Raw genomic sequence first — 144,179 nt, 5'->3', positions numbered from 1 at the left:
ACTCCCAGTTAGACAGCAAATGTTCATTTTGTTCCATAAAGATTATTTTTATAGCCGAAATACCTCCGTTTGTTCTTCACGTTTGGTTGAGAAATCCACCGGAAACTGCGGTCACGACAACGCCGAAAAATATTCCAAATTAGATCCATAATATCGACAGAAACATGGCAAACATTTTTTATAATCAATCCTCAAGGTGTTTTTCAAATATCTATTCGATAATACACTGCTCAAAAAAATAAAGGGAACACTTAAGCAACACAATGTAACTCCAAGTCAATCACACTTCTGTGAAATCAAACTGTCCACTTAGGAAGCAACACTGATTGACAATACATTTCACATGCTGTTGTGCAAATGGAATAGACAACAGGTGGAAATTATAGGCATTTAGCAAGACACCCCCAATAAAGGAGTGGTTCTGCAGGTGGGACCACAGACCACTTCTCAGTTCCTATGTTTCCTGGCTGATGTTTTGGTCACTTTTGAATGCTGGCGGTGCTTTCACTCTAGTGGTAGCATGAGACGGAGTCTCAGGTAGTGCAGCTCATCCAGGATGGCACATCAATGCGAGATGTGGCAAGAAGGTTTGCTGTGTCTGTCAGCGTAGTGTCCAGAGCATGGAGGCGCTACCAGGAGACAGGCCAATACATCAGGAGACGTGGAGGAGGCCGTAGGAGGGCAACAACCCAGCAGCAGGACCGCTACCTCCGCCTTTGTGCAAGGAGGAGCAGGAGGAGCACTGCCAGAGCCCTGCAAAATTACCTCCAGCAGGCCTCAAATGTGCATGTGTCTGCTCAAACGGTCAGAAACAGACTCCATGAGGGTGGTATGAGGGCCCGATGTCCACATGTGGGGGTTGTGCTTACAGCCCAACACTGTGCAGGACGTTTGGCATTTGCCAGAGAACTACAAGGTTGGCAAATTCGCCACTTGCGCCCTGTGCTCTTCACAGATGAAAGTAGGTTCACACTGAGCACATGTGACAGACGTGACAGTCTGGAGACGCCGTGGAGAACGTTCTGCTGCCTGCAACATCCTCCAGCATGACCGGTTTGGCGGTGGGTCAGTCATGGTGTGGGGTGGCATTTTTTGGGGGGGCCGCACAGCCCTCCATGTGCTCGCCAGAGGTAGCCTGCCTGCCATTAGGTACCGAGATGAGATCCTCAGACCCCTTGTGAGACCATATGCTGGTGTGGTTGGCCCTGGGTTCCTCCTAATGCAAGACAATCCTAGACCTCATGTGGCTGGAGTGTGTCAGCAGTTCCTGCAAGAGGAAGGCATTGATGCTATGGACTGGCCCGCCCGTTCCCCAGACCTGAATCCAATTGAGCACATCTGGGACATCATGTCTCGCTCCATCCACCAACGCCACGTTGCACCACAGACTGTCCAGGAGTCGGCGGATGCTTTAGTCCAGGTCTGGGAGGAGTCTCAGGACTCCGCCACCTCATCAGGAGCATGCTCAGGCGTTGTAGGGAGGTCATACAGGCACGTGGAGGCCACACACACTACTGAGACTCATTTTGACTTGTTTTAAGGACATTACATCAAAGTTGGATCAGCCTGTAGTGTGGTTTTCCACTTTAATGTTGAGTGTGACTCCAAATCCAGACCTCCATGGGTTGATAAATTTGATTTCCATTGATAATTCTTGTGTGATTTTGTTGTCAGCACATTCAACTATGTAAAGAAAAAAGTATTTAATAAGAATATTTCATTCATTCAGATCTTGGATGTGTTATTTTAGTGTTCCCTTTATTTTTTTGAGCAGTGTATATCAACCGGGTCAGTTGGCTTCTTAGTAGGAGCGAGAGAAACAATGGCCGCATTTGTCTATTACGCACATATCACTCTGAGAGCCACCAGCTGACCACTCACGCTCATTTTTCAAAATAAAAGCCTGAAACTATGTCTTGTGACACTAGACACATTAGGGAAGCCATAGAAAAAGGAATCTGGTTGATATCCCTTTCACTGCTCAATAGGGATACATAGGAACGCAGAGGTTTCTAAATAAGAGTCACTTCCTGATAGGATTTTTCTCAGGCTTCCGCCTGCAATATGAGTTATGTTATACTCACAGACAATATTTTTACAGTTTTGGAAACTTTAGAGTGTTTTCTATCCTAAGCTGTCAATTATACGCATATTCTATTATCTGGTCCTGAAAAATAGCCTGTTTACTTTGGGAACGTTATTTTTCCAAAAATGAAAATAGTGCCCCCTAGTTTCAAGAGGTTAAATTAACCATTAAAAGTTAATGCTGTGACGACCATCCCACTCTTTCTGCCGTATTCTCTCTTTCCTCTTGTTTTCCTTATTAGGATGCCGGTGGGCGGAGTTGGGAGGGTCGTCAGCTACATGGGAAACACCTGGGCCAGATGTGTCCCAGGATAAATACACCACTTCCTCATTCATGGGGGAGACTCTCTCCATGCAGACACCTTTACAGATTTTGTTGTGTATCTTGGTGCCCTTTTGGTTGTTTGCTTTGGCACCTTTCAACACCCTGCATTATCACACTCATGCATGCAAAACACTCACTTACACTACTGATTACTGATTACACACATTGTATATTGTACTTAGTTTACTTTATTTAATAAATATATATTTTGTTACTCCTTATCTCCACGTTGTCTCCCTTTTGTTACGGGCTTTGAGCCGGTTTGTGACAATGCCTAAACTTTACCTTGAAAGAACTTAGAAATTTGACGTTTGAGAAACCTGGATGAACGTCTAATTCTGATGTGAGACTGTGAGAGCTTGTTGATAAAAATTGAGGTATTTCCACTAAAACCTGGAATTAGGGGGGCAGTTCATGATGACCGTGGAAGCGGATCCCAACCAAAATAATCCCTTTATTGCCCTTTTTGAGGTGAAAATTACTTTCTGATCTAAACAACAACCATGGCTTCAGATCAGTCTCTCTTTTTTTCTTGCAGCAGTGGTCAAGAGCAAAGGACAATTTGGTTAATGCGGCGGCCGTAAATCTGTGACGCGAGACTGAAGCATAAAACGTCAAACCTAAGCAATGTTTAATTCCTCAGCTCCTCTGCTTGGATACTATGAGAGATGGAGGAATAAAACTACAACAACCCTCACTCTTTTGGTAAATGGCTCCAGTCTTAACACACATGGAGAGAGAGGCTATCTAGCCTGGACGGGTCCCTGTAGGAGGGCTAATTGTTGGTTGCCTGCATCGCCGAGAGGACGCTGTATGAAATATTAAGCGAGGCTCTTGGGTTTGCGAGTCACCCACGACAGTGAGGCAGATTTATAATTAAGCAGGGGAGGATTAAAGACACAGTGAGAATGAAGATTAATAAGCAGCAGGCTGGGCCTGCGCCGACTTCGCCAAACCAGAGAGACGAGAGTCATTAACCCCTTTCCGCTCCCCCCAAGAGCCCCACAATGCACCACTGCTGGGCAGCTGAGAGGCATCGAGAGGTGTTGAGGGGCCATGGGTCATAAAGTCCCAGGATGTTGTTTTCACAGACTATTAAATATGCCTGCTGTCATTCGTAGTATGTTTCAGGTCATTTCACGTGCTGAGAGACGTTGCGGTTAGGCTTGTTCAACGGGTTGAAACAATGGTGCTTATGGTGCTTGATTTGTTGTCTGGGCTTTGCAGAGCAGTTTTGAAAGGGAAACATTTTTGGAAGAGAGAAATGAATACATGACACTGTAGGCTAGAGGGCATGAGGCTGAGAACCAGAAAATATTAACTTGTCAAAATTGATGGGGTAATTTGTTTTATTTCGTTACTGAATTAATACTGTTTGTGTGTGTGTGCATGCACGCCCATGCGTGCACCAAATGTGGTTGCGTGTGTTTGTTTGATTGATGTCATACGTTTAACAGAGAGACTAGGTCAGGAAATGTATTTTTACTCATTATACAATCGTAATGAAAGTATTTCTCCAAAGTGTCTGCAAAGTTTGCTCCGACTTCTCCAAAATTGTATGCACAGCAAAGAATTACGGCCTGATGCACTCCGTGCAATATTTCACCATGGTCCAAACGAAATATATGAAGCCCGAAGCTCTGAGTACATTTCCAAATCCGTGCAAAAAAAAAAAAGAGAAATTGTAATAGACTTGCCAAGTATTTATCTGGTATTTATCTCGTTCTTCACTTTTTTCTCTCCGGTTGACATCGCAAGCAGCGTCTACCTGGGCAAAGTGTATGCTTGAAAGCCAGCCTAAATGGGGGAGGATATAGAGTGTGGCACACCTGCTGAAAGTTATTACACCAGTGACAGTAATGCGTAGTGCAAAACTAACATTTCTCTTTGCCGTGTGCCACAGGGAAGTGTTGCCGGCTGTTAATGCGTGCATCAGGGCACAAAGAGGTCTGACTCTGACAGCTCCCATGGGACACCTTGAACGGCAGAGTGCCGCCGCTGCCTGACACCTGCCCCGCCACTCCGTGCCAAAAAAGAAAAGCGGAACTACTTTCTGTCCCCTGTCCCTGTTTCATTCCAGTAGCATGGCACGCCGGTAATGGGTGCGTTGGAGTGTGCATCCACTGTGATGTTGACATGGTGTAAATGCACAGTCACAGGATGTGGTGCGACGAGGCAAGTAGGAGCCGGGAGGATCCCCCCGCTGCTATCTGGTACACTGTATTTGTATTCTGAATTATTTATGCATAAGTAAGCATAATTCGCCCTCAACCATCAACTTGAGTTTGTGGGTGGGAGTCGTGTCTCTCTGTATGTGTGTGTGTGTGGGGTGTCTTTCTGTCTGTCTGTGTTCTTTTCTATTTTTATGAACTTTTTGGAAGTTTGCACTTCCTCCCCAACTGCCAAGTGTTTGAAAGGAAAATTAAAACACCCCTAGTTGGCGTTGACCTTATTCCTAAAGTGGTGTTTGTGTTTGTGTGTGTGTGTTTGTTTCTACTGCATTCACATTCTTGTCCTGTTCTGCGTCATGCACTACAAAGGAGAGGAAAAGGACAGATTACAAAGGAGTCTGTGTACAGGGCCTTCTGTGTCAGCCTTGGACCAGAAACACGCAATTTGCATTCTCTAATTAACGTCTGAGTCCTCTGTGATGGTAATTCCAACTTGGACCACGGTTAGCTCAGAATTACAGAAGACAAACAACCTCAAAGGACAGTGATATTTTCTGATACTTTCTGATAAAGGACAGTTCCATCCCTGATACTATGAATGCTGCAATTGGGAGGCAGAATTTGGGATACCTTTTTGGCGACAAATATACTCCAATATGGAACGTGTCTTTTGGTGCAATCAAAGCAGGTACATTGAGTGTGAGGAATCAGTGTGAAAAAATGGGACATTTCTTTTGTATAATTGAAGATGTAAGGTGGCATTGAACCTCAACTGTAAGGTTAAATGCCAGACTGTGTCTAGATTAAGGCAGGGATTCAATGCAAGGCGTGTTATGGGGAAGCTCACTGCGACAGACTTTTAAAGATTATTTAGACTTTAACTGACATGCACAGTGTTTACAATTAATCTGATCTCTGAGAAAGTCGAAAAATGCCTTTAAAATGCCAATTGTCGGCTGTCTAGTGTGTTGTGCTATAACTCATCTTGCATTGAACCCGGGCCTTCCTTGGTACCGGAATGGTAAATCAGTCTGGTTGAGTACGGTTGCAATGTGTTAAAGCAACAGAAGGGCAATTTAGTATTTCAATGACCAGAGGGTAAGCGAATTGTCCATTGGAGTTCTTGAGACCGTCTCCTTTTTGTCCAAGCTATAATATATATGACACACTTGAGATGAATCACAAATGTCTACTTAAGGAACCATTTACAATGGTTATCATCTCATTGATCGTAGAATCAAGCTCAGATGCCAGTCATCCCCTTCTTCAGCACCTGTGACTGGTATAGAATGATGGTGATGGGCACATGATGATTTGCCTGTGAACTGATTGCAGGTGATTGTGTTGAACGAGGAAAGCACTTCAAGCAATCACAAACCAAGAGAAACGAGGTCCTGGAAGATAAATCATTAGAAGGGAATGATGAGAATGATGTCATAGTATGTAACATACATGTTTCTCGTGGTCAATGGTGTTGTGAGAGACTCTTCGCAATGGGAGACGGATGTTCTTCAAAATGATGTTGTTTATTTTCTTTCACAGCTGCATATAAAGAGATAGATATTGGTTTTGGTGTTGGGAATTTCCAGCTAAAAAAGGACCCATGAGCACCAACATGTGACGTTCATAGGAGCATGTCAGGTTGAGTGTCAAGTGAAAGCAGAGTCAATTTTTTTATTTTTAGTAATGCAGCTATACATTTCTCAACCAAATATTAAGAACAGACAACGGCTAGTGTTTAAGACCCTCTCTAGTTAACCCTCTCTCTGGCCCTGGAAGAGCCTTTTACTGATGAGGTAGGCTTTCATCCCACACCTCAGCCTGACTCTATTGCTCAGTGCCATAGGGAACTTCACACCTACAGTACCAGTCAAATGTTTGGATACACCTACTCATACCAGGGTTTTTAACTATTTTTTTAATTGTAGAATAATAGTAAAGACATCAAAAGTAGGAAATAACACTTATGGAATCAGGAAGTAACCAAAGAAGTGTTAAACAAATCCAAATATATTTTATGTTTGAGATACTTCAAAGTAGCCACCCTTTGCCTTGATGACAGCTTTGCACACTGTTGGCATTCTCTCAACTAGCTTCATGAGGTAGTCACCTGGAATGCATTTCAATTAACAGGTGTGCCTTGTAAAAATGTAATTTGTGGAATTTCTTTCCTTCTTAATGCGTTTGAGCCAATTAGTTGTGTTTGAACAAGGTAGGGGTAGTATACAGTATATAGCCCTATTTGGTAAAAGACCAAGTCCATATTATGGCAAGAACAGCTCAAAAAAGCAAAGATAAATGACAGTCCATCATTACTTTCAGACATGAAAGTCAGTCAATACGGAACATTTCAAGAACTTTGAAAGTTTCTTCAAGTTCAGTTGCAAAAAGCATCCAGCACCATGGCGAAACTGGCTCTTTTGCGGACAGCCACAGGAAAGGAAGACCCAGCCACAGAAATTGCAGCCCAAATAAATTCTTCACAGAGTTCAAGTAACAGACACATCTCAACATCAACTGTTCAGAGGTGTCTGTGTGAATCAAGCCTTCATGGTTGAATTGCTGCAAAGAAACCACTACAAAAGGACACCAATAAGAAGAAGAGACTTGCTTGGGCCAATAAATATGACCAATGGACATCAGACCGGTAGAAATCTGTCCTTTGTTCTAATGAGTCCAAATTTGAGATTTTTGGTTCCAACCGCCGTGTCTTTGTGAGACGCAGAGTAGGTGAACGGATGATCTCTGCCTGTGTGTGGTGCCCACCGTGAAGCATGGAGGAGGAGGTGTGATGGTGTGAGGGTGTCTTGCTAGTGGCACGGTCAGTGATTTATTTAGAATTCAAGACACACTTCACCCCTACAGGATCTGTTGGTCCTCTGCTGGACGGTTGAGCTAATGTAGGCTAATGTGATTAGCATGAGGTTGTAAGTGACAAGAACACTTCACAGGACACAGACATCAAATTATTGTTAATCTAACTGCACTGTCCGATTTACAGTAGCTATTACAGTAAAATAATACCATGCTATTGTTTGAGGAGAGTGCACAGTTATGAACTTGAAAATGTATTAATAAACCGATTAGGCACATTTGGGGAGTCTTGATACAAAGATTTTAACAGAAATGCAATGGTTCATTTGATCAGTCTAAAACTTCGCACATACACTGCTGCCATCTAGTGGCCAAAATACATTATGGACTTTCTCTTGCATTTCAAAGATGATGGTACATTTTTTTTTTATAATACGCATTTTTTGTTGTATTATCTTTTACCAGATCTAATGTGTCATATTCTCCTATATTAATTTAACATTTCCACAAAGTTCAAAGTGTTTCCTTTAAAATGGTATCAAGAATATGCATGTCCTTGCTTCAGGTCCAGAGCTACAGGCAGTTAGATTTGGGTATGTCATTTTAGGCGAAAATTGAAAAAAGGGGTCCGATCCTTATTAACCAGCATGGAAAAGTAGCCAACAAGTGCTCAGCACATGTGGGAACTCCTTCAAGACTGTTGGAAAGCATTCCAGGTGAAGCTGGTTGAAAGAATTTCCAAGAGTGCAAAGCTGTCATCAACGCAAAGGGTGGCTACTTTGAATAAATTACTTTGAATTTTACATTGAATAATACATCATATATTTTGATTTGTTTAACACTTTTTTGGTTACAACATGATTCCATATGTGTTATTTCATAGTTTTTATGTCTTCATTGTTAATCTACAATGTAGAAAATAATAAAAATAAAGAAAAACCCTTGAATGAGTAGGTGTGTCCAAACTTTTGACTGGTATTGTATGTGTTAGGGAGAAGTTTGCCAGGGAACAAGGTTGATATGGCCTCTGTAAACTCCTCTCCTCCAACTACAACTCATACCTGGGCATTCCATGACCGGACAAGCTTCCCCTGGACTTCCCCAACCATGTGTTAGTGTGTCACTGCAAGGGACCTTTGTTAGGGTTCATGTGTATTTGATCTGTAAACAGGTTATATGCTGCTATTTCTTTCTTAGTATATGCTTATATATGCTTCCTTAAAATATGTATATGTCAGGATTGCCTCTATCTGTAATCCCTTGTTACATACTTCACACAGTCTGCCCTTTGGCATAGTTCCGTGTACCTTTATGTTCAACCATGAGGGAAAATCTCTCCCCATTGCTTCCTACGGCTGTCAGTCGCGTCATTGTATATCCTGACCTAAATTGGTTGACCAGTGACCTCATCATGCCCCGGTCACTTCCTGATATGGTAATAGCCACATTCAAGATGGCCTCTTATTAGCATGATAGCATGCCTATGTAACCGCCAACACTGATGCTAACTTGCCCTTACTGCCCATACTACTGTATGCTATTACCTACAGCCTTTGCCCTACTAGACCTTGGCCTGCTAGCCTTGCATGTTAGCTCCCCCTGTACATATTATATACTATGCTAGTCACTAATTGCATCCTGTTTTAAACAGCCTATGCTGTTCTAGCCCGTATTCTAGCCCTTATGCTATAATAGGTGCTATTTAGCCTGTTTACCTGCATTACTGCTCTGTAGCAGTTTAGCCTACAAGGCCCTGTGTATATTTATTACCATACTGTATATTTATTACCAGCCAATAATATTACCATGCTGCCACCGCTAACGCTACTATATCTATTACTATAGTGTTCTAACCCATTGCTATGCCATTGCTGGTTTGTATATGTTGCATCACTGTAATTACTATTGTATAGCCAACACAGCCATCACATTGTTATAATATATATCCCCTCTTCCATCTTTCGTACAGAAAACCACTAATATTATCACTATCACTACAACACATCCACCTAGTCCACTTCCTGTTTTCTTGGAGATTTATCGCACATCGCCCCGTCAATTGAAAAAGGCGAGAGCCAAATCATGGTGGAGACCTGGTCTGGACTTTCCACTGTAGTAGCACCAACCGAAACCCATAAACACCTCCCCGAGCACTCTCGCGACCACCCCGTGAGAGCCCGTCACCATGCCCAGAGGAGCGGTGGCCTCTCTAATCAACCCTGACCCTAATGCTTGACTGTCTAAGGCGTGAACTGGGAAGGGCATAGCCACTGGAACGATGGGGATCCCTAAACTATAGGCAAATGATCTGTCTATAAAATTCCCAGCCGCACCTGAATCGACAAGCACCTTATGCTGGGAATGCGGGGAAAACTCAGGAAAAGTAACAAACAAAAACATTTGTGCAACAGAGGGCTCTGGGTGAGAATGGTGCCTTCTCACCTGGAATGACGCTAGAGTGCCCTGCCTGCTGCCTCAACCCCCAGAGGAACCAACCCGGCACCGACCGGCAGTGTGACCTCTGCAGCCACAGATGGTGCATGAGAAGGAACCTGCTCCGGTCCCCCTGAGCGCAGCACCTCCCAGCTCCATGGGCATCAGAGCGGTGGTGCTGTCGGATGGAACCGACAGACCCCGCTCTGGACATCCGCGGGTAGCCAGCAGGTATTCCAACCGAATGGACAGGTCCACCAGCTGGTCGAAGGTGAGGTTGGTGTCCCTGCAGGTCAACTCTCGGCAGACGTCCTCAAACAAACTGCAGTGATAGTGGTCGATCAGGGCCCTTTCGTTCCATCCCTCGCCGCCAGCCAGGTTGCGAACTCCTGGGAGCTCCTCGTCCCCTGCCTCAGATGGAAAAGACATTCACTCGCCTCTCTACCCTCGGGTGGGTGGTCGAAGACTGCCTGGAAACGATGGGTGAAATCCTCGAAATGGTCCAGCGCCACATCTTCTTCTCCCCACACAGTGTTGGCCCACTCCAGGGCTTTCCCCGAGAGGCACGAGATGAGGGCGAACACCTTCTCACGGCCTGAAGGAGCCGGGTGGACGGTTGCCAGGTAGAGATCCAGCTGCAACAGGAGAACCTGGCAGATTGCAGCCGTTCCGTCGTACTCCCGGGGAAGGGCGAGACGAATCCCACTCGGACCGGGTGAAGTAGTAGTGGAGAGCCTGGTGGTGCTGGTGGAGGAGCTGGAGGAACTCCCTGTCTTTCTCAGCGGTCCATGGTTTGGACCACGCAGTCCATGGCGACGTCGAGATGGTGGATCGTGCTCCCAGACACGATCCTCGACCTCTATACCAGGGGTACCAGCTCCTGCTGACTCCATATTGTCGGTGTGAAAATCTGTAAGGGATGCCTAACTGGTGGCAGGGAAGTCAAACACAGGAGAGCAGAACTGGGTAATACCTGGAGCAGTTTAACCTCTCTAGGGTACGTGGGACGCTTATGTTAGGTCAGAGTCAAGTCACAGAAAAACACAGCCATTTTTCCAGCCAAATAGAGGAGTCACAAAAAGCAGAAATAGAGATAAAATTATCCACTAACCTTTGATGTTCTTCATCAGATGACACTCATAGGGCTTCATGTTACACAATACATGTATGTTGTGTTCGGAAAAGTTCATATTTATAAACTCAGATTTAAAAAAATCTGAGTATACATTGGCGCGTTATGTTCAGTAGTTCCTAAACGTCCGGTGATTTTGCAGAGAGCCACATCAATTTTCAGAAATACTCATAATAAACATTGCTAAAAGATACAACTGTAATGCATGGAATTTTATATCCACTACTCCTTAACGCATCCGCTGTGTCAGATTTCAATTTTTTTTACGAAAAAGGCAAGCCATGCAATAATCTGAGTACAGAGCTCAGACAGCAAATCAAGCCAAACAGATATCCGCCATGTTGGAGTTAAAAGAAGTCAGAAATAGCATTACAAATATTCAATTTCCTTTGATGATCTTCATCAGAATACACTCACAGGAATCCCAGATCCACAATACATGTTTGTTTTGTTCGATAATGTCCTTAATTTATGTCCAAATACCTCCTTTTTGTTCATGCGTTTAGCCCAGTAATCCAAATTCATGAGTCGCGATCACTAGGAGCAGACGAAAAGTCAAAAAGTTCCATTACAGTCCATAGAAAAATGTCAAATGAAGTATAGAATCAAACTTTAAGATGTTTTTAACATAAATCTTCAATAATGTTCCAACCGGAGAATTCCTTTGTCTTCAGAAATGCAATGGAACTCACGTGAACGCACGTCACCAGCTCGTAGCTCTCGGGCAGGTCTCTGACTCATTCCCTTCTCATTCGTCCCCACTTCACAGTAGAAGCATCAAACAAGGTTCTAAAGACTGTTGACATCTAGTGGAAGCCTTAGGAAGTGCAATATGACCCTATAGACACTGTGTATTCGATAGGCCAAGAGTTGAAAAACTACAAACCTCAGATATCCCACTTCCTGGTTGGATTTTGCCTGCCATATGAGTTCTGTTATACTCACAGACATCATTCAAAAAGTTTTAAAAACTTCTGAGTGTTTTCTATCCAAATCGACTAATTATCTGCATATTCTATTTATGTCTGAGTAGCAGGCAGTTTAATTTGGGCACGCTTTTCATCCAAAATTCCTAATGCTGCCCCCTACTCTAGAGAAGTGAATTATCAAAACCAACGGCATCCAGAAATACAAAATATGGGTACAAAACCCATCGCGCACCAGTCAAAATGTGCACAAGCACTTACAACAAACAATTTCACACACAGACATGGGGGGAACAGAGGGTTAAATACACGACAAGTAATGAGGGAAATGTAAACCAGGTGTGTGGGAAAACAAGACAAAACAAATGGAAAATGAAAGGTGGATTGGCAATGGCTAGAAGACCGGTGACGTCGACCGCCGAACATCGCCCGAACAAGGAGAGGAACTGACTTCGGCGGAAGTCGTGACATCAAAACACTTAAATGTAGTTTTGGATAAATGATTTGCCTTCTGTAAGTTTAAGAAATATTGCCTAGTGTCTTGTAAATCCATTACGAAGATATTAAGATATTAAGATATTAATATTAAGATATTTTCCAGTTTCTCTCCCTCATGAGGACGGACGAGAATGAAAGTTCACAGAACTAACAAGTAAAGGTAGAACTACCAACTAGGTGTTAGTTTTTTTACTGATATCAATTGTATTTATGAATTATGAAGTGACTAAAAACTCGTAACTCTGTTATCAAATCGGTAAAAAAAATCAACAACCTAATTACTGCTGTTGAATTGGATGCAATGGCAGATTATAGTAGTCCCAAACCACAGTTGGGTCACCTGCTACAGTCCTCCCTTCCACTGGCATACTGTTATGTTCAGCTCATAACTGTTTTCTTTCTGTTATCTGGTGGTCAATGCAAGATTGAACAGTCTGGACAACCCCTCACTCTCCCTCTCACTCTTTCTGCCGCTCTACATCTCTCTCTAGTTACTGTCACCTCTCCCGTCTCTTACTGACACCTACTGTACCATGACACCTATCCTCTTTCCATGTACTGTAACAAGCATCCTCACCCACTGAGCATCAACTGACAGCAGACATCCATGGATGTTGAAAAGTAGTTAAAATTTGGTCAGTCCGCCCTGGTCGGACCATATCTGAACCAATCACAGACGACTATGTTTCACAAGTTTGGACCGCAAAGTACACTAGAGCACACTAGAGTAGAGTACAATATAACAATGTTTTGTACTCTACTATACTGAACATAACTACTTTACTGTAGTGTACTGAATTTTACTCTTCTGCGCTATGCTGTCCAAACTTGTGAAACATAGATAATTGGTGTCCCTGGTGCGGGTGCAAAGCCCGGTGCGGTACATACCAGCTCCTCGTATCGACCGGGCTAGAGTGGGCATCGAGCCTGGTGCCATGAAGCCGGCTCTACACATCTGGTCTCCAGTGCGTCTCCTCGGGCCGGCGTACATGGCACCAGCCTTACGCATGGTGTCCCCGGTTCGCCAGCACAGCCCAGTGCAGGCTATTCCACCTCGCCGCACTGGCAGGGCGACCGGGAGCATTCAACCAGGTAAGGTTGGAGAGGCTCGGTGCTCAAGAGCTCCAGTGCGCCTGCACGGTCCGGTCTATCCAGTGCCACCTCCACGCACGGTGGCAGCCCCCGCACCAGGCTGTCTCTCCGTCTTTTGCCTACAGGTGCTCCCGCCTGTCCAGCGCAGCTAGAGCCTTCCTCCTCTCCAGAGCCGCCAGAGTCTCCCGTCTGTCCTGAGCTGCTAGAGTCTCCCGTTTGTCCTGAGCTGCTAGAGTCTCCCGTCTGTCCAGAGCTGCTAGAGTCTCCCGTCTGTCCTGAGCTGCTAGAGCCGCCAGTCTGTCCTGAGCTCCTAGAGCCGCCAGTCTGTCCTGAGCTGCTAGAGCCGCCAGTCTGTCCTGAGCCGTCAGTCAGCCAGGAGCGGCCGGAGCCGCCCTTCACTCCGGAGTCTATCATCCATTCGGGACCAGTGGCGTGGATCCCCAGTCTCTAAAGAGGCCACGGAGGCGAGCTAAGAGGCGCACCAAAACTATGGTGAAGTGGGGTCCACGTCCCTCGCCAGAGCCGCCACCGCGGACAGACGCCCACCCAGACCCTCCCCTATAGGTTCAGGTTTTGCGGCCGGAGTCCGCACCTTTGGGGGGGGGGGGTACTGTCACGTTCTGACCTTTATTTTCCTTAGTTTTGTCTTTATTTAGTATGGTCAGGGCGTGAGTTGGGGTGGGCAGTCTATGTTTTGTGTTTCTATGTTTTTCTATTTCTGTGTTCGGCCTAGTATGGTTCTCAATCAGAGGCAGGTGTCGTTAGTTGTCTCTGATTGAGAATCATACTTAGGTAGCCTGGGTTTCAATGTTGTTTTGTGGGTATTTGTTTCTGTGTCTGTGTTTGTCGCCACACAGTACTGTTTCGGTTTGGTATTTTCACGTATTAGTTTATTGTTTTTGTATTTCAGTAGTGTTCAGTTTATGTTTTTTAAATAAACGATATGAACACGTACCACGCCGCATCTTGGTCCAATCCTTACCCCTCTTCAGGCGAAGAGGAGGAAATCTACCGTTGCACTAGGTAGCCTACCTATCAATGTTACGTTGAGCTAGGTGAATGTAATATGAATGACAGTCATCCAATATGCTGTAATAGAAATAAGGTCATGCTCATAAACATAAAAAAATTCCTCCCTCATCTTCAATGGCACTGACCGCCACTGACACCCAAATATGCAAAAGAAGGATATTGCACATTTCTAACTTTGAGTACTTATTCAGGATTTTAATTTATTTGTATTTTATTTCACCTTTATTTAACCAGGTAGGCCAGTTGAGAACAAGTTCTCATTTACAACTGCGACCTGGCCAAGATAAAGCAAAGCAGTGTGACAGAAACAACAACACAGAGTTACACATAAAGAAACTTACAGTCAATATGTAGAAGAGTAGGTAGGTAGGCAATCAATAGGCCCTAGGGGCGAAAATGAGTACAATTTAGCATTAATACTGGAGTGGTAGATGTGCAGATGATGACGTACAAGTAGAGATACTGGAGTGCAAAAGAGCAAGAGGGTAAGTAATTCCATGTAGATGAGATAGTTGGGTGTGCGAGAGCATACAGGTCGTAGTGGTGGTTAGTATATGGGGCTTTGGTGATAAAACAGATGGCACTGTGATAGGCAACATCCAGTTTGCTGAGTAGAGGGTTGAGGGCTATTTTGGTAATGACATCGCCGAAGACAAGGATCGGTAGGATAGTCAGTTTTACGAGGGTATGTTTGGCAGCATGAGTGAAGGATGCTTTGTTGCGAAATAGGAAGCCGATTCTAGATTTAATTTTGGATTGGAGATGCTTAATGTGAGTCTGGACAGAGAGTTTACAGTCTAACCAGACTCCTAGGTATTTGTAGTTGTCCACATATTCTAATTCAGAACCGTCCAGAGTAGTGATGCTAGTCGGGCTGGAGGGTGCGAGCAGCAATCGGTTGAAGAGTATGCACTTAGTTTTACTAGCATTTAAGAGCAGTTGGAGGCCACGGAAGGAGTGTTGTATGGTGTTGAAGCTCGTTTGGAGGTTTGTTAGCACAGTGTCCGAAAAAGGGCTAAATATATACAGAATGGTGTCGTCTGCGTGGAGGTGGATGAGAGAACCACCAGCAGCAAGGGCGACATCATTGATATATACAGAGAAAAGAGTCTGCCCGAGAATTGTACCCTGTGGCACCCCCATAGAGACTGCCAGAGGTCCGGACAACAGGCCCTCCGATTTGACACACTGAACTCTATCTGAGAAGTAGTTGGTGCACCAGGCAAGGCAGTCATTTGATAAGCCAAGGCTTTCGAGTCTGCCGATAAGAATTGTTGTGACGTTGTATTAGTTAATGTGACGACTGCTGCTCATCGAATGATTAAAGGTTTCTAATTGCGTGATTAAGTGAATCAAGCAATTATTAACTCATTAACCTGGGGCACCATGGGAAAATTAGTTTTATTGAGTTTCTATTTCCTAAATTAACTCAAAGAATATCAGAATATTGATTTTACAACAGCCGCTAATTAACCAGTTACCTTTACAGTCTCGTTCTGAATGTTGCATAATCCAGGAATCTGCACGGACCCGGGTCTCACCAATGAGTTCGTACCACAACAATCTTACTTGAGTATTTATTTACTAGAAAGCTAAAATGATGATAAAATATATACATACACAAAAACACATTCTAGGCTATTGATTAGAACTTAGTATAATGGGCCAACACACTATGGTGCGTGTTACCCAAATGCGGATTTAAAAGAGAGAGAAAAAGAGAAAGTACACGAGAGAAATATACATTTGGGTGAATTTGTCAGCTATGCTTATTCTAACCCTAACCTTGCCCCAAATTGCCGCTCTTATGGGTCAGAATATAATGATGTAATTACGTGGGGAATGTCTCCGTGGGTTCTCCGTGTGGACCGTTCAGGATGCTCAATGACGCACTTCTCTGGCGCAACTCTTTGGTTGTCCTCACGATGTCAGTGTCCTTTTGGCTTAGGAGTCTGTTCCCACGCCCTTGCTCTGGAAGGGCTCTTCTGAGGTCAGACAGCGCTGTAGCTCAGAGCTCACAGCGTAGGAATGAAACAGTGTAGATACCCCGATTCGATGAGGAGTGGAGGCTAGGTGGTTCAACTTGAATTCACCTGCTTAGACACAGCTACTCATCCGTAGCTTGGTTAGAAAAATATTTATTTGTCTTCAAACTTGTGTTGCGTTTTGGGTTCATTGACTTTTTAGACCTCGGCTACAGCTTGGATCACGTAGTCTTATCTGTAAATTCTTTACTCACAGGTTTTATACCTTCGTGTCAGAAGTGGGCGTAACCACCTTTAGGGCAATTCTCTGGGCGTACCTAGTTAAGAGGCAAGGTCTAGATTTTACTCAAATCCAATTTTAGACAACTAACTTCACATTTCATCTTTACCAAAACCTTCTCTTTGATTTGGACATTTTCCATACAACGTACAATTTATAAACATCAAACATATACTAGGTCAACTGTTGACGTTACAATGTTTTCGTAGTAACGTCATCTATTAACCTTTAATAACAAAACAAAAATGCCGTACATTTTCATATTCCATCAATCGTCATGACCACCATTGTGGCTGACGGAAACCATTGTTCCAAAGTCCCTTTATTTCATGTTTAATGTTCTTAGGCTGGTTCTCCATAGTAACAGGACAAATGGAATTTGTCTGTGGCCTAAGATTTACCAGGGGCATGAGGGGTCATAAAACCCCGACATCTTCAGACCCCTACATCTCTCCTCCTCTGTTGGGGTTGAGAGATAATCTGTAGGGTTGTGGTCTCCTGGAACCTGACCTGATCAGGACAGTCATGACAGAATGCAGTGATTGACAGAGTCGAAAGCCTTGGCTAGGTCGATGAAGATGGCTGCACAGTACTGCCTTTTATCGATGGCGGTTATGATATCGTTTATGACCTTGAGCATGGCTGAGGTGAACCCGTGACCAGCTCGGAAACCAGATTGCATAGTGGAGAAGATACGGTGGGATTCGAAATGGTCGGTGATTTGTTTATTAACTTGGCTTTCGAAGATTTTAGAAAGGCAGGGAAGGATGTATGTAGGTCTATAACGGTTGGGGTCTAGAGTGTCTCCCCCTTTGAAGAGGGGCATGTTTTCCAATCTTTGTCTTTTATACAGGTAACAAGTTCAAACAGGTGCAGTTAATACAGGTAATGAGTGGAGAACAGGAGGGCCATTCTGTACACCTCTGGCCCTTCTTTATACACTGTCAACAAACCTCCAGATGAGTTCAATGCCATACAACTCTCATTCTGTGGCCTCCAACTGCTCTTAAAACCTGTTAAGGATATGGCAGACATACGCCCCCTTTGGAGAGATTGGGTACCCCTAGTAAACTGGAAAAAAAATCTGTCAAAAATTGTTATTGGATAGAAAACACTCTAAAGATTCTAAAACCGTTGGAATTATGTCTGTAAGTATAGCAGAACTCACAGGGCAGGCATTCTTCCAAACTAGTTTTTGTGGCCATGAAAGTTGGAGCAACTTTGACGTCATGGCCCCCACCCTTCCCAACCAGCTATGATTCTGGGGACACTTTCTATCTCTTCCGCTAGATGTCCTCTTTCATTAGAGCTTCAAATCGTTCAAATCCCGCGAGAATTGACCCTATGGGAGTGAAATAAGTGCGTGCCACGAGAGAATAGGCTGTGCGTATGGGCGCGAATTGGTCCCAGCCATTCCTTTGTTTCCAGCACTCAAGAGAAGGGCAGACGATGGCCGATTGAATTGAAGTTTGTTTTGCATGTCTAAAACATCATAAAGCTTGCTTCTGCACTTAGTTTGACCTGTTTAGTCGACATATAATGTGTAATTTTGAAGTTTTGATGCGCAACTTATCCGGACCAGAGGACGTTTTGGGTGCATTTCAGCTGATGTTATTAGCAGTAGCTAATACAAAGACGCAAGACTTGAAACCAAACGATGTATTGGGTAAGTATGAAGCCTTCCAGAACATTCTGAACGAAGACCATCGAAGGTAAGGGAATATTTATGCTTAAATCTGTGTTTCTGTTGACTCCAACATTACGTGGAAATGTAGCTTGGAACTGAGCGCTGTCTCAGCATATGGAATAGTGTGCGATTTCTGTAACGTTAAAAATAAATCTAACACAGCGGTTGCATAAAGAAGCAGTGTATCTTTCTAACTATATGTAGAACATGTATATTTAGTCAAAGTTTATGATGTCTATTTACGTTATCTTGCCGCGCTACATAGATTTCCTGCGGGCATTTTTTAGTAATTTCTGAAGGTGAACTCACTGTAAATGGACATTTATGGATATAAATGGCATATTATTGAAAAAAAAAAAATGTACTGTGTAATATGTCATATTACTGTCATCTGATGAAGATTTTCAAAAGGTTAGTGAGCGATTTATTTTTTAATCCTGCGTTTGTTGATTGCATGTTTTGGCTATTGAAATGAGCTGTGTCTGGTGGTGGTTTTACATATATATGTGCTATGTTTTCGCCGTAAAACATTTTAGAAATCTGACTTGCTGGCTAGATGAACAAGGTGTTTATCTTTCATTTGAGCTATTGGACTTGTTAATGTGTGGAGGTTAAATATTTTTAAGAATATTTTTGCGTTCCATGCGCCACCGTTTCAGCTGAACGTGGGAGGGTTGATCCCCAATTGGGAACCAGTATCGTAGACAGGTTAAAGAAAAACTAACAGGTCGTGAGAGCCGGAATTCCTACTGGTTTGTAGGTGATCAAATACTTATGTCATGCAATAAAATGCAAATTAATTACTTAAAAATCAGACAATGTGATTTTATGGATTTTTGTTTTAGATTCCGTCTCTCACAGTTGAAGTGTACCTATGATACAAATTACAGATCTGTACATGCTTTGTAAGTAGGAAAACCTGCACAATAAGCAGTGTATCAAATACTTGTTCTCCCCACTGTATGTATTTTTGTAAAGTACAGATCAGAGACCCGTTACTGTAATTCTGGATTTAAATCCACTTCAGCTACTGCAGTTAAATAACCAACATAAATGTGTCATGTCATAGCTGATACCCCATTTTCTTCTGCAGTCATCTTTGAATCATAATTTGGAGACGTTATTAATTTAATAGAGTTTTTGGAAAATGTGGTCGCATAAAAGGTGGAGGGAAATTTGACCATTATTCTGTTACCAAATTCTGCATCTGCACAGTTGTTCCGGTAATTGTGCTTTTGTGAAATGTTCTGTGTAAATTGTTCAAAATAGTCCTTGTGCATAGAGTTGTGTGGGTTGTTAAGTTTTGAAATCAGTGGTTTTTGTTTGGCATACATTTTAAAGTGAAAAATTGGAGTCAAAGCCTAATTATTAATTTGGGGCAGCAGGTAGTGGTTAGTTAGAGTGTTGGGCCAGTAACTGAAAGGTTGCTGGATCAAATCCCTGAGCTGACAAATCTGTTGTTCTGCTCCTGAACAAAGCAGTTAACCCACTGTTCCTGGTAGGCTGTCATTATAAATAAGAATATGTTCTTAACTGACTTGCCTAGTTAAATAAAGGTGAAATTTAAATAAATAACGTTTACATGGAATTGCCTTGTTGCCAGCTTGCAGTTGGGTGCATGGAATCGAGTTATCATCACAACGATTTTGCAAATCCACAAAAGCAGATCTAGGATGAGAAACTTTGTCTAAAAAGATGGATGAGTGATTACTCTTCCTTGGCAACTGAGAAACTAATTATGTATTGTATTTTGTTGATAAAGAAACAACCCCTCAAACTGGCACCACCTTTGGGCAACAACAAACAACCTTTTGTAGTAAGTCTCTCTCTCTCTCTCTCTCGTACCTGTTTATCTGCAGAACTCACTAACTACCACAGCCATTTCTTTTGGTGTGCCTATATCAACACCTTTGAGTTCGTCTCTATCAAAGTGGGGGAGAGAGCAGAGGAGACAAAACAGAACGAACGAGAGCACAGGAGAGGGAGCATGTAGAAATTAAACAAACAGGCACTGTGTGCTCCGGAAAACATTGCATTTTTTAAGCACCTTGTCATCGATTCAGGAACGCAATTTTCGATTCCCCTGCTGTGGAAAGGCACAGGGACTCATGTACAAAATGTGCCTGAGAGAGAAAGAGAAACAGAGGGAAATGGAGAGAAATGGAAATAGAGGAGGATAGATTGAGAGCGGGAGAAAATGTGCCACCCCAAGAGTGCCATCTAGTGTCGCACCCCTCCATCCCTCCCTCCATCTGCCTCCCTGCACAACAGGACCTCCCAAATCACTTCTCCTCTCACAAAACACAACTCCCTCCCTTCTTCTTCCTCCCCCTACACACGACAGAATTGGCATGCTTGCCGTGCCCTCTCCCCTGTGATTCATGCCTGTATGAAAATGTGGGCACTCGCTACAGTAAGTTGCTCTGGATAAGAGCGTCTGCTAAATGACTAAAATACAAAACAAACACCACAGGAGTGAAGGATTAGTTCAGACTGCAGGGCGGTCTGTTGGTTGGTAGGTGAAACATAGGTGGCTCTGTGGACATATTTACGCCTCAGTGTCTGTTAGACACAGAGAGAGAGAAGTCTATCTCACACACACTCTCTCTCTCTCTCTTGAGCTCTCCTTCTGCTTTGCTAGGGACCTGGACCTTTAAAAGGTCTCTCCGTTATCACGTGCAAACACAGGCACGTTGTATGTGACATTATTGTGCTGCCTGCCTGTTGGTGACCTGCTGAAGGAGGTTAAGGTCTTCTCCTCCAGCCCTTTCCACCAGAGAACCCCCAGACTGTTGACTGATGGGTGCTAAAAGGCTTAGTAACATTATTAGTATATTATTAGCAATAGTAATCCCTTAGTAATCCCTGCTTGGGATGCAATGGGACAGGCCAGCCAGTGAGAGTATGTGGGCGGGTGAGTGTGTGTTGGGGGGAGGGAGGTTCGGGTTTGAGTTTGTGAAAAACAGAATGACAGCAGGCAAGCATAATTATTTTACCTCAAAAATAATGCGACCTTTGGGTAATGAATGAACCTTACATTATATTTTCATTGAATCCAATAGTATTGAACTCCCATGCTGGGATACGTAAAGAGAGTCAGTTCATTTTAGTCCATCGACTGAGTCCGCAAGTTCTGAGCTGAAGACTTTCGACCAGACAGTCCGACAGCATCCCCCTCCCACCTTATTCCAGCCCTCTCCCCACTGGTGAGATCACACATCAGTCAAACAGATATCAGCAAATGGAGACGTTATGTGTCTGTTTTGGCTATGCAACGAGGAAGAGAGAACGAGGCGATAGCCATAATGAATGCACATCCATTATTTATGGATAGCTAGCAGAATACTTTTAGACCAGAGCCTTTCTATAAATAAACCCTGTGTCATTTTCACAGATCAACAAGATATCAAGTCCTCACACTTCTTGTCCAACGTTTCTCTTTATTTTGGACTATTTCTCTGTTTCTATGCATTGATTCAGCCCTTGCTAGTTGCTGTCTTTGAGTTATCCACACCTCCCCTCCCCCTCCATCCTTTTGTGGTGAGGCGGGTTTCATTATTCCCAACAAGGAGACATCACAAACGAGGGCTTTCATCTCTAGTGCCGAGTAATTAACTGTTATTTAAAGCGCGGCACCTACGCGTTCGCCCCATTATCGACCAACCGCACTGAGCTCAATCTGGTTTCAATGGGAGGCTGGTGAGGTGAATCAGAGAGAGGGGGGATAAATAGAGAGAGGGGGGGTGAAGAGAGGGGGAGAAAACAGATACAGGCAGAGAGTGAGTAAAAGAGAAAGGAGAGAGAGGCAATGAGAGGGAAAGCGAGCAAGAGAGCTACAGGAAAAGCTTCCTCAGACCTACAAAGGTGTAGAGCTTTGCATAAAGTAACAGCACAAGGAAGATTACCTCTGTAAGAGGAGAGTTGTTTGTTTTCTAAAGCGTAGCCGTGTTTAGGAAAAGCATGATGTGTCAGCGTGCTCTCTCTCTCTTCCTTCCTTCCCCCACGCCTCCCTTTCTCTGTCTTTCACTCGCCATATCCACCTTTCTCTTGCTCTCTTTCTTTCTCTCCCTCTCTACTGTCTCTCTCACCTTGTCTACAAGGTCTTCTGTGCCTCTCCGTCTCTCCGTCTCTCTCTCTGTCTCTCTCTCTCTCCATCTCTCTCTCTCTCTCCCTCTCTCTCTGTAGAGTTGCCTGTAGAATGTTAACACACTCTCACATTGTGATGTCCCTGAAGCGGTTGGTCTTGAGAGTGAGGGTGAGTGGAATGTTAAATGGGCCGCTCCACAATAACTGACATGTTCCACCTACTGCCTGTTCAATACACAGTGTTTTTTCATGCCGATGGAGTTGATGTGTGTGTGTGTGTGTGTGCGTGTGCGTGTGCGTGTGCGTGTGTGTGTGTGTGGAGAGGAGAAAGATGTATGTGTATGTGTTGCAAGTGCTGGTGGGTGGTGAGTTAAATAGGGTTACAAGAGGGTGGGCAAATGAGGCATTGCCACAGCCTCTTCACTAAGCAGTGTTAATAATGATGAGTGAGGAACGCTCGCTCAAACTGAGCTAGGGGCCCAGTATATGTGTGTGTGTGAGTCCCAGTGTATGTGTGTGTGCGTCTGTTGATGCTTCCAAACTGACTCCGACTTTATTTCAGCCAGCAACAAGAGACCTCTATTCCCCCTCCCTCTGGTACCTAGCCTAGGGAACCACAGAGAAGCAGAGAATCAGTGCAGCTAGCTGCTCAGCTGTTGTGTTGCCCCCCATCATGGATGTTTGTTCAGGTGTGTTCATTTTTTATTCTTAATTTAAAAGTTGGTATCCCAAAAATGCATAGTTTGGTACCTGGGGAGGACACTTCCCAGATTGTGAGGCTTTAATTAAACATATTTTTGTTTCAGATTCTCACCGACCCTCCATCTGCCCACCCTTGCACGCCTCTACACACACACACACACACACACACACACACACACACACACACTCTCCTTTCCCTTCCCCACCTTTCTCAGTTCATCACTATCACAGTGGAATCAGGGTGTGCTCGCCAAGAATGGAATTGTTCTCCGCTTGGCTATAGCTTGTCAGCACTTGTGTCGAGAGGGTTCCAAGCAAATATGCGATTACACATCCAATAAAGCCCTCTTGTCGGATAGTGATGAGATAGGCCTAATCCTCTTTGCATCAAAACTCTTTACCGTTAGGTGAGACAACCGTCTGCGTGGCTGCCGGTGAATATTTGTCAACCTCCCCCCTCCCAAAAAAGCGTAATCATTTTCCCTATACCAGCAAGGTGTGAGGACTTTTGAATTAATGGGTCTTGGTTGTCACAGAGGGCATATGATGAGAGAGAGAGTCTCAGTAGCGGTGCGACTGATGAGTAAACATCAAAGTAAAACAGCGCTGGTGAGAATGTCTCTGACAGAAACACAGCTTTGAGAGAGGCCTTGGAAGATTCTGGCTGCTCAGAACACAGGCCTCATTTAGGTTAGCAGAGGATTAGCTCCAGCGACGAGCCCAAGCACAGGAATTAAAATGCAAATGAAGGGGGGGGGGGGGGTTGCAGAGCGAGGAGAGAAGAACGAGAATGCTAAAAATGCTGAGATAGGGATGGGGATACATGTCCTTTAATTGGGACTATTGTTGTCCACCCACAACCCCCCCCCCCCCCCCCCCCTTTAAAAAGTCCCCATCACCAAAAAGGATCTCCTTTAATTGCAGGATTATTCTAACACGGAGTTGTGCTTTGACTTAAAGAAGTTATGTTTGTTTGAACTTGATGGGAGCACACGACATCAAGTTTTCTATGCCCTTTCTCCGCACTGTCCCGGAAAAGCAATTATTAAAGTTTCTCTTCTGTTTGCATCTAACCCCGGGCTAAAACACAGCAGCAAATTAATCATGCTAAATTGGGTCAAATGAAAGGTCAGGAACATTGCTATCATATCCTATCCTCAGACCACCACCCCCCCTTCTGATGTTTCCCCTTTTAGAGGATACAGCAGAGGTTAATGAATAAATCGATTGTTTTCATAAAAGGCACCGACCTCCAGCCAGAAGACAAAAAGGCAGTTCTATCCAAACACAGGATTTGCATGGGTCAGTAGTATTTGCCTGATGTGGTTGGAGGGAAATACGATGGAATGCTTATGCAGCAGCTTGTTGGTTTGGGTCGCATGCTCAACCAAAAACATGTACAATATGTTACATTATACACATTGGCCTCTAACAGCTTGGTTTGTCTCTCGGGTTAATCGTGCATGTTTGATAATCATATATTATGCTAGTACTGTATATTTAGTGAATGTATTTCAACTTGAGTTGGAAAGAGATGATTTTGCAGCCCAGGTTTTCCATGTATTTGTATTTCAGCCCAGTCGTCAGGCCAAAGCCCTGGGTGTTTTAGTCTAAAACAGATTTACGGCGTTTCACAAAATGATGGCTCCATCTTTGGTCTGATGTGCGTGTCTTCATGCAGGATACCCGTTGATGTGCAGCGCAGGGTGACAGTATCTGGTCCAATACATGATTGAGTCAGAGACAGGAAGGGAGTTGTCATCACGTCTGACTGACGGAGGAGAGCTGGCTGACAGGTGTGTTTATGACAGGCAGGCCTCTCGCTCTTTCGTTTTCTCTCTCTAACTCAATCTCCCTCTCCATCTTTCTCTCTCCTTCTCCCTTTCTCACTCTCTCCCCCATCACTCTCTCCCTCTCTAACCCTCGCTCTACCTGTCTGGATAAAAGGTGGATCAATTTCACCCCACCTTGGGAATGACAAAAAAAACAAATCAACAAAATCAACAGGAAGCTGTAAATAGAGTGAACATACATGCACCCAATTTTCCTTGACATTCCGGGACTTAAGTTATGACGGCAGCTTCAAATGCAGTGGAAGACCTCAGGTATTGACTGACATCGGTAACAGGGGGTCTCAAGCTTCTCACAGTATCGTGCCTATCATAAATCAAAAGTATATCACTGCCTCTAGAAGTCCACCACGCCTATTCAGTGCATTTGGAATTTTGTTACGTTACAGCCTTATTCTGAAATAGATTCAATAGTTTTCCCTCCTCATCAATATACACACAGTACCCCATAATGACAAAGCAAAAACAGGTTTTTAGAAATGTTTGCAATGTATTACATAAATAAAATGTATATATATATATATATATATATATATATATATATATGCTTACATACGTTTTCAGACCCTTTACTCAGTACTTTGTTGAAGCACCTTTGGCAGTGATTACAGACTCACGTCCTCTTGGGTATGATGCTACAAGCTTGGCACACCAGTATTTGGGAAGTTTCTCCCATTCTTCTCTGCATATCCTCTCAAGCTCTGTCAGGTTGGATGGGGAGCATCACTGCACAGGTATTTTCAGGTCTGTCCAGAGATTTTAGATCAGGTTCAAGTCCGGGCTCTGGCTGACCCACTCAAGGACATTCAGAGGCTTGTCCCGAAGCCACTCCTGCGTTGTCTTGGCTGTGTACTTAGGGTCGTTGTTGTGTTGGAATATTCTCCCCGGTCTGAGGTCCTGAGCACTCTGGAGCAGGTTTTCATCAAGGATCTCTCTCTGTGCTCATCTTTCCCTTGATCCTGACTAGTTTCCCATTCCTGCCATTGAAAAACATCCCCACAGCATGATGCTGCCACCACCATGCTTCACCGTAGGGATGGTGCTTGGTTTCCTCCAGACGTGACACTTGGCATTCAGGCCAAAGAGTTTAATCTTGGATTAAACTCCAAGCAGGCTGTCATGTGCCTTTTACTGAGGAGTGGCTTCCGTCTGACCACTCTACCATAAAGGCCTTGTTGGTGGAGTGCTGCAGAGATGGTTGTCCTTCTGGAAGGTTCTCCCATCTCCACAGAGGAACTCTGGAGCTCTGTCAGTGACCATCGGGCTCTTGGTCACCTCCCTGACCAAGGTCCCTTTCCACTCTAGGAAGAGTCTTAGTGGTTCCAAACTTCTTCCATTCAAGAATGATGGAGGCCACTGTGTTCTTGGGGACCTTCAATGTTGCAGACATGTTTTGGTACCCTTCTTCAAATCTGTGCCCCGCCACAATTCTGTCTTGGACCTCTACGACAATTTCTTCAACCTCATGGCTTGGTTTTTGCTCTGACATGCACTGTAAACTTTGGGACCTTATATAGACAGGTGTGTGCTTTTCCAAATCATGTCCAATCAATTGAATTTTCCACAGGAAGACTCCAATCAAGTTGTAGAGACATTTCAAGGATGATCAATTGAAACAGGATGCAACTGAACACAATTTCAAGTCTCATAGCAAAGGGTCTGAATAGTGCGTAGATTTACGAGGAAAACGGTAATTTAATCAATTTTAGAGTAAGGCTGTAACATGACAATATGTGGAAAAGGAAAGGGGTCTGAATACTTTCCGAATGCACTGTAAATCAAGTAACTTTAATTGCCCCATGTTCTTTGATCAAAACATCATATACAGTGCCTTGCGAAAGTATTCGGCCCCCTTGAACTTTGCGACCTTTTGCCACATTTCAGGCTTCAAACATAAAGATATAAAACTGTATTTTTTTGTGAAGAATCAACAACAAGTGGGACACAATCATGAAGTGGAACGACATTTATTGGATATTTCAAAAATGTTTAACAAATCAAAAACTGAAAAATTGGGCGTGCAAAATTATTCAGCCCCTTTACTTTCAGTGCAGCAAACTCTCTCCAGAAGTTCAGTGAGGATCTCTGAATGATCCAATGTTGACCTAAATGACTAATGATGATAAATACAATCCACCTGTGTGTAATCAAGTCTCCGTATAAATGCACCTGCACTGTGATAGACTCAGAGGTCCGTCAAAAGGGCAGAGAGCATCATGAAGAACAAGGAACACACCAGGCAGGTCCGAGATACTGTTGTGAAGAAGTTTAAAGCCGGATTTGGATACAAAAAGATTTCCCAAGCTTTAAACATCCCAAGGAGCGATAATATTGAAATGGAAGGAGTATCAGACCACTGCAAATCTACCAAGACCTGGCCGTCCCTCTAAAGTTTAGAGTCTAAACTTTCAGCTCATACAAGGAGAAAACTGATCAGAGATGCAGCCAAGAGGCCCATGATCACTCTGGATGAACTGCAGAGATCTACAGCTGAGGTGGGAGACTCTGTCCATAGGACAACAATCAGTCATATATTGCACAAATCTGGCCTTTATGGAAGAGTGGCAAGAAGAAAGCCATTTCTTAAAGATATCCATAAAAAGTGTTGTTTAAAGTTTGCCACAAGCTACCTGGGAGACACACCAAACATGTGGAAGAAGGTGCTCTGGTCAGATGAAACCAAAATTGAACTTTTTGGCAACAATGCAAAACGTTATGTTTGGCGTAAAAGCAACACAGCTGAACACACCATCCCCACTGTCAAACATGGTGGTGGCAGCATCATGGTTTGGGCCTGCTTTTCTTCAGCAGGGACAGGGAAGATGGTTAAAATTGATGGGAAGATGGATGGAGCCAAATACAGGACCATTCTGGAAGAAAACCTGATGGAGTCTGCAAAAGACCTGAGACTGGGACGGAGATTTGTCTTCCAACAAGACAAGGATCCAAAACATAAAGCAAAATCTACAATGGAATGGTTCAAAAATAAACATATCCAGGTGTTAGAATGGCCAAGTCAAAGTCCAGACCTGAATCCAATCGAGAATCTGTGGAAAGAACTGAAAACTGCTGTTCACAAATGCTCTCCATCCAACCTCACTGAGCTCGAGCTGTTTTGCAAGGAGGAATGGGAAAAAATGTCAGTCTCTCAATGTGCAAAACTGATAGAGACATACCCCAAGCGACTTACAGCTGTAATCGCAGCAAAAGGTGGCGCTACAAAGTATTAACTTAAGGGGGCTGAATAATTTAGCACGCCCAATTTTTCAGTTTTTGATTTGTTAAAAAAGTTTGAAATATCCAATAAATGTCGTTCCACTTCATGATTGTGTCCCACTTGTTGTTGATTCTTCACAAAAAAATACGGTTTTATATCTTTATGTTTGAAGCCTGAAATGTGGCAAAAGGTCGCAAAGTTCAAGGGCGCCGAATACTTTCGCAAGGCACTGTATATGATGCCGTGGAAGATGCAGTGGAAGACCTCAGTATTCAGAGCCTTTGATCCAATTCCCCTTTTCTTATTTACTTTTGACTACTGCTTTAGAGTCCAGACCATCACCTATACAGTATGTAAAGTGTACTGTAAAGTCAACTGGGCCTGTAAGGACATGAACGGTCCACTCAATAAATATAGATTACAAGCATGTGGTCTATCAACAATGCCCATAAATCTGGGCTAACGCAAATTAGTCATGGAAGACGTCAATCAGACCCCGAGATCCCTCACTGCCGAGTTAACAGCATGTGTTATCGGTTATTCTGTAAAATGTACCGTTCATGTCAACTAGCTGTCCAGGTGTCCAGGAGCATTTCAAAGGGCTGCCGTGTGTCAAACATCACACATCCCTCCATGCTCGAACAATGGGGAGTGTGTGATGAGGTTATTTTTCTGTGACAATCGAGGGCAGACAGCTTTTCCTCTAAGTGTTTGGACATGCCTGGACATCCCCTACATTCCTTTGTTTTCCTCCTGAGTACTTTACATTCTGCTCTGCATTCAGAAACTTTAAATGAAGTGTCAGTTGCTGACCCTTGACATAAATACCCCTCATTAGACTTGAGAATGTCCATAGACTGAAATTCTCCAAATGACTCCTGGTGGCCAAGCTAATTGGTTTGGTGTGCGCTCGTCGCGTTCGCTGCCAACTGCTTTCTGTCGAGTCGTGGAACTTGGCGTCGCTGCACGCGAGTTGGACAACAGGCCCGCCGGAGTACGCCAACTCCATTTGATTTGTTGGCGAGACTTGCCATGGTAATGCAGAGAAAGAGAAAGGGAAAACTGTGAAGCTGAGGAGAATCTGACAAAACAGCTCAAATAGGATCTGTCATTAACTGTCATACGTTTAGCTTTGGACTTGAAAGAATCGGTGACTAAGAGCTGCTCCTTTAGAATCGACATGAAAATCAATAGCTATAGACTTTAATTCATTTCCCAATCTCTGTCCCATATTTTCTTATATTTCTACTAATTTCTACTGATTGGCTTTCTCTCAGAGGGAAAGCTTTGAAACCATAAAATGTCAATTTCTGGATGATTTACATGAGCCTTCCAGGAGCTTAAAAAACACCCCACCATTTTCCCATAAACTGGTGAAGATGCGTTTTTAAGTGACAGCATATCAAATCCTTATCTTCCAACTGGTCGGCTGGATAGAAAGCCATGAACGGGAAATCCTCAAGTAGCCCTGGCATACTAACTTGGGTTGATTTGTATGTGTTCTTCATGTCAATCTCCAATGTAAGCCTTATTGAGCTACAGGAAATTAAGGTTTGGGGCGATGTTAGGATGGGTGCCACACTGCTCAGAGAGATGACACGGTACAGGGACATGGATTATCTTTTAAACATTGGAGATGAAAAGCTAAGTGGTTGGCATTGTTGGAAAGTGGTCTAGACGTTTGGAAGGTAATTCGGTACAATTCTAAACAGACAAACGACTCATCTCTAGCAAAGCATCTCCAACACAAATCAGTCTTCCAAAATATGAATCACTCTCAATTGATAAAATTGGGCACTTACTGGAAGGTCAGCATCTTTTCAAAAGAGAGGCAGGATACTTTATTAGAAGCAGCTGTAACAGGGCCATGTACATTAAACAACCCTTTACATAATACCGTAGAAGCAGTGTTCTGCTAATATAACAATGTCCGCCTTTCACCTTTCATTGTCATTCCCAGTTGATACTGATACTGATGCTTATCTGCATTTTGTCTGGTTGTAATGGGGCTACCTTGGCAAACATGTCTGAGTGGTCAAACTGTCATGTGTAGTGTCCCGTATACAACAGGACTCCCCTGATACTGGTTTAGAATACACAGAGCTTCTCTCTCCCCATATTGACTGATACCATTCACTTCAATAATCATTTTAAAAAAGACAACACAAGTGAAAGTTGTGTGTAGTAAAATGTTTATGCTAAGTGCCAGGTCTCTCTCTATTCAGAGATATCAGTATCAAGCCTGTCTGTCAGTCAGGACTCCATTCCATCGTCTTGCCTGTCTCCGAGTGCTGGCTCCATAGGTGAATCTGTGAACACATACAGTTGAAGTCGGAAGTTTACATACACCTTAGCCAACCTTAGCCAATGTAAATAGTTTGTGTAGCCATTTGATTACCTGTTCAGGAGTATTATGGCTTGGGGGTAAAAATTGTTGAGAAGCCTTTTTGTCCTAGACTTGGCACTCCGGTACTGCTTGCCATGCGGTAGTAGAGAGAACAGTCTATGACTGGGTTGGCTGGGGTCTTTGACAATTTTTAGGGCCTTCCTCTGACACCGCCTGGTGTAGAGGTCCTGGATGGCAGGCAGCCTAGCCCCAGTGATGTACTGGGCCGTACGCATTACCCTCTGTAGTACCTTTTGAGGACCCATGCCAAATCATTTTAGTTTCCTGAGGGGGAATAGGCTTTGTAGTGCCCTATTCACGACTGTCTTGGTTTGTTTGGACCATTCTAGTTTAGTGTTGATGTGGACACCAAGGAACTTGAAGCTCTCAACCTGCTCCACTACAGCCCTGTCGGTGAGAATGGGGGAGGGCTCGTTTCTCATTTTCCTGTAGTTCATAATCATCTCCTTAGTCTTGGTTACATTGAGGGATAGGTTGTTATTCTGGCACCACTCGGCCAGATCTCTGACCTCCTCCCTATAGGCTGTCTCGCCGTTGTCGGTGTCGTCTGCAAACTTAATGATGGTGTTGGAGTCTTGCTTGGCCATGCAGTCGTGGGTGAACAGGGAGTACGGGAGGGGACTGAGCACACACCCCCGGGGAGCTCCAGTGTTGAGGATCAGTGAAGCAGATGTGTTGCTACCTACCCTCACCACCTGGGGGCAGGCCAGTCAGGAAGTCCAGGATCCAGTTGCAAAGGGAGGGGTATGATCCCAAGATCCTTAGCTTAGTGTTGAGCTTTGAGGGTACTATGGTGTTGAACGCTGAGCTGTAGTCAATGAATAGCATTCTCACATAAGTGTTCCTTTTATCCAGGTGGGAAAGGGCAGTGTGGAGTGCAATAGAGATTGCATCATCTGTGGATTTGTTTGAGCAGTATGCAAATTGGAGTGGGTCTAGTGTTTCTGGGATAATGGTGTTGATGTGAGCCATTACCAACCTATGTTTATATAGGACTCATTTTACTGTGGATATAGCTACTTTTCTACCTGCTTCCTCCAGCATCTTCACTAGGTCATTTTGCTGTATGATGGCCGCGTGGTGCCATGGTGTTTATACTTGTGTACTATTGTTTGTACAGATGAACGTGGTACCTTCAGGCGTTTGGAAATTGCTCAAAAGGATGAACCAGACTGGTGTAGGTCTACAATTTTTTTTCTTAGGTCTTGGCTGATTTCTTTTGGTTTTCTCTTGATGTCAAGCAGAGAGGCACTGAGTTTGAAAGTAGGCCTTGAAAAACATCCACAGGTACACCTCCAATTGACTCAATTAGCCTTTCAGAAGCTTCTAAAGCCATGGCATAATTTTCTGGAATTTTCCAAGTTGTTTAACCTCTAGCGTCGAGCAATCCCGTATCCGGGAGCGTAATCATAGCCTCAAGCTCATTACCATAACGCAACGTTTCCTATTCATGAAAATCGCAAATGAAATGAAATAAATATATTCAAACACAAACTTAGCCTTTTGTTAACAACACTGTCATCTCAGATTTTCAAAATATGCTTTTCAACCAAAGCTACACAAGCATTTGTGTAAGAGTATTGATAGCCTAGCATAGCATTAAGCCTATCATTCAGCAGGCAACATTTTCACAAAAACAAGAAAAGCATTCCAATAAAATAATTTACCTTTGAAGAACTTCAGATGTTTTCAATGACGAGACTCTTAGTTAGATAGCAAATGTTCATTTTTTCCAAAAATATTATTTGTGTAGACGAAATAGCTCCGTTTTGTTCATCACGTTTGGCTAAGAAAAACACCGGAAAATGCAGTCACTTACAACGCCAAACTTTTTTCCAAATTAGCTCCATAATATTGACAGAAGCATGGCTAACGTTGTTTAGAATCAATCCTCAAGGTGTTTTTCACATATCTATTCGATAATCTATCAGTGGTGGCAGTTGCCTTCTCATCAGAAGAAAACTGAAAAATACTGCAGCTGGAGATTACGCAACAAGCGACCACCTGGTAGATGTAGTCTCTTATGGTCAATCTTCCAATGATATGCCTACAAATACATCACAATGCTGCAGACACCTTGGGGAAAACGTGGAAATGTAAGCTGACTCCTAGCTCCTTCACAGCCATACAAGGAGTCATTGCCATGAGGCGGTTTCAAAAAATGCGGCACTTCCTGATTGGATTTTTATCTGGATTTTTCTGTAACATCAGTTCTGTGGCACTCACAGACAATATCTTTGCAGTTTTGGACACGTCAGAGTTTTTTCTTTCCAAAGCTGTCAATTATATGCATAGTCGAGCATCTTTTCGTGACAAAATATCTTGTTTAAAACGGAAACGTTTTTCATCCAAAAATTAAAATAGCGCCCCCTATATCCAAGAAGTTAAAAGGCACAGTCAACTTACTGTATCTACACTTCTGACCCACTGGAATTGTGATACAGTGAACATTAAGTGAAATAATCTGTCAATAAAAAATAGTTGCACAAAGTAGATGTCCTAACCGATTTGCCAAAACTATAGTTTGTTAACAAGAAATTTGTGGAGTGGTTGAAAAATAAGTTTTGATGACTCCAACCTAAGTGTATGTAAACCTCCGACTTCAACTGTACACACAGTCACTGTTCTATTACCAGTTGCAGTTAGGATAGGTGATATCTGACAAACAAACATATAATGTGTTGAAGTTTGAACAGGCCAGACTAAACCTAACAAATTCTGTTCTCCTTCATCAACAACCGTTGGTGAGCGGGCAAGAGGTGAGGAATGAGGTAAGATCTTTGCCAGCGCCCCATTGATGGGCATGGCAGCGTAGATAAGCTCATGGCCCCTCATCAAAGAAAATTGTCGGTCACACACAAACACACACACAGAGCACTGATTACATTATCAATGGTGGTTATGATTAGCCTGGTGGAACCAACCTGGTTGCTGAATTCATCTTTCTATTTCACTTCAGATATCATGACATGTGAAGTAAAATAGACTGGTAAACACAGCGATCAGGCTGGTTCCACCAGGTTACGTTATGAATGTGAATTGGAATACAACTCTAAACTGTTTCGACCTTTGTTAGGTTCTAAATAAACAAAGCAGAACTCAAAGATTACTAGTCAAGGTCAAACCAAGTGTATTCACCCACTAGGTCTCACAGCTGCATTAGACAAAGACATGTTCCCACAAGTATTTATACCCTCCTTTAGGCAGAGTCTCCTTCTTTTCTCTAAACACTACATCTTTGTTGCTAGGGAGGAAGTTAAGTGATGTGGGTAATAAACTGCTCCTTCTCCCTTCATGTTTTTTAAAACCTCTTGCTCCTACCTGACACGCAGACGTCTCATCTAGGCACCTGGAAATGCAAATGTGCTACGCTAAATGCTAATAGTACTCGTTAAAACTCAAACGTTCATTAAAACACACATGCAGGGTATTGAATTAAAGCTACACTCGTTGTGAATCTAGCCAACAAGTCAGATTTTTAAAATGCTTTTCGGCGAAAGCATGAGAAGCTATTATCTGATAGCATGCAACACCCCAATATACCTGAAGGGGACGTAAACAAAAGAATTAGCGTAGCCGGCGCTACACAAAACGCAGAAATAAAATATAAAACATTCATTACCTTTGATGATATTCTTTGTTGGCACTCCTATATGTTCCATAAACATCACAATTGGGTCTTTTTCCCGATTAAATCCGTCCATGTATGCCCAAAATATCCATTTGTATAGCCTGTCTGGTTCCTGAAAAAAGCTCCCTTCCAACACGCAACGTCATTTTTTTAAATTATATAAGTTGCCTATATTCTTTGACAAAACACTTCAACCTACTTTTGTAACCCAACTTTAGGTATTTGTAAACGTTAATAAGCGATCAAATTGATCACTGGGCGATCTGTATTCAATAGCAGCTACTCAAGAAAACGTTGTAATTTGTCTCTCTTCCAAAATCGATTGCTGTATGCTGGACGAAATGAAGGATCTATTTGTCATTACACAAAGGATTTTTGTCAATGTAAATGACGTTTTTGGCGACATCGTGTGGAAGTTGTAGGAACTGGAAGCTCCCGGCTATATATTTTTGCTTGCAATAAACAATTCAGTGACTGGCGGATTAATACTTTTCTGTGGTTTTTGTGACCAGGTTTTTCTTGGGATTTCGCTTGCTGTTCACGTTCTGTTATAGTCACAGACATTATTTAACCAGTTTTAGAAACTTCAGAGTGTTTTCTATCCACACATACTAATCATATGCATATACTATATTCCTGGCATGAGTAGCAGGACGCTGAAATGTTGCGCGATTTTTAACAGAATGTTCGAAAAAGTAGGGGTTTTAAAATGTATTTAAATTTATCCATTATTTTACCAGGTGAGTTGACTGAGAACACATTCTCATTTGCAGCAATGACCTCGGGAATAGTTACAGGGGAGAGGAGGGGTATGAATGAGCCAATTGTAAACTGTGGATTATTAGGTGACCATGATGGTTTGAGGGTCAGATTGAGAATTTAGCCAGTACACTGGGGTCAACACCCCTACTCTTACAATAAGTGCCATGGGATCTTTAATGACCTCAGAGAGTCAGGACACCCGTTCAACGTCCCATCTGAAAGACGGCACCCTACACAGGGCAATGTCCCCAATCACTGCCCTGGGGCATTGGAATATTTTTTTAGACCAGAGGAAAGAGTGTCTCCTACTGGCCCTCCAACACCACTTCCAGCAGAATCTGGTCTCCCATCCAGGGATTGACCAGGAAGAACCCTGCTTAGCTTCAGAAGCAAGCCAGCAGTGGTATGCAGGGTGGTATGCTGCTGGCATGTGATGGCATGACCTGACCTCAGCCCACATTCCTCACTAATCCACATCTATCCGCCCTTATCAGTGACCACAACCACGTGATTGCCTTTTCCCTTACTTAGTAACTTTCTAGGCCCATGGCTCTTATCCACCCTCAATGGACCCCATCATATACATTCCTTATACATATAACCATTAACTTCTGGTGTAGCCAGTATTTCAAATTACCACCTAATGGTCCCTCCTATTTGAATAGTAATGTCATACTGTTCAACATCACATAAACTTTGAAATTACTTATAAATGAACAAAGAATTAAACATGATTAACATTCACAGTTGATTATTAGGTTTACACCTCTGAGACTTATGGCCTCTGTCCTATAATCACACTATGCACACTCTTATTTCCCTCCCTCGTCAGAAAACTGATAATGACATTTCAGCTGGCTTTTTTGACTTCCTCCATTTGTCACACACTGATCTGTTTCACCTGTCTTTGTGCTTGTCTCCACCCCCCTCCAGGTGTCGTCCAGCTTCCCATATCCCCTGTGTATTTATACCTGTGTTCTCTTTTTGTCTGTTGCCAGTTCATCTTGTCTTGTCAAGTCTTACCAGCATTCTCTCCCACCTTCCTGTTTCTCTAGTTCTGTTTCCTAGTTTTTCCCAGTTCTGACCATTCTGCCCTGACCCCGAGCCTGCCTGCCGTCGTGTACCTGCCTGACCTGATCACAAACCTCTGCCTGCCCTCGACCTGCCCTTTGCCTGCCCCGTGTTTCTAACAAATCATCTGAAGATTAGGAAGATTAATCTCTAAAAGAGATCCTAATAAAATTAAAGAAAATCTGAGAACTGTTCTATCTGCCTCCCGTGTCTGCATCTGGGTCATATCTTGAGTCGTGATACCATTTCAGCTGGAACTTTTGACTTTCTCCATTTCCTCTTTCGGTTCTTAAAATAGAGTGATAGCACAAGACTTGAAAAGCAAAAAGAACCACAAAACATAACAAGTATTAATAATGTGTTAAGCTATGCATAATTATATATGCAAACAAAAAACAAAGTTTGATAGCATGACGATTCCCACTCTCTCTTTGCCTGACTCTGAGCCTTCGGGATACTTTTCAGCTGGGTTCCACAAACTATAAGGCCGTAAAAAACCTCCTCATGCTTTTACCCAGTCTTCCCCCTGTCAGGCCACAGGTTCCAAGAGGTGTTCCCAAGTCATGTCATTTTCACTTCGCTCCCCATCTCCTTCTTCCTCCATGGCCACCCGATATACACGTTCGGTGGCCTTTTAATCAACTTTACCTCATCTTGAGGTAACTCAGCACTGCATATACATTTCAACATCAACACCCTCAGAAGATGACATCCCAACAATGCTACCAAGGTAACCCCTCTTACTAATAACACTGCCCATGCCTCTTATTTCAAAATACCCCTCATTTGTGCCGTAGTCCAACTCCATGCTGTTACTATAGCATCCTTCACTACTACTACTGCTCCTTCAGTTACTGTCCCTACAGCGACTGCCGTGAGAATAGCTATTGCAAGGAATCTGTCACCTGCTATCCTATTTCCTTCATGGTTCACTGATATATCTAGGACTGAACCTTTCAAATACTCCCTACCTTCCATAGCCACCAACATCTCCAATGACCTCCTATGTTCTGCTAAAGTCAGTACCTGTGGATAATACCTTCCTGTGCTCAGGTTAGATACACATCGCTCATCCCAAGACCGATTTACCCCCCACCCCTTTGTGAACACCCTCGTTACAGTGTAAACTTTGAGTCCCAACGGTTGATAAGCAACAACTTCCTGACACTTTCCATTGACCGTCACTGGTCCCAATCTTCTGGGAGTTATGTCAAGTGTTTGCTGGCTGTTAGGAATGGGGGAGAGATTAGTGGCGTTGGAAGAGTATCCAACCTCACAAAACTATTTTTTTTTTTTTTTTTTTTTTTTTTTTTTCACCTTTATTCAACCAGGTAGGCTAGTTGAGAACAAGTTCTCATTTGCAACTGCGACCTGGCCAAGATAAAGCAAAGCAGTTTGACACAATACAACAACACAGAGTTACACTTGGAATAAACAAACATACAATCAATAATACAGTAGAAAAATTATATATACAGCATGTGCAAATGAGGTAGTAAATGAGGTAGTAATTACAATATAGCAATTAAACACTGGAATGATAGAATGTGCAGAAGATTAATGTGCAAGTAGATACTGGGGTGCAAAGAAGCAAGATAACATTTTTAAAAAAAATAAGGTTTTGGGATGAGATAGTTGGATGGGCTATTTACAGATGGGCTATGAACAGGTGCAGTGATATGTGAGCTACTCTGACAGCTGGTGCTTAAAGCTAGTGAGGGAGATAAGAGTCTCCAGCTTCAGTGATTTTTGCAGTTCGTTCCAGTCATTGGCAGCAGAGAACTGGAAGGAGAGGCGGCCAAAGGAAGAATTGGCTTTGGGGGTGACCAGTGAGATATACCTCCTGGAGCTCGTGCTACCTAGCAGAGACTTGTAGATGACCTGGAGCCAGTGGGTTTGGCGACGAGTATGAAGCGAGGGCCAGCCAACGAGAGCAGACAGGTCGCAGTGGTGGGTAGTATATGGGGCTTTGGTGACAAAACGGATGGCACTGTGATAGACTGCATCCAATTTGTTGAGTAGAGTGTTGGAGGCTATTTTGTAAATGACAGCGCCGAAGTCGAGGATCAGTTGGAGGGTCAGTTTTACGAGGGTAGGTTTGGCAGCATGGGTGAAGGATGCTTTATTGCGAAATAGTAAGCCGATTCTATATTTAATTTTGGATTGAAGATGTTTAATGTGAGTCTGGAAGGAGAGTTTACAGTCTATCCAGACACGTAGGTATTTGTAGTTGTCCACATATTCTAAGTCAGAACCGTCCAGAGCGGTGATGCTGGACGGGCGGGCAGGTGCAACGGCATTCAGAGGTGGAAGAAGGATCGGACCAAAGAGCAGCGTGGTAAGTGTTCATGATGTAATTTTAATGAAACACTGAAATACAAAACAATAAAGTGAACGAACGAAAACTGAAACAGTACCGTGTGGACCAAACACTCACACGGAAAACAAACACACACAAACCTAAAGTGAAACCCAGGCTACCTAAGTATGATTCTCAATCAGAGACAACTAACGACACCTACCTCTGATTGAGAACAATACTTGGCCGAACACAAAAACCAACATAGAAAAACAAACAGACTGCACACCGCAACTCACGCCCTGACCATACTAAAACAAAGAATAAAATAACAGAACTATGGTCAGAACAGTACCCCCCCCCCCCCCTGCCCCCCCAAAGGTGCGGACTCCGGACGCAAAACCTGAAACTATAAGGGTTGGCGTCTGTCCTCGGTGGCGGCTCTGGCGCGGGACGTTGAGCCCACTTCACCATAGTTTTTGTCTGCCTCCTCACCCGCCGCCTACCTCGGACTGGGGACCCTCGCCACGGGTCCCGAATGGATGGGAGATTCCGGCAGCGCCGGACAGGCGGGAGACTCCGGCAGCTCTGGAGTGAAGGGGGATTCTGGCATCGCTGACGATTCTGGCTGACTGCCGGCTCTGGCGGCTCCTGGCTGACTGACGGCTCTGGCGGCTCCTGGCTTGCTGACGGCTCTGGCGGCTCCTAGCTGACTGACGGCTCTGACGGCTCCTGGCTGAATGACGGCTCTGGCGGCTCCTGGCAGGCTGACGGCTCTGGAGGCTCCTGGCTAGCTGACGGCTCTGGTGGCTCCTGGCTGACTGCCGGCTCTGGTGGCTCCTGGCTGACTGGCGTTTCTGGCGGCTCCTGGCTGGCTGGCAGCTCTGGCGGCTCCTGGATGACTGGCAGCTCTGGCGGCTCAGGACAGACTGGCAGCTCTGGCGGCTCAGGACAGACTGGCGGCTCTGGCGGCTCAGGACAGACTGGAGACTCTGGCGGCTCAGGACAGACGGGAGACTCTGGCGGCTCAGGACAGACGGGAGACTCTGGCGGCTCAGGACAGACGGGAGACTCTGGCGGCTCAGGACAGACGGGAGACTCTGGCGGTTCAGGACAGACGGGAGACTCTGGCGGCTCAGGACAGACGGGAGACTCTGACAGCGCTGGGCAGGAGGAAGTCTCTGGCAGCGCTGGACAGGCGGGAGCACCTGTAGGGAGAAGACGGAGAGGCAGCCTGGTGCAGGGGGCTGCCACCGGAAGGCTGGTGCGTGGAGGTGGCACCGGATAGACCGGACCGTGCAGGCGCACTGGAGCTCTTGAGCACTGAGCCTGCCCAACCTTACCTGGTTGAATGCCCCCCGTAGCCAGGCCAGTGGGGCGAGGTGGAATAGCCCGCACTGGGCTGTGCTGGCGAACCGGGGACACCATGCATAAGGCTGGTGCCATATATGCCGGCCCGAGGAGACGCACTGGAGACCAGATGCGTAGAGCCGGCTTCATGGCACCTGGCTCAATGCCCACACTAGCCCGGCTGATACGAGGAGCTGGAATGTACCGCACCAGGCTATGCACACACTCCGGGGACACCGTGCGCTCCACCGCATAACATGGTGCCTGTCCGGTCCCTCTCGCTCTCTGGTCAGCACGGGGAGTTGGCGCAGGTCTCCTACCTGCCTTAGCCACACCCCCCGTGTGCATCCCCAATACATTTTTGGGGCTGCCTCTCGGGCTTCCAGCCGCGCTGCCGAGCTAGCTCCTCATGATGCCGTCTCTCGGCTTTCGCTGCCTCCAGCTCTGCCTTGGGGCGGAGATATTCACCCGGCTGTGCCCAGGGTCCCTTGCTGTCTAATATCTCCTCCCACGTCCATCTCTCCAGGTATCGCTGCCTCTCCTGCTGCTGCTGCCTGTTACCACGCTGCTTGGACCATTCTTGGTGAGTGTTTCTGTAACGGCATTCCTCCCCCTCTTCCGAGGAGGAGTTGCGAGAAGGATCGGAGGACCAATGCGCAGTGTGGTAAGTGTCCATAACGTTTATTTTAAGACAAAAACTGAACACTATGAAATACAAAACAATAAACGTGAACATGAACGAAACCAAAACAGTACCGTGTGGCAACAAACACTCACACGGAAAAAAACACCCACAACTCAAAAGTGAAACCCAGGCTACCTAAGTATGGTTCTCAAACAGGGACAACGATTGACAGCTGCCTCTGATTGAGAACCATACTAGGCCATATTCAAAACCCCAACATAGAAAAACACACATAGACTGCCCACCCAACTCACGCCCTGACCATACTAAAACAAAGACAAAACAAAGGAACTAAGGTCAGAACGTGACAGCAGCGATCAGTTGAAGATCATGCATTTAGTTTTACTTGCATTTAAGAGCAGTTGGAAGCCACAGAATGAGAGTTGTATGGCATTGAACTCATCTGGAGGTTTGTTGACAGTGTCCAAAGAAGGGCCAGAGGTGTACAGAATGGTGTCGTCTGCGTAGAGGTGGATCAAAGAATCACCAGCAGCAAGAGTGACATCATTGATGTATACAGAGAAGAGAGTCGGCCCGAGAATTTAACCCTGTGTCACCCCCATAGAGTCTGCCAGAGGTCCGGACAACAAGCCCTCCGATTTGACACATTGAACTCTATCAGAGAAGTAGTTGGTGAACCAGGCGAGGCAATCAATTGAGAAACCAAGGCTGTTGAGTCTGCCAATAAGAATGTTTTGATTGACAGAGTCGAAAGCCTTAGCCAGGTCAATGAATACGGCTGCACAGTAATGTCTCTTATGATATGGAGGTTATGATATTGTTTATGACCTTGAGTGTGGCTGAGGTGCACCCATGACCACCTCTGAAACCAGATTGCATAGCGAAGAAGGTAAGGTGGGATTTGAAATGGTTGGTAATCTGTTTGTTAACTTGGCCTTCGAAACTTTAGAAAGGCAAGGTAGGATAGATACAGTGCCTTGCGAAAGTATTCGGCCCCCTTGAACTTTGCGACCTTTTGCCACATTTCAGGCTTCAAACATAAAGATATAAAACTGTATTTTTTTGTGAAGAATCAACAACAAGTGGGACACAATCATGAAGTGGAACGACATTTATTGGATATTTTAAACTTTTTTAACAAATCAAAAACTGAAAAATTGGGCGTGCAAAATTATTCAGCCCCTTTACTTTCAGTGCAGCAAACTCTCTCCATAAGTTCAGTGAGGATCTCTGAATGATCCAATGTTGACCTAAATGACTAATGGTGATAAATACAATCCACCTGTTTGTAATCAAGTCTCTGTATAAATGCACCTGCACTGTGATAGTCTCTGAGGTCCGTTAAAAGGGCAGAGAGCATCATGAAGAACAAGGAACACACCAGGCAGGTCCGAGATACTGTTGTGAAGAAGTTTAAAGCCGGATTTGGATACAAAAAGATTTCCCAAGCTTTAAACATCCCAAGGAGCACTGTGCAAGCGATAATATTGAAATGGAAGGAGTATCAGACCACTGCAAATCTACCAAGATCTGGCCGTCCCTCTAAACTTTCAGCTCATACAAGGAGAAGACTGATCAGAGATGCAGCCAAGAGGCCCATGATCACTCTGGATGAACTGCAGAGATCTACAGCTGAGGTGGGAGACTCTGTCCATAGGACAACAATCAGTCGTATATTGCACAAATCTGGCCTTTATGGAAGAGTGGCAAGAAGAAAGCCATTTCTTAAAGATATCCATAAAAAGTGTTGTTTAAAGTTTGCCACAAGCCACCTGGGAGACACACCAAACATGTGGAAGAAGGTGCTCTGGTCAGATTAAACCAAAATTGAACTTTTTGGCAACAATGCAAAACGTCATGTTTGGCGTAAAAGCAACACAGCTGAACACACCATCCCCACTGTCAAACATGGTGGTGGCAGCATCATGGTTTGGGCCTGCTTTTCTTCAGCATGGACAGGGAAGATGGTTAAAATTGATGGGAAGATGGATGGAGCCAAATACAGGGCCATTCTGGAATTCAAGGAGGAATGGGAAAAAATGTCAGTCTCTCGATGTGCAAAACTGATAGAGACATACCCCAAGTGACTTACAGCTGTAATTGCAGCAAAAGGTGGCGCTACAAAGTATTAACTTAAGGGGCTGAATAATTTTGCACGCCCAATTTTTCAGTTTTTGATTTGTTAAAAAAGTTTGAAATATCCAATAAATGTCGTTCCACTTCATGATTGTGTCCCACTTGTTGTTGATTCTTCACAAAAATATACAGTTTTATATCTTTATGTTTGAAGCCTGAAATGTGGCAAAAGGTCGCAAAGTTCAAGGGGGCCGAATACTTTCGCAAGGCACTGTATAGGTCTGTAGCAGTTTGGGTCTAAATTGTCTCCCCCTCTGAAGAGGGGGGTGACCGCGGCAGCTTTCCAATCGATGGGAATTTCAGACGACACGAAAGAGAGGTTGAACAGGCTCTCATTTTAGAAAGAGAGGGTCCAGATTGTCTAGCCCGGCTGATTAAGTGTTTTAGGGAGCGTTTGACAGTGATGAGGGGTGGTTGTTTGACCGCAGACCCATTACGGATGCAGGCAATGAGGCAGTGATTGCTGAGATCTTGGTTGAAAACAGCAGAGGTGTATTTGGAAGGCAAGTTGGTTAGGATGATATCTATGAGTGTGCCCGTCTTTACGGATTTGGGGTTGTACCTGGTAGGTTCATTGATAATTTGTGTGAGATTGAGGGCATCAAGCTTAGACTGTAGGATGGCTAGCGTCCCACATATCCAGAGAGGTTAATCTCTAGCGTCGAGCAAACCCGTATCCGGGAGCGTAATCATAGCCTCAAGCTCATTACCATAACGCAATGTTAACTATTCATGAAAATCGCAAATGAAATGAAATAAATATATTCACTCATAAGCTTAGCCTTTTGTTAACAACACTGTCATCTCAGATTTTCAAAATATGCTTGTCAACCATAGCTACACAAGCATTTGTGTAAGAGTATTGATAGCCTAGAATAGCATTAAGCCTAGAATTCAGCAGGCAACATTTTCACAAAAACAAGAAAAGCATTCAAATAAAATAATTTACCTTTGAAGAACTTCAGATGTTTTCAATGAGGAGACGCTCAGGTAGATAGCAAATGTTCATTTTTTTCCAAAAATATTATTTGTGTAGGAGAAATCGCTCCGTTTTGTTCACCACGTTTGGCTAACAAAAAAATCTGAAAATGCAGTCTCTACAACGCCAAACTTTTTACTAAACGTTGTTTAGAATCAATCCTCAAGGTGTTTTTCACATATCTATTCGATGATAAATCATTCGTGGCAGTTGGGTTTCTCCTCGGAAGCAAACGGAAAAATACTGCAGCTGGAGATTACGCAATAATTGCGACGGAGGACACCAAGCGAGCACCTGGTAGATGTAGTGTAAAATGGTCAATCTTCCAATGATATGCCTACAAATACGTCACAATGCTGTTGACACTATGGGGAAAAGACAGAAAGTCTAAGCTCATTCGTGACCCATTCACAGCCATATAAGGAGTCCTTGGAACACAGCGCCTTCAAAATCTGGGGCACTTCCTGTTTGAAATGTCATCTTGGTTTCGCCTGTAGCTTCAGTTCTGTGGCACTCACAGATAATATCTTTGCAGTTTTGGAATCGTCAGAGTGTTTTCTTTCCAAAGCTTATATGCATAGTCGAGCATCTTTTCGTGACAAAATATCGCACTTAAAACGGGAACGTTTTTTTATCCAATAATGAAATAACGCCCCCAGAGTTCCAAGAAGTTAAAACTTCTTATGGACAGGTGGGACGGTAATGTCCCACCTGGCCAACATCCGGTGAAATTGCAGTGTGCGAAATTTAAACTACAGAATTAGAAATATTTAACTTTCATAAAATCACAAGTGTAATACATAAAAATAAAGCTTTAAAAATATATATATATATATATCAAAGAACGTGCACTCATTCACACGGTTGAAAACACTACAGCCAAAATGGGAGCCACCTAGAAAAACTACAATTTCTAGCTCATTTTTCTAAAAACCAGCCTGAAACTCTTTCTAAAGACTGTTGACATCTAGTGGAAGCCCTAGGAACTGCAATCTGGGAGGATTTTGCCTTATAATAAACGTGACAGCCATTGAAAATAGTGGTAGGCTGAAAAAATGTTTTTGGGGATGGTTTGTCCTCGGGGTTTCGCCTGCCATATCAGTTCTGTTATACTCACAGACATTATTTCTATCCAAATCTACCAATTTTATGCATAACCTAGCTTCTGGGCCTGAGTAACAAGCAGTTTACTTTGGGCATGCTTTTCATCCGGATGTGAAAATAGTGCCCCATACCCAAGATCGGTTAACTCCACTCTAACTTATCTTAAGCCCTCCTCCCTTTCATCAATTCTATAAATCTATTTCATAATAAGACAAAATAAAATGTCTCATGAAATTAAACCCCCCCAAGGTTTTCTGAGCTTGCAAGTAGTCATATCGCATTCTGCCCCTGTTACTCTGCTGAATGTAATACTTTTCCCTGTCGTAAATTTGGCCTATTTGACAAACGCACAGAGGCAAAATACACACATGTGTTATTCCCAACTCTGGCCGCTTTCATGAGTGCTTGCTTCTGCTCACTAGTCAGTGAAGAAAATGTCTGTACAGCCACATTTACCCCAAAATGATACGGTACAGAGGGCTCAAGCACACCTTGCAGTCTCTCACCCAATGGCCAAATGTGCCGCATTGGTGACGAGGTTTGGTGGCTTTTTGCTGACGAATGTATTTGTTGTCATATCTAATATCTATCTATTACCGGTACTTGGGGTATGTTGAGCAGCGAATACACGCCCTGTAAAGTGAGCAGAATTAGATTCTGCACCTCTCTATGTTTTCTGAGATCCCTCAGATCTATGATCCAGTATTCTTTTTCAGAGCCCTTGCGAGGTCCTAGTTCTGTTAATTCAAATGTTTTATTAGTTGCCTCATACTTGTTAGTCACCTGGACAAGATGACCCTGCATATCTATAATTTGAATATTATCGGTTATACTCTTCTGTTGATAAAACGTCAACATCAAAACGCTTGAATATTGAGCTTGTGATTTCTCATTCATTTCATTGTGCCACACTACAACAGCATCTCTGAGTTCTTTATTTGTCTGGAATTTTCCATCAGCAGGGAAATTCTGACCAATTATATCCAGTTTGCTACATTTTTTCCATATTCAAGACGAATTTTAGATTGCTTGTGCGCCTCTTTCAGAGCCTCTATGGCTTTATTAAACTTGTCTTCCTGTCCCTCTTTAAAGGGAGAATCGTGGCCGTCGGTCACCATAAATAGTTATTGTTTATGGCGACCAGGGTGTTTCTCCTCACCCACGGCTCTAATACACGCCAATTGTTACTATTTTTCAGTTAGTGATACTCACTTCCCGGAGAGTAGTTATGGTATAGGTGCCTAATAATTTGGTCACTGGACCTGATACCTTGTATTAGAACCAAAACTAAAGCATCTGCCAATTGATTACTGGAGAATACGGGAGACCTAATGTCTTCTACCAGTAACACACATCAAATATCACTGCTGTTGACAACACACATAACCAGAATTATTCACAGTTGTCTTCCTGCTTCCACATAATTTGTCACGGTTCCCCGCCCCAATAGGGCCTAAACCAACCGCTCTATTTATTGCTACTGCTAATACACACAAATCACGTTTAAACAATGTGGCTCTCCTCCAGAACATATAGGCAACCTTTTATAACTATCCACATTCGGTCCTTCTCCATGGACTAATTCTCTGCAACCTAGCGTACTAGTACACAAGCATGACAATTTATCCAACCACACACACTCTACTGTCTCACGGCCACTGTGGCTGGGACTTTTGTCCCTCTTACAGATCTCGCAGGGGAATAACCTCACTAGGGACCTACAGTGGTTTCAGAAAGTATTCACCCCCCTTGGCTTTTTTCCAATTTTGTTGCCTTACAACCTGGAATTAAAATGGATTTTTTTGGGTGTGGCTTGTATCATTTGATTTACAACATGCCTACCACTTTGAAGATGCAAAATATTTTTTTATTGTGAAACAAAAAAGAAATAAGACCAAAAAAACAGAACGTGGAGAACGCTTTGTAGTCAATTTTGACACTAGAATAAATGTTTCTGAGTGTTGCATTTGTGTTGAATGTGCTCTGTTATTCATTACGTTTGTCTTCCTGCTTACAGGTTAACGAGGTGATTGAGCACACCTGTGCCCCTCCTTAATAAAAGAGGAGAACATGGTAGTGATGGGTCGCTCGCGAACATATCAGATGAGCCAAATCTATTTGTAAAAATATACAAAAATTAAGATATGAAAAATCAAACGATTTAAATGAATATAATTAACTAATTCAAAGAACAAAAAAATTAATTAAATATAGGCCTAAATGCTCAAGCTCACACATTCGTTCTGATTGTCTGCTCAGACTAGTAGCCTCACCTGTTGTTCCTGTCAATCAGACACGCAGTGTCAACCAATGAATCAAAGTTCCGTGAGGGAAGGCTGAGCCAACTCACTCACAGTCACACACTTAGCAGCCGAAGAGAGAGAGGAAGGACAGCTGTGAAAACAACAGCTGGAAAATGAGTCAGAAGCACAGTAGCTTTTGGATGCATTTTAGTAATGTAGACAATGTTAGAGCACAGTGTAGAATTTGCCAAAACAAAATCTCATATAAAGCCGGTTCTACACAGAACCTACACCGGCATATGCAAACTGTGCACCCAACTGTGAAGCTAGCTGTACCGGAGCTTCGAGAAACCATCGGGCCTGCTAGTGATAGTGGTGGAGCCAGCACTTCCACACGTGGAGATGTATCCACTCAGTCAAGTAGTCCTACTACGCGACCCACAGCAACACAGTCTTCTGTGGACCAGTTTATGCCAAAGTCTATGTCTGTAGCAAAACAAGGCCAAATTGATTTTGCTTGGCTAAAATGATTGCCGCCGATTTCCAGCCATTTTCGATCGTGGAGGACAGAGGTTTTAGAAATTAGTTTAAATCCAATGTACCCAATTCCAAGCAGGAAAACCCTTTCAAAATTACTTATTCCACAACTGTACGAGAGCACACAGGCTTCAGTGTGGGAAAGAGTCCAAAAAGCTACTGCAGTTTGCCTTACCACTGACTGCTAGACATTAAGGGTAACCACTTCTTCCATGTCGGTTACACGTTACTTCATTGAAGATTTTTCGATGTCTAGCTGTCTTCTGGACTGCTTTAAGTTCAGCAACAGACACACCTCAGATAACCTGGCAGAGGAACTGTTGAGAGTGGCCAGAGAATGGCAAGTAGATGGAAAAGTGATATGTTGTGTTAGCGACAATGCAGCTAACATAAATGTTCAAATGGACCCATTATCCATGTCTTGCCCACAAGGGGTACAGTAAGAATTTATTACTACATCATTATTTAATCCAGTATTATATATGTATATGAGCAGTAGATGAGAATGTAGTATCAGTAGACAAAACATGAACCTGAACTAATAAGTTACTGTTCTCTCGTTTCAGCTATGTGACAGCCTCAAAAATGATACTCCTGTATAAGGGTCTGCAGCGAATCACAGCCAGCCGGCAGAGAGAAGCAAATGTAACCACAGGACATGTGACAGAGTTGATGGACACCCTATGTTCATCAATGGACAGAAAGTTCCACAGAATGGAATATAATCACGTGCTATCAGAAACTGCTGCACTTAAACCCCAGGTTTAAGAAGTTAGCCTTCAGTGATGCCAGAGCGATTGATGAGGCTCTTCAAAGAATAACCTCAGCAGCAGGGAGGGACAGCACCAGCAGTCAGCTGGCTCATGCACCAGGGCAACAGGAAGAAGAGGGATCAGATGGAGCAGAAGCACCAGCAGTAGTGCCACAAAGGTCTGCTGTTTGGATGCTGTTTGACGAGAGAGCAACTGGGGATGCAGCACGAAGGAATCCCTCAGCAGATGCCATAATGGAGCTCCTATTTGGAGTAGCCCCTCCTCCAAAGATCTGCAGATCCTCTGTGCTGGTGTAAGAACAAGGCCTCTGTCTACCCACGGCTTACTAAAGTCATGACAGGGAGACTCTGCATGGTGGCCACATCCGTTCCTTCTGAGAAGGTCTTCTCGAAAATGGGACAAATAATTACTGAGAGATAAAAACACATCAGCCCCTCAAAAGTGAGGCAGCTTGCATTTCTGAATGAAAATCTCTCATAAATGCAAAATATGGTCAGCATTGCTGTGTGCTGCTAGTTATAACATGGCAATAAAGGAGAGAGAGAAAAGAGGGACGAGTTTGTTTTAATTGGGATGCTGCAGTTTTGCACATTGTTATTTATTTTTCTTTGAAATAGTGCAATATTCTATTAATATGTTATTCAGATTGTATTCATTTTGAATTGTTACATTTATATGCACGTTATTTATATACATTAAAACATGTGTAATAGCATCCTTCTTTTTTACATTTATTTAAATGTGTGGTATGTTGCAGTTTATTTTTCTTTGATATGGTGCAATATTCTATTATGTTGTTCAGATTGTATTCGTTTTGAATCGTTAGATTTACAGTTGAAGTCGGAAGTTGACATATACCTTAGCCAAATACATTTAAACTCTTTTTCACAATTCCTGAGATTTAATCCTACTGAAAATTCCCTGTCTTAGGTCAGTTGGGTCATCACTTTATTTGAAGAATTTGAAATATATAATAATATATATATATAATAATATATATATATATATATATATATATATATATATATATACAGTGCCTTGCGAAAGTATTCGGCCCCCTTGAACTTTGCGACCTTTTGCCACATTTCAGGCTTCAAACATAAAGATATAAAACGGTATCTTTTTGTGAAGAATCAACAACAAGTGGGACACAATCATGAAGTGGAACGACATTTATTGGATATTTCAAACTTTTTTTAACAAATCAAAAACTGAAAAATTGGACAGAGTCTCCCACCTCAGCTGTAGATCTATGCAGTTCATCCAGAGTGATCATGGGCCTCTTGGCTGCATCTCTGATCAGTCTTCTCCTTGTATGAGCTAAAAGTTTAGAGGGACGGCCAGGTCTTGGTAGATTTGCAGTGGTCTGATACTCCTTCCATTTCAATATTATCGCTTGCACAGTGCTCCTTGGGATGTTTAAAGCTTGGGAAATCTTTTTGTATCCAAATCCGGCTTTAAACTTCTTCACAACAGTATCTCGGACCTGCCTGGTGTGTTCCTTGTTCTTCATGATGCTCTCTGCGCTTTTAACGGACCTCTGAGACTATCACAGTGCAGGTGCATTTATACGGAGACTTGATTACACACAGGTGGATTGTATTTATCATCATTAGTCATTTAGGTCAACATTGGATCATTCAGAGATCCCCACTGAAGGGGCTGAATAATTTTGCACGCCCAATTTTTCAGTTTTTGATTTGTTAAAAAAGTTTGAAATATCCAATAAATGTTGTTCCACTTCATGATTGTGTCCCTCTTGTTGTTGATTCTTCACAAAAAAATACAGTTTTATATCTTTATGTTTGAAGCCTGAAATGTGGCAAAAGGTCGCAAAGTTCAAGGGGGCCGAATACTTTCGCAAGGCACTGCATATATGAACCACTGGGAATGTGATGAAAGAAATAAAAGCTGAAATAAATAATTCTCTCTGCTATTATATACTGTGTATATATATATATATATATATATATATATATATATGTATATATGTATATACATACACTCAATTAGTATTTGGTAGCATTGCCTTTAAAATGTTTAACTTCGGTCAAATGTTTTGGGTAGCCTTCCACAATCTTCCACAATAAGTTGGGTGAATTTTGGCCCATTCCTCCTGGTGTAACTGAGTCAGGTTTGTAGACCTCCTTGATCGCACACACTTTTTCAGTTCTACCCACACATTTTCTATGGGCTTGACATCAGGGCTTTGTGATGGCCACTCTAATACCTTGACTTTCTTGTCCTTCAGCCATTTTGCCACAACTTTGGGAATATGCTTGGGGTCATTGTACATTTGGAAGACCCATTTGCTACCAAGCTTTAATTTCCTGACTGATGTCTTGAGATGTTGCTTCAATATATTTACATAATTTTCCTCCCTCATGATGCCAACTATTTTGTGAAGTGCACCAGTCCCTCCTGCAGCAAAGCACCCCCACAACGCGATGCTGCCACCCCCGTGCTTCACGGTTGGGATGGTGTTCTTTGGCTTGCAAGCCTCCCCCATTTTTCCTCCAAACATAACAATGGTCATTATTTTTGTTTCATCAGACCAGAGGACATTTCTCCAAAAAGTACGATCTTCGTCCCCAAGTGCAGTTGCATCTAGCTTTGATTTTTTGGATCCTGGTCTATTTAATAGTGGGATGAAGTGAGGGCAGTACAAGTACCTCCGACACAGTGAGTCATGCTTTTTTTTAAAGTTGGAGCAGGTACTTTATAAGAAAATAATGCATGACGTTAATTGTTTTTCCAAAATACCAAATTTGAACAGAAAAGAAAGACTGGGTAGGTACCATGTTGTTCTGTATGCCTAGGGCATTTACAGAATGCACTGATGCAACTGCATTTCATTGGATAAACTGTGGTTGCCAAGGTGACAAACTATGATAACGGCAATTTGGCCTCACTTTGTACAGCTCGGTCAAGCATTTGGGATTTTGCAGTTCAATCCAACATCCATCAACGTGTGACTGTTAAAATCCTAGATGCATGGCCAATTACATAATCACTGGGTCAGTTTGGATGTTCGGAAGCTGTCCTTCTCAGAAATAAGGTCTTGATACTATTTTCACTGAACACACTTTTTTCTGAGCTTTTTCTGGAGTCTCTCTGCAAGCCTTTGTTAGGGTTTGTTTGTTCTATAGTCAATGGTCCAAAAAGTGTATTCTTTAACAGTATGATGTTGTGTGCAGTTTGGTAGAACTCTTCCAGTCTGCAGTTCAAAGTATGTGAAAAGACTCCTGAGGTACAGGCCTTCATTGAATTGTGACTAGCCAACGATATTGGCCTTACTGTGACTTAAAGTGTATTTATTGGCAGTATGATCTTTTGTTCCGTTTGGTAGAACTTTTCCAGTGTCTAATTCGAAACTGGTAAAAAAAGACTGCTGCAGTATGGTCCTACATTGAGATCAACTAGAATGAAATGGGCCACATTAAGTGACCCACCAGCAGGACCGAGAGCACTATGATTCAGTGTTTTACCAGACACACTGCACACCTTCACCAATTAATCTAATCTCATGCTAATTGTTCACTAATTGATCCGTCAGCTGCAAAGTGATGGCAAGCAGGTGGACGGACCCATTCCAGAGATAAAGTTAAAACCACAGGGTAAAAAAAATATGAATCTGGAGCAATAAGCACTACACGGACAAAATGCAAATCATCGTAAAATGACATTTTTTGTGATACATAATGGTTAACACGGAGTGACAGAATTATAAATCATAAAAACTGTGATATATCTCGCCTGGCATGACAGTAAGTCCTGAGAATCAGCGAATCATTGTCCTGCCTCTCCCTTGGCACACCAGAAGCCTCAGTAATTATAATCTTACTGGACACTTTATTTCTCCCCTCCACAGGAATCTGCAGCGACAAGATAAGTGTGGGGCCTTGTAATTGTGCGATGCCTTTGTCTTTCCAGCCCTCTGATAATGGGTTAGTGAAAGCCTTTTGCTCATTAAGCCGCTTTTGTTTTTTATTGGTGTGGGTTGATTATTTTTTCAGGAGAATCCCAGGGGTTTAATGTCATTCTATAAACAGAGCAGTGGCAACTCTTCCCGAGCCCTTGTCCTTAGAAATCAAGAGTTATGTATGTGGCCATAAAGGGCCTCCATATTTACTATAACCCAATCTCACGCACTTACGATAACAGCCCAAAGTACTCATTGGAAACTGTCCTAAATTCTTAAAGTAGACAGTCCAAGTGGTGCTCGGTAACGATGATGTCCAGACATATTTATAATACTAATACAAAGAGAAAATAAAGTCTGGCAAACAGAACTCATTCGTTTTCGTCCTAAAATGGGCAATTGTGAAATTGAGTCTGCGAAGCCTATTCATATATGAGCGTTATGAATCGGCGAGATTTCCTAGAGGTAAAGAAGATGAAATTAGTATTTTCTGGAAGGCAGAATGACTCTGAGCTATTTGCACTTATTTCTAATTGTCCTGGTTTGGGATGATATGTTGTAGGAAGTCCAGCAGGCTTGGAAAACTAAATGAAAGGATTTCTAAAGGGGATCTGTGGAGAAAGGTTCAGATTTGCAGCACCTCTGTTAAAGGTGTAATGCTGAAAGCAACGTCCTGCCAAGAGTCCATGACAGGAAAGGCTACATCATCACTTCCTGTTTGAAACAGCGCTCTCATCTTTTACAGAAACACTGACTCTTCTGACCGGCTTTTGTCCTCCATTAGCTGCATGCCTCTTTCATCCTCTTCCTGTTATGTGGTAGGCCTAGGCACGAGTCTGCAGTATGGAGTGGCTACGGCAGCTTGTGTAGGAACTCAGGCTACAGAAGCATCAATTCCGAGTAAACAAGATTAAAGCCATGAGTCATCATTTGGGCCACGGGGTGCGGTGACCAAAGACCCAGGCCCCCAGTCTATTTCTCTCATCCGGGGGAAGAGAATAGCCAATCCCATTTCTCTCATCTCTCAGTCTCTTTGAGGTTCAGTAGAGAGGGTAAGCATGACCAATCGCACACCACCCCCATCCCCCTTTTCTCTCCCCTCTCCGCCTGCCTCCACTCCTATCCCTTGCCCTGGGCTTCGAATGTAATTGCAGCTACTTTTGGGAGGGCTCATCTGTAGAAAGTGCGGGGGATTTTGAGAAAGGGAAATTTGAGAAATTTGAGAAAGGGATTTTTTTCAAAATGTCAAGCTGAATTTCTCATTTGAAGCAATGGATGTGATGGCTTTGGTAGGAAATTACTCCAAATTACTTTATTTCAGCCAGATGCACTTATAGCGGTCATTTAAGCCTCAGCTCTTATGCTGCCTGTCAAAAGCTGAAAACAACACAACCATTCACTATAGACTGGAAAACTGGAATACTGCCACTGTCTGGCATATAAATATAATTGATGTAATAATCTGAAAAATACTGTATATATGCAATATGAGTGGCAGAACTTGTGCACAACTAAAAGTAGAGGAATTTTTTTTTCCTGTAATGTCATATTAAAGTTGTATGTTATAATGTGTTCATAAACATTAGCTTAATAATTCCACTGTATGCTTCCACTGGCAGCTAAACTTCTCTACTTCTCTACCCTTCTCTACCCTGCCCAAAAAACAGCATACACACAGAGGCTTGCTTTGAAATAAAATGCATTGTCTGAAGGAAATGGTTTGATCAGCCATGTCAAATACCAGTTGGTTAAAGTACTTAAATAGTAAAAATACTTTAAAGCACTACTTAAGTATTTTTTGGGGGTATCTGTACTTTACTTTACTATTTATATTTATATTATGTATATTTATACAACTTGTACTTTTACTTCACTACATTCCTAAAGAAAATAATATACATTTTCCCTGACACCCAAAACTTGTTAGATTGTTAGATTTCGAATGCTTAGCAGGACAGGAAAAGGTTAAATTCACGCACATCAAGAGAACATCCCTGGTCATCCCTACTAGCCTCTCACTAAACACAAACGCTTAGTTTGTAAATGATGCCTGAGTGTTGGAGTGTTCTACTGACTGTCCTTAAATTACAACAAAAAAATTGTCTGGTTTGCTTAATATAAGGAATGTGAAATGATTTATACTTTTACTTTTGATGCTTAAGTATATTTTAGCAATTGCATGTACTTTGATACTTAAGTATATTTAAAAACAAATACTTTTAGACTTTTACTCAAGTAGTATTTTATTGGCTGACTTTCACTTCTACTTTATTAATTGTCTATTAAGGTATCTCTACTTTTACTCAAGTATGACAATTGGGTACTTTTTCCACCACTGTCAAATACTGATTTGAGATCTGCAGGGCACCAGGCCTGGGGAGTGGAGCTGATTCATCTTTGCTCCACTTCAAAAACCGAACTCTTTCGTCAGAGGTTCCACTGCGCATACATCACACACACAGTTCACAGATCTCACAGAGTGGCCCGGGTCACTGAAATCAGCCCTGGTTGTGCCGCAGGGTCCACTCTCTCCCTGCTGCTCAGACCCACATATTAAAGGAGATCTGTTGACTTTGATGCCCAGTTCTAGACGTGTTTGTGTGTGTGTTTGAGAAGAGATACTGTAATGAGGGCTCGTTGAGGAGGAGAAATTAGTTACAAATGAATGAGAGAATCTTCCAAATAAACTGAGCAGAATCTTTCCATGTTCAAACACGTGTGTGTGTGTGTGTGTGTGTGTGTGTGTGTGTGTGTGTGTGTGTGTGTGTGTGTGTTCATGCTTGTTGTGTGTTTGTGCTCATGTGTGTGTGTACAGTGTGTGTGTGTCTCTTCTGGTACCCCTTCTGTTTTGACTGCTTTTCAAAGGTGGATGTGTTCTTTATTCTGTCTTTGCCCACGCACCGGCCACAATCTGGGCATTCCAATTACTGAGGAACTGCAAATCATCTCACCGTGTATCTAACGATAACAAATGAGAAAGATGGTGGAGGGATGGAGGAGGTTCAGAACCACGGACAGCACCACAAAAGCCTGACTGCCGATTCTCAATGTTCAAGGCCCCTTTTCACAAAGAATCTCAGAGTAGGAGTGCTGATCTAGGATCAGGTCCCCTCTGTCTATATAATATCATTCATTATTATCTAAAAGGCCAAACTGATCCTAGATTACAGTCATTATGTTTCCTGATTATGTGTCATCAACTGCTTCAACAGAGTAAAGTAATTATCCACTACTATTAGCCATCCTGAATCTCTTATATGAAATGTACTTGAAATAGAGAGCCTTTTTACCATCATTAATTTCAACAGTCGCTCATCAACTGGTGTTCAAGACGTGGATACAAATTGCAGCGACAGTTATCTTGTTCTCTGCAAAGTCCTGAAGAGTCACCGTATGAAGAGTCTCTTGCTTTTACCACAGTTACACATCAGTACAGCGTCTCGAATCCATAGAGGATTTCCCTCCCTAGGTTGTTTATAATTCATAATTCATCTGAAAGTTGCTCAATGCCTTCATTTTGGGCCCTCCCTCCCTTACTTCTTCCTACCTTCTCTCTCCATATCCCTCTATCTCACTTTCTTTCTCTATTTCTATCGTAGAATCTCATTTCTATTTCTGTCTTACACTCTGTCTCACTCTTCTCCCTCTCCTGCGTGTTTTATTGGGTCATATTTGCATTTTACAAATTGTGCCGGTGCTCCTTTGCCACGCGCAAACATGCACAAACACACACCCACACACACACATACACACATATGTACGTACACACACAGCCCATCCTCTCTTGACTGCTTCTGATGCCCCAGTCTCCCTTCACACCTACACAGTGATCTTCTCACGTCGACTTCCCTTCCCTCCGCGGGCGCCCTACTTCCCGGTTCCCTCCAGTCATGCCTGACGTATTTAGTCTTGTGGAAATATTAGCACATTCCCTGCTTTAACTGCCAAGGATTATTCTCCAACGATGTTCATTTTGTAATGAGAATTAACATTACATTTTTAAAATCCCACTTTGCTATTTACATTTGTCTTTTGAATTCGGTAGTCCTATTTGACTCTGAAGTGCGTGCCAAATTTAAAAACGTCTCAAGAGAAAAAAGCCCCAAATAAAATACCTACAAAGCAAGTGAAAGCTCTGAACTCTTGAGAGGTGTGTTGTGTTGGAACAAGCTGTTCTGACAGGAAAACGGAGCAACTGTATCATGCTGATTGGCTAGACCCGGGGTTTTGGTACTACATAGGCAGTCCCCAGAAGACAGAAAAAGTGAGCACGTCCTCAGCCCAATTAACACTCACATCATTTCCAAACAGCTTCTTTTCAAAGACTACTACAGCTAATGCTCCCCCCTGCTCTTCCATGGTTAAACAGAAAAAAACAGGATGTTTCCTTAGTGCCAAGTTCTGTTGACGTTTGCCTGCTAATGAATACCAATTAGCTGGTGAGGAGGAGGACATGTGACGTCGAGTACCCACATGTTCAACTCCAATTTAAGACACTTTGCTACGGAGACTGAGTGCCGTAGTTATTTTACTCAGTGTTGCCCATTTAAATCCCATTTGTGCCTATAATTGCATAGAAAGTGGATACTGTTGAAAGTGCACAGAAACAGTCATGACAAAAACAATATGGCATTACAGTCCCTCGGTAGCGGTTGCGCTTCCTCTTTTCAGGTCATTTTAATACACCGCTTGAAAATGCACAACCACAAACTATACTTTCACTTTCATATTAGACTCTCCTTGATGCTTTAAACTTTCTCCCTAAGCAAATGCTTCTCCTTTTCAGGTCATACCCAGACATAAAATAAGTGAATTTCACCATGCCACAGACAAATGGGCAGATGGACAGACTCTACCATACTCCACCGTCTACACTGTGAGAGCCAGTGTGGGTTCTTTGTTAAATTTTCTCACTCACTCCCCTGTTTCTCTTTCAATTTTTTGTCTCTTATCTACTAGCTGAATGACCTACGGAGCTGGCAGGCTTTGAGCAAGAGGGAAGTCAATCAGGATTGGAACAGAGAGGACCCTGGGGCATGGAGACAGCGGTGTGGTGTATAGGACGGGGAGCTGGCGCCCATGTGCCGACTTTTTACTCCAGTGGGGGGTTGTCAGCACAGGTTGGCCCGACACAGGAGTCGGTTTTAGAGGTCGCTTAGGCAATGAGGTAGAATCAATTTTCGCGAACTCCGTTGTGAAGAAAGACAGCGAAAGTGACTTTGGGGTGTTGACAAGCTCACGCAAAGAGTGGAGGAGGAGAAATCTGCCCCGGGTCTCAAGAGTCGCAACATTTTAAATTGACCTACTACCAGGACTGACAATTTTTATAATCACCTTGGGAGCATATTTTTTTTTTAAATTCAGGCACAGTGTGCCAGAACAAAGTTATCTAACAAATGAGTTGTAGTCTACCAGTCATGGGGGAATAATAATAAAAAATGCCAGTCTGGCATTATTCCAGAAGGTTAAAATCAAATTGTATTTGTCACATGCGCCGAATACAACAGGTGTAGACCTTACCGTGAAATGCTTACTTACAAGCCTTTAACCAACAGTGCAGTTCAAGAAATGGAGTTAGGAAAATATTTACTAAATAAACTAAAGTAAAAAATTAAGTAAAAAGTAACACAATGAAATAAGAATAACGAGGCTTTATCACGGTGTGCACCGAGTCAATATGCAGGGGTACAGGTTAGTCAAGGTTATTTGTACATGTACATGTTCAGAAGAGGGTGTTGTCATTCGATGTTAAAGAGAGAGGTTCCGCTGAACTGGAAAATTGCAAATAAGTGAACAACATTCAAAGACATTTGAAGAGAGCAGGAATGAAGATACAAAGTCTAGGGTGTAGGTGAGGAAGGAAGAATATTTTCACCCTGATGGGTTTTTCCTTGTCTGATGAACCCTTATCCTCCTCCCAATGTCTTTGGCTGCCGGGGAGGAGGCTACTGTGAGCTCCAGAGAGAGGTAGTGATTCAGAAAGTGCTAAGTGATCTAAATGCCTGGGCTTATGTCACGGAGGGAGGAAGGATGAACGTGGCGGCGAGTAGTGTTTAATCGGGAGTTCACCTCTCACTCATAGAGACTCATGCAGTACACATCCACGGGTGTTGGGAGATTGGGAGAGGCTTGTGTGTGTGTGTGTGTGTGTGTGTGTGTGTGTGTGTGTGTGTGTGTGTGTGTGTGTGTGTGTGTGTGTGTGTGCGTGTGCGTGTGTTGTCGCTCTTGATCTTTACCAGCTGTGAGAAATGGAGACGGCGTGGCCATCGTTGCTCATCAGATAAAATGAGGACCTGGCCTGGGCAGTGGAGGCTGCAGAGGGGAGGACGGCTCATAATACTGGCTGGAATGGAGTGAATGGAATGGTATCCAACACGTGATTGATACCATTCCATTTACTCCATTCCAGGCATTATGGCGAGCTGTCCTCCCCTCAGCAGCCTCCACTTGGCCTAGAGTTTGTCCTAATATTCTACGATGGTTCTTATAACTGTGTTGTAAACTGTTATGAGGAAATCAAGTGACTTGATAACTAGCTCATAGATGCCCCACTAAATGTAGTATCTTATACATTTTGCTGCTATGATGTGGAGTAAAATGTAGAACAACTCTACTTTTGCATGGTATGTACAGTTCACCATGTACAGTACATAGATATTTTCCAACAGATCATATCAAATAACAATACCAGATGAACGGTCACTAGTCACCATTAAGAAAATGACATTTTTATTTGTAGTTCTCTCATGCAGAAACTTTCTCAGTCTTCATTGTGAATCAGTTAACTTATAATTATGGGGACATCGCAGAAACATTTCCACTGGTAAAGTGTCACTCAACCACCCTGTGCGTGTGGGTGGTCAGGCTATTAGAACACAATAGTCTTCCGACCATCAGCACCACTCCTCCAGACAATAATGTTATGTAGGTAGAAGCTCCTCGAACCTTCAAGAGGAGAGGGGCTGAGAGTCCTGAAAGTACTGGAAGAAGTACAGTGTTGTGGTGATCAAACGACTCCATCCAATCCTGGAGATCAGTACTTTAAGACTTCCTCAGGCTGTCACATAAACTGCTGACATGGACAAACACAGCTCTGTCAGCTATTGTAGAAGAACACGGACTTCCTCCTCCACAGACATACAGCTGCTGCTGCTGCTGCTGCTGTTGTTGTTATTGTTTGGTTGCACTCTCATTTGCAATCAAAAGAAGGAAAAAGAGATGCCTTTTGCAGGACTCCATAATGGGAGAGATGGAACTAGCTATTACATGTTTCGGCCTACAGGCACTTTACATCCATTAAATGAAGTAGTTATCTTTCATGTATGCACGCATGACTGTAACTCGCTTTAGATAAAAGCGTCTGCTAAATGGCATGTATTATATTATATATTATGCTGGAAGATAACTTTTATAAATATTCTTCCATTAGTGTGCTTCAACCACTTGGTGAGATGAGGCCTGAGGAAGTGAATGTGTCACTGAATCCTTTCGGTATGTCTTATGTGCTGGTGGAACGGTTCACTTGTTCTGCCCTATAAAGTTGATCCTCCCTTCGGGGTCTTCACACTCATTACATTTTCTAAACAGGTTCTCACACACCCACAACTAATCACCCATGCTCCGAAAACAAATATTAATATCTAATATTATTCTTTTGTCCTATTGAGTGAATAATGCATACACCAGCTAAGTTCATTATCTTCAAGGGTGGCCTATTAATGTATGAATAAAATCAATGATAATATGCCACATCTTTGCTTATGTATGCTATTCATGAGCATGCTGAATGTTGTGAAAGTGCATGATGTATCATGACTGAAACGAGAAATAGGGTGATTTAAACTAGCAATTGTTTAAAAAAACGAAATACCGCAAACACACCCTGAAAAACCGCAAAAAAGTGCCAGAAAAAAAATGTTATGGCTGTTCGACACACTTCCTTGTATTACCTGTTTTTGCCATCAAGGTGTTGTTTACAAGACAGCTCCTTATTGTATTTCCTGATCTTATCCTTTGGCCCTCTTTCATTTCCTCTTACAGCATTGTATTTAGCCTTGCTGGGAGTGAACGCAGCAACTCCTTTGCCAAGCCCAGTCAGAGCCACGCGCTAAGCATCCCCCTAGCAAACTGACGATTTTTCTCCTCTTTTTTTGCTCTCTTTTTCCCCCTCAACTGATAGCCAGAGGAGTGGTTTCTCCAAGGAAATACAGGAGCTGCCAAAGAATTCATTGAATTTGTAGTTCAATTGATCCCTTAGAGGCTGATGGTTGGTTGGTGCTGGAGGTTCGCGGAGGAAGAGGGGGGGGGGGTAGAGAGCCAGGGTTAATATGAAAGGCCAGCTCTGGTTGTCAGGGGATTCTGGTGGAAAATAATACAGCAAAGTCTCAATGTGAATAGTTTCCATTCCATTCTGCTTCCTCCCATGCCGATCTGCTTCTATAAAAAAAAGTTGGTAAGGAAGGAGATTGAGGGGGTTAATTGAGTGCTAGGGTTGAGACTAAAGGACTATATAAAGACCCAGTTAAGCTTACAATTCCAGGTTTAGGGGTTTAAGATTACTCACGGTATCCTTCCACCCCTCTTTCTTTCCATGGAATCATACTGTGTGTGAGAGTGTGTCAATGAAAAATCATGTGCTCATCACTTAATGGTAAGGATAAGGTGTTGGAAAGAGAGGTGCACAGTAGCATGTCAGGGAGAATAATGCCTCACAGTGTTTGGCATGCGTCTCAATCGAAGTGCATCTTTGTCAAGGCTGAAAAGGTGGAGAGCTTATGTCTATGTTGCAGTGGTTCCTAGAAGTGGACCTTTTGTCATCCAACACATTTGATCATTACAGAGACGAATGCTGGCCTTTGCCATGGTCTAGTGATCACTCCCCCGCTGTAATAGCTGCACAGTGGAACGAGATTAATCCGGCCATCGATTTTGAACTGCTGGTCTCCGCTGCTTGACCTTTGATCCAACCATTAGGTTTGCATTTGACAAAGAGTCCATGGGCACATTCGCTTACCTTTGACAGATCGTCTAACAGGGGAGACTAACAAACTATTGATCCGTAATACCCCGTCTGCATACTGTCGATTCATGGCACTGTTGCGATAAGTGCTTTCATCTGTTCCGATACCTTTTATATTCATTCAAAATATCATTCAACTGTAGACAGAACTATACACCTATAGTGAGAATATACAGCAAGAGGAAGTCGAATCCCAATGGCATTTCCCAGGATCTCAGCTTTAGATCCCCATGAATTAGTGATAAGCGCTTTCATCTGTTCCGATACCTTTTATATTAATTCAAAATATCATTCAACTGTAGACAAAACTATACACCTATGGTGAGAATATACAGCAAGAGGAAGTCGTATCCCAATGGCATTTCACAGGATCTCAGCTTTAGACCCACATGAATTATCCCCACCCCTAAGAAGGAAGACTGAGGTTAAAAGTCTTCAAACTCATCCAGGCAGAGGGGTAGAGAGATGGACTCTGGGTGGAAATCGGCTTCCACCTCCCTCCCGTAGATTTGGCAGGCCTACAAAGGGCTACCTGTGAGGCTCTGAAATCCCCTCTCTGTGCTCTGGAGTGTGAGTGGGCCGCTGTTGAGCAGCTCACTCCAATTCTACAGGTTGATTGAAGGAGTGATGCCTTGAATCCCCTGTTGTGTTGCTGGCTGACTATTCCTACAAAGTGCTTTAAAGTGTCCCCTTCAGTACCCCTGGAAATCCCTGTCAATCTACAGGTCATACGTGGTGAGAAGAATATCAGAGACTATGGTAAAACATGCATAATCACACACACATACACACATGCACTCTCACAGAGAAACACACACACACACTGAGTTTGTGCACATATACACACACACACATACACACACCTGTTTTTTTTTACACCTGTGTTTATATCAGGTCAGGTTTTGCACCACCAGAAGGTAGAATCTTTCCTTTGTTCATTAGTCATTATTATTTACTGCAGAGCAGTTAGCCCAGTTAGTGTACACCCCAATGATACAATGTATAGATAGTATCAATGCTATTTGGTTGCAGTCTTCTGTAGCGAATGGAGCTGGATTACATTGCTATGCATCCGATTTATAATTCAAGGTGTGCAATGGAGAGTCTCTCGACTGATGCTCGTCTCACTGGAGCCGTGCTGACCCATAAAATCGCAACGCCAAATGGATATTAAACTTAACCAACATCCCCAGGTTGTTTTTATCATTCTGGCATGCATTCAGCACACTAACTGCCGGGAGTGAATGTGGACATTCATCTCCTAAAAGACATGATTTTGCCTGCTGCCCCCAGGAAGTAGCAAAACATGGAGGGTCGTGAATATGGAACGGGTTGAGGGAGGCTTAGAGTAAAAACACAGTGGAAATCTATTTTCTGACAAAGATCCACACCGGAGGGCTAGGTCTTGGTTTGGAGTAAGAATGGGCAACACAGAAAGCATATGTGACCAACCAAATGAGAATAAAGTCTTGTTTTGCATTGTCTCTGCTGCCTCTGTTCTGTGTTAGCTCTCTGCACGACAGTGTTGCAGAGGTAGAAATGAGGCCCCGTGGGGCTCCAAGCCAGGTTTTCCCAGGCCACTAAGCATCCACTTGGGTTCATTCATGTGTCCACAGCACCCTCTGGTGTTCAGATGTAGAAACTGTATCATTCACATTCACCTCACAGCTCACCTGGTAAGAACATTTATTTTTATTTTGCCTATCATCAAGAGGAGTTGTTATATCAAAGCAAATCAATATGCTGGGTCTGTTTTTTCATTTAGAAAACGTACATTTTTCGTCCCCTGACGAGAGATCTTTATGCAGGTCATGGCAAACTCCAGAGGAGTATTGAAGAGCAATAATCTTCTTGATGTCAAAATCAAAGGCAAATATGACAACCTTTGTCATGTATATGTCTGAAAAAGGGTAACATGTGCATAATGTCCAGATGTATTTAAAGATATTGCTTTCACACATCGTTGGGGTGCACACTGCCTGCCCTCGAGGACATCTACAGCGCCCGGGGTCACAGGATGGCAAGGAAGATCATCAATGACCTCAACCACCGAAGCCACGGATGGTTTTCCCTGCTACCATCTAGAAGTAGGAGACAGTACAGGTGCCTCCACCCAGTATGCTGCCCTGAACCTCAGTCACTGTTACCAGCCGGCTACAACCCAGTACTCTACCCTGCACCTTAGCGACTGCTGCACTAAATATAGAGAGTCATTGAACAATGGTCACTTTAATAATGTTTACATACTGTTTAACCCACTTCATGTGTATATACTGTATTCTAGTCATGGATCATCCTGTATAACTACTGCTGTACACACCTTTCCTGTTCATATGCTGTCCATACTATACACTCCATTATTTAAGCAATAAGGCCCGATAACCGATTTTCTTTGATTTTTTGTCTTACATGTAATCCTCACTCTATCATTAGTTATTCAATGATAAATTGTCACATGGAAATGCTGGGTGACTGCTTGCATATTTGGTCATGGTCAGGCGTCAAATCAGATTACAATCTCTGACGTCTATGGGAATGAGGTCTGTGTGATGCCGTAGGAGACGCTAAGAGTGAAGCGTATTTGTTTCAGTATGTTCTTAAGTGCAAAGACAGACAGACAGACAGGCAGGCAGGCATACAGACAGACAGACAGACAGACAGACAGACAGACAGACAGACAGACAGACAGACAGACAGACAGACAGACAGACAGACAAACCCCCTCACCCCTCACATGCACGCACACAAGTACACACCCACACTAACCCCCCAACCCGCTTCACACTCACAGATGCATCTAATACTAAACTGTCTTTCCTTCAACACAACAGGGGCAGCAACATGCCATTTAAGTGTCACCTGGGAGAGCGCCACTTCCAAATCTCTCTCCAAGGGGACTCTGCAAAGGTAATCCATAAGAAGTTAGCCTTGCGATGCGCCCTGTCATATCCCGCCCCCCTGTGCAACACACCTCCGCTTGTTTGTTCAACCTACTGAGTCACAGCATCTCACATCATCTCTCTGCTATCTTCATTTTTGGTAAAGGCAGCGCCATTTCATCCTGGCGTGACATAAGTGAGGCTCTCTGCTTTTTCACCATTGGATAATAGTGTGCCTCCCCCCCCAAAAAACAAATGAATTACAGAAGATGTGCTGTTAAACTGCTCAGACCTTAAGGGGGAGGGCTAAACTGTGGTGAGCCATTGCCATTGCCATTGGAGCGTCAGCATCTATTTCACCCAGCCAGGGGGCTGTACATGTCCTGTGTCTGGGAGTCAGTGTAAGGTAGAGCTTCTCTTCAGAATGTTAACGGTCGGATGGAAACTGGCTGCACACGTCCTTGAGTGACCTCGCCGTTCATTGTTGCTCGGCTGCCCTCACCATCTCTATTCCCATTGGATCTGCTCTTACTTTGTAGATTAGTGGAAAGGAAAGGTCAGGGAATAGACTGGAACACCTAGGTAACACGTTAGCGCTGATGCGGTGACCTTTCAATTTATGGCTTTATCGTTTTCAGCCACTCGGGTACTCAAGCTGCTTTTTTTTCAATGGCTTGAAAGCACAAAAGCCCTCGCAAATGTGGAGTCCAATAAATTATCATCACTTAATTAGCTGGTGCAGTGGAAAAAAGGGGGACCTGTCCAAGTTTGTTTCACCCTCAGTGAAGATTTTAGGATTGAGGGGTGCAAAATAATTGGATTCTCTTGGCTATCAGGATAAAATTGCTGACTATTGTGAAAGGATGGAGAGCGACTCACTGGCTGACTGACTAAATGTGAGAGAGAGAGAGAGAGAGAGAGAGAGAGAGAGAGAGATAGATAGATTTTGTCAATGGTAGGCTACCAGGCGACTCTTTGGGGAGATTCACCTGCTGCTCACCTCTTGGCCACAGTACAGTAGACTATATGATCACAGACATTGACCCCTTCTTTCTCAGCTTATTCACTGTCAAGCCACTAACACCTCTGTCTGATCACAGCCAAATTGCGTTGTTCCTCAAAAGAACAGACATGGAAACAACCACACATTCACAGCCCAGTAAGCTGTACAACGTCAGAAATTCATACAGATGGGTCCAAAACAGCATAGAAGAATACCAGAAAGCAAACTGTAACCAAAATATCCCAACACTCTTAGATAACTTTCTGGATACCACATTCACTCACAGTAAAGAAGGCATCAATCTAGCAGTACAAAACATCAACTATATATTCAGGCAAACGGCAAAAGATGCACAATTGAAATTGACAAAAAACAAAACAAAAAAGATCACAGATGATAACTGGTTTGATGCAGATTGTAAAATTATAAGGAAAAAACTTACAGCACAGAGACACAAATAATGGTGATTTACGCCTTCATTACTGTGAGACTTTAAAACTCTATAAACGTACACTCAGAACCAAAAAAGCACAGTACAACAGCAAGCAGCTGACACTAATTAAGGAGTCCATAAACACAAACAACTTCTGGCAAAATTGGAAAAAAATATTTAAAAAATCTAAACAAGAGGAATTAGCGATACAAAATGGTGACATAAGGGCAACCCATTTTAAAACACTCTACAACACAGTTCAAATTGACACAAACGCAGAACAACGGCAAATTCATGAGAAGTTGAATGGATTACAAAAAGCTATAAAGGACAATCAAAATCCATTGGACTCCCCAATTACTGACCAGGAGCTCTATAAGAAACTTCAGGCTCTCAAATTTAAAAAGGCATGCGGACCTGATGGCATCCTAAATGAGATGCTCAGACTCACTAGTGCAACATTTCAATTGGCTATATTAAAACTGTTTAATTTGATCCTGAGTGTAGGTTATTTCCCTGACATCTGGAATCAAGGACTCATAACCCCAATCTTTAAAAACGGAGACAATTTTGAACCTAACAATTACAGAGGCATTTGTGTGAATAGTAACCTGGGGAAGGTTTTCTGTAGTATTATCAATGTAAGAGTTCAAAACTTCCTTAATAAGCACAATGTCTTGAGTAAAAGCCTAATTGGATTTATACCAACACATCGCACAACTGATCATATTTACACCCTACACACCCTGATAGATAAACATGTCCACCAAAATAATACCAAAATATACGCTTGCTTTATCGACTTCCAAAAACATTTGATTCTATTTGGCATACAAAGTTATTGAAAGTCGTGTAGGGGGTAAAACATATGACATAATTAAATCAGTGTATACTGGCAATACGTGCAGCATTAAAATTGGCAAGAAAATAACGGAATTCTTCAACCAGGGGCGGGGCCTTCGTCAGGGTTGCAAGCTGAGCCCTGCACTCTTCAATATTTACATCAACGAATTGGCCACTATTCTAGAAAAATCCTCAGCCCCTGGTGTTAGTCTCCACAATTCAGAAGTCAAATGCCTACTCTTCGCAGATGACCTATGCCTGCTGTCACCCACAGCACATGGCCTACAGCAGAGCCTGGACCTGTTAGAGCAGTACTGCCAGACCTGGGCCCTGGCAGTAAACCCCAAAAATACTAAAATAATGATTTCCAGAGAAGATCCAGATCTCAGGGAATTAGACCAAAGTTCTCAATTGGTACAAAATATATAGAGTACTGCACACGCTGCAATGACTTAGGTTTAAAAATAAGCTCAACTGGACACCTTAATGAGGAAGTGAATGAACTGAGAGAGAAAGCACGCAGGGCATTCTAAGCCATTAAAAAGCTAACTCAAATTGAAATACCTATTAACATTTGGCTAAAACTAATTGAATATGTCATTGAACCAATTGCACTTCATGGCAGCGAGTTGTGGGGTCCACTTGCAAAACAGGATTTCATCAAATGGGACAAACACCCCATTGAAACCCTGCATGCAGAGTTCTGTAAGATTCTCCTACATGTCCAGAGGACAACTACAAACAATGCATGCAGGGCAGAATTAGGCCAATATGTACTAATAATAAAACTCAAAAAAGAGTAATTAAGTTTTGGAAACATATAAAATACAGTGACCCCCTCTCATATCACTACCAAGCCCTGCATCCAGCTGGTCCTAGGGCTGAGTTCACCCAACCTGTTCTACTAACACACTGAAGCCTCAGGACCAGAACATCCAATCAATCAGGATAAACTTAATTACAACACAGTCAAAACAAAACTACATTGCCTTGAATAAGGGTTTCAAATTTGGGAAGATGACACTCTCGAATTGTTTTATATTCTAATTGTTTTATATTTTTTACATTTTGTCAGGAAACGCAGTGCTGCACAACAGCAAAACCTGAGACAGAGCTGCATTTCCTGACAAAATGTAAAAAATATAAAACAATTAGATAGTGTCATTTTCCCAAATTTGAAACCCTTATTCAAGGTTTCAAAGACCGCTCTGATGAGGATAGGCTACCCATCCTGTTGGGGGAGGACGCAGAGAGCTGTGGGTTGGCAGCGCACTACATTGCTGCCTGCCATAAGTTGAGAGACAGTTTCTGACAAACCAATCAACCTGCACATGTACTCTACTGTATGCTTATTGTTATTGTTGAAAATATGGTTATTTTGACCCTTTGTTATTGTTGTTACTGTTGTCCTGTTGCCAATTTTGATTCTCATTTTTATATTGTAAATATCCAAAATAAGCTTTGACAAAATGTACATTGTTACGTCATGCCAATAAAGCGAATTGAATAGAGAGAGAGAGAGAGAGCGAGAGAGAGAGAGAGAGAGAGAGAGAGAGAGAGAGAGAGAGAGAGAGAGAGAGAGAGAGAGAGAGAGAGAGACTTTGAGTTTTAAATCAAACTGGGGGCCCACCACACAATAAATACTCATACAAAACCACAGTTACACATCAATTAAAAACACAACTCCAATTCCTCCTCCACAGTAACTAAACACAACAACCTCTGAATACCCCATATACTCAAAAACAGATCAATATTGTTGACAAGTTTATAATAGTCAAACTCAACTTTTAGTCTCGCTGCCAACATTCCCTTCGCCATTCCCACCACATCCACAGACCCCTGTCCCCGAATACTGTTCTTTTGCTGTAACGCTTGTCCTCCTCCTCCTCTTCTGACGAGGAGGAGTAGGAGAGATCTAACCAATGTGCAGCGTGGTAAGTGTCCATAACGATACTTAATTTACATGAACACTAAACTACAAAATAACAACGTGAAATACCGAAACAAACGAAACCGTCCCGTGTGGCACAAACACTGACACGGAAAATAAACACCCACGAAACACAAGTGGGAAAAGGCTACCTAAGTATGATTCTCAATCAGAGACAACTAACGACACCTGCCTCTGATTGAGAACCATACCAGGCCAAACGCAAAACACAACATAGAAAACGGAACATAGACAAACCCACCCAACTCACGCCCTGACCATACTAAAACAAAGACATAACAAAGGAACTAAGGTCAGAACGTGACAGCTGCCCCTAACACAAAATTAAGCAACACAACTACACCCTTTTGACTGAACCTGTACTTTGGCCCAAATATATACAGTTGGGAAGAGAAAACCTATCCCAACGTTGAGAACCAATCAGTGATCAGGTCAATCATCCCGACCAACCTGGGACACAGTAAAAACAGATGTGCCAGAGTTTCAGACTCAGCACAGCACAGAATGGACACCCCTCCCCAACAGTAGGGTCCAGGTGTACCAGATGCATGTTGGTCGCTATAGCGCCATGTATTATGCTCCATTGGAGGTCACCTGTCCTCTTATCAATAGGCAGTTTGTATAATGATCACCAACAGCCTTTTGGAGAGGCACCTGGACCAAGCACACCCGCCCACCTAGTCGATTTTACCCCTTCCAGGGAAGAGGCATGGGACACCTTTACACATATTCTGTACATGGCCTTCTTTCCCATCTCCTTGAACTCCCCCAGCTCCGGGGTATCGAAGGAAAGCAGCATCCCCACGTCCTCCTCGAATGCCCCCATCACAGCACTAACAATCAGTGCAGGGAACACATAATCCAGACCCTCCTTCCACTGATCAGAATTGGAAGTGTCAGTCACATACTGCAGATGAAGAACTGGCAAGGAGTCTCAGACCTCACCTTCCTCAGTAGGCGGGATGATCGGATCCCCGCTCTTTCTCCCAGCTCCTCCAACGATCTGCTCCTGCTCCGCATCAAATGACCCAGCTTGGTACACCCCACGCCTAACAGGCATGAACGTAGGCTAGCTGAACCCAAAACACGGGACTGGATGGCAGTGTTGTGAAAAAGAGGCTCTTCAAAAAGCCACATCCCTGGTGGCGTGCAGGCCTTACGGGACATGACAAGGACTCCCCAAGCCTGCATAACAGACTCATAAAATGGAGTCAGGCCAGGCAAATCACCCCCCTCGAGCTTTAAGAGGAAAAGGTGCTTGTCTAAGTTCAAACAGCCCACTCCCCTCATCAATGTGTAGGCTGTTTCGACCCAGCTAGAACAGTCTCTGTACAACAATCTCTGGGCTGCTTGAAGCCGGAAAGCCATGATTCTAGAGGAAATGTCTACCAAGCCTTGCCCACCCTCGTACAGTGGCAGGTACAGGGCTGCAGCTTTAATCCAGTGTTGTCCAGACCAGAAGAAATTGACAAGGGTCCTCTGAAGCTCTTGTATCAGACCCTTTGGTGGCTGCAAAATCATTAATCTGTGCCACAGTGTAGACGCAGCAAGATTATTAGCTTCCAGGACCCTTCCCCTATAAGACAGCTGGGGCAGCATCCATTTCCATCTTGACAGTCTGGCACACACTTTCTCCAATACACCCTCCTAGTTCTTTTTCTGAAAGACATCGGAGCCTAGAAAAAAATCCAAAGTCTTCATCCCATCTCTGCCCCACTGAAGCCCCCCTGGTAACCATGGAGCGAACCCTGTTTGAAGCTGACCTGCCCACAGCGCTTCACTCTTTCCCCAATTGACTCTAGCTGAGGAGGCCCCGTCATACACCTTTAAAGCGTTTGAGAGAACCTTATCATCCTCACCCCCTGTAATAAAAACTATCACATCATCTGCATACGCAGACAGTGCTATCGTGGGACCCTTCATTACACCTGGCACAGAGAAACCAGTAAGTTTCACTCTTAAAAAACAAAGCATTGGTTCAATCGCCAGACTATATACAGTGCCTTGCGAAAGTATTCGGCCCCCTTGAACTTTGCGACCTTTTGCCACATTTCAGGCTTCAAACATAAAGATATAAAACTGTATTTTTTTGTGAAGAATCAACAACAAGTGGGACACAATCATGAAGTGGAACGACATTTATTGGATATTTCAAACTTTTTTAACAAATCAAAAACTGAAAAATTGGGGGTGCAAAATTATTCAGCCCCCTTAAGTTAATACTTTGTAGTGCCACCTTTTGCTGCGATTACAGCTGTAAGTCGCTTGGGGTATGTCTCTATCAGTTTTGCACATCGAGAGACTGAATTTTTTTCCCATTCCTCCTTGCAAAACGTATGGAGAGCATTTGTGAACAGCAGTTTTCAGTTCTTTCCACAGATTCTCGATTGGATTCAGGTCTGGACTTTGACTTGGCCATTCTAACACCTGGATATGTTTATCTTTGAACCATTCCATTGTAGATTTTGCTTTATGTTTTGGATCATTGTCTTGTTGGAAGACAAATCTCCGTCCCAGTCTCAGGTCTTTTGCAGACTCCATCAGGTTTTCTTCCAGAATGGTCCTGTATTTGGCTCCATCCATCTTCCCATCAATTTTAACCATCTTCCCTGTCCCTGCTGAAGAAAAGCAGGCCCAAACCATGATGCTGCCACCACTATGTTTGACAGTGGGGATGGTGTGTTCAGCTGTGTTGCTTTTACGCCAAACATAACGTTTTGCATTGTTGCCAAAAAGTTCAATTTTGGTTTCATCTGACCAGAGCACCTTCTTCCACATGTTTGGTGTGTCTCCCAGGTGGCTTGTGGCAAACTTTAAACGACACTTTTTATGGATATCTTTAAGAAATGGCTTTCTTCTTGCCACTCATCCATAAAGGCCAGATTTGTGCAATATACAACTGATTGTTGTCCTATGGACAGAGTCTCCCACCTCAGCTGTAGATCTATGCAGTTCATCCAGAGTGATCATGGGCCTCTTGGCTGCATCTCTGATCAGTCTTCTCCTTGTATGAGCTAAAAGTTTAGAGGGACGGCCAGGTCTTGGTAGATTTGCAGTGGTCTGATACTCCTTCCATTTCAATATTATCGCTTGCACAGTGCTCCTTGGGATGTTTAAAGCTTGGGAAATCTTTTTGTATCCAAATCCGGCTTTAAACTTCTTCACAACAGTATCTCGGACCTGCCTGGTGTGTTCCTTGTTCTTCATGATGCTCTCTGCACTTTTAACGGACCTCTGAGACTATCACAGTGCAGGTGCATTTATACGGAGACTTGATTACACACAGGTGGATTGTATTTATCATCATTAGTCATTTAGGTCAACATTGGATCATTCAGAGATCCCCACTGAAGGGGCTGAATCATTTTGCACGCCCAATTTTTCAGTTTTTGATTTGTTAAAAAAGTTTGAAATATCCTATAAATGTTGTTCCACTTCATGATTGTGTCCCTCTTGTTGTTGATTCTTCACAAAAAAATACAGTTTTATATCTTTATGTTTGAAGCCTGAAATGTGGCAAAAGGTCGCAAAGTTCAAGGGGGCCGAATACTTTCGCAAGGCACTGTAACTGCCCTGAAATTGGGCATCCCTGCTTGACGCCCCTTTGGACAGGGATGGGGCAACTCAAACCATCCCCCACCTTCACCATACATGAGGCCCCAGCATACAGTAAATTCATCCAAGAAAAAAAAACATCCCCAAACCCAAAGGCTTTCATTGTTTTAAACAAGTACTGGTGGTCCACACGATCAAAAGCCTTCTCCTGATCCAAAGAAAGTAAACCCACATTTACATCAGACAGTTTATAAATGTCTGAAACATCTCTTATTATAAACAAGTTGTCAACAATAGAGCGATCAGGTGCACAGTAGGACTGGTCCTTGTGGATCAACAATCCCAGATACTCTTTCAACCTGTTTGAGAGACATTTAGAAACAATTTTGTATTGAGCGCACAGCAAAGCAACAGGTCTCCAATTTTTTATGAGAGCCAAATCCCCCTTTTTTTGGCAACAGTGAAAGCACCGCACGTTGACAGGATACAGGAAGAGAACCCTCATGAAAAGATTCACACACCACTTCATAAAAATCCTCCCCAATAGACCCCCAAAAGTGCTTATAAACTCAGATGGTAAACCATCGATGCCAGGGGCTCGGCCTGTTGAGAGCTGCATAACTGCTGTGGACAGCTCTTGCAGTGTAATGTCAGAGTCCAATGCGACTCTCTGCTCAGGTCCCAATTGAGGAAGACTGCGTAACAACTGTTCAGTACACAGAGAGTCACAATCCTCCGCCTTATAGAGGGCCGAGTAGAAATCCACAGCATGTTGACGCATTTCACTGTCATCCGTGGTCACCTTCCCATCAGGGAGACGAAGGCAGACCATCTGTTTACGTTGCAATGTCGACTGCCCTAGTTTTTTTTTTAAGTGCTAGGAGAATCCATATCCTTGAGGGATGCAAAACGAGACCCAATCAAGGCACTCTTCACTCTTTCATGCAGAAACGACCTCAGTTCATGTCTCTTGTCCTGTAAATTCATGACTAGTCCAGGGTCGTTCTGAGTGAGCAGCTTCAATTCAATAGACTTGATGTCCTGTTCAAGGGCCTTGATAGTCTCTTTAACTTAAATTTGAGACAGAGCAGTATACTGTTGACAAAATAATTGTATTTGGGCCTTCCCAACCTCCCACCATTGTCTCAAGGAATCAAAATTCCCTTTTGTAACCCTCCATTTTTACCAAAACAACAAAAGCCTTTCACAAAACATGACATCAAGTAACAATTTAAGATTAAAATACCAGTAAGGTGATGACCTTTGTGGACAGGACAAGTGAATATTAACAGTAACAATATGATGATCAGAGAAACCCACAGGAGTAATGTCACACCTTCCAACCCTACTACAGTATTGCTCAGATACGTACAACCTGTCTAACCTTGCTGCACTGACACGACCTTCATTAACTTTTAGCCATGTGTACTGCCTAACTTTCGCATTCCTTACTCTCCACACATCAGAAAGCTCAAACTCAGTTTGAAAATAAAGCAATACGCTCTGAACCCTCATTAGGAGCATAAACATTTAAAAAATTGAAATTAAAAAATAACATCCACCTTGACCAATAAAACCCGACCGACCCTTGACAAACTCTGTTGTAGATACCACAGTCACCCCTAATCCCGAGGAAAACAAGATTGCCAACCCAGCACTGAAATTAGTACCATGACTGAGTATATGCTGCCCCTCCCACCACATACCCCAGTCAACCTCATTTTCCTCATCACTATGTGTCTCCTGTATGAAAACTACATTAAGCCTTTTCTGTTTTATTACTTCTAATACCCAAGCCCTCTTATTCCTGTCCCTTCCCCCATTAATATTGAGAGAACTTACCCTTAGTACCTCCATGTAGAAAAGAGAAAAGAAAAGCAGAAGAAACCACAGAGAAACCAAAGAGAAAAAAGACACCCTATGAAGCATGATCATCATCATTATTTTAATATTCTCTTATTAACCTGACCACGTTTCCCACCACCTTGTGCTGCTGCAACAGCAGTAACAAATTTCCTCAAGCGAAACCGCTTCTTCTCACTCAATTGGTTTAACCCCACCGTCTTCTGTAACATCACAGCTGACCTCACAAACATCAAAATAATCTGCTAATTTGACAGATTTCCCAAAGGTCTGATCCAGAAACCCATTTACCTCCTCTAGATCGTAAATTGAGTCGTCACCAGCTGCTATCATATCAAAATTAGATATCCTTCTCCTGATCCTCCTCAGCTGAGGCCACAGACAACTGACTCCCCTCTACCACATCCCTTTCAACACTCCCCACTTGCACCCCATCACTCGTACCAGGCATCTCCTCCACCACCTGGGACACTAGCCCCACCTGAACCTCATTACTCGTAGTAGGCATCTCCTCCACTACCTGGGAGCCTAGCATCCACATGAACCCCCTCCTGTACCCCATTACTCATAGTGGGCATCTCCTCCACTACCTGGGAGCCTAGCTCCACATGAACCCCATCCTTTACCCCAGCACTCGTACTGGGCACCTGCTCACCAGTCTGATGAACTGGCTCTTCAGGTACATCCTTACCTTCTACAACAATATTTTTCTGCTGCATAACATTTCCCTCTAATACAAGTTGCAACTCCGTGCCCTCAACACAGATAACTTGTTCCTCAGCAACAGGTGCTTGTGGCTGCTGTACCGCTGTCGGCCCACCTCTCAGTACATCAATGGGCCCAGGCGTTACGATGACCACCTGCGCCCCTCCCTCGGCCTTCTCCCTTTTCGGGCAAACATGTCGCTTATGACCAACATCCCCACACTCAAAACACTGTTGATTACCCGTACTAGCATAAGCCATATACAGTCTATTGTCATACTTGATTTTAAATGATCTCTAAAGTCTGCTCCGGTGAGTCCAAAAACATAAACACCTGTCGCCGAAATGACATAATCTGTTTCAACGCCGGGTGTTTGCAACCCAACGTGACAACCTTAATTGAACTGGCAAACTTCCCAAAGCGCAATAACTTGCGCTCCAATAGCTCATTTGAAATAAACGGCCGGAACATTTGAAATCTTTACCCTTGTTGACGGAGAAAAAAGCGGCATAACTTGAGTAAACATTCCTTTAAGAAGTACGCCATGCTCAACCATACGATCTATAAGGTGCTCTTCTTTAAGGAATACCACCACCGCTTTATTCATCCGGGATGCACCTACCTTCCACCTCTCTCCTACCTTCTCTCCTACAGCGACCAGAAACTCCTCCACCGTGACAGTAGCTTCAGTAACACACCTAAAGCCGTGCCGAAGTGACAGGGATGGCATCCCCGTTCGGCCTATTCGGGCATACTTAATTATACCACAACAAAAATAATAACCTTAATCATGCACAGAAGAAAACCAAAAAATGGCAAGACATACAGAGAAGAAAGAGAGAGAGAGAAACAGCTAGACAGACAGGAGAGAGAGAGAGAGAGAGAGAGAGAAAGAGAGAGAGAGAGAGAGAGAGGGGGGGGAGAGAGGGGAACAGCAAGACAGACAGAGAGGAAAGCGAGAGAAAGAAAGAAACAGCAAGACAGTTGGAGGTGAGACAAAGGACATAACTTTGCATTGAGTGTATTCGCGAGCTGCCTCTTAATTGAACTTGCCCAGTGTGGATGTAAGAGAGTGGTGAAGACCGATACAAAAGCTGTCAGAGCTGCCTCAAACAAATGGAGAGAGAGGGCTGGAGGAAAATGTGATTTAAGATGAAACGACCGCATCATTTGTCATTCTGACCCAGCTCTAAAAGAGCTCCTCCACTATTCTCAGTTATGATTAGGTCTGAAGAAAGAACATCAGAACTATTAGGATGTTAGATTACAGACCTGATACCTTCCCAGTTCTGATTAGGATTGATGGAGGGAACATAGCAGGATATCATATTTATATACTAATAGTTGTGATTACAGACCTTACCATCTTCACTTGAGACATGATGATGTCAAGAAAGTGTATGAAATTCTATCCTCTTTGACATGTTCTCTTAATTTTTTTGTCGGTGAATACTGGTGTAACTGGATACAGAGCATGCTCTGTCTGACTATGCTGGAACAAACCATATCAATCTGCTGAAAAGTCACCATGTGTTTTTACACAGTGAATTACGGGTGCATTATGTGTTATGTGCAAGTCAGGGTTGTCACGCTATGCCATTTGTTGTGTATTGTAATCACGCATTGTGAACATTTAGGCCATCCGATCATGTCTGATCAGACCAGGAAAGAAGGAAGCAAGAACGATGCTTGTTTACAACTGACTCCAAAACTCCTCCCTTCTCATTTATCTATCCTAATAATCCTGTAATCCCAGGGCCCAGTTTTTCAAAAGTTGTCCATCTGGATTTTTCCTATCGGATAGGATTAAATGCATAGACATAGGATGAATAGAACTGACAAATAGTTTACTTGAATGGGGACTCCCATTATATTCATTCTATTTCCATGCATTTAGGCAAAATCCAGATAGATAACTTTAGAAAAACTGTGCCCATTGCAGGAGGACTTAAATCATCAAATTGAATTGCTTCCCAGCCTTCATATGATCGATCAGCGGCACACAGCGAATCAAACGGCAATTTATTACACATGGCAGGAAGCAAAACATTGTGTAAGAGGAAGTAGTAAGCTTTTGATTAGGATCCAACGTTGATTAATGGAACAGCTGTAGTCAGTGAATTAATAGGATCTTTCCCTTATTTGTTTTCTTTGTTTATATTATAGTATTCCAAATTCACAGATGTTGTTTTGATGAAGCACAATCAGTACTGTCAGATCATTGTTGATAGCTGGACGCCTGTATCAGAGATATTAACCATCACCCTAACCCATACTAAGAGCCAGACTACACAGATTCAACTGAGCATGTGTGGTCCTATTGTAATGAATCATACTAATATCACTACCCTGATCGTTAGACATTGGCACAAGACTATCATTTTTCCAAATGATGTTATGGATTATGGATGAAGTACTTTCTTTTCACATTATACTGGCCTCTGCTGGCCATTCATGGAGTTGACTCGACTCGGCATCCACAGTTGATGTAATACTTTTTCTTTAAAGAAAAGAGTATCATGTGCCATAATGTAAAGTATAATTATGTGGCCAACTTTTTCTCATTTTCCTTTCAATACGTGACCAGCAATATGGGTGTCCTATTGAAATGTGTGTCGATGCTTGCTATACAACTAAATAGCCGCATGAAACCAGACAATGTTTATCACATTGTATGAAGGCAGTTGATATAGACATTTGTTTTTGTTATTTTTCCTATTTCCCTCTTATCAACTATCCTTCACTTCCTGTGTCTGTAGATTGTGATTCTGGGCAGTTCTCTCACGGGTAGCTAAGATTCCTGGTGTGTTGGCCAAACATCCAGCCATGAGGGAAATGTCACAGCGCTCCTGCTCAGTCATGACCTCCACTGACCAGTAATTGATGTGTAGGGTCACTGTAAGTTCATGAACAACACACATGCACGCACACAGTCACATATGCATGCACACCTGTCTGCACACACGCACAAGCATGCATGCATGCACGCATATACATTCACTCATGCACAACGTACATATGTCGTCACACACACACCAAACACACAGGAAATCCCTAAAGCCTTTCTATCGGGGGGACCAAAAGAGATGTCATTGAAAATCATGTCATCCTAACAGTTTCCTGGGCTGGTGCAAGAGCTGCCTCTTGAGAATCACCGTACTATCCCACTGGGCACAGATGTCAGTTCAACATCTATTTTTCATTTACATTTGGTTGAGTTGTCAACTAACGTGAATTCAATGTGATATGTTGACGGCAGGTAACCTAGCGGTTAAGAGCATTGGGCCAGTAACCAAAAGGTTGCTTGTTTGAATCCACAAGTTGACTAGGTGAAGATAAAAAAAAAAATCTGTCATTGATCAAGGCACTTAACCCTAGTTGTTCTGGATAAGAGTGTCTGCTAAATGATGCAAGTGTGAAATCAATCAAAGATGTCACCCTGTCATTGAATTCAGCTAAAAAAAAATATAAGATTAAAATTATTACTTTTTGCAAGTCCAATCAGTTTTCCACGTTTTCACAGTTTTTGCCCAGCGGGATGGCAACCCTGAGACACTCAGGGGAGTACCACACTCACACACACACACACACACACACACACACACACACACACACACACACACACACACACACACACCTTCCCAAACACTGTTGTCAAACATGTATGTTAGTTGTAAGAGGAAGGACCCCAGTCAGTTGTATTCAGGTCTTTGTTGTTTTGTCTGAGGCCCATATTGTTTTGGGTAAGGCCCATATTGCCCGGTCACACCGTTGCCCCTGTGAACCAGAGACAAAAGCCTCTAGCGGACCAGGAAGAGGCCCTGTTGTCTACAGGAAGTTCTCAGGATAAATTCACCAGCTTGTAGGCTAAACTTAGACATAGATGGCTGGTTGGTTTGGTTTATGGTGGGAAGGCAAGGGTCTAGAAAGAGAAAAAACAATATACTAGGCTACGTTGGTGGTCGGTAACCATTGCTAAAGTGATGTTTACAAAAAAGTGTGTGTGTGTGTGTGTGTGTGTGTGTGTGTGTGTGTGTGTGTGCGTGTGTGCGTGTGTGCGTGTCGGTGTGTATAAAATATAGAGTACAGGAGGCAGTAAACAAGTTAAATGGTATCTTTCTTTATTGAACCTTTGACAATCGACAAATGCTACTTCATATTTGTACAGAGACACAAGCATTCCGATCCTCTTTCCTAAAATAGTGTCCACCGGATTCAAACATACAACTGAATTGAAACAGTTTCTGTGGCAACATTAAAGAGCAGATAATCGCTGCATCCATTACAAGGAAACAGATCATCCCAAACCTAAGACACATATTAATGAGTGAACCAATCCATTGTGTTCCTTTAAAAACTTAAGGATGGTCTGTAAAATATCCAGATGGTCCTTCTTTCGAAAGAAGACAGAATAAAGAGAACATAATATGCTATGTACATCATGGAGTTCCTGTTTGTGGTGGCGAGACGTTTGAGTTCATGGTCACTGGGTCATACAGTGGTCAAGCTGAGGTCAAGCTGTGGCTCGAGGTGGCATCGACGTTGGTGAAATAATGACCGAGTTTGTAAGTGTGGTGCTTCCCTGTGTGACATATGGATGACAAATGCCCAGAGGCATGGTTGTTGTCATTGAAATGTACCTCCCAGCGGCCACTGGACCTGAATAGAGAAATTATTGTAATAGTCTTGTCCTCACTGTACCTAACAACACAGTGGAAGTGTTTTTCAGTTTAGGTTTGTGACAACTGCTAAGGACAGTAGGGGGTTAGTATTCACTCAGGAGAGGACAAAGTAGTTTGCATTATTTTCATGGATGAAAACAGGATTTGGAATAGACCTGAGAGATTCTCACTAACATGCATGGCTGAACAACAAAGGACCTATCCCATTGCAAAGAGGACAAAACATGACAAAAATTAAACACGCAATTTGTTGTGTTTCCCTGCTTGTCTAAAATGCGACAGTACTTTTACACTTGTGGGTTTAAGGTATTGTAAGGAAGAAAGTAATTATGTTGTCACAAAATATGTATAATTTACACATGAATGTATTAGGACACAATACCTTTTCTAGATTAGAAAGTAACATCGATAAATTGCATCAAAATAATTTCCCTAGATTTATAAATGTATCCTATCCCTGGTAAACTGACCATAAATAATGTATGAACAATGTGTAAACATAAGGGAAATTGTACATATTGGAATTTATCTAGCCTAATTTCTTACACTTCAATAATGAATATCTATCATATAAGCACAAGAAAATAGTAATAAAATCATTTAAATTCATGGCTACTTTGGTTCCATAATCATGAATGTGTGTGTTGGGCAATGCTATAATTCACAACTGTACAGCTATGTAGCTTTTTCCTTCTTTCCCACTGCAAACAGCGTTCTGTAGATGAATAGAGGGTGGTCTGTGTGATTGACGTTGGCCCAAGGGGTGGTCCAAAGTGCCTAAAATGAAATGAAATGAGGTGGTAGCATGACGTTTTCTGAGATGATTCCAGATTGAAGACGACCTTTGCTAGTTCATAGAGGCCCAAAGTGCCTTGAAGGTGGCTTAACCTAACCCAAACCAACTTAGTCTGGTTTGGCCAGGGGGAATTCTAGTTCCCAGGGGGTCTCAGTTCTGGGTTTCCAACCCTTCTAGGTGTTCAGGGATGGGCAGACCCGTGAGGACAGTCAGACACTTGTTCCACACGTTGAAGACGGGGCACACGGGCTGGGCGAAGGACACGTGGAACGTGTGCAGGTGCTGCGAGCCCACGGCGTCGTAGAAGGAAAGCGAGCCGGCGTCGTAGTCCAGCAGGACACCCACGCGGCGCAGGTGGGGCGAAGGCTCGATGGCCAGCTCCTTGCTGTTGTGGCGCACCACCCACGAGTTGTTGCAGCGGCACAGGACCCAGGAAGCCGAGTTCTTGCCGATCCACTCGTGCTTGGGGGCCGACTTGTAGGCGATGCCCACCGCATACCTGAGGAGAAAGAAGTAAGAAGACACTGTTAACAATCCTCTAAACCCCAAACACTTTAACACTTTTGAACACTTACCAAGTGTTAAAAACTCATACTTATTAAATGTGCATTGAATCTTTCTCTGTCTACATTGTATAAATGTGCCTTAAAGTTACTTAGAAAGTGGCGTAACATAACCGCCCCTCTATCTCTGTCATTCTACCTAGCCAGATCCAACGCGCTAAACACCATGTGGTTCAGAGCAAGACATTGGTCCATCAGGTCACCCAGGTCTAACTCACCATGTGCTTCCTCCAATCAGGGCCTCCCAGTAGTGGCGTCCGCTGTCGATGTAAACGTTGCCGACGACTCCGTAGCTACTCTGGCTGGTGAAGCGCTCCTGGCCGTGTCCCTTCTTCGATGCCGTCTCGTCGCGCTCCACCGTCAGGTTGTCATGGGAGACCTTAAGCTTCTTGTGGGCGGACTTGGGGTCCAGCTTGAATGGTTGGCCTGGACGAAGAGGACGGAGAGAGACAACATGGTTAAGTTAGCAAGGGGATAGGATAGGCTATGAAGGCAGTAGCTGTATGTATGGTGTCCATATTAGGACAGCATCCCGACATGTGATGCTGTCCTAATATGGACACTGTATTGATACATAATCCTGTGACCATATTAGCTAAGAATCACAAGAGACTTCTCTAAAACTGCATGTCATTATGCCAAGTTTCCTTATGTCGTAATGTATGGAGCCCTTACTGTTGGTTTTGAGTGTCCCTGGCTCACTGCTGCGGGCACCTGCCTGGTTGATGGCTTTGACGATGAAGATGTACTTGGTGCCGCTCTGCAGGCCGTGGACGGTGTAGTGGTTCTGCTTGATGTTAGGCACAATCATCCAGCTGTCTGCTGAGTTACACAGGCCTGGGAGGGAGAAACAGACTCACAGTTACCGTGTTGTCATGCATACACACTCAGCTATGCATTGGTGCGTATGAGTGAACACACATATGTCTCCGTTTGCACACACGTAGTCACATAAACACACACAGAGTGGCTATAACAGACCCACAACACAGACTACACATGTACAGTACATGTACTTTGTTGTTGAAGTGTTGTGGCCTTGATAAACTTTGAAGAGCAAACATTTTCAATTAATAAGGTCACTCGTAAACTGCCGAATTCCAGGACATGAGCAAAGTTCATTGTCACATAATGAGGAAATGATTTACGTGCCTCAGAGACAGCCAATCCTCAGACAAGGTAAGTATCATACTTGGACCAACTATCAACATTCACCTAATTAAGTCCATATTTCCCCCCGACATATTGTATTTTTTCATTCTTTAGTTAGCGAAGTCTTATCTATAGTGTAAGAGAGGTGTAGATTTGAGTCTGTTTGTGTTAGAAGGGGAGGAAGTCGATTCATGTGATCCTAGGACACCAGAGCTATAGGATAGAGAGGAGTGGTCCAAATTCCACAATCAGTCACTTCCTCAATCCATTCTACGGCCTTTTCAATCATACCCAAGTGAGAGGGGAAGGATTCATGATCAGTGTGCTCAGACAATGCTTCTTGTCCAAAGGGACTTTGGCGTGGGAGGGTGTAGTAAACATGTGAAATTGAGGGGTAATTTATCATACAAAGTCAATCCATTATGCCAGCGATGTTCAAAAAGACAGTCAGCCAGAATGCAACGCAGCATTATGCCATTAATTGTTATTTCTTTATTAGGATCCAACACATTCCCTTTCCATTGCCGTTCACTCTCTTGCTTTTCACTCTGTTTCATGTGGTTACTGTGGGTGTTAGGAGGGGGGGGGGGGTCATTCACCTCTCAATGGCTGTGCTGTTCCATGGGACTGGCTGTGCTGTACATTGATAGGCCTGTACTAAGCTGTGCTGTGCCACATTGATGCCCGTAGGCTTAATTCTCTGACAGAGTGGCCATCGTGCTGAGTGCACCGTGTACTCGCCGTAAGCTTCACGCGACATCTGCGAACCAGTTACACCTTTTTGTCCTTCCCTATAGGCTACCATGTACCATCACACCCCGTCATCATGTCTAACGTGTGTTCTGAAGACTGCCCTGCTGTAAATGTGTAGTGCACTGTGAATGTACATATTTGAAATGGAAACGCGCCATTCTCACCTCACACATGGCAGCCATTTTGGAACGGAGTGCCCGCCACACATCATTTACATTGGTGAGAGAAAACACAGTGAGTTATTAAATTGAGACCCGATGGGACCAGTGGTTGCCGTCACCCGTTTTCCTCTGCCATGTTTTCGTAGACATTTCTAAGATGTGACATTGTGACAACACCTCAGCCTCAGCCCAGAGCTTAGACCTGGTGATTGGATGTGAACCTAGAGCGGGAAGAGAACATAGCGTGTGCAGAGGATGAGGAGAGGGGGAAGTGGGGAAAAAAACACGTGTCACATTGGGTTTACGCCACCCCTCATGAAAAGTGCTGATGTTGGTAGACTTGGGGGAAAAAAATGTTTAAAGGCCCTTCGAGAGTCGTCTGCTCAATGGAGTTCCAAAGACAGCATCTGACACAATTGTTATGTTCAATTATCATTCAAGGGTGAACATGGGAGACTTCTATTATACATTTATGTTCATTCATTTTGTATATCGGTATCGAAAGACTTTCAAAAAGGCATTCAAACTTGGGGGCACTGGAGTTTTCAACATGATTAAAGCGTGGAAAAAGCCAGCAGCTCTTGTTCCAAATTGCAGCAACGCTGGGGATGTATTGCAATATTAAAGCTATAGTTCTGGTAGTTTTCAGTTTCTTCTTTTAGCTGTTGCTAAATGCTATTGTTTGAAGTGAAGTTAGATGCTCACAATGCGAGACATCATATCCTATTTATTCTCATGACATCCTATAACCTTGTTTGCTAGCCGTCCGCTTTCATCAAACCGCACTTCCTCCTCTGTTCTCTTCATCTAAGAAGCTATATTTCCCATCCCCTGACCTCATTTTATATTGCTTGCCCAGTGAAGTATGCATGAGTGTGGCGTTCAGGCGTGATCCGTGGGGGAGGAGGGCTCTGAGCACTGATTCGTGTTATGACTGTAATTCGCTCCGAGTCAGCTTGTCTCCCTCTCTCCTTCCCACTCTGTCCCCTTTGACACTGTAATAACTCAAGCTGAGATCCTGAGATTTGAGCTCACCCCATTGGCCCTAGTCGACCGGCTCGGTGAGAAGATACGCATGATTCGGTTTTGATTCTTAAGTCCTCCAGCTGTTTGGCTTTGCACTTCATTTATCGCGGGGCTTTGAGTTGGAAAATACAAAATGTATCATCAGGAGAGAGTTGTGAGCACAAAGTGTTCTCTCAAGGCGTTCTGTGCACTTACTAGCACCATTGGCTTGCCATGTGAAGATACCATTGTGTGTCTGGTGGTGTGTCTGGTATGCCAGAGGATAGTTTAACTTACACCCTGATACATACTGACAACATTGGCTTGACCTATGAAGATAGTTGTGTGCTTGAAGGTGTTTCTGGTATGTGTGACTGCATTTTTGCCGACACCCAGATACTTACTGACAATGTTGGCTTGCCCTGTGAAGATAGCATACTGGAGCTCATAGGAAAGCACTGTGAACTCGTCGTCTGAGGTCCAGTGGACGGTGATGGTGTCGTACGATGCAGTGCAGAGCTCTTCTCTGATGCCCGGAGGACTTGGCGCTAGATAATGGTAATGAGAAATTAGAGAAGGGTAGGAATGAAAAATGTTATGCATGCTCGGGCATAAATAACAATGGAATAACAGCGGTTCACCTTTGAGCATGTCGTTTGACCTCAAACAAGGTACTGTGGCTCTTAAAGGAGGACTGAAGGCTAGTGACTTATATTGATTGCCATGCTTTTGTTTGCTAATGATCATTTATATCCCAGATGATATTTCAAAGGTTGACAGTGTGATTTGGCTGATGACATATTTCTCTTCTCTCAACTCATCTCTCTCTCTCATCTCTCTCCCTCCCTTTCTCTCTCCCTCTCTCACCCTCTCTCGCTCTCACCCTCTCTCGCTCTCACCCTCCGCCAGTGAGTACACATCGATGACTCAGACTAATTCACTTAGTGAGCCAGCCCTCAAGCGAAGCCCTCTGCCATCGCAAAGACCTAACAACAACCTCTTCCACGATCTCATAGAAACCTATTCATATGTGTACTGCAACAACATGCAATAACATTGACAAAAACAAAGACAATTTTGACATTATGTAGATGTGGAACTCTGGACCACAGTAAGGATAAAGTTAATTCGACCACATTTTTAGGTTATGGTTGTAGAGAGAGATGCCAACTCAAGCTCTTAACAATAGATTATAGCTACATATATTGTCAGTGCTTTTATATAGTAGATATCATGATATAAAGCAATTTATTTTATTTATTTTATTTCACCTTTATTTAACCAGGTAGGCAAGTTGAGAACAAGTTCTCATTTACAATTGCGACCTGGCCAAGATAAAGCAAAGCAGTTCGACACATACAACGACACAGAGTTACACATGGAGTAAAACAAACATACAGTCAATAATACAGTATAAACAAGTCTATATACGATGTGAGCAAATGAGGTGAGATAAGGAGGTAAAGGCAAAAAGGCCATGGTGGCAAAGTAAATACAATATAGCAAGTAAAACACTGGAATGGTAGATTTGCAATGGGAGAATGTGCAAAGTAGAAATAAAAATAATGGGGTGCAAAGGAGCAAAATAAATAAATAAATAAAATACTGTAGGGAAAGAGGTAGTTGTTTGGGCTAAATTATAGGTGGGCTATGTACAGGTGCAGTAATCTCTGAGCTGCTCTGACAGTTGGTGCTTAAAGCTAGTGAGGGAGATAAGTGTTTCCAGTTTCAGAGATTTTTGTAGTTCGTTCCAGTCATTGGCAGCAGAGAACTGGAAGGAGAGGCGGCCAAAGAAAGAATTGGTTTTGGGGGTGACTAGAGAGATATACCTGCTGGAGCGTGTGCTACAGGTGGGAGATGCAATGGTGACCAGCGAGCTGAGATAAGGGGGGACTTTACCTAGCAGGGTCTTGTAGATGACATGGAGCCAGTGGGTTTGGCGACGAGTATGAAGCGAGGGCCAGCCAACGAGAGCGTACAGGTCGCAATGGTGGGTAGTATATGGGGCTTTGGTGACAAAACGGATTGCACTGTGATAGACTGCATCCAATTTGTTGAGTAGGGTATTGGAGGCTATTTTGTAAATGACATCGCCAAAGTCGAGGATTGGTAGGATGGTCACTTTTACAAGGGTATGTTTGGCAGCATGAGTGAAGGATGCTTTGTTGCGAAATAGGAAGCCAATTCTAGATTTAACTTTGGATTGGAGATGTTTGATATGGGTCTGGAAGGAGAGTTTACAGTCTAACCAGACACCTAAGTATTTGTAGTTGTCCAAGTATTCTAAGTCAGAGCCGTCCAGAGTAGTAATGTTGGACAGGAGGGTAGGTACAGGTAGCGATCGGTTGAAGAGCATGCATTTAGTTTTACTTGTATTTAAGAGCAATTGGAGGCCACGGAAGGAGAGTTGTATGGCATTGAAGCTTGCCTGGAGGGTTGTTAACACAGTGTCCAAAGAAGGGCCAGAAGTATACAGAATGGTGTCGTCTGCGTAGAGGTGGATCAGAGACTCACCAGCAGCAAGAGCGACCTCATTGATGTATACAGAGAAGAGAGTCGGTCCAAGAATTGAACCCTGTGGCACCCCCATAGAGACTGCCAGAGGTCCGGACAGCAGACCCTCCGATTTGACACACTGAACTCTATCAGAGAAGTAGTTGGTGAACCAGGCGAGGCAATCATTTGAGAAACCAAGGCTGTCGAGTCTGCCGATGAGGATGTGGTGATTGACAGAGTCGAAAGCCTTGGCCAGGTCAATGAATACGGCTGCACAGTAATGTTTCTTATCGATGGCGGTTAAGATATCATTTAGGACCTTGAGCGTGGCTGAGGTGCATCCATGACCAGCTCTGAAACCAGATTGCATAGCAGAGAAGTTATGGTGAGATTCGAAATGGTCGGTAATCTGTTTGTTGACTTGGCTTTCGAAGACCTTAGAAAGGCATGGTAGGGTAGATATAGGTCTGTAGCAGTTTGGGTCAAGAGTGTCACCCCCTTTGAAGAGGGGGATGACCGCAGCTGCATTCCAATCTTTGGGAATCTCAGACGACACGAAAGAGAGGTTGAAGGGGTGGCAACAATTTTGGCAGATAATTTTAGAAAGAAAGGGTCCAGATTGTCTAGCCCGGCTGATTTGTAGGGGTCCAGATTTTGCAGCTCATTCAGAACATCAGCTGACTGGATTTGGGAGAAGGAGAAATGGGGAAGGCTTGGGCGAGTTGTTGTGGGGGGTGCAGTGCTGTTGACCGGGGTAGGAGTAGCCAGGTGGAAAGCATGGCCAGCCGTAGAAAAATGCTTATTGAAATTCTCAATTATGGTGGATTTATCAGTGGTGACAGTGTTTCCTATCTTCAGTGCAGTGGACAGCTGGGAGGAGGTGTTCTTATTCTCCATGGACTTTACAGTGTCCCAGAACTTTTTTGAGTTAGTGTTGCAGGAAGCAAATTTCTGCTTGAAAAAGCTAGCCTTGGCTTTTCTAACTGCCTGTGTATAATGGTTTCTAGCTTCCCTGAACAGCTGCATATCACGGGGGCTGTTCGATGCTAATGTAGAACGCCATAGGATGTTTTTGTGTTGGTTAAGGGCAGTCAGGTCTGGGGAGAACCAAGGGCTGGCTATATCTGTTCCTGGTTCTAAATTTCTTGAATGGGGCATGTTTATTTAAGATGGTTAGGAAGGCATTTTTTGAAAATATCCAGGCTTCCTCTACTGACGGGATGAGATCAATATCCTTCCAGGATACCCCGGCCAGGTCGATTAGAAAGGCCTGCTCGCTGAAGTGTTTCAGGGAGCGTTTTACAGTGATGAGTGGAGGTCGTTTGACCGCTGACCCATTACGGATGCAGGCAATGAGGCAGTGATCGCTGAGATCTTGGTTGAAAACAGCAGAGGTGTATTTAGAGGGCAAGTTGGTTAGGATGATATCTATGAGGGTGCCCGTGTTTAAGGCTTTGGGGAGGTACCTGGTAGGTTCATTGATAATTTGTGTGAGGTTGAGGGCATCAAGTTTAGATTGTAGGATGGCTGGGGTGTTAAGCATGTTCCAGTTTAGGTCGCCTAGCAGCACAAGCTCTGAAGATAGATGGGGGGCAATCAGTTCACATATGGTGTCCAGAGCACAGCTGGGGGCAGAGGGTGGTCTATAGCAGGCGGCAACAGTGAGAGACTTGTTTTTAGAGAGGTGGATTTTTAAAAGTAGAAGTTCAAATTGTTTGGGTACAGACCTGGATAGTAGGACAGAACTCTGCAGGCTATCTTTGCAGTAGATTGCAACACCGCCCCCTTTGGCAGTTCTATCTTGTCTGAAAATGTTGTAGTTTGGAATTAAAATGTCTGAATTTTTGGTGGTCTTCCTAAGCCAGGATTCAGACACAGCTAGAACGTCCGGGTTGGCAGAGTGTGCTAAAGCAGTGAATAGAACAAACTTAGTGAGGAGGCTTCTAATGTTAACATGCATGAAACCAAGGCTATTACGGTTACAGAAGTCGTCAAAAGAGAGCGCCTGGGGAATAGGAGTGGAGCTAGGCACTGCAGGGCCTGGATTCACCTCTACATCGCCAGAGGAACAGAGTAGGAGTAGAATAAGGGTGCGGCTAAAAGCAATAAGAATTGGTCGTTTAGAACATCTGGAACAGAGAGTAAAAGGAGGTTTCTGGGGGCGATAAAATAGCATCAAGGTATAATGTTCAGACAAAGGTAAGATAGGATGTGAATACAGTGGAGGCAAACCTAGGTATTGAGTGATGAAGAGAGAGATATTGTCTCTAGAAACATCATTGAAACCAGGAGATGTCATTGCATGTGTGGGTGGTGGAACTAATAGGTTGGATAAGGTATAATGAGCAGGACTAGAGGCTCTACAGTGAAATAAGCCAATAAACACTAACCAGAAGAGCAATGGACAAGGAATATTGACATTAAGGAGAGGCATGCTCAGTCGAGTGATCAAAAGGGTCCAGTGAGTGGAGAGGTTGGTTGGGGGTCACGGCGATTTAGACAGCTAAATCGGTAGCAAGCTAGCATAGGAGCAAGCTAGCATAGAATGGAGGTCTGTTATTAGCCAACTCTTGCGTTCCGTCAGTAGATTAGTGGGTTTCCGTGTGGTAGAGGGGATTAATCCAAATCACACAACAACAACAAAAATAAAAATAATAGATATAGTTATAGAGGCCCAAGAAGAAAAATAAATAAATAAATAAAAATAAAATTAAATAAAAATTGTCCGATTGTCTATTCAGATAGCAGCCGATAAAATAGCCAACGGCTAGCAGGCCGCAGATGGGCGCCCAGGCAACGTTGCGCCGGAGGAGCCAGCCGGACAATTCCCTCGGGTAGACAACGTCGGCAGTCCAACTGTGAAGGCCCGGTGGGGCTCCGCGTAGGCAGCAAAACAGGTCCGGATAGGTGACTGTAGCCCAGGAGTGATTGATGGAACTCTTCAGCTGGCTAGCTCCGGAACAATTGATGTTAGCTCCGGAATCAACGAAAGCCGATAGTCACACGGATAGCAGCTAGCGGCCGAAATCTGGTATGTTCCGTTCCGAGCCGCGCTGCGCTGCACCGCGCCGTACAAAACTGGCGATAGATTCTCGAGCCAAAGGACAGCCGATGACCACAAACCGTGGTTAACTGAGTACTAACGATTAGCCAGTAAATAAGCTAACTAGCTTCTGAACCAGCTTCAGAGTAGCTTCTGGACCAGCTTCTGGCTAGCTCCCGGTTAGCTTCTGGCTAATTTCTGGCTAGCCTCTCGGAGGATTACAGATCTGAGGTAAATAATACTTTTTTATAGCGGATTGCGGATTGCAGGAGAGTGTTCTGAAGATGAGTTTTTGGAAAATTAAAAATGTATGTGAAAAAAAAGTTATATATATTTATATACACGACAGGACGAGGACAAAAATACGTCTGAACTGCTATGCCATCTTGGGATGAGTGATATATACCATGATGATATATACCAATACCATGATATAGGCAACAAATTTACAGTATATCAAAATATTTATACATTGTATTGAACTATCCCTTTTGGCGCCCACCACTACTAGTAACCAGAGCTGATTGTACTCTATACCTGTGAGGTAGTCCAGGCTCTCCAGCAGCTTCTTCTCCTTGGTGAAGTCCAGAGCGAACGTGTCAAATGTGTCTGTCAGGTTGATCTCTGGAATCAGGACCTGAGAGGAGGCGGTCGCCATGGAAACCCTAACGCAAACACATATCGCAGAGGGTTTAGTTCACAACTATCCCACTACGTTGCACATTGGATTGACCGTGAATGGCCAATGGCCAATGGTTAGTCAGTGTTCGTAGTGAATTTCTACCACACTCTCCTTGCTGGCCTGGCTCACCTTTCGGTGATACTCTTGGCGGTCTGGAGGAAGCGGGCGTGGTCCGTCTCCTTCAAGGTCTGGTCGGCCTGGGTGATGAGAGCAGAGGACCTTTCGATGCACTGCTTACAGTTGGAGATTTGCTGGGCTAGCTTCCTGATCCGGACTGCCTATAGAGCAGATAGGACAGAGGTGGGTTAGAATGGGTCGATGGTGATTAACTGAATCCCACGTCAGGGATGGTAGAGATTTAGCCCAGATGGGGCGTTTGGGAACGTATCCAGATGTTTTTTGCTTGTTGCTTTCTCTTAACCTAATGAGAGGTTTAGAGAGAGTGATTGAGGCCTGTGAAATGTGGTTGGTTGGATGTTGTATTTAGGTCAGACACACTACCCTCATCAACATGTTCTGACCCACTCTCACTAAACAACTAATCTTTGGTTTCATTCGTATGTGTATATTTCTGTTGCAATTTTCTGGTATTTATATGAAACAACTTGTCTCCCGCATCCTATATCTGGACAATACCAGAGGAATAGGAGCAGGGAAAAATACCAAATTGTCTCTCTATCGTCTCAGCGGCAACCGACCACCATAAAGGATTTCCATTTAGGCAGGTTTTCATTTCCAGCCGAAAGGCCAGAGCTAAACTGCCTCTTTGGCCCCTGATATTGGTACTTCTACTTTAATGCCCCGCTCCTGACTCAAGTCCTGACACGAGACCAGGAAGGAAGGAAGTCCCGCCCTTTAAACTGCAGGAACCTGGTTTCTGACTAACCCTGGACTGCTTTGGTAATTCCAACGCCAACAGAAATACAGCAAGGGAACTGAAGCAAGTAAAAGTAACACAAAGTGTGAAGTCCTTTTCATTTCCTCTCTGACTACAAATAGTTAGCTTTGAGCGAATTCCAACTCAGCCAGTCAGTAAAAATAATTGAGACATGCCCTGTAGGTCGGACATTTTGATAATTAAGCATGGGGCAATTCCCCTGGTGACCTTGTTCAAATGTTCACTTTGCATCATAAATGAACAGATTGAGAGTGAACAGACGGTGGACTTTCCAACAGATCCAATGCAGACCCCGAACAGAAGGCGAGAGACATTTACCCTTCTGTTGTTTTACTATTACATTCCCTCCCAGGCCGTACAGTTCAGACTGCAGTTCAGAGAAAGTGCAGAGGATTGTGTGTGTGTGTTGGATGGGATTCCCCTTTCAGACCCATGGCCACTCCTGGAACTTATACCTTCCCCTCCTTGATTTTGGTCCCAATGATCTGTCTCCTTTGCTGGATGATGTCAATCAGGAGGTCGCATTCTTCCATCAGCTTTCCCTCCTGCCGCGATGCATTGACCTGAAAAACACAAATGAAACATAATTCATCTGTCTGATAATTCACAGCCTTAAGTAAACTGTAGTTACAAACCATTTATTGTTCTACTTACCCAGAGTTAGACGAACTCATGGATACCATTTTTATGTCTGTGTGCATTGTGAAGAAAGTTCGAGGTAGGTTCAAGTGCCAACGATAACTAGCGGCAGCACAATGACTGGAAGTCTACTGGAACGCTAGCGTATGGTTTGCGCTAACGCTAGTTAGCAGTGGTTCAACATTGGCTTGCAAAACTACCTCTAACTTCTTTCATACTGCATGCAGATATAAAAATGGTAGCCACAAGTTCATCTGACGCTGGCTTTGTCAAAAGACGAATCTCACGGTATCCCATTGACGGTTTGTAATTATCAAAACGTCCGAACTGTCTCAGGGCAATGATTTAGAAAAAAGTTGAAAAACATTAATTGTCAGAATCTTGCAGTATCCATTTAAAGCTATAGTTCAACTAATGATAATTCAGATGTCAGTTGGTTTTGCATTGTAAATAATAACCTCCAGGTGAATGAATCAACATTGAAACACAGTAACTTAATCTGTGTTTGTTTCTGGCTACTACAGAAGATAGGGAATGCCTGCACCTGTGTTTTGCTGAGTCTAACAGTGCTCAATTCTATGTAGAATTTGGATCAGTCTACAGATCTTGAAGCTTTGTGATTGTTGAGTGCATGCACACTCAGATCCACTTTACTTGCCACAGGCCTTTGAAATAGATGCCTCTTTGGTGCCAGTTGTTATGTCCTGGTGAAACACAGATTTCACCACCTGGACAAGTTTCAACCGAAGCGAAGCGAAAAGCAGAGAGGGGAGTCGTGAAAGAGGGGATTGTTTGAGCGTTGCCAAGCCAACGAGGTGTGTTACGGTCACTCCCTGGTGTGGACAGGCTGTTTATGATATGAAAGGGACTCATTGAAAAGCACACAGATCTGTCTTTCCAACGCCAGTAATTAGGTTCCTTCGCCTTGTGAGTGGGTTTCTCTACTGTACGTTCACAGGGTTTAGAGGAGATCCTGGGTGAGAGCCACTACCGTGAGGGAAAAAATTATTTTATCCCCTGCTGATTTTGTACGTTTGCCCAGTGACAAAGAAATGATCAGTCTATAGTTTTAATGGTAGGTTAATTTGAACAGTGAGATACAGAAATAACAACAACAAAAATCCAGAAAAACGCATGTCAAAAATGTTATAAATTGATTTGCATTTTAATGAGGGAAATAAGTATTTGACCCCCTCTCAATCAGAAAGATTTCTGGCTCCCATGTGTCTTTTATACAGGTAACGAGCTGAGATTAGGAGCACACTCTTAAAGGGAGTTTGTTACCTGTATAAAAAACACCTGTCCACAGAAGCAATCAATAAATTACCCATCCACGACCCATTTTCAATGTCCTGGTTGAGGGAAGGAGGTTCTCAACCAAGATTTGACGGTACATGGCCCCGTCCATCATCCCTTTGATGCGGTAAAGTTGTCCTGTCCCCTTAGCAGAAAAACACCCCGAAAGCATAATGTTTCTATCTCCATGTTTGACGGTGGGGATGGTGTTCTTGGAGTCATAGGCAGCATTCCTCCTCCTCCAAACACGGCGAGTTGATTTGATGCCAAAGAGCTCCATTTTGGTCTCATCTGACCACAACACTTTCACCCAGGTGTCCTCTGAATCATTCAGATGTTCATTGGCAAACTTCAGACGGGCATGTATATGTGCTTTCTTGAGCAGGGGGACCTTGCGAGCGCTGCAGGATTTCAGTCCTTCACGGCATAGTGTGTTACCAATTATTTTCTTGGTGACTATGATCCCAGCTGCCTTTAAAAAAATAATAATAATAATTTAACTGGGCAAGTCAGTTAAGAACAAATTCTCAATTTCAATGATGGCCTAGGGACAGTGGGTTAACTTTTTTCCCTCACTCTATCTCCCCCCTCTGTGGCCATGTTGCCATGACAGCGTCATGAGTACACGTGGCTGACACACTGTGGGTTCAGCCTTTTGCCGTGGCAAGAGGGTGTGTGACGGACATGACAGAGTCTTTGGCAGGAGCATAAGTGATTCATTTAACCCGAAGTAAATGCGTTTCTGGGGAATTTGCACATCAAAAGAGCTCAAACCTTTAACAGAAGTTGGAAGAGAGGCTGATTTTCTTTAGAAGGCTTTAAAATATTTAGCAATCTCCAAAAAGTACACACGCGTCCTGTGTACTCTCGTTAAGTGCTGAGAAAGGGGGTCTTTCCACTCCCTTGCACATTTAGGCACAGTGATGATGACTATACTAAAAATAACGCTAACTGTAATCCTTGGGGTGGATATAGCAAATTACAATCTACAGATTTAATGAAGTTGTTTCATGAGTTGCACAATGATTATGCAAGTCATTCCACATTCCTCAATTATTCACGCAAATTACTTTTGCAAAGTTGATTCACTGAGCACAAGCTGCACATACACACACACTCACACACACACACACACACACACACACACATACAAAAACACAGAAACACTCAAGAGTTAGCCTACACACTCATTATTTAATGGGTGGAAGTGTGTTTAAAAACCATGTACACATTCGTTCCGACCTACATCCACCATGAAAACGAGGTCAGATATTTCCCCTCTTTTTCTCTGATGCATTATTTAAATACATCCGTTTTTAAAGGACCAGGTTTGTGGATTTTTAAAAGGCTAAATGAAATGACCAAAGTGGACCTGCGGCCTGTCCTTAAACGTTTTAGTGTACTGGTGACAGTGGCCATGGAAACATAATACGATCTCTGAGTATAAAGATAAAGATTCAGGACATGTCATATCCTAGCCCACTCTTCCACCATGGGGCTGTGACTCTTTCCCTCAGGCACTTCTAATTTGAATCATCACAGACCAAGAACAAGTGGCTATGGTCAGAAAGGCTTAATCCAGAAGAACCATTAAAGAAGTGGCACAACCAATCGTTTGACTCTATAGATACATCAGTATAATCTCATTGTATTGTACATGTGCATATTTAAATTGGACACGTATATAATATAATACATTTTTATAATGTGTTGCTTGACAACTCAATGATTAGTAGCCTACATATCAGGAAAACATTGTGCATTTTGAAATTGTAGAACAAGATTCTATATGCAAATTCAGATGAGCAAACTCAAGCGGAGACAGGAGCATCTGTGGCCACATAAACTACTTCAAGATGACAGGACAACATGGGCATAAGCATGTCAGGAAAATCATAATTCTCATTTTAAATTTGACACCAATACAAAAATGAACAAAGTTTGTTGTTTTCTCTGAGGTGAACAGCATACAGTGAATTGGGCATGCATCACATGCACTAGACTAACTAAATACAGCATGCCCCTAATAGCATGGTCAGTGGCATAGAGCGCTCACCTCTACATGTTGACAGGTTTGGATCAACTTTCCCATCAACCCCTCCAACTCATTGTTCCTCTTGACCAAATGACTCAGGTTGGAATCCAACGCTTGCTGAAAAAGAGAGAGAAAATTACTATTGAAGACAGAAGAGAAAACAACAATTATTGTCCTTGTTTGTCTTATGAGCAAGCCTGAAAAGCAACCTACCATACTTTCAAGAGAAAATAAACACAAAACCAAGCTGATCAAAAGGTGTCAGAGGTCCTACATTTCTGTTTTAGAGTGAGCAAAATCATGAAGCCAAAACAGAGAAGCTTCCTCCTCCTCCTACCCCTCTTCCTTCCTCTCCTCCTCCTTCACCTCCCCTCTTCCCCTTCCAAAATCTCATCCACGGTTGTCACACTTGCTTTTGGACAATTTGGACACTAACCTCCGGGCGCTGCCCCTGTCCCTCGTCCCGATACCGCCTCATCCCGGGCACTCAGTCTCCGAGCAGGACTCACAGCCAAACACTACTGGCAGAGCCTTAGCCAGAGCCTGAGCCACTCCGGAAAAAAACTCATGCATAAACCCCCCCGACCGGCAAATGAAGCATCAAAAGCTCCTCTGACAGCCCATCTACCTATCAAAGAGTCTTTATGCGAGCTGTTCTTCCTGACGTTTTTTTCCCCCTTTCCCCCTTCCTATTCTGCCTGCCTGTCTTCTTTATTTCAACAATCTATCATATTATTGCCCAACCGACCATATTAAGCCACAATGTGATGTTCAGTAGGGATTAAATGGAGTTGCCCCATGGGTAAACAACGTAAACTACAGACGAGCCAGGCAGAAGAATACGGTTGGGGGGGTTTACCAGTCTAATGGATGGCCTTAATACGATGATGACATACAAAAACAAAAACACATTAAGGACCATAGGGGATGGCATGATCAACGGGGGTGTAAAAATAACTGAACCCATGTAGGAGAACAGCAATACTACAAGGACTACTAGCGTGTCTTCTTGCTTGATTGGACATATTGAATAGGTATCACTGGAAACCAAACTAAGGGGTCAAACAGTATGCCCCATGTGACTCCCTCCATTATGGTCTCCTCAGCATGTTCAATCTAATGTCCGATTGAAATTGACGCTAATACAATGGAATTTGTCCCCCACGGTCCAGAGAAGATTAATTGAAATGTCCCTGTTGTAAATTTGTATTCGGGTCAGGAGAAATTACTCTTGATCCCATGTATTTATAGCCAATATTCTCAATTCACTGAGTTTAAAGTGGACACGCTCTAGGTTGAGGATATTTATCAAGCATTTTCTTCTTCTTCACCTAGTAAGAGGTCAGAATAAATCAGAGTGTCAGAGGAAATGTGAAAGAAGCATCTGTTACATATCTTGAAACTGTTGTACGGTGAATCATGTACGATAACGTTGGGGTGATCCAAGCCTGTTGTCTGAAAACATGTTGAGTAAATAAGACACACCGAGAAACAAATCACGTAGATAAGACCTCTGTTGAAAGACCTTTGGCTGTATGGAGTAAAGAACGGTCTTTGATGGTTAAAGGAAAGACTCACAGTAAGCAGGAGGCACATGGTTGAACTCAAACTCAATGCAATTGTCCTATTCATAGATATTTCAAATGGTTTGTTTTTAAAACCAAAATGCCAATAAAGCGGACGGAATACGTGAATCCTTATAGTCAGCTTCTTTTTGAATGTTCTCTCAGCAGGAGATAATGTAGTATATGAAATGACAGCCTACTGTATCCATTTACCAAATACACTAGTTCTCTTCATTGCAAAATATCACTAGCCACATTTGTGTAGTCAACAACTCAAACTGGGAGAAATCCCTGGTCATTAGTGGAAGGGTATATGGAAACTTTTGAGATTTAAATACAGTTCTAAAAAAAAAAAAGTGGGCTACTCCTGAGTGTGGCCAGATGACATTGAAGGCAGTTGCAGGGAGTTCTACAAAGGAAATAGATTCTAATGTCATTCCTTCAGCATCTGTATCTACTCAAAAGAAAGCTACCACTCACCACACTTTTAATGGCTTCTTGCTACTTGACCTTCTAAGATCCCTGTAAGAACCCTTTACGATGAGGAAAAAATGTTTACTATTCAATATCTGATAATATCTATATGGGAGGAAACACCAAGGGCATCTAAAAAAAAAAAACGATTTATGTGATACGATCACAGCATAAAGAGGGCTGAGGACAGGCAAGGCTGTTTTTATCTTAATGCAAAAGTCAACCTATAATGCATGTGTGGCTTGTAAATACCAAAATTGTTATACATTTGTAAGTATGAACCTTTTGGATGTCAATTTCTACTCCGTTGTTTGCCTTTATGAACGGTGTGACTCAGGAGTACTAGAATCACGACTTTTCCCTTTTCTCCTTTTCCCATACTCTGAAGTGAGCATCCCACGAAAGATGCGTGAGTCCTAGGAGGCCAACACTTCACACCCCTGAGTAAAATAAATGAATCATTTCTATGGTGCGTCAGGTCCTGTACATTTACACTGTAAACAAGGTCACTGATAAAACATGGCATGTGACATAACTTCTTCTGCATCCTCTACATCAGGGCAACTAGACTGGTTTTCGTGCTTTGCCTGGCATTTAAATACATGCAAGCGTATACCTGGATTCGCTGGTCAGACACTGATTTGAAAAAAAGAACAAAAGCTAGCAGACAATGGCCCCCAAGAACTACATGTCATATCATGTCAGTGCCCATTCCCCAATATTACACAACACAATACCAAAGGTCTCTGAGCAACAGGTTCCTGTTCGGAATAACAACAAGAAACATGTTTTATCCCTGTTTTAACTCCCTGTGTGTGGTATCGACTGACATGCAGTGGTGTTAGACATAGTTAGCCTCAGGCAGTGATGTCATGGGAGTAGACCGATTATCCTATACCGTTGCCACACAATTGTCTCTTTCACATAGCAGGTGGGATGTTGTTTTCCTGCTCACTGTGTCTGGGTGTCCCTGAACAAGCAGTCTGATGCCCTGAAAAATGTCCACCGGGTCATCACACATCACAACACCCTATAGCGCTGTTGTTGCAGCCAGGTCACACCAGATCCACTTCAGTATTCAACGTTTGTCCAGATTCCCAGGATGTCGGGTGATGCCTTCGATGCCATCCACTAGGGGTAATGTGAGCACCTGTTACCATCTAGTAGGCTCGCGGCTTGATAGGGCGTTGTGGATTAGGATAGAGGAAGGGATTGAAACACAAGCTACGGCGCCAAGGTTTCAATCCCAGTGCTATGCACTCTTTCATATTTTTTATGTTTTATCCCTATTCCAAACAGTCGGAATGAATGCCTAATTTTAACCATTACGTTTTTTTTCTGTTTTATCCCTTTGAGAACCACAGTTGCAAAAATGCAACGCTACCTATATTGCATCTTATACAGGTCCTAAACTAAAAAATGTCAAACTGTCAAATGTCAAAAATGTCATGTCAAACACTATATGCATTTCCTTAGAACCATATTTATTTCTTAGTAGTATTTGTTGTGTGTCAGTATGATTACTTGGCATTAGTAGCCTCTGAAACTTTAGAAACCTACAATGGTCCCCTACAAAAGCATATGTTGGCAGTACATGATGCAAGTACATGACTTGAGACATTTTTTGCTGTCTTCTCTAAGATGTAGTGATTATGTAAAAAAATATATATATATATACAGTACCAGTCAAAAGTTTGGACACACCTACTACAAAGTGTGAATAGAATAATTTTGGTCATAAAGTCAGTATCGTCTAAAACAGAGTTTGGAAGCCTACACTACCAGTCAAAAGTTTTAGAATACCTACTCATTCAAGGGTTTTTCTTAATTTTTATATTTTCTACATTGTAGAATAATAGTGAACACATCAACACTATGAAATAACATATATGAAATCATGTATTAACCAAAAATACACAAATAAAAATATATTTTATATTTCAGATTCTTCAAAGTAGCCACCCTTGCCTTGATGACAGCTTTGCAAACTCATGGCATTCTCTCAACCAGCTTCATGAGGTAGTCACCTGGAATGCATTTCAATTAACAGGTGTGCCTTGTTAAAAGTTAATTTGGGGAATTTCTTTCCTTTGTAATGCTTTTGAGCCAATCAGTTGTGTTGTGACAAGGTAGGGTTGTATACAGAAGATAGCCCTTTTTGGTAAAAGACCAAGTCCATAATGTGGAAAGAACAGCTCAAATAAGCAAAGAGAAATAACAGTCACTTCATTACTTTAAGACATGAAAGTCAGTCGATCAGAAAAATGTCAAGAACTTTTAAAGTTTCTGCAAGTGCAGTCGCAAAACCCATCAAGTACTATAATGAAACTGGCGCTCATGAGGACCGCCACAGGAAAGGAAGACCCAGAGTTACCTCTGCTGCAGAGAATAAGTTAATTGGAGTTAACTGTACCTCAGATTGCAGCCCAAATAAATGCTTCACAGAGTGCAAGTAACAGACACATCTCAACATTAGCTGTTCAGAGGAGACTTCGTAAATCAGGCCTTCATGGTTGAATTATTGCAAAGAAACCACTACTAAAGGACACCAATAAGAAGAAGAGACTTGCTTGGGCCAAGAAACATGAGCAATGGACATCAGACGGGTGGAAATTTGTCCTTTAGTCTGATGAGTCCAAATTTGAGATGTTTGGTTCCAACTGCCATGTCTTGTGAGACACAGAGTAGGGGAACAGATGATCTCTGCATGTGTGGTTCCCACCGGGAAGCATGGAGGAATAGGTGTGATGGTGTGGGGGTGCTTTATTGGTGACATTGTCTGTGATTTATTTAGAATTCAAGGCACACTTAACCAGCATGGCTACCACAGCATTCTGCAGTGATACGCCGACCCATCTGGTTTGCACTTAATAGGTCTATCATTTCTTTTTCAACAGGACAATGACCCAAAACACAATTCCAGGCGGAGTAAGGGCTATTTGATCAAGAGGGAGAGTGATGGAGTGCTGCATCACCCGACCTCAACCCAATTGAGATGGTCTTGGATGAGTGGGATGAGAGAATGCCAAGAGTGTGCAAAGCTGTCATCAATGCAAAGGGTAGCTACTTTGAAGAATAAAACATTAAAAATTTGTTTAACAATTTTTGGGTTATGACAGGATTTTATCTTTATTTAATTAGGCAAGTCAGTCAAGAACAAATTCTTATTTTCAATGACAGTCTAGGAACAGTGGGTTAACTGCCTGTTCAGGGGCAGAATGACAGATTTGTACCTTGTCAGCTCAGGGATTTGAACTTCCAACCTTCTGGTTGCTAGTCCACCGCTCTAACCACTAGGCTAGCCTGCCACCCCCCTGGGCTACCCTGCCGGATTCTGTGTGTGTTATTTCATAGTTTTAATGTCTTCACTATTATTCTACAATGTAGAAAATTGTAAAAATTGTCACGACGTGGCCCTTTGGGGGTGTATATCGTGTCTCCACCCCCTCTCTCACTCTCCCCACCACAAGTTTTCTGACATTACGCCAGGTCATAAATACCTGGTAGAAACTGCTATGCATTATTAAGGGAGAGAGTCTACCAGATCAAAGAGCTTATCTTAGTTCAAAACTTCTAATTGCCAAAATAGGAGAACTAAACAATATTTCTACTTTTGAGAATGTGGGAATGGTCCGTGGACACTTAAAGTACAGTCATGACGAGTGTGTTTCATTTGGTGATCTCATGAAGGACAGGAAACACACATAACTGTATTTGTAGTGTACATTTCCCAGCTGTCAAGTATACATCTAAATTTTGTGAAACATATGTGATTAAACATGAAACTATTTGTGAAAAGATGTAATGTGATGTTAACCTTCTAAATGACAGTATGGATTTTCATATAACGATTAACTAGTCAGTGGCCACACCCCCGTGAGCCCAGACATCACATTAGGCATCATAGAACTGCCCCTTCTTTCACAAGAGTATAAAACACTGTCCTACAAAATATACATTAAGTCAGAGAATACCGGGATGTCGTCCGCACGTTGGAATGGCTACAATTCTATAAGCCACGGAGACCATGCAGCTGTAGTTTTGAATACACTGCTGGAAATGGTTAAACTCTGAGACTGTTGATCACTACAGAAGAAGGAGCAAATTCTAGATGGCACGAACTACTAGTCTGCAGCTAGAAATCACATAAACCTAGTACGAGAATACTGACAACTGCCGAAAATGTCCCAATGGTACTCTGAAGTGTCCATCCTAACCACTTACAACCACAAAATACATTGTGACATCTGGGAAAGGTAACCAGAGACTCTTATGGACTCTATAGGACGATAGAGTGTTTTCAACGGAGAGACAACAACATTGCAATTTCTTTCAGAATGAGTGGCTGTTCATGTGCAAAGTATTAGCAATTATCTACTGTGTGTATTGAATTAATTTTGGCTTTCCCGATCTTTCTCAGTCCCCTTTCCTTTGTCTACCAAGCCTTCATATAGGCTTAGCCCACTAAGGACTTTTCTATCATTGTTAGTAACCACTATCTACTGTTTGAATGTTATGTCATTCTGTGTGATTATTTAGTTAGTTAGTAAATAAATAATTAAGCCAATTTGTATATTTCTGATTCATTATGGAAACTAGGGTTCGTGCAGATAACCAAGAATTGTAAATTTTTTGGAATGAGAACTGATAATAATAATAAATCATTAATAGAAGACCAATGGATCAGATATTAAAATATTTGAAGAGTTAAATTCGGGAAATTATAACTCTTACTCTTAATTTTACCAGTGGTGCACCGACATCCTAGTTAATTAATGTTTACATGATTAGTTTAACATCACATAATAATTCAACCTAGATACTTGATTTGATTATATACAGTCTTCACATTTAGTGATAGTGTCACGCCCTGACCATAGAGAGCCCTTGTTTCTCTATGGTGTAGTTGGTCAGGGTGTGACGAGGGGGTGTTCTAGTTTAAAATGTTTAAACGTTGATGCATTTTACTATTTCAGACAAAATAACTGCATTTTAGATGTACTGTGCCCGAAATTATTGACATCCCTGATAAAGGTGAGCAATAATGACTGTATGAAATAAATCATATTAATACTGAGCTAAACTGTATGCAAAAAAAGGGAAATGATATTATTGTATACTAACCCAATTGCTTAGAGAAAGAGATTTTGTTCAACAAGTAGTATTTTTTTCACTCAAAAAGGTAGGTGTCAAAATGATTCTTATAAATAAAGTAATCGAAATTTTAGTATTTGCTCCCATATTCCTAGCACGGAATGACTACATCAAGCTTGTGACTATACAAACGTATCGGATGCATTTGCCATTCTTTTTGGTTGAGTTTCAGATTATTTTATGCCCAAAATAATTAAATGGTAATTCATGTTTTGTGTCATTTTGGAGTCACTTATATTGTAAATGAGAATAGAACATGTTTCTAAACAATTCTACATTAATGTGGATGCTAACATGATTACGGGTCATCCTGAATTAATCATCAGTAATGATGCGTGAGAAAGTTACAGAGGGTCAAAGATCACACCCCCAGGACCCACCAGAACATGTGCCAGCACGTCGATGCTTTTGATATATTTTTATGTGGTTTTTATATAATTTTACGGTTTTCTTAACACAAATGCTTCCTACCATTGATGCCCAATGGTGAATTTTTTCAACTTTTCTGTAAAAAAATTAAATAACCCTGAACCGTAGTAAGAGGCCTATGCTTGGGTCTCACAGGGTTTAACCCTATCCCAAATCTTAACCCTTACTTTAACCAGTCGGAATTAATGCCTAAACGCAGCTATCGAGTTTTTGACGTTTGTCCCCCCTGTGCAAACGTTGAATACTGAAGTGAGACCATAAGATCTCGTTGGTTGTTGAGCAGAGGATACATCATGTTGAAACAGCTATAGACTGTGTATCAAATTCTCTGATGTACTGTATATCAACTTCTCACATCTTGCTTCATTCTTAATGTGTTTGCGGTTTGCTTGTGTGTCTTGTCTCAGTGTTAATTTGTTTGTTTGTGTGCCATTATGTTCTCCTCACTTTATCTGCGTCAACTTTCTCTTCATCTCCATCAGTTCTCCATTTCTCCTGTTTCATTTTCCCAAGCCGTTTCTGTCTGATATAAACTCAGTGATTTTGTTTACGGAGAAAGGCAAGCAGCTTTGAGTTATTTACTCTCACTTAATGGAATCCATGCCTTCATGTGCACACCATGTGGGAAAGTTGCAGGATCCATACATGAAGTACATCTGCATTAATTCCATGTGATTTTGTGCCATCCGTTTTGTTGACATCAAATGATGGATACAAAATCATTTATATCACTATTTACCATCTATTTGCAGTGTTCGTGATAAACGTAACGTTTCTGTCACTACTCTGCCAGTTGTGCAAAATGCAAGCCATAATGCTGCATAACGTACTGTACATGATAACACTTCAGAAACAGTCAATGCTTGTGTTGTCTGTGGTCCGTCCCTTGGCCTAGACCCTTGAGACACAAAGTCATCTGCATGGACAGTCATAGATCAGAGGCAAGGCTGCAGGCAAAGGGTCATGACCGTGTAACAGTATGACTCAATTACTCCAGGGCATGGGGGAAGATGTTGTAGTTGGGCTGAGTAAAGTGAAGAGTTATGACCAAGCCAGGAGCTGTGCCATTGGGGAGGGGAGGAAGGCAGAGGACAGTCAAAGGTCTTTACTTAGCTACAACAAGTTTATCATGATTCTGCATTGTTAGATCAGAGCTTCCTCTATGACCCAGATCCATGGACCTCTGATGCTATTTTGAACCATTTCCTCTCTCTGTACGTTTCCGTGAAATGGTAATTTTATCTCCCAAAAGGAAAGGGTGTAACCACAATGACCTAGCCCCTTCACAGAGGCCCACTGCCACCACTGAAAATACTGCAATCATAGGACAGTCATTTCCCTTCAATCGTTCGGTAGCTCCGCCTAATATGAGTACATGTTTAATGATCCTTAATGTTTTCTTTCATGAGTAATTAAAGGTCAAATCAATACTGCATGAATTTTACATGGTGTGGTGCAAAGGGTTCTGGTAGAAGTGACCTACATTTGAGCTTCGCCTACCCTTACAGGAGTGTTTTCATGACTCTACGAATCTTTAAATCCTTCAAAAGGTGAAGTGAGAGAGATTAGACTATAGCACAAGGCCTTTCGATGCAGGTCTGTCGCAGAGTGAGAGTATTAACCCATCGTAAGCCAATCCTGGGTTGCGATCATTCGGCTCCAAACGGAAGCAAATGTTTGTATTCTGTTTCTTAATTGATACTGGAGTCATGTAGGAACATGTAAAGGGTTCGCAACACTGAGAATATTACCCCCCCAAAAAAAGATACACTTCACTGGACAAAGATCAGCATGTTCTTCCTCTACAGTAGGTAGAAATGTGTTTATTTTGCAAATGCAGTGCACATGTGGTATTGCGTTGTCACTGCATCAGGAATTATCTCCATTTTATAACCAAGAACCCCAAAGCCCCAGTGCAAGTCTGTAATCATGCACCCAGGTACCCATTCTAGTTTTGAGGGGGGCAGCATTTTTTGGACTCACCTAGGGGCAGCAGAATGGTAAGGACCGGCCCTTGCATTCTTACATGATTGTGTATCCTCTGGTATGCTCATTTGTGCAATGTGCAATGCCTTTTAAGTGCAGAAGATCCATGTAATAACGCACACATAATATGGAAGTGAGGCAGAAAGACACTGTAGTGTAGAAGAACAAATGCTCCATCAATGGTTCATCTCTCTGAAAAACAAAAATAGCCAGTGCTTCATTTGAGCTGGATCTTTCCGGGAATAGGATCCAACACCTCTCAGTTTTGCAAGGATCCGGTAGCCTACCTCTCCTGGCATGACATTTTTTCTCTCACTGTTTGCAATTCACACTGAACATGATAGTCCAGTGTTTAATTTGGCCCAGATCCTGCCGGAATAGTATCCGGCACCTTTAAGTTTTGCAAGGATCCGGTAGCCCACCGCTCCTGGCATGAAACATTATTTACACTGTTTACAATATAAACATCAAATAAAAGAGATCTGCCCATAACAAAAAAAAAGGTCATGTGAAAGGTAAACCCGGCCCGGGTTTATGGTTCGCGCAATATTGTAGCCTGGTGGCCTTTGCTGTGAAAAGAGAGAAGTGCTCTTGAATCACTCACAGAACTAGAATGATATTAATTTTCTATGATCTCTCTCCGTCTCTCTCTTGCTCTGATAGACACGAGCCTGCAACTATCACCTCTCCAGCGTTGCACTAAATTATAGAATTGCTGCTGTCTGTCCGTTCTGAAATAAATGAAATAATTCAGAATACTACACCAGGAATACGTCTATAATTGAGCCACAGAGGATCAATAGCTTATTTAAAATAAATAACATATGTGTGGATTGTTTGTAGCCTAAACACAAGGATTTGCCTCGGGAATGTGTGGCAAATCTGCCAGTGAATAGCTAAACAGACCTTTCGCAATATTTCAAATACAATCGCAGGAAAACGTAGGTTGGAAAGCAAATGGTTACTGCTGAAAAGAGAAGACTCTAATATGTATGTAGGGTACCAAAATATTTGATCAACTTCCAAATAGGCCTGTTCAGTGAACAGCATTGTTTTACAAAGTAAAACAATAGAGAGAGAGAGGCTGTTGACACCAGCGCATTGACCATGACTGGTGAGTGAGTCAGTAAAACTGGAAAGCTTTTTCAGGATTTTAATTCTTCCTCATACTGTACAAAATGGCATTGTTTAGACAGGCAGCCCAATTCTGATATTTTTTTCCACTAATTGGTCTTTCGACCAATCACATCAGATCTTTTCCAGAAAAAAAAGATAGATAAAAAGATAGAATTGGGCTGCCTGTATAAATGCAGCCTTTGTGCATCTCCACACACCTAGGCCTAGGCTATTGATGGATTCAAGACAAGGTCTTTTTTATTGATCTCAGATTATCGGTTTTGTCAGTGTCAAAGTAGCCTGTCATTTCTATAATTTGTGCGGTATTAAAAATGATTCTGTTAAAGTCACCCGTCACTTAAAATGACGTAGAGTTGCATGAAAGGCTTTTAGGACACATTTTTGCCAGACCATAGGCAACAAATAACGTCGCCATTTGTGCAACTTCTGCAAGTGCCTCTACTCTACTGCTCTGTGCCACTCAGGCAAATACAATGATATGCATGCAATGCTTTACTATAAAGCTGTTTTTTTATCATGTATTCTTGTACCTCAGAGCCCCACAGGTCACCCCCCTCTCGCGCTCACATTCTGTTTCAGAACCTCCCGATTTACAAATGAAGCATTGATAATAGTTACATTTGGACTCCATGTGTTGCTTCTGTAATCAGAACACTTTTCTAGACCGCTTAACATACACAGGAGAGATGGACCAGAGTGCAAAAGATGCCAAACTGAAAATCAGTGATCACACACGGCCTTATCACAAATTAAACTCTGGTCTTCATTTGTCCTGCAGAATCCATATAGGACACCTCAATCAAACACCACACTTCTGGGGACCACCATGCCCTAACAGACACCCTTCTTCACATGGCAGCAGGCCCCCATCCGACAGCCCCCCCCCCCCCCCCCCGAGTGTGCTTCAGCTCCCCCCTGAGAGAGGGGGTAATAACAGGCCATCTCCCAGTGGGCCCTCCCTAACAGCCTTTAACACGACCTACCAGTCACACTCAATTAAACCAACCCCCACCAAACGGAGCGATTACCACTGTTTAACCTCAACCTTCTGGATGCAGCACTCTTCCTCATCACTAATGAACCCCTACTTTCACACTGCCTGCACAGGAGAGATGCAGAGAGACCCTCTTGGCATTTTGGGGCGGTGCAGTACTTGTACTAATTGTATGATTAGGGCGCTCCTCTAATGATGAAACAAAAAGATGATAACATAATTTTGGTTGGAAATCTAGGCTACATAGTTAGTGAAGATTATAGTGCACTCAAAACAAAATATAGTTGCTGTATTTCTTCACCACAACATTACACTTACAATGTCACACCTACGATGGCGAGTGCACAATCGGGCATCTCACTTTCTCACTCTTTTCAACTTCACACACAGCTTTCCACAGCTCCTCACTTCTCCCTTTTCATTCTTTACACCGTCACACACATTATCCACAGCAGTTCTGATGCCGCCCCTCCTCGAAACAACATGTCCACCAGCAGAGCATAGCGACCAGGTTCATGCATACATTCAAAAAGTCATCCCTTACCTTGAGTTTCTCGAAGCGGTCGCTCAAGGCCGCCACCTGGTGGTCTCGGTGTCTTCCCACCAGTTTGCACAGCGAGCAGATGAGCTGTTCGTCGGTGACGCAATACATGTTCACTTTCTCCTCCTCGTGCTCCAGGCACTGCAGCCCCCGCAGGTGGCAGTCCGGCATGGGCTCAATCAGACGGTGGCCCGTGAAGGGCTTCTTATTGGGGTGCGTGGCACGCAGGCACTCGTCACAGTATGACACCTCGCATGTCACGCACGTCTTGACAGCGTTCTGCGGCGGGTCCTGCTCGCAGAACTGGCACTGCACGTGGCTGGGCGGCGTCCCGGGGCTGGTCATGGCGGTGGAGGCGGGGACCAGGGCCAGGGCGAATCGCCCGGCGTCCTCGCTAGGGGAGTTGGGCCCGCTGTGAGGCAGCAGGGCCAGGGGGCCGGAGGAGGCGGCCCTCTGGACGCGGTCGATGATGTTCTGGAGGGTGACGTTGCGTTTCAGTCCTTCTAGGCCACGCTGCGGACTGAGAGAGATGACATAGCGGCAGGTGGGGCACTGGAAGGCTCCGATGGACTGGACGGGCTCGTTGGAGGCGCAGTGGGATACCAGGATGCGATGGGCGCAGCCGAAGCACAGGCTGTGGGCACAGGGCAGGAGCAGTGGGTCCTCAAAGAGCTCGAGGCAGATTGGGCAAGTCAGCTCTGACTCCAGCGCGTCCATCCTCTCAGGTGGAACTCAGGCGCGGGCGTGTCAGCGAAATCCAGGGTAACTGCTCAGCTATCTGGAGAGGTGGACAGAAAGACTGAACCGTTCAGATAAATACATGTGAATGGTTATCTACAGTCGACTGATCATTTCCATTGTCATCAATTGTAGTACTTCAATGAAAATGAAGCGATAAATGAATTCATCAAAAACGTGGAGTGTTGAGCGATCAGAGCTTGTATTGTTTGAAATGTCCACAATATATGGGTGGATGCTGTGCTAAAAAAAAAGGTGAGGTCATAGAAATAACAAAGCAAAAGTCTCTTCTGTCATTTTATGTTTCCTTTATTTATTTGTCTTAATTGTCTAATGTTAATAAACAGAGGACAGGAGTACAATTTATGTTAAAACATCTGTCTCAGTAATGGCAAGCTGTAACACACTGACTGACGGTGACCCAGAGCCCTTGTCAAAACCAATAAGGAGGGATGTCTTTTTTTTACTTCTATCGACAACCTGGTTGCACAACTCAATACATTTGGCAATATACATTTGTATATCCTTTTTGTAGGCCTCCAGGTGGGTTATTTCATCCACAATTGATGCTGAATGCAGATAATCACTCATCAGAACAGAGAACTGAAACTTGCTCCCCCACAACGCTGTCTAGACAGGTCAACTAAACACTCATGCCATTGTCTGAGGTGACGGGTGCCAATACTCTCCCGACGCCATGCCCTTCTCTCAATCCTGCGGCAGTGAAAATGTACCCTCAGTTTGGCCCGAGTACAGCAAGGGACAAATGATTTTCAATAAACTGATGCTGAGCAGAGCATAGGAAACGGACCTGTCTACCTGGAAATGTAATGATTTTACAGCTACCCAGAACCATTGTGTGATTTTATTTGACCATGGTAATACTGACCTGATTTAATTGAACGGTTCAATTTGAACCCTTCTTCAAAGTCTCGTGTCAATAAGTGAACAATCCTTCAAAGTCAAAGCATAATCCTACTTCTAATAAAGCCGTTTTTCCAGGGATGTCCCTGGGTGTAGTATTTTCAACAGATGTCACTGTTTTCTGTACTTGTGTGTCCAGCAAGTACAGTACTATACATCTCTCTGGCCTAGTTCCAAGTGGGACTAGACTGCTAAGCAACACCACTCCCCTACCCCTCTGGAACAGTGACAGACACAACACTTCTTATTTAGCATTGAATGGTCTCTGAATTCCTCTGATCAGGGACATTGAGTTCACTTGAATGTCAACTGCAGAATGCTTCAACCTTCGGACATCGGACAGAAGCTGTAGTGACCAAACACATTCATTGTGAAGGATCATACAATGTGTAATACGTTGTACGTTTTAAAAACACAAACACCAAACATGCCTAAATTGAACTGATACAGAACTGAATAAATCAATGTAGCACGCACCGTACCAGCAATGACTTGTCTATCACAGAGACAACTGCAGTGACCCAAACGTTTCCCTGAACTCAGTGAAGATGATCGCTCCCTTGACTTCGGTGTACGGTATTGAAGTATACGACTGCATGTCAAAGTATCTGCTCTCAACCTAATAACACCAGATAAACCATGAAACAGCTGAATAGATTCCTCTGGTAAAAGTCCAAAGCAAGTAATAACTTGAATAAGTAGAATGCTAGTCACTTTAATAATGTTTACATATTCTGCATTACTCATCTCATATGTATATAATGTATTCTATTCCACTGTGTCTTAGTCTATGCCGCTCTGACACTGCTCGTCCATATATTTATATATTCTTAATTCCATTTCTTTACTTAGATTTGTGTGTATTGGGTATAGGTTGTGAAATTGTTAGATATTACTGTTACATATTACTGCATTGTCGGAGCTAGAAACACAAGCATTTCGCTACACCCGCAAAAACATCTGCTAAACACGTGTATGTGACCAATAAAATTTGAATTGATTTGAAGTGGAGTCCCCGTCAGACTTTTCCATGGTCTTTGCCCTTCCCTAGCACGCGGATCCCCTCTTAGCAGACCCACTCAGTACCCACCAATGGATCTCGCTCCCGTGTACTCAGCATCGCAGACATCTCTGCAGAGGAGGAGGACGATGCTACAGAAGCTGAAGAGCCCGAATCAGAAACACAGGCAGCAGGGAGCTCAGAGGACAGATCCCTGAGCATGGAGACACAGCGGGGTGGAACACCGGTCCACAGCAGGCATCACTCTGCTGCCTGCTTAGCCCTTATCCTCCTCACGCACACACTGAATACGCAAAGTCGTCTAGTGTAGCTGCCGACCAGCTTTTCACAGGAGTTTCACAGGAGCCACGGAGGCACAACAGGAAAGGACAGAGTTGTCCCGACAATTCCAGCAAAGTTAGCGAGAGAGAGCGGTTCACTAGAGCGGGTAGCTCTGTGGACAATCCCACTTCATACAAAAAAAGTGACACTGCAATCTGTCAGACCTCACAGTGGAGGTGCGGGAGGGGAGGAGGGAGAGAAGAGAAGAGAAGAGGGGCAGAGAGGGGGTGAGGGAGAGGGTATTGTCTTCTCTCTCCCTTCTGCTCATTTATAGCTGTGGTCCAATGAAAAATCAGCAGGGATAGGTGTCAGAAGAATAACTAATGTAACACGTGTCATTAAAATACTGTGTGAATTTCAAATCTGAGGAATACACATTGTATACATTGGAGTTCTATGACATGTAATGGGTTTAGACACTAGTCTTGGACTCTTCTTCCTATTGACCTCTGTGAAAAATAGACTGTGATGACCTTCCCAAAGGGCCTAACCAGGGTTGGTAGTTGAACTGAGTCTGAACCTTTAAGATCAATCAAATAATGTGTGGAGTTATGTTAGTGTGTTGATATGCATCGTGAGAGAGAGTCACAAGTTGAATTACAGTGTTTTCCATTTGCGGTCAAGGCATTAACCCTTTCGGTTGTAACTAACATGGTGCCTCAGGCAGGTTTGTTTGAGAAAGTTAAATGTTGCTGGCTTGGCAATTGATGCCAGGTGGGGACAGGTACAAAGAATGGTGACTCACACTGACAGCCAGCTAGCCAGACTGAAACATGGCCAATGAAGACGAGGCTACACTACCTTCATACCAAGTTGAACCCTAACAATTAAGGACAAAAAAAATGGATTTACCGGTAAGGAAACTTGATCACTTTCAGCTAAATTTGCCTGAACTGTGAGTAAGTTATATTGTCCCAACTAACATTTAGAGTAGCCTTTTTTAAAGTATGAGAGGGGAGGTCAACTTACTGTTGTGAGTTACAATAGTAGAATACATGGTGCAATTTCTAAATTTGGTTGTGCATCAGCAGTTTTTCTCCTTGTAAGCTAACAATTTTTTTATTGGTAAATTTGTCATGTACTGTCATGTTGTGTCTTGTCTCTGTCCTTTCCCTTCACCCTGTCTCCCTCTGCTGGTCGTTGTTAGGTTACCTTTTCTCCCCCGCTTTCCCCCAGCTGTTCCTTGTCTCCTCTGACTACCCATTCACCCCGTTTCCCACCTGTTCCCTTTTTCCCTCTGATTAGGTCCCTATATCTCTCTCTGTTTCTGTTCCTGTCCTTGTCGGATTCTTGTTTGTTGTGTTTCATGCCTGAGCCAGACTATCGTCATGTTTGCTGTAACCTTGTCCTGTCCTGTCGGAATCTGCCGGTCTATCTGAGCCTACCTATGTTTGGTTATTAAAGAAGCTCTGTTTAAGTTAGTTCGCTTTTGGGTCCTCATTCACTCCCCATAACAGAAGAATCCGACCAAGAATGGACCCAGCGACTTCGGATCCTCTCCACTCAGCCGTCGGGATCCAGGGAGCGATGCTAGGCAGACACGAGCAGGAAGTGTCTGCTGCTCGACATGCCGTTGAGACCCTGGCCACCCAAGTCTCCAACCTCACAGAACAGGTTCACCATCTCCGCCTCGATCCACCGGCCACTTCCAGGGCTTTCGAATCTCCGGAGCCCAGAATCAATAACCCGCCGTGTTACTCTGGGGAGCCCACTGAATGCCGCTCGTTCTGCCAAACGACTTAATGCGCGTCAGGCGCGTTGGGCGCTGTTTTTCGCTCGTTTCGAGTTCGTGATTTCTTATCGTCCGGGCTCTAAGAACACCAAGCCTGATGCTTTGTCTCGTCTCTTCAGTTCTTCAGTAGCCTCCACTGACCCCGAGGGGATTCTCCCTGAGGGGCGTGTTGTCGGGTTGACTGTCTGGGGAATTGAGAGGCAGGTAAAACAAGCGCTCACTCACACTCCGTCGCCGCGCGCTTGTCCTAGGAACCTTCTTTTCGTTCCCGTTCCTACTCGTCTGGCCGTTCTTCAGTGGGCTCACTCTGCCAAGTTAGCCGGCCACCCTGGCGTTCGGGGTACGCTTGCTTCCATTCGCCAGCGTTTTTGGTGGCCCACCCGGGAGCATGACACGCGTCGTTTCGTGGCTGCTTGTTCGGTCTGCGCGCAGACTAAGTCCGGTAACTCTCCTCCTGCCGGCCGTCTCAGGCCGCTTCCTATTCCCTCTCGACCGTGGTCTCACATCGCCTTAGATTTTGTCACCGGACTGCCTTCGTCAGCGGGGAAGACTGTTATTCTTACGGTTGTCGATAGGTTCTCTAAGGCGGCTCATTTCATTCCCCTTGCTAAGCTTCCTTCTGCTAAAGAGACGGCACAAATCATCATCGAGAATGTTTTCAGAATTCATGGCCTTCCGTCAGACGTCGTTTCGGACAGAGGTCCGCAATTCACGTCTCAATTTTGGAGGGAGTTTTGCCGTTTGATTGGGGCTTCCGTCAGTCTCTCTTCCGGCTTTCACCCCCAGTCTAACGGTCAAGCAGAACGGGCCAATCAGACTATTGGTCGCATCTTACGCAGTCTTTCTTTTCGTAACCCTGCGTCTTGGTCAGAACAGCTCCCCTGGGCAGAATACGCCCACAACTCGCTTCCTTCGTCTGCGACCGGGCTATCTCCTTTTCAGAGTAGCCTCGGGTACCAGCCTCCGCTGTTCTCATCTCAGTTCGCCGAGTCCAGCGTCCCCTCCGCTCAGGCTTTTGTCCAACGTTGCGAGCGCACCTGGAAGAGGGTCAGGTCTGCACTTTGCCGTTATAGGACGCAGACTGTGAGGGCTGCTAATAAGCGTAGAACTAAGAGTCCTAGATATTGTCGCGGTCAGAGAGTTTGGCTCTCCACTCAGAACCTTCCCCTTAAGACGGCTTCTCGCAAGTTGACCCCGCGGTTCATTGGTCCGTTCCGTATTTCTCGGGTCATTAATCCTGTCGCAGTTCGACTTCTTCTTCCGCGATACCTTCGTCGCGTCCACCCGGTCTTCCATGTCTCCTGCATCAAGCCCGTCCTTCGCGCCCCCGCTCGTCTTACCCCCCCCCCCCCCCATCCTTGTCGAGGGCGCACCCATCTACAGGGTCCGTAGAATTTTGGACATGCGTCCTCGGGGCCGTGGTCACCAGTACCTCGTAGATTGGGAGGGGTACGGTCCTGAGGAGAGGAGTTGGGTTCCCTCTCGGGACGTGCTGGACCGTGCGCTGATCGAGGATTTCCTCCGTTGCCGCCAGGTTTCCTCCTCGAGTGCGCCAGGAGGCGCTCGGTGAGTGGGGGGGTACTGTCATGTACTGTCATGTTGTGTCTTGTCTCTGTCCTTTCCCTTCACCCTGTCTCCCTCTGCTGGTCGTTGTTAGGTTACCTTTTCTCCCCCGCTTTCCCCCAGCTGTTCCTTGTCTCCTCTGACTACCCATTCACCCCGTTTCCCACCTGTTCCCTTTTTCCCTCTGATTAGGTCCCTATATCTCTCTCTGTTTCTGTTCCTGTCCTTGTCGGATTCTTGTTTGTTGTGTTTCATGCCTGAGCCAGACTATCGTCATGTTTGCTGTAACCTTGTCCTGTCCTGTCGGAATCTGCCGGTCTATCTGAGCCTACCTATGTTTGGTTATTAAAGAAGCTCTGTTTAAGTTAGTTCGCTTTTGGGTCCTCATTCACTCACCATAACAAAATTAGTCTAGCCAGCTATCTAAACTTGTTGTTATTGTGGCAAAATACTGATGCAGGGCACGGTCCCAGGGGCCCTGAATTCCACGGGTCCGCCTTTGATTTTGATGTTCACTCTCACTCTGATATCATATTAACATGGCATAATGTGTAGAATTGCATACAATTAGCTGTAAAACTGCAAAAAAATATGTATATACACGTACATATATCTCTTCCCCACGGCAAAATGTGTTATGAAATTTCAACATATTCTTTCTGCCCCATGGCATACTGTGTATATTTGCTGAAAAATTGCTTTGAAACAGCAACATTTTATCCATGCCCATGGCACAATTTGTAGTATTGCAGGAAATTAACTTTAAAACAACAACAAAAATTATCTCTGCCTTCAAGAGGGGGGACACTAAAATGTTTTGCTCGGATAAGGCACTTTTCATGAGCTTGGGTCCCAGAAAAACATAGAATTTCTCATTTGGGTCCCAGGCTGAAAAAAGTATAAGAACCCCTGATTTAGAGCACTATGCATATCCCCCTGTGTCTCGCTGGATATCTTGTCTGTTTGTGAAGGTAGTGGTTGTATCTTTAAATCAACTCAGTTGCTAGAGGTTGTGGCTTTTTCACTATCTTTGATCTCATAAATTTTAAACAGATCCTTTTTCTCTCCAGTTTTTAAAAACAGTCACTTCATGAGGAGTGGATGAAAAGATGAAAGGGCAAGACAATATGATGTATAAGGGTGCAAAGGTCAGATGCTCTGAGACAAAAAGGAAAAGTAATCAATTGGAGATTAGTTAACACCTTCAAGCTACTGTATATTGAAATTGGATGTAAAAATAGCCCTTATGCTATCATAGTAAGCTTACGTCTCCTACTGAATGTTTGTAGCTAGAGTAGCCAAACACACAAAAAACGTATTCAATAATATGTGGTCAAGATTCCCTTTCAGTTCAGTACAATAGGACTATCAAAAAAGGGAGATCCCATACAGTGGATACCATTTTATAATCCCACGCTTGTTATCCCAAAACAGCTGAAACGTAAAATAAAATGTAAAAAAAAAAAAAAAAATACCAGCAGAAGGCTGCTGTAACAAAATGGAGGGGAATATTGTCCATCCGGTGGCTTGACGTGAGCGACTGTGGCATCCCACGGAGCGCAACGCTCAAACTAGGTCAAAGGCATTGACCTACCTAACATAATCAGTGTGTGTATGCATATGCACTTTCATTTCCAAATGAACTGAGACGGGCGAAAAACGAGAGGAGATGCACGAGAGGAGATGCACGAGAGGAGATGGTTCATACTTTTAGGGCAAAGGTATGAACCATTTATAGGTAGCGTAAATACAAACGTATTCTACATCTTGCCTAATTTCTGGGGATTAGATGTGAGATACATACTTCAAATATCAGTTTTATTTTGCAATTGTTAATGGTAAAAAAAATGGTAGTATTATTTTGGATTTGAAAAAGAGGAACAAAAAAATAAAAATGAATAATTATGTGTTTTATAATCCCTATACAGAGTCTAATAAGAATCAACGCTCACATGTCCGTATTTCATATAGCAGGACATAATCTATAGTTTCCTAACCAGGGCCATAAATAACAAAGAATTGTTCTAGCTACCTAGGACTTTTGACAATTTATTTGCTTCTCTCCAAACACGTTTAATAACCTAAAGGCAGATTAGAGGATTGGCTGTTGAGAGTAATAACAATCTCTTTTGTTGGAGCATCTGAGATGAACCACTGACCCTAGCGTTTCTTTCGGGAGCTGACCCCCTCATACAATTTACTTGAAGTTATACATTTTTATTGAGTATGAAATTGACACCACCCTTATATAACATGGTTTTCATGCCCTTGATGTCTGCTTTTGTTGTCAATATATACTGTAGGCATATTTCCAAAGTCATTGTTGAGAGTGTGAAAATATCCACTAATAAATGGCAATTGGACCCTCTGGTCTTGGCATAAAAATAGATTTGTCACAGCTACAGTGCCACAGCCCCAGTCCACTGTTCTGACACCAGTTATAGAGTGTATTGTTACCCTGTGTCTCTCTCTCTGTCCCCTTCTCCCCATGACCGTCGCATGCAGTGCCCTCCTAATCACCTCTAATGACCACCCCAGACCGCACGTCGGACTCATTAGCGTTAGCATTTAGCCACTCGCCCCCCTCACTCTCGGCCTGCCTGTCTTTGTTTCGGCCCCAGACACCCTGCCTGTTTATCCATAATCCGCTCCTGCCACTGTGTCTGTGACCAATCAGAGACTTTCATGTTGAAGATCGGGTCAGTCACGGCTAATGGGATTGGACGCTGTGTTTGAGGCTGGGGTGCGAGCCGGGAGATTAGGGGGGGGGGACCTGGAACCCTAAACTGGCACATCTGACTCAGGGGGGTCTCTCTGGCTATGATCCGCATCTGGCTCCCCCCTCCTCACTGACCCAGATATGGAATAATAATAACAAATGTTATTAAAAATTACATTTGTGTTGGGGACAGATTGGGGAAGAATGTGTTTATATAATAGTGTTTATAAAGCTGACAGGGCCAGATGGAAAAGTTTCAATGACGCATGTGTGTACTGTATGCGTTTGTGTGCGAGCAAGCAAGCATATGTGTGTGTGCGTTGCCTGAGTGCCTGCATGCTTACGTGTGAGTGCATGCTTGCATAGCAAGTCTGCATTAAAAATGGCTCTCCCGTGAAGTAGTGACCCACGACATACACCTAATTTCCTGAAACGAGTCATATATGTCAGGTTATGAGTTTGTGTAGAAAGTGGGAGTCTGTCCAGTTTACGGTGGAGGCATCTTATATGACCTGTGTGATGTAAACAGTACACAAATCCTTCATCTATAATGTATCATACTGTATAGGACCGTTCCCCGCTCCATCGCTCCACTCCCTTACATCACAAGACAGATGACAAGAGAGAGAGATGTCTTATGAAGCGACTATGCAAGTATGTGTGCATGTTTACATGACAGTGTATTAAATGTGTGTGATTGTCTCCCTTTCAGAATAGCTGAGACTGTTGATGTGATTCTGTGATACTGTTCGAGACCCAGCTTTAGTTTCCACAGACATGGCTAAGTGTCAGTCAGTGACAGGGGAAGAGAGAGGGGTCAGGGGTGACATATGCCACTCCACTCATCAGCCAATTCTGGCAGAGTCAAAGACCCAGTGCCGGGCGGGGAGAGTGGGAAAACTTTACCTGGCGTCTGTGGAATGTTATATGGAGCTAGGAAGCTTATGGTACTGAGTTTAACAGACATAGAGGTCAGAGGTGGGAATGTAATAAAGGTGTGTGTGTGGGTGCACTCGTTTGTGTGTGTGCACACACGTGTGTGTGTGTGTGTGTGTGTGTGTGTGTGTGTGTGTGTGTGTGTGTGTGTGTGTGTGTGTGTGTGTGTGTGTGTGTGTGTGTGAACACCTGTGTATGGTTATCTTCTCTCTGACACGCATCATCAAGTCATACTGATATCCTTTTCTACCAGCAGAAGATGTCGCTATAGACTGCAGACACAGTCATGGGATTGGGGGCCTTCGTCCTGACATGTCAGTTAGACCACAGGTCATTGATTGCTCCATCAGTTACACCCCAAGAGGCTGACCCCAGGTTATTTTTGGCATGCTTGACCTGACCGGGTAAACAGTCATATAAGGTCATAACAGCATACATAACACCCTACACATGGATCAAGTTAGAAGCTCTATGAAGCCACTATGGGAGGTGTTTAAGCAGCCTATGTGTAAGTGATATCTGTTTATGTTTCACACTTCAAATACTACACCTTTTATTGAGTTTTCTGTAGTAAAAGACATAAGCTGACACACACCCCGAAAATGTTTTGTCGAAGTGCTGAGAAACGGACAGAATAAACTATAAAAAGAAAGAAAGAAAGTTGCACACTAATTATGCTCCCAAACATTTGATGGGTTAGCAACCAACGCTTCAGCATGTCGTGCCTTCTTCTTCAGGGTTTTTGGGGCAATGTACCATACACAATGTACCATACACAATGTACCACACACAATGTACCACACACAATGTACCATACACAATGTACCATACACAATGTACCACACACAATGTACCACACACAATGTACCATACACAATGTACCATACACAATGTACCATACACAATGTACCACACACAATGTACCACATACAATGTACCATACACAATGTGCCATACACAATGTACCATACACAATGTACCATACACAATATACCACACACAATGTACCATACGCAATGTACCATACACAATGTACCATACACAATGTACCACACACAATGTACCATACGCAATGTACCATACACAATGTACCATACACAATGTACCACACACAATGTACCATACACAATGTACCATACACAATGCACAAGCCTGTCTATTCTCTTGCCTGTTTTAATAGTATTGTTTGTCCATTCTTGTGATATGAATGGGAGGACTGTCAAATTCTTCTATTTGGTAGGGGTTGCGGGGAATAATAAAGGAAAATTCCACAAAAAGTATATCTATATAGGTATGTGTATGTATGTATGTATGTATGTATGTATATGTATGAATGTTTACATATGCATGGGTATGTACGTGTATATATATATATATATATATATATATATATATATATATATATATATATATATATATATATATATATATATATTTACCGAAAAATTATATGGGGGATTGGAAATGATGCAGACAATTACATTGATGGAAACAACAATCTTTCCACAATATTAAGCTGATCCACCCCTAAAAAATTATGAAAAATAATACTAAAAAATACAAATAAAAAAAATCATTATTTACACACAAAAATGATCGTCAAAGTAACTTTGTAAAACGTTTCAAGAAAGAACGCTCTCTGGTGGCAACAATGCAGACGTGCAGAAAGACACATCGTTATACATTGGAGCATCTGCTTCTCTGGATCTTGAGAGAGACGGCTCTCAACACTCCACATTCCATCATTTCCCCCAAAATGGCAACCACCAAACTAAAGTCACACTTTTCCTATTTCAATTGTTCTCGCCGAATGACTATGACTGATCGCTGGAAACTGGAAAACTGTGTTCCGGTCCACACGACTTCCCTGATCGAAGAGGCAGAGCCAAAATCCCAAACAAGTCTCTCGTTGTTAAAGGCTCACTGCAGAAGAAGTTACCATGGAAATATTGTTCATGCATCTATTGGACCAAATAATCAAAGAACGCATAAGCATAGGCGCATAAGAGAAGAAAAAAAACTGTCTGTGGTTCATTTCCTGCTGGGAGATACCCAGAATGCAATTAGCAAACAGCACAACTGTAATAAACTGAAAATATGCCACAACTAACGCAAGGATAACAGCTTGGTCACCATCCATCTAATTACCTTATATCAGCAAGACACACAACATGACCAGAAGTACATCAAAGACACAGGAAAGCAGAGACAAACAGACAATGCTGTTGTTGCTATATTTATTCCCAGTGACAAACACAGAGCAAGTCACAGTGACTCATTCCCACAGTCTGTCATGTCCTGAGGCAGGTCAAAGTAGCCCCACGAGAGCTTATCAGACTATGGTCCTCAAGCAGTCGTCTCCACTGACCAAGTTGACAGTGGACCGCTTTATAACAGGTTGACAAAGTATCAACCATATCTTGAAATCACAGCTCTCCCTTCATTATCAAAGACAATAAACGCAAAGCCTGATCCAAGATATGTTTGTGCTGTCTGTCAACTCATATGGTCATTGTCATGCCAAACATGGACAAATAGATCTTGAACCAGGGGAGAGAAGGTTAGAGGGGCATCTCTGTGCCTTTGACCCACAATACAGTAAGTGAAGGGAAGTGAACATGATAGGTTTGTGCTTAGGGTTCAGAAGAGCGTTGTCAAACGTGTGCTTGGCTGGAAAGGACATGTTGCTGAATGGGCAGATGTGACCTCTGCTTCCCTCCTACTCTGCGTGATCAGTATCACACCACGTTGACGGCAGTATGCTGAGAGGATTTGGAGGAACTCAGAAATAACATAGCATAAACAAACACATACACACACACAGACACACACACACACACACACGCAGGTACACACACACACGTGCACACATGCCATCCTCCCAATTGCCTCCCCACCCATGCCGCCCGCGGAGTCGGTGTGTCAAATTCTCTTCAGTGATTTATTTTTAAAAGCCCAACAGTTCAGGTTTCTCACACCACACTAACTTTGTGAACACCCCACCGATATCTCTCACCCACTCGCATAAAGTCTGCTAAGAGGACAGGAGCTCATCAGCGTCCAAAAATTAGGTCACATGGAAACGATTGTGGAAATGAACAGAGGCATCACTCCCTGCACTGATACAATCACGACGTGCACCCTTAGGGGTCCCACTGTGTTCCTGCCGTCAAAAAATATTTGACACATCACAGTCCCCTCATCTGAATATGCAAAGCACTATGACAACCACTTATGTTATAACCCAAAACAGCAAATCTATTCTCATAAATACAAGAACACAGATGCTGAAGTAAAGTGTTTCATACTAAAATTCTGATGATCAATAGGTTATATTGATACAGTAGCATATTCACTAAAGTAACTACCTCTCACAAGTATATGGTGGTAGTCCCATCTGGAAATGTTGCCTACTTAACCTCATGGTCATACTATCATCAGCTCTATAACTGTGATCACGGTTAATGATGATTGAAACTCAGCGCTCTCTGTGATATCATCATCACTAGATGTAGAGAGCTTTGGAGAGAACTCCTGATGACCCCTGCTTTAAGTAACCAGAGACCCCATACCCTCAGGGACCACACAACAACATTTCCACACAATCAATCACAGTCCACCTTACCTGCCACATGGTTAAAATCCCATTGTCCATCAACAAAGTGAAATAAGAGAGGAAGAAGAAATGAGAGAGCTGAACTGAGCTGCTGAACCGTCAGGTCAGAGGAGGCCCTTCATTCTCCGTTAACAACAGACCAGCTGCAGCAGTAGTCGACCTGCTATACTCCAGTCCGACTGGGGGAACTTTGTGTCAGTGTACGTCTGTCTCTGGCTGTCACATCGCCTCTCGTGGCATATTTCCTCGCACCCTAAAGCCGCTCCTCTCCCCAGCCCAGTGAGAACACGCAGGCAGGAGGAGGGAATCTAGCTCACCGCTCCGCCTCCCCCTCCCCTTCCCCCTCCCCCTCAAGTCTGTGTTCAAATAGCTTAGTGGGCGGCCCTGCTTTAGATGAGCCAATCGGGAGGTACTGTAGCTAGAGCAGGGACAGCCCACGCTGTGCAGTCAGTTGGTACAGTACAGTATGCCTGTTGTGGGATTATGGCATCTGAAATGAAAATGTGTTGATTTATAATGGTTTATAATCTTCTCTCCTTCCTGGTATTGTCCCACTTATAATTTTCACGCTCTTTGCAATCTTGCCAAAGTTCTCTGTCTCTCTTTGTCTCTCTCTTGGTATCTCTCTTGGTATCTCGTTCTCTCTTTCTCGCTCTCTCTCTTTCTCTCTCTCTCTTTTTCTCTCTCTCTCTCAAACACACACACACACATACATACACGCACACTAGCAAAAGTTCATTGTAGAATGCTTTTTTTCTCTCCCCAAATGAAAGAAGGTTAGATTAAAGATTCTGTCCGCAGTCATTTACTTCTGGAGACATGTAGGGCGTTCGTTCTTCCTCAACTTCTACATGATATTGAGGGACTCACTCACTGACCTCATCTTGGGTAACATTCCCCATAGTCACTTGAAAAGTTCAAATCTGCCACCTCCCCTCTAGAATCTGTGCATTTCAAATGTTTGGAAGAAGAATGTAATATGCTTGTATTAGTCAGAAAGAGTTGAAGTTTAAGACCTTGGTTGAATGGAATGAATCAGGGCGCTGGGCTAGTTAAGCACCCTGACCGCGGCAGTGATTCTGACACTTATTTTTAGAGTTGGAACTGGATGAGTAAGGCACCGTTTAAAAATTGTACTTTTGAGAAAGACAAGAAAATCCATTTCCATCTAAGGTTAGTTTTAGACAAGAGTTGAGATCTTAACGGAAAAAGCTAAGTTCTTGTATCATCACAAAATGTGATTCTGCAGTATATGTCAGCTAAGCACATTTGATGAAACACGATGTATAGTCTGCACAAATGTAGAAAAAAGATTGTACGTTTTAAGACAAAGACTATGTAGGAGGTTTGAGCAGGAGAGAGGTTTCTCTACCTTTGGGAAAAACACTACGCCAGAATAGCTTCAGTAAATAAGTGCCCATCTCCAGAGTAAGATGATACCCTCCATTTCCCTTAGAGTAAAAAGAAAATCAAACAAAAACCCAGTTCTCTGGGCAACCTTTGGAGAGCTGCTGCTGCTGCTGCTTTGGGATGTGCTGTTAGGTGGAGAGGCCTCTTCAGAAAGCACATGAATACCCACAGTACAGACTCTTTCTTTAATTAAGCCCACAATAGACCTCCAGTCACAGAGCCTGGCTGGAAAGCGCCCAGCTCACTGTAATAACACAATGCATGCCTCTCAGGCACACAGGCAGAGCTCAGCGTTCTTCAGCCTCCTCAGTGTTCAAGAGACTCTTATACAAGTCAAAAAGGTCATTTATAACAAGGTCGCTCCTTGCGTCCTCCAATGTAAAGGATTTTATTCATTGACGCTGTGTTTCTATTCTTTTCTCTGTTCTTCCTGGAAGGACTGCAATCGAATTAGTAGATGGAAGTAATATCATCAACCTACACAATGTCTGTGGAATCATTAGTGCAAAGTCATGGTGTACGAAGTAAAAATGCCAGCTCTTTCATCAGGAGTGGGCGATTATATTGGTTGAAACTGACAAACATGATTAGCACAAGCTGTTGTTTGGGGTTTCTCTATATTTCTTTCTCGGACGCGTTCTGGGAGCCGTGGTTTTAACATGGTGGAATGATTGGAATGTTCAGGAGATTGCCTCTTTTCTCTAAGTGAGCCCATTAAAGGGATAAGCCTGACCAGGGCTGTTACCAGATTATTTAGAGGGCACTGCTGCTATGGATAACACACACACACACACACACGCACACACACACACACACACACACACACACACACACACACACACACACACACACACACACACACACATACAAACACACACACTATCACCATCTCTCATCTTCCTCCCTGGTCGTAACATCTTTACCACTCACATCTATCTCGACTCCCTCCTGCAATGAATTGGTATGGTCTGACAGGGGAGCTCCTACACATGTTAGTGGTAGTTTAATAAAGCTGAGTGGAAATCTAAAGCTCTCTGTATAGCTTTGTTGACAAAGCACTCACAGAAAAGGGAGGGCACTTTAATACAAGTACGCGTCTGCCTCGGGGGCATCACGCTCTAAGGCGTCATGGCCTCCAGGCAAATCCCAAACACATTTCTTCACTTGGTGACTTTTGCCCCTTTAACTGAGTTCAGATGGGCCTTTAAAGAGCATTTTTTACTCTTTGTAGTGATATATACAGCCAGTGTTTGCATCTGGCATCTCAACACAGGCACCTAGAAAATGCTTTCCGGGATGGCCCAATATTTTAGATCTAATCACCAAGTTCCACAGGTATGCCTGGCTGCGTGGTTCAACAAGACACAGAGAGAAAGAACATGTATCAGCTGAAAGGACTAGACATTCTCTTTTTGTTGTGTTATGTTGTTCATGGACTTCCTCTGAGTCCGGCCGTGGTTGCTAGGGAATAACCAATAATTGGACACAAACTGAATGAAATGACCGCTCAGGGACGAATTAAGAGGTCAATAATGACTATAACAAGTGATGACTGCATTCTCCTTTCTGCCAGTGGATACGAACTAGTGAGATGAATGGAAATACAACATCAATATCTTTAGCATCATGAATTTACGGTTCAGTAGACGTCCTGATGCTGAATCAAATCCAGCGGTGAACAGTGCATTGCACAGTGAAAACAGTTTGCAGTGATGCTTGAAGTGTTGGCAAACACACACACACACACACACACACACACACACACACACTCACTCACACACACACACACACACACACACACACACCCTCGCCCGGCACTGAACTCAGCTGTCATTCTCTGTCACACAAGGGAAGTCCAGTTCACACACACACACACACACACACACACACACACACACACACACACACACACACGTGCGTGTGCACAGACAAACACACATATGGGTACAAGCATGCATGCACACACACACAAACATACACACTGGCATGTCACACAGCATCACCATTTGCTCACAATAGGAACAATATTACAACGAGAACTCAAACTGTCAAGCACGTCCTCTCCGCTCTCACCATCACTGACACTAGCTAGACTCCGGCAAGGACATATTGAGTGAAATAAGGTTTTGGACCCTGTGATGGTGTGATGTGCTATAATCCTCTGCATCCTCAATTCAGTGACATAAATACTGTATATGTTTCATGCATTCACTATGACTTACTATGATTACAGCAGAAATGTGATGTGCCAAACCCATTACGACAGCCAGCTAATCCTTTTTTAACACGCATCGTACGGAGACACTATTTGTCGAGTGCCCATGTAAGCTGTGACGCTTGAAGTTATTAGAGATGAAACGATTAAAAAGAGAAATTATATTTAATGAACACATCACTCATATCCAGTGTGGGGGAGTGAGCACTGGGCGTTTGTTCAGCCAATCTGATATATACGATATAACACGGTTTATAAGACAGTTATTACACGTCTTATAATAATTTATAACATTGTTATAATGCCTTGAAAGATATGGATGGGAAAAGACTAAGTTCCCAGGCGGGCTACCACCTGTACCATATGCCCTCGCTAGCAACATCACACACAAAAATATCCAGGTGTATAAAAATGCAAGTTCATGAATAAGTCATGAATAACTCAGCCACTCTAACCTCGCTGTTCCCCTAACAGTGGAGCTAGAAGTAATGCAGTGTGTAATGTGACGGCCCGTTAGGGATAGACGTGATTTATCTCTCCTTCAAAACAGAGAGCAAGAGGTCTATACCCTCGGCTCGCTCAGAACTGGAATATCTCACTTCGCTCTTCGCTAATACGAAAGTTATGTATCATCTTTAGGCATCAAAGACAGAGAGATGGGAGAGACGGCAGAGAAATGCATAACGGGGCTAAGAGATGAAGGCGTAGGAACATTCATCAGAGTCATGCATTTTACATGAGCGGACATGGGGTAGCTATGGCAGAGGAATTAAAAATGGTGATGAGCGACCATTAGGTCGCGTGATCCATTGATACGCCCTCGAGCCAGGCTATAGTCGTGGATCCTATCAAAATCTCGAATGACTAATTTTCCTTAAATTCTGCATTCCAAAAGTTCTGAATAGGGTCCAAACTAAACAAAACGTTCTAAGGATCTCAATGGGAAGTCAAACAATGGGTTTCTTTCACCTGAAATAGTTTTAACCCTGAACAGTTAAGTCTGAAAGGTCTAATGCAGCCGTTTTATCTCAATATCAAATCAATATCAAACCTTACTGTGATATTTCTCATTAATATGATCAAAAAGAAGCGAAAAAAGGTTCTTAGCAAAGATACATTTCTCAAGCAATAATTTAGCTAGGACTGTCTAGGAGTTGTCTGAGTAGGGAGGGGAACTCCCTTTTAATTGATCTATTCTCTTAGAAAAAAATATGCTATCTAGAACCTATAAGGTTTTTCGGCTGTCCCCATAGGATAACCCTTTGAATAACCCTTTTTGGTTCAAGGAACTCAAATTAGTTCTACCTGGAACCAAAAAGGGTTCTCCTATGGGGACAGCTGAAGAACCCTTTCAGAACCCTTTTTTTCTAAGAGTGTGTAAACTAATTTACCGCCTGTTGATGTCGCCAGGTAGGCCAAAACTCCATTCCACCAAAACAGGCTAAAATTTCAGGTGGTCTTTTCAAACAACTCTTAAACTAAAAGGGTATTATCATATTGTTCATAATTTCACAGTATTACTCCAACCTCATAGTGTGGAAATATATATATAATGCATTTCTGACTGCACTGGGCCTTTAACAGATTCTGACTCAGAATAAAGGCAAACTAAGCACCTTATCTCTATTCTTTTTACATTGAAAAATCGAAATCAATAAACCACCTACAGCATAGCCTTTGTCCAGCAAACGTTGCATTGTAAGCCTCTATCAAGACAGAATGTGATGTTTTGTTCTTGAAACGCGTTACAGAATTCACCATAGGCCACATACTGATTTCACATTACTTCCCTTGACACACCGTGGCTTTGTTGTCTCACAACTTGTTATCCGCTAACAAAGAAAGATGCTTTCTGATTGGTGCACTTGCAATGCAACCTTGACACTTCCTCTCAGCGTGTGCTCAAGCACGGGATGGATATCAAATTAGTCCAAATGGATTGTGTGAATGGAAAACAACATTGAGTGGTTGCTGCATCGAGCTGTGGAGACAACAGAGTGTGTCCATAGTCGATAGTGTGGAACGAGTGGCGTGAAAGCATGATCAAGTCAGCACATTGTCACCCTCCCTGGACTAGATGTGTCACCCTCCCTGGACTAGATGTGTCACCCTCCCTGGACTAGATGTGTCACCCTCCCTGGACTAGATGTGTGTTAACATTACATTAAGTTGCACTTGTGATGCTCTTGTGACGTTTAGCAATAAGTGAATCTTCTACCGGTGTACTAATGCTGAAATACTGTATGCGTTAAGATCATCATTACCGCAATGTTGTTACTAGTGTAATTGCAGTGTTACTACACGGGTATAAGAGCAGCCTAATGTATAGTGTTACCTGATTTTCATAAATATACCCTGTTAAGGTAACCTGTCCCATATGAATTCTAAATGGATTACTTTAGACTAATTGACCATTTATTTGACCATTAACTTTGGTGTTAGGCCCTTCAGGGAAATTATATATCTAATATGCCAGGACTGCCCACCAAAGCCCTTGCATTTAATAATACTGTCCCCTTTAGCCTGTTCTATCACAGTGGAGATTAGGGGAAATTCATAACAAAATTACATTTCCCCAGGACCAATAGTGGCCTCTCTGCATTAATGAGATTAAACACGGTTTAGCTGTGTGTACACGCACCTTGCATTTCAATGTACTGTTATGGTCTCCCTCCATAGACTGGGTCAAATGGGTCCACAAACACAATGAATAATTACAAAGCACAGCAGATTTTCAGCAGCAAAAAGCAAGTAGAAGGTTATCTAAGATGTTTCAGTGCTCGAGTTCTGGTAAGAATAAATGTGTAACCTTGCTGCAGTTTCACCACAGAGGCAACATGAAATAGGGAAGTACATTGATTGTCTTCTTTCCTTTTGAAGTAAACATATGTTTTCGAAAGGCTAGGAGACAATCAATACTGCTCTTTCTGTTCTCGCTTCTCCTCTCTTTTATCCTGGGCTATCGTCTAGCCTACTGCAGCTTGAAAAACAATCTACTGCTCCGTTGTATAAATGCAGTGCCATTGACAGGAAACATCATCCAATCGAATATCCAGTTAACGCCGACAGCTGTGTCCACAAACCCCATCTGCGCCTTTTGTCAATGCAACATTTTCTAAAATCATGTTGGCACAAAGCCTAAAATCAACCAGTTCAAATCAAGTGTGCACTTGAGAAACAATAACCATACATGATGGCGTTAGGCCCTTGTAAGTCAACTCAGATACTCAGATTAGGCTAATACTGGTACTGTCTGAGGTCAATGATTTGCCCTGAGCCTAAGTCAAGACGTTCAAGACAAAAATATATTTGCAGTTATCAGTTTCTGCTCTAAGGTATCTCAGGTTATTTCTGCTATATATTGAAGGTGACAACAGTGTTATAGTCAACAAACCTCCACAGCAGCTTCATATCATGTCCCTGCATACCCAAAGACTGACGTCGCACTTTCATTAGATAGTGATGTGAAACCGGTCTCAGGGTAAAGTCATTGACCATTTTGTTTGTGGCAGGATCATAGCTGGTTTAATAGCCATGACATTGAAGCTAAAGACAAGTTTGCACAACGCCATCCCAGAGGTGATTATACTACGACTGTATGTCCACTGCTACTGTCCTCCAGCATAGAGCTGGAAAAGGGTGGCCACTGCCTCATTCCCAAGCCTACAAACTTTAATGAGTAGGTGCGGGTGGAAGAATAGAACTAAATATCCACCCTCCACCACAGTAAATTGGATTTGCTTGGTTTTCTCTAGTCTGTCTTTGCCAAGAGGTACGTTCTAGTGTCATGTCTGGTCACACGGAACACAAACCACCCTTCACACAGTCCAGTAACCCCACAGTGTAGAAGAGAAAGGCCCTCACAAACAAACCACTTTTAGTTCTATTGAAAACTCCAGCATTCTTGACTCAAGTGGGAAACTGTGTGATGTGGAGGAGCCAGAGAATGGCTGCCAGACACTGGAAGCCACAGCAGGGGGAGAGGATAGATTTTCAGCAGGAATTTGGGAGACTGGCTGGCCATGAATAGATCTGAGACACTGCTGGTCACCCATGCCAAGGCCTTGCTTGGAAACGGTGGTGTTTCTACCATGGCAACAAGGGAGTTGGTTTATTAAAACCGGACCACAGTAATTAGACTAAATAGGGACAGTCCCTCTTTAGTCTAATTACTGTGGTCCGATGTGAACTCGCCTTTGCCTTGTTGACAACTGCGAACCAGTGTGGTATCTTCCCTTGTAGGCTTTGACTAACAACATATAGCAGTCTATGTAAAGGAATATCTGTATCATTTATATAACTAATAGGTCAGCTTGGGTACAGAGGTTAAATATCACCATTTTGACATTTTAAAGAGACCATGTTGTTTTTTGAACTGATTCTGTTCCCACCAAGGTAATATGAATACATTCTCCAATTTGTTTTTACTGTTTGGGGGATGGCCATGATTTGTTGATGGAATTTATTTGGCAAGTAAACAAAGACAAAGCCTTTGTATAACAGCATCACTTTCTCTGTGTTTCTATGTTAACAGTCTCAGCAGTGTGACCAACCACAGCTCTGTTCCATGCCTCAGGTCCAGAACTGTCACTCCCTGACTTTGTCACGACTGCCTCAACTCTGTGTCAACTAGAATCAGGAATTTTCTGAAGCGAGGGGCAGACTGAAAGCTATTCAAATCTATAAATACAAGTGTAGAATTTTAATTTGAGTCAGCAGCAACAGGAAATGTGAATTATCATGTAGATTATAAGTAATTTATGTTTTTGTTGGGGTTGATACATTTGCCATTGGGGCAAATCAAGTTTGACATTTTAAAGTGGAAATTGCTAACTTTAGAAGCCTTTTTAAACCTTGAATACACTACAAGTTAGAATTTCCTGCTATGGAAAATTCTCAGCAACAAAACAGCGATCAAATTAAGATCCTACATCTATATGTCTGACCCCAAGCAGTCCCATTTCACAGTTTCTCTCAGAGGACAAACATTAGCTCGAGGTCAACTGAGAAGTCTGAATAAGAAAGTACATCTTTTCACAAGTAAATAAAAAGTTCCGGACAGCTTTCCTACCTTTCATCGGTTTCCAAAGAGCATATTACCTTCCTGACCTCAAAGTGTTTAGAAATATTTCAGAATGTATCTTATCACTCCCTTGGGACTAGCTGATGGTGTTATACGTTTAGATGAGGGGTTGGAAGGAGGAAGCAGGCCCCTGCACCAATACACTTATCTTGTCATCCAATATTTATGTTAGGACACATTCTGCCGCGCTATAACAATGGGCCCAGGACAGAACCGTGTGAAAGTAGAGAGCAGCCACACAGAAAAACAACCAATAATGAACATTAAAACTTGGGTTGTAGCCACCAATTTGGACTCTTTATTTGATGTGCACTCTGTACACCAAGCATGTGTATTATTGATATTTACAAACTGGGTGGGTCTAGCCCTGCTCTAATTACATTGGTAACCAGTTTATAATAGCAATAAGGCACCTCTGGGTTTTGTGGTGTATGGCCAATATACCACGGCTAAGGGCTGTGTCCAGGCGCACAGAAGAACAGCCCTTAGCCGTAGTATGTTGGCCATACACCACACCCTCTCGAGCCTTATTGTTTAAATGTATGTACACCATGTGGATTATTCATCAGTCGTCTTGACTGAAACTCACTTCAAAATGTCCTTGAGTTGCACTGAATTGAAATACTTGATAAAAGCATCCTGCATATAATGATGATGATGATAATGAAAATCTTTATACTCTCTTTGGATAATTCATTCCAATCATTTAAAAGTTAACAGCAGGTATTTTGCATGTAAGTTTAAGTATTTTGAAATGTTCACAAATCTGAATTTGAAATTTTCACGTCCTGACCTTAGTTCCTTTTGTATGTTTCTATTTTACGTTGGTCAGGGTGTGAGTTGGGGTGGGCATTCTATGTTTTGTTCTTGCGTTTATATTTCTGTTCTTTGGCCTAGTATGGTTCTCAATCAGAGGCAGGTGTCGTTCGTACTTAGGTAGCCTGTTTTCCCACTCTTGTTTGTGGGTGGTTATTTTCTGTTTAGTGTATGTCACCTCACAGAACTGTTTCGTTTCATTCTCTTTGTTATTTTGTTTAGTGTTCTGAGTTTAAATAAATATGAACATGGACACTTACCACACTGCGCATTGGTCCGATATTTCATACTCGTCGTCAGACGACGAAGACAACCGTTACATGACAACCACGTGGAAAAGGGTCACGGTGACATTTATGATTCATTTGTAGTTCTATGTGGAATTTACAATTAGGCATTGATGAATACATTATCCTGGGAGTTTCAAAGTGCTTCACCCCTAAAGGAAAAATCTCCCCAAACAACTAATTCCTATAATGTTGGTAGCAACATGAAAATCGTGGAAATTTGTTCCAGATCAAGTTGGCTACAAAATCCACAATGCGATACTCTCTCTATGGGCTGGCCTGCAAACATAACTCCATACAATAATACCAAAGTCAATATCATCATGTGAGTAGCTAGTTAGCTGTAAAACCGCCTAAACAATCTGGAGGCCATTTAAGAGTCTACAATCTCACCATGTTCAGCCTGCAGATCGATGTGCCTTGCAGAGTGGAGTCTGACATTCACAACGGAACCATGCAAGGCGCCCTGGACTGAAGAGGCCGACAAATAGGCGATATTAGGTGGACCTCCTGTTCAATTACACATTTCTCAATGTAGGAATATCGCAAAAATATTATCAAAGGCTCATTCGAGAGAAGACATCCTCCCGAGTTATGACATCGGCCAGTATTGAAATCTGACATGATAGATGTTGATAAATGATAGATGATAGATGTTTTCACAATCTAAAAGTTATATTCCTATTAACTTCCAGTGTATTGAGAGCGGCTTTATCGCAATTCTATGTCATACCGGCCAAATTTCTGCCTGCTTGAACGGCAATAGCTTAGATACACATGAAAACTTGTCCTCATCCCGTCAGTAGAGGATGCCTGGTTATTTGTTTTAAATGCCTTACTCACCATCTTAAATAAGCATGCCCCATTCAAGAAATGTAGAACCAGGAACAGATATAGCCCTTGGTTCTCTCCAGACCTGACTGCCCTTAACTAACACAAAAACATCCTATGGCGTTCTGCATTAGCATCGAACAGCCCCCGTGATATGCAGCTTTTCAGGGAAGTTTGAAACCAATATACACAGGCAGTTAAAAAAGCCAAGGCTAGATTTTTCAAGCAGAAATTTGCTTCCTGCAACACAAACTCCAAAAAGTTCTGGGACACTGTAAAGTCTATGGAGAATAAGAACACCTCCTCCCAGCTACCCACTGCACTGAGGATAGGAAACTCTGTCACCACTGATAAATCCACTATAATTGAGAATTTCAATAAGCATTTTTCTACGGCTGGCCATGCTTTCCACCTGGCTACCCCTACCCCGGTCAACAGCACTGTACCCACCACAGCAACTCGCCCAAGCCTTCCCCATATCTCCTTCTCCCAAATCCAGTCAGCTGATGTTCTGAAAGAGCTGCAAAATCTGGACCCCTACAAATCAGCCGGGCTAGACAATCGGGACCCTTTCTTTCTAAAATGATATGCCGAAATTGTTGCAACCCCTATTACTAGCCTGTTCCACCTTTCTTTCGTGTCGTCTGAGATTCCCAAAGATTGGAAAGCAGCTGCTGTCATCCCCCTCTTCAAGGACACTCTTGACCCAAACTGCTACAGACCTATATCTATCCTAACCTGCTTTTCTAAGGTCTTTGAAAGCCAAGTCAACAAACAGATTACCGACCATTTCGAATCCCACCGCATCTTCTCTGCTATGCAATCTGGTTTCAGAGCTGGTCATGGGTGCACCTCAGCCATGCTCAAAATACTAAATGATATCTTAACCGCCATCGATAAGAAACATTACTGTGCAGCCGTATTCATTGACCTGGCCAAGGCTTTCGACTCTGTCAATCACCACATCCTCATCGGCAGAATCGATAGCCTTAGTTTCTCAAACGATTGCCTCGCCTGGTTCACCAACTACTTCTCTGATAGAGTTCAGTGTGTCAAATCGGAGGGCCTGTTGTCCGGGCCTCTGGCAGTCTCTATGGGGGTGCCACAGGGTTCAATTCTTGGGCCGACTCTCTTCTCTGAATACATCAATGATGTCGCTCTTGCTGCTGGTGAGTCTCTGATCCACCTCTGTGCAGACGACACCATTCTATATACTTCTGGCCCTTCTTTGGACACTGTGTTAGCAACCCTCCAGACGAGCTTCAATGCCATACAACTCTCCTTCCGTTGCCTCCAACTGCTCTAAAATACAAGTAAAACTAAATGCATGCTCTTCAACTGATCGCTGCCTGCACCTGCCCGCCCGTCCAGCATCACTACTCTGGACGGTTCAGACTCACATCAAACATCTCCAATCCAAAGTTAAATCTACAATTGGCTTCCTATTTCGCAACAAAGCATCCTTCACTCATGCTGCCAAACACACCCTTGTAAAACTGACCATCCTACCGATCGACTTCGGCGATGTCATTTACAAAATAGCCTCCAATACCCTACTCAATAAATTGGAGCCCCATATACAGTGCCTTGCGAAAGTATTCGGCCCCCTTGAACTTTGCGACCTTTTGCCACATTTCAGGCTTCAAACATAAAGATATAAAACTGTATTTTTTTGTGAAGAATCAACAACAAGTGGGACACAATCATGAAGTGGAACGACATTTATTGGATATTTCAAACTTTTTTTAACAAATCAAAAACTGAAAAATTGGGCGTGCAAAATTATTCAGCCCCTTTACTTTCAGTGCAGCAAACTCTCTCCAGAAGTTCAGTGAGGATCTCTGAATGATCCAATGTTGACCTAAATGACTAATGATGATAAATACAATCCACCTGTGTGTAATCAAGTCTCCGTATAAATGCACCTGCACTGTGATAGTCTCAGAGGTCCGTTAAAAGCGCAGAGAGCATCATGAAGAACAAGGAACACACCAGGCAGGTCCGAGATACTGTTGTGAAGAAGTTTAAAGCCGGATTTGGATACAAAAAGATTTCCCAAGCTTTAAACATCCCAAGGAGCACTGTGCAAGCGATAATATTGAAATGGAAGGAGTATCAGACCACTGCAAATCTACCAAGACCTGGCCGTCCCTCTAAACTTTCAGCTCATACAAGGAGAAGACTGATCAGAGATGCAGCCATGAGGCCCATGATCACTCTGGATGAACTGCAGAGATCTACAGCTGAGGTGGGAGACTCTGTCCATAGGACAACAATCAGTCGTATATTGCACAAATCTGGCCTTTATGGAAGAGTGGCAAGAAGAAAGCCATTTCTTAAAGATATCCATAAAAAGTGTCGTTTAAAGTTTGCCACAAGCCACCTGGGAGACACACCAAACATGTGGAAGAAGGTGCTCTGGTCAGATGAAACCAAAATTGAACTTTTTGGCAACAATACAAAACGTTATGTTTGGCGTAAAAGCAACACAGCTCATCACCCTGAACACACCATCCCCACTGTCAAACATGGTGGTGGCAGCATCATGGTTTGGGCCTGCTTTTCTTCAGCAGGGACAGGGAAGATGGTTAAAATTGATGGGAAGATGGATGGAGCCAAATACAGGACCATTCTGGAAGAAAACCTGATGGAGTCTGCAAAAGACCTGAGTCTGGGACGGAGATTTGTCTTCCAACAAGACAATGATCCAAAACGTAAAGCAAAATCTACAATGGAATGGTTCAAAAATAAACATATCCAGGTGTTAGAATGGCCAAGTCAAAGTCCAGACCTGAATCCAATCGAGAATCTGTGGAAAGAACTGAAAACTGCTGTTCACAAATGCTCTCCATCCAACCTCACTGAGCTCGAGCTGTTTTGCAAGGAGGAATGGGGAAAAAAATGTGTCTCTCGATGTGCAAAACTGATAGAGACATACCCCAAGCGACTTACAGCTGTAATCGCAGCAAAAGGTGGTGCTACAAAGTATTAACTTAAGGGGTCTGAATAATTTTGCACGCCCAATTTTTCAGCTTTTGATTTGTTAAAAAAGTTTGAAATATCCAATAAATGTCGTTCCACTTCATGATTGTGTCCCACTTGTTGTTGATTCTTCACAAAAAAATACAGTTTTATATCTTTATGTTTGAAGCCTGAAATGTGGCAAAAGGTCGCAAAGTTCAAGGGGGCCGAATACTTTCGCAAGGCACTGTACTACCCACCACTACGACCAGCACGCTCTCGGTGGCCCGCCCTCGCTTCATACTCGTCGCCAAACCCACTGGCTCCAGGTCATCTACAAGACCCTGCTAGGTAAAGTCCCCCCTTATCTCAGCTCGCTGGTCACCATAGCAGCACCCACCTGTAGCATGCGCTCCAGCAGGTATATCTCTCTGGTCACCCCCAAAACCTATTCTTCCTTTGGCCGTCTCTCCTTCCAGTTCTCTGCTGCCAATGACTGGAACGAACTACGAAAATCCCTGAAACTGGAAACACTTATCTCCCTCACTAGCTTTAAGCACCAGCTGTCAGAGCAGCTCACAGATTAATACACCTGTACATAGCCCATCTATATTTTTGCCCAAACAACCTTATTTATTTATTTATTTTGCGCCTTTGCACCCCATTATTTATATTTCTACTTTGCACATTCTTCCACTGCAAATTTATCATTCCAGTGTTTTACTTGCTATATTGTATTTACTTTGCCACCATGGTCTTTTTTTGCCTTTACCTCCCTTATCTCACCTCATTTGCTCACATCGTATATAGACTTATTTTTCTACTGTATTATTGACTGTATGTTTGTTTTACTCCATGTGTAACTCTGTGTTGTTGTGTGTGTCGAACTGCTTTGCTTTATCTTGGCCAAATAAAGTTTTTTTTTTTTTAAATACATGAAATGACCCCGGGAATTGATAGTACATCGCTCAGAGGTGCACAAAAACAATATAACATTCAAAATGGGTCAATCTTTCATCTATAATTTACCAAAAAAGACCAGAAGTTAGGTCAGAATTGCGTGTCTCGATGTTCCTTTGTTGTTAGGTAGCCTAGGGGTTTCGAGCGTTCGGCCAGTAACCAAAAGACCGCTGGTTCGAATCCCCAAGCCGGATAGGTGAAACATCTGATGATGTGCCCTTGAGCAAGGCACTTACCTTAATTGCTCCTGTACAGTAAGTCGCTTTGGATAAGATTGTCTGCTAAATGACTTAAACGTAATGTAAATGTTAACTATCAACAGCAAAACATGTACAACTAAATGTATCCCAGGTCAGTTGCAGGTGCTCAGAAAAAGCCTGACAACATGATCCTGCAGTGCAAAATGAAAAACATTTGTCCTTGAGCGCAGTTGAAGGCACTGCCCTATAATGTACCCTGTACATTATTGTATTAGATTGCTACACAATTCAGCAGTGAGCATGTCATTCAGAGGTTTGATTCTGGCAAACCTCTGAAGATAAATCGCTTGAAAAAGGCACAAGATATGATTGCTCCAAGAGTATTTGCCCTTTTCAGAGTCCTTCTGGCTGCTGCCTGTGAGAGTACAAAATAGACCAAAGTCTTATTCCAATGAAACAAAGACTAGGGTCATTATATTAGACATTAGTCGGGCAAGACTGGAATTATGGTCCCAATACGAATTCATCTGAAAAATATCCTCTGCATGAAAGCTAACATCACTTGGATGTTTGTTTCAACATGCAAAGCAAATTGCCTACCTGTTTCAGCAACAATAGTAGGACATCACATTTTCCATTGAAATGTGTGTTATAATGTTCTCAATAACTGTACTGCAAAATGAATCAGCAATGTAATAGGTTTATGTATTATTGAATCTATGGTATTGGACATACATTTGCATATAGTTACCTCAAAGTATTTGCACTTTTATTTACTTTGTGTTACTGAATCTGAATCAATTTGAAGTACATCTCAATGCCATGCTCCAGAAGTCTATCCCAGTCCAATTCAGACCCGAAGAGTTGAAGCCACAGATAGAATAACAACAACGTACACGTGCAGGAGCCTCCCATGCCCAAGCACATGGAGCCCCCGAAAACACACCTCCCCGTGTTTGACCAAGCTTAGTGCATCAGCATCTTCCACTAACTAAACAAACTCCAATAGCCCACAAGGATGGCCCTGAACAAATTAAAGAAGTACTTACATTCAAGACTCTTTCGTGATCCTCCAACCGAGAACAGACAAGCGTAGGATGACCAACCTGGGAAAACAATGAAGCACGGCACGATAGAGATAGAGAGAGAGAGAGAGAGAGAGAGAGAGGGAGAGAGAGAGAGAGAGAGACGGAGCCACGTATCCAACGGGCACTCAAAACACAACATTAGTGATCAAGCCTCCTCAGTAACTCTTTCTCTCTGTTGTTCTCCCCCTCCTCTCCTTCTCATCCCCCCTTCCCCCTTTCCCCTGACTCGTACTTGTCAAGTTGCTCAGGAGAGCGTGAAGCAGGCTGGAGAGACCAGTGCTTTGAGTGCTTTATCATGTGGTTTGGACCTCTCATTCCCATTATGCGGAACATTGAGCGTTGTGCCTCCTGCTCCTCCACCACTCCCCCCCCCCCCCCCCCCCCCTTCCCTCTTCCCACTGTCCCATTCGTTGACTTCAGACTGGGACACAAAAGAGCGGGAAACCTCAGGGGGGAGATGCTACTGATTGTGTTGACACTTAGCAGGACAAACCATTGGCACTAAGTCTGCAATCTATATCACTGTTTCTCATAAACATGGTGGATACAGTGCACCAGCTCTTCTTACTTGATCCTTTTTAAAACACTTGTTAACTCTGAACATTCATCCTGTGCTTTTTATAAACCTACTTATAAAACAACTCTTAGCTGTGAACTGTTATAATAAACTGTAAACCTTTTTAAAATAATAAGTGTAAACTTGACTATATTTGAAAATAAAGTGTAAACTCCCTCAACTTGAGGTGTGTGTATCATGGGGTATTCCAGACAGTCCTTGAAGGCAGAAGGATCAGCTGGGGTTTTCTTTCCATTCAAACAACAGTCTCCCTTATTGTTCCTGATGATAATCAAGCTCTCTGTAGCGTCGCCCACTGACTTGGAAAACATGCCATTGCCTCTGGGTAAATCTAGGCCAAAATATTTTTGCAGCAGATTGCAGGATTTTGGAATTAGAAGTATGAGGCGCACTCCGCCTCAGCATGCCTGCAGTTTGATTGACAATAGGGGTTCAACATTACTCACCAGAGCTTCAGCTTAATGTCCTGTAGTTCTGGAGCGATATCCAAAATGACCGCTTTAGACATCTGGGAAAAGCAATAATATGTTGAACCCCCTGATGACACAGGCTGGGGATTTGAATACCCATAGCGGTGCCAGCAGAGCAAACCTCTTACAAGATCAGGAGCATAGTCAAGCTGCAACTAGACAGCCCAATTTCCCCAAAGGCAGGACGTGGAACTGATTTCGCTAGTATCCCTCCACCCACACGTGCAGACACATGAGAGATACCCAACAATGTGTTCAGTTAGATTACAGTTGGTTTAATCTTATCCCAACAAAGCTAACAGAATAGGCCCACCCAACATAAAACTGTTATTTTCATAATAGGGTTTACACAGTAGGGATGCAACATGGAATCTGATAGCTGGATCAGTTGAGAAGTACTCTAGAGGCTAGCTAGACAAAGACGACTCACTAAGTTTACCATCCGGTCAGTGTTTGTATTGCTAAAATGCTAAACAAGCAGCATAAGCAAGCTCTGGTTAGAGAAAAGAGATCATTCAATATAGCTGGACAAAAGCTCTTCAAAGAGACCAAACCAAGATCAGTTATGGTTAAACTGAGGGGAACGGAGGTTCACCACCTATAGATCAGTTATGGTTAAACTGGGGGGAACGGAGGTTCACCACCTATAGATCAGTTATGGTTAAACTGGGGGGAACGGAGGTTCACCACCTATAGATCAGTTATGGTTAAACTGGGGGGAACGGAGGTTCACCACCTATAGATCAGTTGAACTTAAACTGAGGGGAACGAAGGTTCACCACCTATAGATCAGTTATGGTTAAACTGGGGGGAACGGAGGTTCACCACCTATAGATCAGTTATGGTTAAACTGGGGGGGAATGGAGGTTCACCACCTATAGATCAGTTATGGTTAAACTGGGGGGAACGGAGGTTCATCACCCATAGATCAGTTATGGTTAAACTGGGGGGAACGGAGGTTCACCACCTATAGATCAGTTATGGTTAAACTGAGGGGAACGGAGGTTCATCACCCATAGATCAGTTATGGTTAAACTGGGGGGAACTGGAGGTTCACCACCTATAGATCAGTTATGGTTAAACTGGGGGGAATGGAGGTTCATCACCCATAGATCAGTTATGGTTAAACTGGGGGGAACGGAGGTTCACCACCTATAGATCAGTTATGGTTAAACTGAGGGGAACGGAGGTTCATCACCCATAGATCAGTTATGGTTAAACTGAGGGGAACGGAGGTTCATCACCCATAGATCAGTTATGGTTAAGCTGGGGGGAACGGAGGTTCATCACCCATAGATCAGTTATGGTTAAGCTGGGGGGAACGGAGGTTCATCACCCATAGATCAGTTATTTTTAAGCTGGGGGGAACGGAGGTTCATCACCCATAGATCAGTTATGGTTAAACTGGGGGGAACTGGAGGTTCATCACCCATAGATCAGTTATGGTTAAGCTGGGGGGAACGGAGGTTCATCACCCATAGATCAGTTATGGTTAAACTGGGGGGAACGGAGGTTCACCACCTATAGATCAGTTATGGTTAAACTGGGGGGAACTGGAGGTTCACCACCTATAGATCAGTTATGGTTAAACTGGGGGGAACGGAGGTTCACCACCTATAGATCAGTTATGGTTAAACTGGGGGGAACGGAGGTTCACCACCTATAGATCAGTTATGGTTAAACTGGGGGGAACGGAGGTTCACCACCTATAGATCAGTTATGGTTAAACTGGGGGGAACTGGAGGTTCACCACCAATGGATTTGCTGGCATGAAACAGTGAAAGTTTAATCCTTAATGAAGTAACTTCTCACAAAGTTCCTAAATGAAGTAAGACCAAAGGACAAGATAGTACACGTATACTGGGGGTCGCTAATCTTAGAGTGGTGGGCAGGGACAAAGGAACATTTAGGTCGTCAATCCTTATTTGCAAAGCCTTTTTAATCAAGTATCAACAACATGCTGTTCTTATCTATATTACAGCAGAAGTAGAGTAGTCCTGCTGAGACTGAGGCTGTCCTAATATGGACACCATGCAGCAGTCTTTTTCTGGGCAGAGGAATGATGGTCTCTCAGAGCTACTTTAGTAATACACAGTGGCGCCAAAAACACAAAACCCAGGGCCAAGAGTCAGAGCAAAAGTAACAGAGGGAGGTCTAAACTCTAAAGAGAGAATAGCATCCCTCCAGTGAATTCGCAGTAGTTTGTATACAAGTGGATGTGACAGGTTCACTGTAATACAGCTTGCTTTGGTACAGGTCAGTGGTGGGGTCAAGTTTAAAACATGACTCTCCAGCACAAATCTCAGGGTCAAGTCTGTGTCAGAGGAATGGATGGGGGAAAGTGTCCACGGGCAATGCTGTTACCTACAAGCCATTGAACAAAGACTGCCTGCTCATGACATTAATGCTTTGTGTCACAGTATACATGAACATGACACGATTTCTGCATGTGGAGCAACACCAGCCTTCATAACTGTGGACCATCTTCACCATCCTCCCCTCCATCCTCCTCAATCCCAGAGGCTCTTATATAATGTGGGTCAGAATCAAAGATGGAGACGGATTGTATAGGACAATACACAATCCATCCAGCTAAATACTGTCCCTGAGGTTGTATCTTTATTAACTGGGCACCAATGGAATGGGATTTGAAATAATCCAGACAATATTTTCCCTGAGACTACATACATTTACACCATAAATTGGTGAATTATATATATGCTGTACTATTTTGTTGGCTTGGAAAGAATATTCTTCATCATGAGTATTGTGTCTGTCGCTTAAATGAGTGTTAGATTGTTCGAGCTATGAAGCAGTAGAAAGGAAACTGCTAGCGTGATCGTTAACTACGGTATTGCAAGTTAAATGGAAAGAAACTTAGCAATTTAGCTGACTATTGAGAGAGAATTGAGGAGACACCAATGCCTTTTATATAACATACATCTCAAGATCGTAGAACGACGCTAACCAACGACCTAGTCACTCATGTCAGTGGCCATGAACTGTACAGTGAGATACTGTACAGTACATCCCCCAACAGAGCCATGTGCCAAGATGGAAGCCAGCGTTGAACTCCGTCAGTCTCTGCCCATTTAGTCAGTGCAGCATGCCTTGCTGCAGGCTCTCCAGTACTTCTGGAGCTTCTATCATATGTAGGACTGCGTCTCCTCCGAGGCTCCTAGCCCGCCAGGCAATGCCTCCAGGCTTTAGTGTGTGGGCGAGGATGGGGAAGAAGCATGCCATGACCACTTACCGCCTCATGTCACTACGACTCTCAGCAACCTTCCATTCCCTTGACCCCCGGTCGACTTTGTAATTAAAGTAGGCCAAGTCAGCTGCGATGCAAGGAGCAACCATGGGAAGTGACCTGGAAAAATGATTCATTTTTCTCAGCTGCCCCTGAGGGGTTCGGAGGGCGGGAGATCGGGTGGGGGGTGGATGTCGGGGGGTGGATGGGATGTATGTGTTAGCCATATAGCCTCCATCAAGCCACGTTACGGTATGGCCGGGGTAAGCCGTCATTGTAAATAAGAATTTGTTCTTAACTGACTTGCCTAGTTAAATTAAGGCAAATAGGGTGTCACGTAAAATAAGTGAATTAAACCAATAAGTACTGCAGTGACTCTCACAATGGCTGCAGATTGTGCTCTGAACTTTGCTGTGTTGTTCCAGATAGACATATATAGTAAAATGTTATCTACGCATTCAGAGGACCCTCCAGGACCCTGAAGCGTACTCAGAGCATAGTTTCACTCACTCTCGCTCACTGTGTTCTACAAGCGATTTCTCGCTATTTGCTTCTTTGGGGGGAATGTTAATTTAATTACATTCACTGCCTGTTCCAGAAGGCCAAGAACAAAACCAACACAATTAATGAGTGATTCCTTTTGCTCTTTGTTCCTCCACAGTTCACCCAGCTCAGTACTCCCCCAAGCCCAAAGGGATTAGCTTTTTTTTGTTTTACTCAAATCTACCACTGTAATTTTCATTTGCTAAGTATAAAATAAACACCTCTTTCACAAGTTCACAAACTCTTAAAGTTTAAGCTCTGTGCGATGGGAGTTTTTATGCAAGAGATTGAGTGTTAACACGAAGGTCTTCTTGGACTTCTTGAAATGCTGTCATAGTGATAGCTAATGATACTGCATCTCTTCCAGAACAGCTCACCACGCATTAGGATTTCTCAGGATTATATTTTGACTGAATAGATTGCAGATGGCCTCCATCTCCCATGTGCCACTTCGCTGCATATTGGGGTTAATTAGCTAGCGAGTGCAATGATCTGGAAAAGAGAAACCATCAGACATGTGGATGGATGTAGAGACAACTGGGTTGTATTCATGAAAACAAATGTTACTTTTTGGACACATTCAGGTAGTCTGTCCCTGATTCCATCCCTTTGTCTTCTGTTTGGTGTCTAATTAACATGACCCTGCTATGTGACCTTCATATGAGCAACATGATAATAGTCCACCCTGGGGATAACGTATATAATAAGTATGTTAACCATTGTAGCTACAGGCATTAATGAAAACTAGGTTATGACTGTATATTTCCATCATACCAATTAATTTATGGGACGATTATGCGAGGGCACAGATTGAACCGAGAATACTTAACTATGGTATGTTATGTCATTTTATATTATACTGCAAATTGCAACATTTGACAGGTGCAACTTTTCAGGAATAATGGATAACACTTGGATTTCACATCTTGGACACACACACACTTGAACACACAACCGTGTGGTTAAGGGCAATGGTGCATTAAAGAGATGCGCTATCCAGACCCTCTGATCTTCCTTTTCCATCCCTGGAGAGGATTTGTGTAATTTCTAATTCCATGTCTTTATTGGGCCCATGTGTACCACACACAACCACAGAGCCAACCGTAAAACCACTACTACACATCAAGCTCGGTAGTAACGACACTGTACTGTAACACACCCTGCGTGTGCTTGGACCACTACTACACGCTTTGCAACACTTTTCTTATACCTCTGATTGGAGTGGTAGACTGGTGGAGGACTGTCCATCAGATTACTGACACACGTACAGATGTGGGGCCCTGATTGGATCATCCTGTTGCAAGAAAACTGTCCTGCAAAACAGGACATTTAAAACATGTTGTGTATTTGTGACCCAATATGTCTTAAGCTAAAGTGTACTGTTAGCTAGCTAGCTAACATTAGCTGGCTGGCTCCGTACTGGACATTATTATTAGTTTCACAGGGCTGTTTGCTTTTCTAGTTAATGCCTAATGTTAGCTAGCTAACATTGAACCTGGGTGGTTATCTCCCAGCACTGTGGCATTTCTGGCACTTTGTTTATTGTTCTTTAACTAGCTAACGTTAACTGGCTGGCACGTTAGCTAACATTACGTAACGTGTGTACAACACCCGTTGAATATGGCCGGTGTCAGTAAATGTCTGCAAAAAAGCGTAATGAAATTGTTGCCAGCAGAGCTTGTTAGGCTGTTTTCATGTTATCCAGAGGTAAACAAATCATCTGCCAGAGCGTCAAGTGTGCGCTCCGAGAGCGAAATGAGATGGGTGTGGCTAAAGCTTAAGAGGGTGTAAATAATGTTGAATGGGTGTAGACTAAGTAGAGCTCTTCACTAGACACCAAAACATTCAAAGGCGATTTTCTCAAAAGTGAGTTTACAAGTTTATCAACTTTCAAAGCAGAATTACTTTCCCATTGTTCCTCAACTGTAGTGTATGATATACCATTTGCTAGCTCTGAGTCTCTACTTTTATCCAATGTAAAAAACACAATTTCACTACATAAGACCAAATCCAGGTGTTGAGTCACATTTGAGGGATACCTACCTGTATGCCTTCAACTGAAATGGGTCTTCTGCATTTAACCCAACCCCTCTGAATTAGAAAGGTGCAGGGGGCTGCCATAATCAACATCCACGGCACCCTGCCTTGCTCAGGGGTAGAACAACTTTTTTATTGGTCAGCTCAAGGTTTTGATGCAGCAAGCTTTTGATTACTTGCCCAATGCTCTAACCACTGGGCTACCAGCCATTTAAAAATAATCCTGAAGTTTGTAATTTTCCATTTGAAATTGCAGACTTGATTTTCTCTTATGAAAAATGCATCAACCCCTACAAAAATGTCCATGAATTATAATCCATGTAATAATTCACCATTTCTGTTGCTGAAGGAATTTTTGCCCTGCTGTAGCAAACTGGCTCAAATTAAGATCCTACATCTGCAGTCAATGGACGGACCACTACCGCACCACACATTGTCCACTGTCGTACTACGGATAAACATCATACCTGAGATAATGCTTCTACACATGTCACAACAACACGGATATAGTTAATAATAGTCTGTGTGTCTCTCCCAGTGGTCTTATATCAGTGTTTAGTGGTGATGATTCCAGAGGGAACATTTACTTAACAACTGTAGGCTAATCTGTAGTCCACTGGCTTGTGGTTTCAAACCTTTGAAAGGTCATTGGTTGGCAAATCGTCTCAGACAGACAATGTCCTGGGACTAAAGTCTCGGAATGTCAACTTCAAGTTAGCATGCTTGCTGATGGGCAACCAAGACCTTTCCATGGGAGATTAATGTTAGATAGAATGCTAGAGAGAGAGAGAGAGAGAGAGAGAGAGAGAGAGAGAGAGAGAGAGAGAGAGAGAGAGAGAGAGAGAGAGAGAGAGAGAGAGAATCACAACTCAGGATAAGACCCAGATGCAGACAGTTCGAATCACAGATGTTTATTGACTAAACAGGGGGCTGGCAAAAGACAGGTCAAGGGCAGGCAGAGGTCAGTAATCCAG

At 43.2% G+C, this 144,179-nt stretch overlaps 1 protein-coding gene across 2 annotated transcripts; it reads right to left on the bottom strand.

Moving 5' to 3' along the window:
• Positions 1-78,530: 78,530 nt before the first annotated feature.
• LOC110527438 (E3 ubiquitin-protein ligase Midline-1) lies at positions 78,531-136,439 on the bottom strand. 2 transcript variants are annotated; one of them, XM_021608707.2, is made up of 10 exons: positions 136,293-136,439; positions 106,914-107,688; positions 94,652-94,747; positions 91,116-91,223; positions 89,892-90,040; positions 89,618-89,745; positions 83,946-84,089; positions 81,146-81,307; positions 80,689-80,896; positions 78,531-80,406 (listed from the first exon to the last, which is right to left on the bottom strand). In XM_021608707.2, exons 2-10 carry the CDS (start codon positions 107,625-107,627, stop codon positions 80,058-80,060), a joined length of 2,058 nt encoding a protein of 685 aa, XP_021464382.2. In that variant the 5' UTR covers positions 107,628-107,688; positions 136,293-136,439; the 3' UTR covers positions 78,531-80,057. The 2 variants fall into 2 exon arrangements, with proteins under 2 accessions (XP_021464382.2, XP_021464380.2); XM_021608705.2 differs by lacking the exon at positions 136,293-136,439 and adding an exon at positions 120,490-120,783.
• Between the last annotated feature and the right edge of the window lie 7,740 nt (positions 136,440-144,179).

The sequence above is a fragment of the Oncorhynchus mykiss genome, chromosome 7 (genome assembly GCF_013265735.2).
Source record: "Oncorhynchus mykiss isolate Arlee chromosome 7, USDA_OmykA_1.1, whole genome shotgun sequence".
NCBI classification, from domain to species: domain Eukaryota; kingdom Metazoa; phylum Chordata; class Actinopteri; order Salmoniformes; family Salmonidae; genus Oncorhynchus; species Oncorhynchus mykiss.
This window is presented reverse-complemented; position numbering and strand designations above follow the sequence as displayed.

Coding starts and splice junctions, on each gene's coding strand:
- LOC110527438 (XM_021608707.2), bottom strand. CDS start 107,627: ATGGACGCGCTGGAGTCAGAGCTGACTTGCCCAATCTGCCTCGAGCTC. Junction 94,748..106,913: donor ACCGCTTCGAGAAACTCAAG/GTAAGGGATGAC, acceptor TCTCTTTTTCAG/CAAGCGTTGGATTCCAACCT. Junction 91,224..94,651: donor AAACCTGTCAACATGTAGAG/GTGAGCGCTCTA, acceptor TGTGTTTTTCAG/GTCAATGCATCGCGGCAGGA.